Below are 105,637 nucleotides of genomic sequence, written 5' to 3'. Positions count from 1 at the left end.
TCCCTTCCCACTAATCTCCCTCTTGGCACTCATCTGTGCACGTGACAGAAATGCTACACCCGCTGATTCACCTTTATTCAGAGCCCCAAACATTCCCTCCATGTGAGGCAACACTTCACCTGTAAATCTGTTGGGGCTGACTATTTGATCCGGTTCTCCTGGTGCAGCCTTCTCTACGTGAGTGAGGTGCAATGTAAATTGGGGACCGCTTTGTCAAGCACATTCCCTCCATCCAACTAAAGCAGAATTTCCCCAATGGCCAAGCACCTTAATTCCTATCCCCAATTCCATTCTGATAATATTCATCCATGGCCTCCTCTTCAGCCATGATGAGGCCACTCTCAGTGCATTATCTGATATTCCATCTAGGTAGCCTGCAACCTGATGGCATGAACATCCAATTCTCTTTGTAATTTTTTCCCTCTTTTATTCCCCAGTCAACATTTTACCACTTCTCCTCGCCTGCCTATCACCTCCCCCAGTGCCCCCCCCTTCCATAGAACACTCTCCTTTTCTGTCAGATTCCTCCTTCTCCAGCCCATTACCTTTCCCACACCCACCTGGCTTCACTTATATTCTTCTAGCTCGTCCTCCTTCCCACCCCCCCCCCCACCCTTTTTATTCTGGCTTCTTCCTTTCCAGTCCTGAAGAAGGGGCTCGGTCCGAAACATCGACTTTTGTTCAGCTCCATCTGCCTGACCTGCTGGGTTCCTTCAGCATTTTGTGTGTGTGTGCTGACCAAGAAAATATTACTGTAATAGATTTATGATAAAATCATAATATAGTCCAATATACTGTAAATGATTAAACAAATTGTTATTTTAGTGTGAAATGTATCAACCCGTAAATTTTATAAAACAAATCATTTGAAAGACGGTGGTTGTATTTTCCTAATAAACTAATTCACAAGTTTGGGATTTTAACAGAAAATTGAGAATCAGCCGGTCACTAAGACCCCGTTACCCGGAGTCACCCGGATACTAAATCTGTTGCACCAACCTTACTTCCTTGAGTCTGCGCCTTCTAGCAAGCAATCTTCGCGGCCAAAGTTATTTTATTTTCAATTTATTCTTAATGTAATTTAATTTGAATGAAGGGAATTTTCCCTAATATTTCCGATTTTACGACGGTGTGATTTTAAAGTTAACGCCGCGCTGGCGAACGCGTTGACGTCAGACGCAGCGGGCCGGCACGCGGTGTGGAGCGGGTAAGTGGACCGATGCTTGCTTTGGCTCCAGCCGGTCTCCCGGTGCGGAGTTTGGGATGTAGGGTGGGAAAGAGAGCCGTGCTGAGCGCGGGGTGAATAGAGCAGAGATATGGATGGCTTTCGGCCTTCCGTCGGCTGAGAGAAGTGGAGGGTGACCTGTACTGCGGAGAGGGTCTGCCACTGGTGAGGGGGGTAATGAGAGGCGTCGCTCTTGGGTAGGGAAGGGGAATGCGGTCGCCTCTTGGAGCGAGTGGGGAGGGGATTCATCCTCTAGTGTGTGTGGGAGAGGGACGAGGGGAGAGGTCGTCTGGGGTGGTGGTGAAGAATTCACCTCCTGAATTGGGAAGTGTATTGGTTACAACTTACTGGGATGGTGGAGTGTTTTCATTTCACAAAATACATTAACATAGAAAAATATCTGCTTATTCATTTCATATATGCAGAAATGTTTTCCAGTCAATCATAATCCATTAAGTGTTGGTGGCACGTTACGGTATGTGTATATAGAATGCATAGCCAATCAGTCATCACCAATTCTGCAGTTCACAGTAAATTTATTATCAAAGTACATGTATAGAATAGTAACTATAACAGAATCAGTGAAAGACTGCCCCACTAACTAGGGCATTCAACCAGAGAGCAGAAGACATCAACTCTGCAAATGCCAAAAGAAGAAGCAATAATATAAATAAGCAAAAAATATTGAGAACGTGAGATGAAGAGTCCTTGAAAGTAAGTTCACTGGTTGTGGGAACATTTCAATGATGGGTGAATGAAGTTATCCCCTTTGCTCAAGAGCCTGAGAGTTGAGGTGTAGTAACTGTTCCTAAACTTAATAGTGCAAGTCCTGAGAGCCTTGTACCTTCTTCCTGATGGCAGCAGCAAGAAGAGAGCATGTCCCGGATGAAGGATACTCATATGGGATGTCACATACTTCTTGCAATAACAGCCGATATTCTATTTTGCTTTCTGATGACCCCCATTTTATGGCTGTTTCAGTAATTGAATTGTGCTCTTAGGAAATGTGCAACTCACTACTCAAAAATTTGAAATGTATAGTATACAGGACCGCTGGAAAAGAATCTTGTATATTTCACATCTCAAATTTTTGTGTGGTGGCTTGTGAAATTCCTAAGAGCCCAATTCAGTTACTGGAACAGCCATGATTTGGTGGTAATTAGCAAAATAGTTGTAATTGCAAGAAGTTTGTGACATCCTGTAGGAGTATCCTTCTGTACAAATTTTGTCACTTTTATTTTGACATACCAAATACTTTGAGAGTTGGATGTGACATTACTTCAGATTAGCAGTCAGAGCCAAATCCCTCATTTCCTTGCCCCCTCCAGTTTGAGGACTTGTGAACAGATATCTTAGACTGCGGCACAGCTAAGGTCTTATCTGTGAGTTATCTTCTCTGGCATACTGCACTGCAGGGAGTGGGTGCCACAGCGGTCATGGACAGCTCCTTAAAGTAACCCCCCTCCCCAATCTTAACTCCCGCCCACTACCCTCCTGAATTCCTTTTACACAACCTTTCTTCCAATGATCCTGACATCTCCACTTCCAAGATCCTTTCCCCGATCCTCGTGCTTTAGAGAACATGCTTTGCAGGTGTTGCAGAGTGCAGTGCTCAGAGTGGAAAAGACACGGTAAAGGAGGGACTGTGACCATCAACACAGTGTTATCATAATCAAAGTGTTATTGATAAACGCTATTGAATGACTAAAAATAAAAATTGGCAAAATTTGTCATTTCTTTTGCATAAATCTTGTATATTCTGAGTGTAATGTTCTCAAGTATTATATAATGGCAGTGGGTTACTTTGGCAGTAATATGGCGTAATATGGCAGAAAAGACATCACATGGGAACACACCTCCACTTACAGCTTGGGATTTGGTGGGAAAATGGTCTGTAATGCAGGGATCACCTGTTCTTGCCAGGGGATCCCTTCATACTGTAATACTCTGGTCTTTCTCCATTTAAACAATATTACACTGTTCTGTAATTTTGAAGTCAACCTCTCGTTTTTTTCCATTGTGTACTTCATTTGCCCAGTCATTTATCTATATCTTTTTGCACTTCTCACAACTTGCTTTGTTACCAATCTTCGTATTGGGAACAAATTTGATTCTGATATGTGACCGGTTGTGATACATCACTGATCCTTGTGCATTCTACAAGTTAAAGCTAGCCATCCTGAAAATGATGGATCTATCCTGACCCCCTCCTGTTGTTTAGCCAATTCTTTTACCTCGCTAATGTGTTACCACATTCTGCCGCCAACATTATGAAAGTGAGTATCTGGTATCTGGAGCCTTTCCACTATCTAGAAAGTAAGGAGCGTGATTAAACACTCTCCCTTGTCTGGATTAGTCAGTACCATGGGCTCTTATCTTGTTAGGCAGCCTTATATGCAGCACCTTGTCAAAGGCTTTCTGAGAATCCAAATAAACAACATCCACTGACTCTCCTTTGTCTATCCTGCCTGTTATTTCCTGAAGCAGATTTGTCAGAGTTTCCCCTTTAGAAAACCTGCTGACTTTGGCCTATCTTATGCGCCTCCAAGTGCCCCAAAACCTCATTTGGTAATAAAGTCCAACATCTTTCCAACCACTGATGTCAGGCTAACTGGTCTATAATTTGCTTTCTCTGCCTCCTTCCCTTCTTAAAGAGCAGAGTGACATTTGCAATTTTCAAGTCCTCCTGAACCATTCCAGAATCTAGTGATTCTTGAAAGATCACTTATGCTTCCACAATATCTTCTGTTACATAATTCTTCCAGAACCCTGGGTGTAGTCCATTTGGTCCAGGTGACTTATCTACCTTCAGACCTTTCAGCTTCCCAAGCACCTTCTCCTTAGTAATAGCAACTACACTCACTTCTGCTTCCTAGTATTCAGCTGGTGTCTTCCATGGTAAGGACTCGCGCAAAATACTTATTTAGTTCGTTTGACATTTCTTTGTCCCCCATTGCTAACTCTCCAGCGTCATTTTCTAGTGGTCTCTCTTTTGCTCTTTGTATATCTGTAAGAACGTTTTCTATCCTCTTATGCAATTAGCTGGCTTACCTTCATATTTTCATCTTTTCTCTCTTAATGGCTTTTTAGTTGCCTTCTGTTGGTTTTTAAAATCTTCCCAATCCCCTACCTTCCTACTAGTTGTTGCAATATGATATGCTCTCGCTTTTGCTTTTCAGCTGCCTTTTACTTTCCTTCTCAGCCACGGTTGCCTCATCCTCCCTTTAGAATACTACTTCATCTTTGGGACGTATCCTTCCTGTGCCTTCTGAATTTTTCTCGGAAAGACAAAGCATTGCTATTCTCTCATCATCCCTGCTAGTGACCCCTTCCAATCAACTTTGGCCATCCCCTCTCTCGTGCCTCTAATTCCCTTTACTCCACTGTAATACTGATGCATCCTATTTTTAGCTTTTCCTTCTCAAACTGCAGGATGAATTCTATCATGATCACTGTCTCCTACAGGTTCCTTTATCTTAAGCTCCCTAATCAAATCTGGGTCATAACATAACATCCAATTCAGAATTGTCCTTACCCTACTGGGTTCAACCACAAGCTGCTCTAAAAAAAACATCTGGTAGGCAGTCTCAAATTCCCTCTCTTGGGATCCAACCTGAAAATCAGTACCAACCTGATTTTCCCAATCTCTGTATTGAAATCCCCGTGACTATCGTAATGTTGGTCTTATTACATGTTTTTTCTGTCTCCCATTGAAATTTATCCAATATCCTGGCTACTATTCGGTGGCCTTTATATAACTCCCATCAGGGTCTTTTTACCCTTCCAGTTTCTTATCTCTACCCACAAGGATTCTACATCTTCTGATCCTATGTCACCTCCTTCTAAGGATTTGATTTCATATTTCCCAAAAGAGCCACGCCACGCCACCCCAGCCCCTCTGCTTGCCTACCTGTCCTTTTGATACAATGTGTATCCTTAGGTGTTACGCTCTTTCACTATGATCTTTCAGCCACGACTCAGAGGTGATCACAACATCATACCTGAAGACCGCTCAATATCTCCTCGAGATCAATTAGGGATGGCAGTAAGAGTTGGGTAAAACCAGAAATTTAATTTAAAAAATTTTTCTCAGCCTTAGTCCGTAGTTAGGGACAACATCTCTGTTAAATCTTACCTGTTTATTTACATTTATATAAGTGCTTCGTGTATTTGGAAATGGAACCTTTATCTGTTTAAACCACTACTTTCCCATTTTGACTTTACTGCTCCAGCCCATCCTGATGAACGCTGGGTACTATTGCCCACTTCTGTCTTTGACACTAGAAGCAATCAATGCTGGAAACACTTAGTATTTGTTCATTCTGTATATCTTTTTTACAATTGTAAGTCACTGATAGATACCAAGAACATCAAAACTGCAGGGCTATCCCATCAGCGAGTTGCTTGAGCGATGGAGCTGGACTTGTTGTGTATTGTTGTGCCAAGAAGGTGCGCAGTCCCAACAATTGGTGTGACTGATTGTCTTGGACATTTTTATTGTGATCACAAGACCCTATTGGAGACTGGTAACGTAAAATATTTCAAGTCCGGTTCATTGGCAACACCAATGGCTGGAGAGCTGCATTGCTACAGTTGTGAAGCCTCAGCCACTGGGCCGCCTATTGCAGATGCTGAGATGCAGAGCCTCTGTGGGGCACGCTGGTATCTATACAGGTGTCCCCTGCTTTTCGAACATTCGCTTTACGAAACCTCACTGTTACGAAAAAAGCAGCGCGCACCCTGAGCAGCCAAGCCCCTCCCCCGGAACGGCATTCTCACCGGCAGTGCTTAAACAGGTGCCTGTGAGCAACCGTTAGCAAGATGAGTTATAAGGTATCAGAAAAACCTAAAAGAGCTCGTAAGGGTGTTAGCGTAAAACTAGACATACTTAAGCGTTTCGATCGTGGTGAACAAAGTAAGGACAAAGTGAGTTTGGCTTGTGGAAGTTGATGAAGATGACATTGAAGAGGTTTTGGCATCCTATGACCAAGAACTGATAGATGAAGAACTGATGCAATTGGAAGAGGAAAGGATAACAATCAAAACTGAATGCAGTAGTGAACGGACCGAAAGTGAGGTCATCCAGGAACTGAATGTGAAGCAACTGCGTGAGATTTTCGCTGCAATAATTGCAGAAAAGTACGACTTTAATTTTGAAAGGGTACGTCGGTTTATGGCATATTTGCAAGATGGTTTGAGTGCTTACAAAGAACTGTATGATAGAAAAATGTGCAAGACTAAGCAGTCAAACATACCGTCGTTTCTCAAGCCTTCCACATCAGTCACAGCAGACAACGAACCTTGACCTTCGACATCGAGGCAGGCAGACGTAAAAGAAGTTGACCTGCCTGCCCTGATGGAAACGATGAGATGACACCCCAGTGTCCCACCACCCCAACCCCCAGGCCACAGACCGATACATTGCCGCGGAGAATGCAGCAGTGGCCGAGATGCACCCAACACATCTTTAAGGGAAAAAAGCCTGAATAAACAAGCTAATTAATTAGGTGCTGCCCGGCACATAATTGTCAGCCCAGATCAGAGGTGATTGCTGATTGCGTTGCGTCTGATCTGGGCGGACATTTATGTGCCGGGCGGCACCTAATTAATTAGCTTGTTTATTTTGGCTTTTTTCTTAAAGATGTGCTGGGTGCGTCCAGGCCACCGCTGTACCCCTGCATGCTTCGTGGATCGGTATAGTTCCCCGGCCTGGAGGTTGGGGTCCACTGCACCACCCCAACCTCCGATGACTCAGCCTAACACACCATCATCAGTGTGCTCGGCACTGTCTTCTCGATTCTGGTAAGTGATACTACACTGTACATACATTATTTCTACTTTATATCAGCTGTGTATTTTTACGTGTTATTTGGTATGATTTGGCAGCTTCATAGCTTAAAGGTTACTGAAGGGAGTGTTTTTGCCGAGAGCGCCTGCGCCATCTTTCTGCCGAGAGCGCTTGTGCCGTGTTCCTGCTGAGAGCACTTGTGTGAGATTTTTGCTACAGAGAACAGTGCGGCAATGATTGTAGAAAAGTACTTCTACTTTATATAGGCTGTGTATTTATCATATTCCTGCTTTTACAATATGTTAGTGTTATTTTAGGTTTTATGTGTTATTTGGCATGATTTGGTAGGTTATTTTTGGGTCTGCGAACGCTCACAAATTTTTCCCATATAATTAAATGGTAAGTGCTTCTTCGCTTCACAACATTTCGGTTTACGAACCGTTTCGTAGGAACGCTCTACCTTCGGATGGCGGGGGAAGCCTGTATTGGGTTGGGCGCTGGCCCCTCCCCTCCCGTTGGTGCTTTTTTCTGGTTTTTACTCTGTGGAAGAATAAGCTGGAGCAGGACAGCATCCCATAATTCTAGTTATGCCACGCATGGACTTGGGCTACGTATTTTTTTCTTTGTGGCTGAAATCATAACCGTTTGTGCTATGTGCTGTTGGTGATATGTTTTGCACCTTGGCCTGGAGGTACTCTGTTTCATTTGGCTATATTCATTTATGGTTGAAAAATAATTAAACTTGAACTTGAGTTCAGAGCATCTGAGGAAAAATAAACAATAAGGGCCTCCAGCCTGATACACTCATGGTTTTTCATTCCAAAGAGATTGTCTGACCTGAGTGTATTCAGCATTTTGTTTTACTTTAGATTTCCAGCATCTGCACTTTTTTTTTATGTTTTTTATACCTGTTCTCTTTAATTTTATATATTTCAGAATTGGTTTATTATTACTAATGTAATAATTGAGGACTGGTCTGAACTTCACATTCAGTTTTTTGTAAGTGCAAAGCTGTTGTAACACCACTCCACCAGCCAAACTATCTCACTCCTGTATACCGCCTCATTATCATCTGCTGACAACTCAGCAGCGAATTTATAATTTGCATTTTAGCTGTGCGGAGCTGCACAATCAGGAGTGTAGAAAGGTGAGCTGTGGGCGTAGTACACATCCATGAGGTGTGCCTGTATTGGTTGTCAACAAAGAGGAGATGTTATTTCAGATCCACATTGACTGCGGTCTCCCAATGGGGAAGTCAAGGATCCTGTTACAGAGGCCCAAGTTTTGAAGTTTGTTGGATTAGTACTGAAGGGATAATGGTGTTGAATGTCAAGCTTCAACCTCTCACTCTTGCAATTGGAGTTTCCCACCTGCTTCAAAAGGGCATTGGTCATACCACTATCCAAGAAGAGCAGGGTGAGCTGCCTCACTGACTGTCACTGGGTAGCACTCTGCTGTGGTGAAGTGGTTTGTCAGGTTGGCCATGTCTAGAATTAACTCCTACCTGAGCAAGGACATGGGCTCACTGCAATTTACCTATCACCACAACAGGTCCACAGTGGGCACAATCGCATTGGCTTTGTCCATCTGAGCAACAGCAATATTTATGTTAAGCTGCTGTTAATCCGAGACAGATCAAAGAGTCACCAGGTGCTTTGCAATTTGTAGATTTATCGCACAGCATCTGGTGACCTTTTTCTATCCTGTACCACAATAGAAAAAGCCACCTATGAATGTATGTCTTTGTTTCTTATTCCTCTGACATTGCCCACAGATAGTTTGCAATTGTTCTTATTACTGCATAAATACTAGATTCCTTTTTGCCACATATTTCTATATTTATGGTTTATTTGTTAGAAGAAATGCTCAGCATTTGGATATTTTTCCCTCTGGGGAAAAGGGTTTCAATTAATGGTGGAGTTGTCCAGTGGTTGCACTAATTATGTCTCTTGATTTCCTTTTGAGATGTCATAAAAATGTTTGATGTAAATCTGATTCATTCATTCTTTTAGAAATTAATCAGCTCTAAGATTATACAAGTTTAGAAATTGTTGTGGTATGTTGCAAAAGACTAATTGTAAAAAATCATTTGTATTTACGTCACATACCTCGTTTGTTTTCAGTTTTTTAAGTATGATTGTAACATTTTTGTGCATTTTTTAAAGAGCACTGCATTGCTTTTTTATATCATTGCAAAACGTTATGCTGTTCCATCTTGTCTGGAGTATCAGCTTAGTGCAGTAATTATTCCTATTGCTCTTACAGATTGGCCTGAGTGATATCATGGTGCTTAAAGGTAAAAAGTTATCTGGGAAAGGTGGAAGTACGCCACCTGGAAAGAGCAGAGTTAAAAAGTTTGACAGATCTAAAAATGTTTCATCAGGTAAGCTTTTGATGTTATTAGAATCCAATGGGTAAAGTTTACAAGTTTTAATGTAGAAATCAAATTTAAGTCTGCTTCCATATCCTTTTCTTCAAATTCAGAGAAATTGCATAGAAAATTGAAGACTTCCTTCATTAACATAAAATGAATAGAAGTGAGGTGTCTGAAAAATTAAATGGTTGGGAGAATAGCTCTATAGGTCTGGAATAAATAAACCATACTCTCAGAATTTGAAAATAATGACTGAACATTTACTTGGACAATTTTATTTACATTTGTTAAGTAATTTTGAGATTTTTTTAATCTCAAAAGAATGAGATTTTTTTATTATTAAAGAAATTGGAATCAAAATCTGAAAGTTTTGAGTAAAATTTTCAAATTTGTTTTGGTACTTTTATGTTGTATCCTTTTACTAGTACTGCCAAAATCATTTCATAGAAATGTTTAGAAATTTATGATAAAATATTGTGAAGATATTTGCTGCTCCACTTTTTCAAGCTACAACATCGCCTTAAAGATTTTCTGTGAAATAAACCTGCCAGTGCATCATTTCAAAATTATAGTGTCTGTCATGCAGAGGGGGCATTGTGCTCCTCAGAAGCCTCTTCCTTTGTCTCCCCATCCTATTCAGTGAGCAGATTTTATTCTCTCTCATCTACCTACCTAACATGTACTGGTCAACATCTCATGTCAAATCTACTGTAATTTTGTGCAGACAAACTCCAGCTGTGTACTTAATGATACCTGGCCATAATAGACCAGAGAAATAATAATCAGAGCTTTTAATGCTTCACTTCATGGATTTGACTTAAAATTTGTGTTATATTTGTTACTAAAGTTACCAGCCATCTGTGTTAACTTCCGAATGTTCTTCTTGCTTGGGTTCTAACAGGTGAACCTGGGAAAGGCAATTCAAAGTTCAAGTCTCAAAAGTTTGAGAAGAAGGCAAAGTTTAATGCCACTGGAAAAGTGAAAAAAATTAAGGGACAACAGCAAACTGGAAAAAAGAGGAAGCAATTGAGTGAAAATGAAGAGGGTACGTAGCTGATCAACTTTTTTACGTTTAAAACAATCTTGAGCTTTACACTTTTATAACAATTTTTGCAGTGTATTGCGCAAAAATTATTGCCTTGAATAATAATAATTTCAAGTTATTTGTCTCTGCTCATACTACTCTTAAATTAGACAATCTTTCTTCATCTGCTTTAGTTCAATATTTTAGGCAATGTTTTGATATCCTATTTAACAACATAGGCAACTCCCATTGTTACAGGATTTGGTTAAGGTGGTGTTGCAATCTCAGAAAAAGTGCCATGTTGTGATTTTCTATAAAGCCTCAGCATCAAGAAAGATATTTGAAAGAGAAGAAATTTGTTGATTTATTTGCCTTTTTTTTCCACAAATCCCATGAAAGTGAATTTTATTTTGTATCTTAAACTTTTGGGTAGTGATTGTGAAATCTAATAGCTAAATTTCCACAAGCTAAACTGTAACGTAGGGCTCGCCTGTAGTACAGTAAGAGAGCAGATTCAGAGGTGCAAAGCTTAATCATTTACTCTCAGCATGTTATTTTCAGTATTTAACACTGCTCTTCTGTCATTTTTATGTTTTCATTATTCTGATGCACTTGGATTGATGGTTTGCTTCATTAGTTTATTGTGCTAATGAAGAGGTTTACTACATATTTGAGGAATGGGTTACATTTCTCTGTATGATCATTCCTGATCTTGACCGTGCTCCTGCCCAATTGTTTTAGTTTCTAAGACTGTTCTTGGTAAAGTCTTTTCTTTCTTTCTTTCTTTCTTTCTTTATTAATCTTTTTATTGATTTAAAAAAAGCATAAATACAATCAAGAGGAGAATTAGTTCAAATATATATATCAGTAACAGTATAAACCAAGATTAAGATAGACATTGTCAAAATCATAGATATTGTTAAACTAGTATAAAATATATCATTAAAAAATGAAAGTAACAGTTCTCCTCTTACCAGTTTATGAAGCGAAAGGAAAAAAATTGGCCAGTAAAAGACTGTAGGTGGATTAGAATCCTTCCACTTCAATAAAATGGTTCTCCCAGCCAGTAAGGTCGAAAAGGCTATCATACGTTGAGCGGAAACCAGAATATTTCCTGCTTCCGATGGGATAATCCCAAAAATTGCCATAAGCAAATTAGATTGTAGATCCAGATCCAAAAATTTTGATAGTGTTTTAAAAACACCTCTCCAAAAGTTATCTAGCTTTATACAAGACCAATACATATGAGTTAAAGTGGCCAGCTGAGTATTACATCTGTCACAAATAGGATTAATATTAGAGAAAATATGCGTTAGTTTATCCTTTGATATATGGGCCCAGTGCACTACCTTGAACTGTATCAAGGGATGATGGGCACAAATAGATGCGTTATTAACCGAATGAAAAATTTTACTCCATTGATTATCTGAAAGTGACTCTTGAAGTTCCGATTCCCAAACACATTTAATTTTATCATTAGATATCATTGGTGAACTCAATAACCGTTTATAGATTATAGCTATCAAGCCTTTTTGAAATGGTTTAAACTGAAAGAGAACATCTGTCATATTAGGTGGATAAGCAGAAGGGTAATTTAGTAACAAACCACGTAATATATTCCTAATTTGTAAATATCTAAAAAAGTGTACATGAGATAAATCATATTTATCCACTAACTGAGAAAAAGACATTAAACAGTTCCCTAAAAACAAATCTGAAAAAGTTATTATTCCCTTGGGATTCCAAATTAAAAAGGCCTTATCCAAATTTGTATGTTTAAAAAAGTAATTGAGATAGATATTACTAGAAAGAATAAAATTATTTAACTCAAAAAATCTATGAAACCGAAACCAAATTCTTAATGTATGTTTAATAATGGATTAACAGATAATAACAGATTCTTGTCTGCTAATCTTAGAAAACAAAAAGGGAAGAGGAACTCCCAGTAAAGAGGCCAAAGAGAATCCTTTCACTGAGTTTACCCCTAAATCCAACAATGATGGACATTCATGTATATCTGAATAGTGAATCCAAAAAGTAAAGTCTTTTGGATTGGGTTGAAATAATTGTGTGTTCAAACATAATCTTTTTTTGTGTTTAATACTAGCTCTAGTCCTGTTTATTTTTTTCTCTCTCCAGATGGCATCCTATGTCAAGCAAAAAATCATTGGAATTGACAACCTCAGGCATTATTGGTGCTTTTCTCATTCTCAAATATTCATATTTTTTGCATTAAAAGATGCTGTTCAGTCCATTAAACCTATGCCAGCTGTTTTAGAAATCCCATTCATTACCCAATCATTTCGGTATCCTGTTTCCTCTCACATACCCATCAACTCCACTCTGATTTTCTAATTAGCCTCCTACATGCCAAGCTGGAGAGTTGTCTAGTATATGATACATTATTGAGTATGTCAGAGACATGGCTTTATGGTGCATCATCCTTTGGGTTTTTTTTGTGGCAATCAGTACATGGTAGTTTAAAATATATTTAAAATGTTATTTCTAAAACAATGATTTGTCATTTTAGGAACGGCTGGAAAGAAACCCAAGTGGGATGATTTCAAAAAACAAAAGAAGGAACTAAAAGTGAACAGACAACAGGACAAGAAAACTAATTATGATCTAATAAACCGATCAAAGCAGATCTGGGAAAGTGTAAGAAGGTATTTTCAGCTCAAATTAATCTTTTACACTTGTAGCAATTAAATGTCCACTTAAAGTGATGTTGCATATTGAATAAACTCTTAATGGCAAGTTGAAGACCGCATTGCTCAGTACCCTTGTCTCTTGATCCTAATTCAAATAAATTAAGCATTGGCCTGATTAGAAAGCTTCTGTATGATTTTCATTGTTGAACTTATTTGCACTTTTTCTATTAAGATTTCTTGGTACACTGGGTGATAGGTTACCTCAGCTAAATTTATATTAACTAGTTTAATATATAGACCCATTTTAGTCACTTTCTGAGATAGCTGTGCTGAGCATCTGAATCAATATGAAGTTCACCTTTGATGTTATCCTAATATCATTGCTGTTGAGTCAGCTCAGGTTCTCAGTAGATTATTCTTCTTCCTGGGTTGCTGTTATTATGGAGGATCAAAACTGGTTCAATAAATTTGTAACTTTAATGCAACAGGATAAATGAAAATCAAACTATGAAATTAATAGTTTTACTTTTAATCTTAATTTTGCACAATAGCAGTATCTATATTTAAAATTTATTCCATAAAACTTTTCAAAATTGTTTTTAATACATCTAATGTAAAGTTGATGCTGATTTCTCCACAATGTTTGCTTTGATCTGGGTTTTAAATTAATTCCTATCATAGGTATTTTCCTATAAAATAGACAATAGGTGCAGAAGTAGACTATTCGGCCCTTCAAGCCTGCACCGCCATTCTGAGATCATGGCTGATCATCTACTATCAATACCCGGTTCCTGCCTTGTCCCCATAACCCTTGATTCCCCTATCCGTAAGATACCTATCTAGCTCCTTCTTGAAAGCATCCTGAGAATTTGCCTCCACTGCTTTCTGAGGCAGCGCGTTCCACACCTCCACAACTCTCTGGGAGAAGAAGTTCCTCCTCAACTCTGTCCTAAATGGCCTACCCCTTATTCTTAAACCATGCCCTCTGGTACTGGACTCTCCCAACATCTGGAACATGTTTCCTGCCTCTATCTTGTCCAATCCCTTAATAATCTTATATGTCTCAATCAGATCCCCCCTTAATCTCCTTAATTCCAGCATGTACAAGGCCAGTCTCTCTAACCTCTCTGCGTAAGACAGTCCGGACATCTCAGGAATTAACCTAGTGAACCTACGCTGCACCTCCTCCACAGCCAGGATGTCCTTCCTTAACCCTGGAGACCAAAACTGCTCACAGTACTCAAGGTGTGGTCTCACCAGGGCCCTGTACAAATGGAAAAGGATTTCCTTGCTCTTGTACTCAAATCCCTTTGTAATAAAGTCCAACATTCCATTAGCCTTTATTATCATGTATCATGTTTCTCTTTGTTTACCAAGAACTGCCGCATTTTTAATAGGTACAGTTTGAATATTTATAAAGTTTAAACTTGCTACAGAAAGGAAATTATTAATAAAGTAATCAGTATTTGCATGTTATCAACCTTTGTTCACTGCAGATTAAGAATAATTTCAAATCTCCAATGAATAAAATTAAAATTTACATCCTATCATTGATCCTTTACTTTTTATAATAGGGAATGGAGTAATTCATTTTTTGTCTGTCAGTTGTAGATTATGGTACCACAATGTAATTATGAACTATTTGTGTTGAAATACTTGGGTCTACAATACTGCTGTCTACAATCAAAATACAATAAAATTGGTTTAGCTCTAACCTTTTAGCATCTAGCCACTTGACAATAGTTTGCCTGGAAGGAAGCTTAGAAAACTACACTGATTTTTTTTTCTTCTAGAAAAGACTGCAGTAAAGAGAAAAAAGCAGAACTTATGAAAGAATTGCAGAATCTAGTCCATGGAAATATTAAAAATGTATGTTGTTTTACTTTAAGCTTTTCATTAGTCATAGTGCTTGATTTAAGATATATCTAATGCAGGTTTTTGTATCGTATTTAATATTGGGATATTTGTAATTAAGTAATTATCTTTAGTTTTTAAACTATAGCTTAACTTGTGTATCAACAATACCATTTCAGTAATTACAGGCTAATTATATCTGAAAGTGTGAAAATGATACTGCCTACATTTCATCTGAAATTAATACATTTGGGTAAAATTTCCACTGAGGCCTACAGATGTTCAGATAAAGCCTGCAGTGGATATATCCTTATTTGGACAATTCTTAAGTGGAGGTGATGGCAGAATCTTTTATGCAGCATGAGATACAGGATTTCTGGCTGGGACTTCTTGTGGAGTGAGGGCAGTGCAAACCTGCATAGATGTCCCAACTCTCAAAATGGAGAATATACCTCCTGAGCTCCTTCCGGGGTTAACTTGGTAAATGTATTACAGGCCCTTTTGAATAAAAAGGGAGACCTTGCTTGCTAGGATTGTTAAATAGGGCTTTTTATAGTTTTGAAGTGTTTGTGTGTTTGCAATTTTAAGATTTTTTTTTGACAGCTTCTGAGCAGTTTTGAATGACTGAATGCCAATACTGTTCTTGTCAGCACAGCTGGCTGTTTGCTGTGAGATTCCTTATGCTATTCTGATAAGCTTGGAGTTGACCCCTCTTTCTTTCTTTCTTTTTTTTTTCAAATCTTTTTATTGTTATACAGAAAAAATAACATGAGTACATTGAAGTAACAACACTTACAATGTCTCAAAAAAGACATTATCTTAAAAATTGAAAAAAAATTTGTGATAACTAAAAAAAACTACTAAGCAGAAAAGTGAGAAAAAAAAAGAACCCATTAGGTGTACAACCCCAGAGTCATGCGTCATACAAAAAGCTTCTAAAAATAAACATCAAACCACCAGCAAAATTCTCTTCAAAATTACAGCATGGAGAGGGCACAGATGACAGTCAATCTCAGGACATTGAAAGATCTGTCCTGGTGTTTTGCACTGTATAATATAAAGACTTAACTGAACACTGCTGTGTGGTGTTCAATGTTTGTGCTTGTGTTTTATCCACTGAACATGGTGTTTTAGATTCCAATTAAATACTGAACTTTGGGTGTTTTTACATATAGCACATAGAATTTGTGGCCTTGAAGTCAAATTAACACAGTTTACTGTTGTCTATGGTAGTGTTGTCACAGGGGATGTATTTGCAGAACCATGTTGCCAGTTCTATAATGTTGAGAGAAAATGAAGTTGAAAGTGCAATGCTGTTTCCTTTTGTAAAACACTGGGATTTTTATTTTAGTGTTTTATTGAATCCATAATAATTCACATGAAAAAGGAATTCTACCGTAAATCTCTCAGACTTTTTTTAAACTTGAATTATTTTATTGTCTTCTGCAGATTGCGTTTTCACATGATTCTGCCCGAATAATCCAGTGTTATCTTCAGTTTGGTGATGAAGAACAAAGGCAAGAGGCTTTTGAGGAATTGAAAGGTATTTTAAAACTGTATGCTCTCTACCAATAATCTTCACACCACTGATCGTTTTGATTTTGTCAGGACCACTTCGTTCCAGACCTTTGTCTCATCTCAGATATGGATCAAAGAGCTGAATTAATGGTGATATAAAAGTGCTTTTGACAACAATGCGTCATTTGACCAAGTATGGCATCAGTTGGTTGGTATCCATCTGTCTCGAGATCCTTGGATGCTCAGTTGTCAAAGATTCCTCTCTCGGCCTCACCAGAGTAGTCCAAAAGAAAGCTTATGAAGCAATACATTGGCACCAGCTTAGCTGCAGGAGCTGCCGAAAAGATGTTCAGTGACGTCCAGCCACCATAGGGCCTCCAATCCAGATTTGCTGTCAGCGTTTACTCCCGTAGCCTTCATCTCTTCTGAGGCTGCCTTCAAGGCACTGGGGCTATTTACCCATGGCTGGGGAGCAGGTTCACGAGCACCAGGACGTGCTCGTGGGTCGGCGTGCTACGTGTGCAGAGGGCGGATCTCCTCCCTGTCCTTTGTAGTTCAGCCTAAGTCTGAGAGGAGTTCAGTTTCCGTGTTGCGCCAGCGAGGAGGCACTACATGAGGCTTGCTGTTGGAGAAGCTATGTACTGGCAGGGAGGGATTTACACATCCAGCTCTCCTCTTTGCCAGTAGTGGAAGCTGAAAGTGAGCGCCAAGCACTATCCACTACAGTACTACTATAGATGCAGTACAACAGCCATTTTGACACCATGGTATTCCCTGGTAAAATGAGTTTCTCTAGATAATGCTCTAAATCCAGCCACCTTGACAATTTCATCAAGGGCGGAAGTCAAGATGCTTACTGCTGATTGGATTATATTCAATTACATTCGCAGCTCGTAGAACTCTGCCCAGCAGAGTCCCTTCAACAGAAGGACTGCAGAGATTCAAGAATGTGCTTTGCCATTTTCCCAAGAGCATTTAAGAATGGGCAATAAATTCTGGCCTACCAAGCAATACGCATACTGTAAATGAATACAAAATAATTTTTTCCTTTCAGTTAATACTACCTTGTAATTTCTTTTCAGAGCATCTGATTGCCTTGAGTAAATCCAAGTATGGCAGACATATTGTGAAAAAAATTCTAATGTATGGGTAAGTATTGTGTTAGAAATCGTGAGATGTTAGCAGAACCTTTGGAGTTAATTGTTTCTGCAGACTTGGGGCGTATTTCCAGTGTTCTTTGGTTTTAAAATATCACAGTAAATTGTCCCACAGGTTTAAAGCCAACTCTACCACTCATTGAAGCTTTGTCAGGGCTGTAATCTCAAATTATTAACATAGAACATAGAATAGTACAGCACAGTACAGACCCTTTGGCCCACAATGTTGTGCCAACCCTGCCTCCCATATAACCCTCCACCTTAAATTCCTCCATATACCTGTCTAGTAGTCTCTTAAACTTCACTAGTGTATCTGCTTCCACCACTGACTCAGGCAGGGCATTCCACGCACCAACCACTCTGAGTAAAAACCTTCCTCTAATATCCCCCTTGAACTTCCCACCCCTTACCTTAAAGCCATGTCCTCTTGTATTGAGCAGTGGTGCCCTGGGGAAGAGGCGCTGGCTATCCACTCTATCTATTCCTCTTATTATCTTGTACACCTCTATCATGTCTCCTCTCATCCTCCTTCTCTCCAAAGAGTAAAGCCCTAGCTCCCTTAATCTCTGATCATAATGCATACTTTCTAAACCAGGCAGCATCCTGGTAAATCTCCTCTGTACCCTTTCCAATGCTTCCACATCCTTCCTATAGTGAGGTGACCAGAACTGGACACAGTACTCCAAGTGTGGCCTAACTGGAGTTTTATAGAGCTGTATCATTACATCGCGACTCTTAAACTCTATCCCTCGACTTATGAAAGCTAACACGCCATAAGCTTTCTTAACTACCCTATCCACCTGTGAGGCAACTTTCAGAGATCTGTGGACATATACCCCAAGATCCCTCTGCTCCTCCACACTACCAAGAAACCTGCCATTTACTTTGTACTCTGCCTTGGAGTTTGTCCTTCCAAAGTGTACCACCTCACACTTCTCTGGGTTGAACTCCATCTGCCACTTCTCAGCCCACTTCTGCATCCTATCAATGTCTCTCTGCAATCTTTGACAATCCTCTACACTATCTACAACACCACCAACCTTTGTGTCGTCTGCAAACTTGCCAACCCACCCTTCTACCCCCACATCCAGGTCGTTAATAAAAATCACGAAAAGTAGAGGTCCCAGAACCGATCCTTGTGGGACACCACTAGTCACAATCCTCCAATCAGAATGTACTCCCTCCATCACCACCCTCTGCCTTCTGCAGGCAAGCCAATTCTGAATCCACCTGGCCAAACTTCCCTGGATCCCATGCCTTGTAACTTTCTGAATAAGCCTACCGTGTGGAACCTTGTCAAATGCCTTACTAAAATCCATATAGATCACATCCACTGCACTACCCTCATCTATATGCCTGGTCACCTCCTCAAAGAACTCTATCAGGCTTGTTAGATACGATCTGCCCTTCACAAAGCCATGCTGACTGTCCCTGATCAGACCATGATTCTCTAAATTATAGATCCTATCTAAGAATCTTTTCCAACAGCTTTCCCACCACAGACATAGGGCTCACTGGTCTATAATTACCCGGACTATCCCTACTACCTTTTTTGAACAAGGGGACAACATTCGCCTCCCTTCAATCCTCCAGTACCATTCCCCTGGACAACAAGGACATAAAGATCCTAGCCAGAGGCTCAGCAATCTCTTCTTTCGCCTCGTGGAGCAGCTTGGGGAATATTCCGTCAGGCCCCGGGGACTTAACTGTCCTAATGTATTTTAACAACTCCAACACCTCCTCTCCCTTAATATCAACATGCTCCAGAACATCAACCTCACTCATACTGTCCTCACCATGATCAAGTTCCCTCTCATTGGTGAATACCGAAGAGAAGTATTCATTGGGGACCTCGTTCACTTCCACAGCCTCCAGGCACATCTTCCCACCTTTATCTCTAATGGGGTCCTACCTTCACTCCTGTCATCCTTTTTTTCTTCACATAATTGAAGAATGCCTTGGGGTTTTCCTTTACCCTACTCGCCAAGGCCTTCTCATGCCCCCTTCTTGCTCTTCTCAGGCCCTTCTTAAGCTCCTTTCTTGCTTCCCTATATTCCTCAATAGACCCATCTGATCCTTGCTTCCTAAACCTCATGTATGCTGCCTTCTTCCACCTGACTAGATTTTCCACCTCACTTGTCACCCATGGTTCCTTCACCCTACCATTCTTTATCTTCCTCACCGGGACAAATTTATCCCTAACATCCCACAAGAGATCTCTAAACATCGACTACATGTCCATAGTACATTTCCCTGCAAAAACATCATCCCAATTCACACCCGCAAGTTCTAGCCTTATAGCCTCATAACTTGCCTTTCCCCAATTAAAAATTTTCCTGTCCTCTCTGATTCTGTCCTTTTCCATGATAATGCTAAAGGCCAGGGAGCGGTGGTCACTGTCCCCCAGATGCTCACCCATTGAGAGATCTGTGACCTGACTCGGTTCATTACATAGTACTAGATCTAGTATGGCATTCCCCTGGTCGGCCTGTCCACATACTGTGACAGGAATCCGTCCTGGACACACTTAACAAACTCTGCCCCATCTAAACCCTTGGAACTAATCAGGTGCCAATCAATACTAGGGAAGTTAAAGTCACCCATGATAACAACCCTGTTATTTTTGCACCTTTCCAAAATCTGCCTCCCAATCTGCTCCTCTGTATCTCTGCTGCTACGAGGGGGCCTATAGAATACCCCCATTAGAGTAACTACTCCCTTCCTGTTCCTGACTTCCACCCATATTGACTCAAAAGGGGATCCTGCTACATTACCCACCCTTTCTGTAGCTGTAATAGTATCCCTGACCAGTAATGCCATCCCTCCTCCCCTTTTTCCGCCCTCTCTATCCCTTTTAAAGCACTGAAATCCAGGAATATTGAGAATCCATTCCTGCCCTGGTGCCAGCCAAGTCTCTGTAATGGCCACTACATCATAATTCCATGTATGTATCCAAGCTCTCAGTTCATCACCTTTGTTCCTGATGCTTCTTGCATTGAGGTACACACATTTCAGCCCTTCTACCTTACTGTCTTTACACTGTTTATTCTGCTTCTCTTTCCTCAAAGCCTCTCTGTATGTTAGATCTGGCTTTACTCCATGCACTTCTTTCACTGCTCTATTGCTCTGGGTCCCATCCCCCTCACAAATTAGTTTAAACCCTCCCGAACCATGCTAGCAAACCTACCTGCAAGGATATTTCTCCCCCTTGAGTTCAGGTGCAACCCATCCAATCTGTGCAGGTCCCACCTTCCCCAGAAGAGATCCCATTGATCTAAAAATCTAAAACCCTGCTCCCTGCACCAACTCCTCAGCCACGCATTCAACTGCCATCTCCTCCAATTCTTACCATCACTGTCATGTAGCACTGGCAGCAATCCTGAACGCCACCCTTGAGGTCCTGTTCTTCAGCCTTCTGCCTTGTTCCCAAAACTCACACTTCAGGACCTCATCCCTCTTCCTGCCTATGTCGTTGGTCCCAACATGTATCATGACTTCTGGTTGCTTTCCCTCTCGTACCAGGATGTCGTGCACCCAGTCAGAGACATCCTGGACCCTGGCACCCGGGAGGCAACAAACCTTGCGGGTGTCCTTCTCACGTCCACAAAATCTCCTGTCTGCTCCCCTGACTATAGGGTCTCCAATGACGACAGCTCTCCTCTTCTCCGTCCCACCCTTCTGCACCACAGGGTCAAACTCAGTGCCGGAGGCCCTGCCACCGTGGCTCACACCTGGTCGGTCGTCCCCGCCAACGGTATCCAGGACCGTAAACTTATTATTCAGGGGAATGGCTACAGGGGTGCTCTGCACTACCTGTCTGCTCACCTTCGCTTTTCCCCCTCTGACTGTCATCCAACGACCTGCTTCCGACAGCCTAGGTGTAACTACCTCTCTGTAGCTCTCATCTATGACTGCCTCATTCTCCCTCATGAATCGAAGGTCATCCAGCTGCTGCTCCAGATTCCTTACACGGTGTTCCAGATCGCCCAGCCGTATGCACTTTTGGCAGATGTGACTGCGGGAGAGGGGAGTTCCTCCAGGACTGCCACATCTCACATGAGAGGCACATCACCGTCTCAGGAGACATTGTAAAAACTAACTGCGAGCGAGCTTGTCCTCCGCCTCTTCTTGTCAAAGCCTCTCAAGTCAAAGCTCCACTCCTTCACTGGCCCACTCACGCACTGGCCGCTTCGCTTGAGCTATCCCTCCATTTATCTGTTTGAGCTTTTCAAAATGTTTGGTCACCTGACCTCGACTGCCCAATCAGCTGCTTTCTGCTGAGTCTGAGCTATTCAAATCTTGATTGTCTAATCAACGGCTTTCTGCTGATCTATTCAAATCTTGATTGACTTGATTGCACAGACCAACTGCCAAAACTGCCAGAACCTCTCGAGTCAAAGCCGCAAAGCTCCACTCCTTCACTGGCCCACTCATGCACTGGCCGCTTTCCACTTAAGCTTTTAAGGTATTGAAATGTGACAGGTGGGAGTGAGCTTGTACCTGTGATTCCGAAATGTTAAGTCCTTTGTTTTTTTATCACATCAGCATGGTATACTCCTGAGCAGACAAAAGACACGGTATAGGCCAGGGGTCCCCAACCTTTTTTGCAGTGCGGACCAGTTTATTATTGACAATATTCTTGCGGACCGGCTGACCCCTGGGGGGTGGGGGGCGGGGGTAGGGTTGCCAACGGACAAGAGTAGCAGTCAAATACCTTGTGTTTACCCAGAGAAAGACTACAATCACCATGAAGCCTTGCGCGGGCACCAGTGCACATGCATGTACTTGCCAATGATTTTTTTTTTCTGCAAATCGTTTTTGGCGATTCTGTTCGGTGGGGGGGGGGGGTGTTAATCACGGCCGGAATATAGGTGAAGTGGCTAATACACTCAATTTCGTTTTTAAAAGGGTTTATCTAACGAATTTAATATTAAACACACAGCGCATATTTTCCTCGCATGAATATAGTGATAAGTCCATTATCAGGGGAGCTTGAAGAAAGTGTTGAACAAACTACCAGTAGAAGTGGTAGAGGCAAGTTCGATATTACCATTTAAAGAAAAATTGGATACGTATATGGACAGGAAAGGAATGGAGGGTTATGGGCTGAGTGCAGGTCGGTGGGACTAGGTGAGAGTAGCGTTCGGCACGGACTAGAAGGGCCAAGATGGCCTGTTTCCGTGCTGTAATTGTTATATGGTTATATAAGTCACTTATAAGTCAATAGCATCATAACATTTTAAGTAACATTTGGATATTAAACAGCGCATATTTTCCTCGTATGAGTGTATAAAATCATTACAACACACCAATATCGCTGAATCAGTGGGAGCCCTGGGCTTGTTTTCCTGCAACAAGACGGTCCCATCGAGGGGTGTTGGGAGACAGCGATACTCGAAGGGGGTTCCTTATGTCCAGTCTATTCCGCAATTTAGTTTTCATTGCATTCATCGCAGAAAACTTCACTTCGCAGAAAAATGTTGGAAACGGAAGCAACTTTTGCAGTGCTTTCGTGGCTATCTCAGGATATTCAGCCTTGACTTTGATCCAGAATGCCGGCAGGGATGTTATGTCAAACATACTTTTCAGCCCGCCGTCATTTGCAAGCTCGAGGAGTTGATCTCCTTCCCACGCTGACACAGATGACGCGCAGGTAACGACCTCGCGTGCGTTCAAGCTCAACAGTGGCCGTGACAGGGAATGAGGAAAGGTGCAGCTGACTCCTATCGCCAAATCATATCGTTTTCTCACGGCCTGGTAGCACATGCTTTGCGGCCCGGTGGTTGGGGACCACTGGTATAGGCCCAATAGTTCATAAATCTGTAATTCAGGCCTTTATAGATATCTCACCTCCTAGACCCATTGTGCTGAAGACCATAAACGCACAGCTCAGTCAACATGTTCACATACAAGTGAAACTATAAATCAGAGGATAATTTAAAAGTGCTGTCTAGTTTAGCAAATAACATTTAGACTTTGTATTGTCAGAGTAAGACAAATGTCAATTACTCTTCATTAATCTCAACTAAATCTTGATTCATTTGTTAGCAAATATATTTTTCAAAATTAATTGATTTTGAGTAATAGGTGAAAATTCTAAATGTGAAGTTATGAAAGAAAGTCTTTTGTTGGCAATGCGAGTTATTGAGTAAAACCTAGATTTAATGTGCGGTTTCTTTTTGTAGAAATAAGAAACAAGTAGCTGAGGTAATTAAAAGCTTCAAAGGTGAAGTGAAGAGGTTGCTGCGACATTCGGAGGCATCAGCAGTTGTGGAATATGCGTATAATGACAAAGCAGTATTAGAACAAAGGAATATGTTAACTGAAGAGCTATATGGAAATACATTCATGATTTGCAAGGTAAGTTTTAACCCATTTGCTGTCTGCTGCTCCTTAAAGTAAAAAAAATCCATTCTCGCTGTGTCATTCTAACTCAGAGTCAGAGCAATGCAGCACAGATATAGGCCTTGCATCTCAACCAGTAAGTCCATGCCCGCCCCAATACCCACCCATCTATCTCAATTTCCTGCACTCGGCCCATATCCTCTAAGCCTCACCCCTCTGTGTACCTACATAAGTGTTTTTTAAATGATACTGTTGTACCTACCTCAACCACTTTCTCTGGCAGTTCAGTCCATGTACTCACCATCCTTTGCATGAGAAAGTTGCTCCTTTGAGTCCCTTCTAAAATTTTCCCCTCTCGCCTTGAATGTATGCCCCCTAGGTTTGCACTCCCTGGAGAAAAGACTGTTCTTATTCACCTTATCTATGCCGCTCATAATTTTAAACTTTTCTGTAAGTCTCACATTCTCCAATATTCCATGGAATAAAGACCTAGTCTGGGTAATCTCTCCCCATCGCTCAGTCTCTCTGGTCCTGGCAACATCCTCAAATCTTTTCTTCATTTTTTGCAGCTTAAGCGTGTCTTTCCTATAACAGTGTGCCCAAAGCTGAGGGCCAGTCTTTTGAAAAACAGCACTTTTTTTTTTGTACTCTAGATGCTTAGGAAATAACAGTTCCACCTTTTCTCCATTATAACCCTCACTGTCAGTTGTTTCTTTATTCTTGTGCAGTCCTTCCTTCTGTATTACTACACCATGTAATTGACACCCATATTCAAACACAATGCAGACCAATGATTCTCAGATTTTTATTTTTGTTTGGCACACCAGTATCCTGTATTCTCTGTAACTTGCCTAAGTTCCATCTGACCATAGGAAAGGGCTTGTATTTGAAAAGTCCAGTCGCTATTTAGTACGTGGGGAATAGGATGTTGTGGAACCACGTAGGCAAGCACATGTTTGTGTGTCCTGATTATCTCACCTTCTGACTGAACTATTACATGAAAATCAGTATCAGGACATCTTTTCAAGAGGAGTGAACCCTCACAAGGTGTCAGGCCCTAATGGTGTACCTGGTAGGGCATAACAAACCCGTGCTAACCCAACTGGTTGGAGTATTCAAGGCTATCTTCAGTCTCTCACTGCTGCAATTGGAGGTTCCTACCTACTTCAAAAAGACGACGATTATACTGGTGCCCAAAGAGCAGGGTGAGTTGCCTCAGCGACTATTGCCCAGTATCACTCACATCTACTTTGATGAAGTGCTTTGAGAATTAACTCTTGTCAGAGTAAGGACCTAGGCCCACTGCAGTTTGCCTACTACCACACCTGGTTTGCAGCAGATGCTGAAATTTCACTAGTTGTCCATTTGGCTTTGGACCACTTGGGCAACAGCAGTACCTATGTCAGGCTGCTGTTTATTGACTACAGCTCAGCGTTCAACACCAGCATCCTCAGTATTAATCAACAAACTTCAAAAGCTGGGACACTGTACTTCCTTCTGCAACTAGATCCTTGCCTTTCTCATCAGAAATAGCATCTCCTTCTCGATGACAATCAACACAGGCACATTTCAAGGATGTGTGTTTAGCCCATTGCTCTGTTTTGCCCACATTCATGACTGTGTGGCTCGGCACAGCTCAAATGCCATCTATATACTTATCGATAACACAACTGTTGGCAGAATCTCAGATGATGACGAGGTGGTGTACAGGAGTGAGCAAGCTCAGCTGGTTGAGAAGTTTTGTAATAACAACCTTGTACTCAATGTCAGTAAGACAAAGGAATGAATTATGGACTTCAGGAAGGGGAAAATTAGGAGAATACACAGCAGTTCTCATCAAGGGGTCAGCAGCGAAAAGGGTGAGCAGCTTCAAGTCCTGGGTGTCAGCATCTTTGAAGATCTATCCTGGGCCCAACATTTTGATGAAATTACGAAAAAGACTCACTGTTGGGTATATTTTATTCGGGGGTTGAGGAGACACTCAAAGACACTCGCAAATTTCTACATTTGTATAGTGGAGAGTATTCTGATTGATTGCATCATTGTATGCAGATGTGAAATCCATAGGATTACAGTATCATTATCACACTTAGAATTTTCACCTTAGCCAGTTTCATTATGGGCACTAGCCTCCCTACCATCAAAGTCATTTTCAGATGTCTCAAGAAGCAGCATCCACTATGAAGGGCCCTCACCATCCAGCACAACCCATCTTCTGGTTACTGCCACTAGTAAGGAGGTACAGGATCTTGAAGATGTTATAGGAGCAGATTCTTCCCCTTTACCATTGGATTTTTTAATATGTAATTTATTGTAATATTTAGGTATTGCTCCTGCAAAGCAACAAATTTCACAACCCATGTCAGTGATAATAAAACTGATTCTGAACAATCAATATTGCAGCATGCAGCAGTGAACGCTAGGATCTTACAGGTTTGGTGTATTGGACTGCAGTTTGCAGGCACTATGTTCTGCTTTAATCCAGTTTAGATTGGTGATTGTAATAAAGTTAACTAGTAGAATTATTAATTTTTTTGCACATAGCATATGGAATGGATTTTGCATGCTGTAACTTGTGGTTAAGGATGGATATTTTAACCACTTTCTCAATAGTGCAGCTTATTCTCTAGGCAAGTATGTAATGAGTTTTTAAATGAACATAGTTGGCGTTTCAGTCATCAACTGTGCTTTTTTTCCATAGGTGCAGCCTGGCCTGCTGAGTTCCTCCAGCATTTTGTGTATGTTGCTGGGATTTTCAGCATCTGCAGATTTTCTCTTGTTTATGAGTTTTTAAATATTTCATTCTACTTGCAGTAAATGTAATTTCCTCAAGATTAATGTTGGAAGTATCAGCATAAGTATGAATTAGTATTTTTTTATTCCCCTTACAAATTTATTCAGGTGTAGGCTTGTGTACATTATTCCTGCTAAATTACAGAATTTTATTCATCCTGGCATTCAGATTACTGCTCAAATATGAATAAGAACAAATGTAACACATTAATGCACTAAATTGGCTTAAGCAATTTTCATAGTAATTAAGAAATGTCTACCTGTAAAATTGTGGAAGGAAATTTCAACCATTGAAGAAAAATATTATGTTGACTTCACTACTAATGAATTTATATTATATAGCTTGGGCTGTATTTCCCTGTATATTTAGTTAAGATGCCTTCTTCTGAAACAGATTTCTAAAAGATTTTAGTCAATTTTATTTTAATAAATTGTTAACATTTTTGTCTGTTAGTCATCATTTTGTTCAACATTGGATAAAGTTCTGGAGTCTAATCCTGACAAGCGAGAAGGAATAATGGAAGAAATGAAAAAGATCCTTACACCTATGGCACAAAAGTAAGATGACTATTAATGATTTTATAAGTTATCATATTTAAATTCCATTGAAATCAGTGACCTTTCTGCATTATTTTGCAAAATAATGTTTTCTCTTATCAAGGATGTGAATGAATTTTCTGATATTTGCTGACTTCAACCCATTGACTGATATGAAAGTTTTTATAAAAAGTCCAGCTCATAGTGTTCATTGGACATGAAGGTGAAGGAAAAGGCAAACCCAAGAGAGTATCATATCTCTTCTATAGCATTTTGCTCTTCTGTATGCTATACCCTCATTTATTTTTAGAGTTCAATTTCATGCTCTATTGAACTAATAAAGAATTATGTCAGGAGCTTTCAAAAAATCTGGCCAGCCAGCCTTGTTCCATCTTTTTTTAACAGTTTCATTTAATATCAGAGAATGTATCCAATATACAATCTGAAATTCTTGTTCTTCGCAGACATCCACAAAAACAGAAGAGTGCCTCGAAGAATGAGTGACAGTAAAAACATTAGAACCTCAATGCCCGCACTCCCCCCTCCCATGCACAAGTAGCAGCAGAGCAACAACCCTCCCCCCATTTATTTCAGCAAAAAAACATCAGCACCCACCACCCATCAAGCAAGCAATTGCAAAGCCTCCGAGAAAGATCTTGACTTGGAGTACAACAAAAACTAATTGTTCACCCAACAATTCAACATACCACAGGATCACTCTCTCCCTAATAAACAAGACAGACAAAAAATACTCACTGATTTATGGTGTAAAGCATGCCAAGTCGCTTGCTTTTCCGAGTTCTCTGACTTGAGAATTGGCAGCAAACTCTTCCCCCACTGTCGAGAGAGATTGACCGAGTATAGAACTCTCCGACAACTGATCCGCTGCTCCCGATATTCTGTTTTCTTCCATAATGCTTCAGCCGGCAGCACCGGCATAGAACTGGCTCGTCATCAGGACCACAAAGCCTCGGAACCCCGAAGGCACAGTCGTCTTCTAGGCCGCGTCCTTAAGATATAGAAAAGCGGCTGGTCGTTGAGCCCCAGGAGTAGGTCCCATCACCACAAAGAACCAAAGTTTGCGTGTAGCTCTAGTTCAGGGTCTTTGACAGAACCCTATCCACCTTGAAAAGGGGAGAGAGAGACTTTAAAGGTAGAAATTAAGCTGTTTCTGCAGATGAGCTCGAAGAAGTTGCTGTCTAGCATCATCGTACCTCCACCCATCACTTTGCTAATGTGGTTTATAATTTTACATAATCTATCAACTTGAACACACTTTCAAAATTAATCATAACATTGTAGAAAGTTATGACACAGAAGGAAGCTATTTAGACATTTCTATCACTGGCCAAAAAGAGGTATTGAGGCTAATTTTTACTTTCCAATTCCTTGAGCAAGTGAAATTATCATCTACACAAAATACTCTGCAGATGCTGGGGTCAAAGCAACACTCACAACACGCTGGAGGAACTCAGCAGGTCGGGCAGCATCCGTGGAAACGATGAGTCGATGTTTCGGGCTGGAGCCCTTCATCAGGACTGTAGAGGGAAGGGGCAGAGGCCCTATAAAGAAGATGGGGGGAGGGTGGGAAGGAGAAACCTGGTAGGTTCCAGGTGAAAAACCAGTAAGGGGAAAGATAAAGGGGTGGGGGAGGGGAAGCAGGGGGATGATAGGCAGGATAGGTGAAGAAGGAATAGGGGAAAACACAATGGGTAGTAGAAGGAGGCGGAACCATGAGGGAGGTACTAGGCAGTTGACTTACCGGAAGTTGGAGAATTCTATGTTCATACCAAGGGGCTGGAGACTACCTAGATGGTATGAGGTGTTGCTCCTCCAACCTGAGTTTAGCCTCATCATGGCAGTAGAAGAGGCCATGTATGGACATATCTGAATGGGAATGGGAAGCAGAGTTGAAATGGGTGGCTACTGGGAGATCCTGTCTGTTTTGGCGGAGGGAGCGGAGGTGCTAGACGAAGCGGTCCCCCAATCTGCATCGGGTTTCACCGATGTAGAGGAGGCTGCACCGGATGCAATAGATGACCCCAACAGACTCACAAGTGAAGTTTTGCCTCACCTGAAAGGACTATTTGGGGCCCTGAATGGTGGCAAGAGAGGAGGTGTAGGGACAGGTGTAGCACTTACGCTTACATGGATAAGTGCTGGGTGGGAGATCCGTGAGGAGGGACCGATCCCTGTGGAAAATGGAGAGTGGTGGAAAGGGAAAGATGTGCTTAGTGGTGGGGTCCTGTTGAAGGTGGCGGAAGTTGCGGAGGATAATGTGCTGGATCCAGAGGCTGGTGGGGTGGTAGGTGAGGACAAGGGGAACTCTGACCCTGTTGTGGTGGCGGGAGGATGGGGTGCGGGCCAAAGTGGGGAGGAGATGCGGGTGAGGGCATCGTTGATGACGGTAGCAGGGGAACCACGATCCTTAAAGAAAGGGGACATTTGAGATGTCCTGGAATGGAAAGCCTCATCCTGGGAGCAGGTGCGGCGGAGATGGAGGAACTGGGAATAGAGAATGGCATTTTTGCATTTGGCGGGGTGGGAGGAGGTATAGTTGAGGTAGTTGTGAGAGTCAGTGGGCTTGTAGAAGATGTCAGTGGACAGTCTGTCTCCAGAGATGAAGACCAAGAGATCGAGAAAGGGGAGAGAAGTGTCCGAGATAGACCGAGTGAATTTGAGGGCTAGGTGGAAGTTTGAAGTAAATTCGATGAAATTGACGAGCTCAGCATGGGTGCAGGAAGCAACACCAATGTAGTCGTCAGTGTACCAAAGGAAGAGTTGGGGAGCAGTACCAGAATAGGTTTGGAGCACAGACTGTTCCACATAACCAACGAAGAGGCAGGCATAGCTGGGACCAATGTGAGTTCCCATAGCTACACCCTTAGTCTGAAGAAAGTGGGAAGAGCCAAAAGAGAAGTTTAAGTGTGAGAACCAGTTCCGCCAACCGGAGGAGGGTAGTGGTGGTGGGGAACTGGTGAGGTCTATTATCTAGGAAGTAGTGGAGGGCTTTGAGGCCTTCTTGATGGGGAATGGAGGTGTATAAAGATTGGACATCCATAGTGAAAATGAAGCAGTCGGGACCGGGGAACTGGAAGTTATTGAAGAGGTGGAGGGCATGGGATGTATCCCGGATGTAGGTGGGGAGGGACTGAACTATGGGTGACAAAATGGAGTCCAGGTAGGCAGACACAAGTTCGGTGAGACAGGAGCAGGCAGAAACTATGGGTCTACCGGGACAGTCAGGCTTGTGGATCTTGGGGAGGAGGTAAAACTGAGTGGTACGGGATGTGGGAATTATGAGTTTAGCGGCTAAGGACGGAGTTGATAAGGGCGGTGATGGTACGGGAGACAATGGTTTGATGTTTTTTTGGTGGGGTCCTGTTCCAGGGGTAAGTTAAGAGGAGGTGTCAGAGAGCTGCAATTTGGCCTCAGTGAGGTAGAGGTCCGTCCGCCAAACTACTATGGCGCCACCTTTGTCAGCGGGTTTGATGGTGAGGTTGGGATTAGTGTGGAGGGCAGTGCGTTCAGGGGGAGTGAGGTTGGAACAGGAGAGGAGTGGTGAAGTTGAGATGGTTGATGTCACGGCGACGGGAGATAAAAAGATCAAGTGCAGCTAGAGGGCCCGGGTGGGGTGTCCAAGAGGAGGAGGAGGGTTGAAGACAGGAGAAGGGGTCATCAGTAGAGGGAGGGGAATCCTTGCCGAAGAAGTAGGCTCGGAGACGTAGGCAATGGAAGAAGAGTTCAGCATCATGGCGGGCACGGAACTCACTGAAGTGTGGATGGAGGGGGACAAAAGTGAGGCCCTTGCTAAGGACAGAACGTTCTGCCTCAGAGAGGGGAAGGTCAGAGGGGATGGTGAAGACATGGCAAGGGTTGGGGCTGGGGTCAGAGGAGGGTGAAGAGTGGGAGGTCTCAGGAGGGAGAGGGGAGTTGGGATATTCAGGGTGAGTGGGGTTAGGGGGTTTTCACCTGGAACCTACCAGCCTTCTCCTTCCCACCCTCCCCCACCTTCTTTATAGGGCCTCTGCCCCTTCCCTCTACAGTCCTGACGAAGGGTTCCAGCCCGAAACGTTGACTCATCGTTTCCACGGATGCTGCCCGACCTGCTGAGTTCCTCCAGCGTGTTGTGAGTGTTACGAAATTATCATCTAAATACTTTAGTTGTGTTGAAGGTTTCTATTCAGCTATGCCTTGAGACCTTCAGATTCAGCATTCCTTTCCCACTCATTCTGGGTAACAAAATTCCACTCTCATCCATTCTTTTCAATTATTTTTCTGAATCTATTTCAACAAAAAGTAAATGTCCTTGCTATGTTTGCCTGTTTTATCAGCTTTTCAGAACTGTTTATGCATTTAAATCACCCCCAATCTGCCCCATTTCATAGATAAATACTCCAGGAACATAGGCCTTGTCAATAATTGAACTTCTCAATCCTGATGATAGCCTCATTACTTATAAATCCTGTAGCTTCGCTATATTTGTTTTACATTGCAATCAACAAAACTGAATGCAGAACATTTCTATTGCCCCAATTACTTATGCAGTTTTGGCTGGGCCTGGATAGTCATGCTAAAGAAATGGATAATTCATTTTCTTTGTTTGACCCCGAAAAGACTGAGAAAAGAGGTGGTATCATGCATTATTTTGTGTCCCTATGTGACTCAATAGATTGACTTCTCTAGACTTCAGTGCAGCTCCAGGTTATCCTGGGATGATTTTTCATGCTGCATAGTTGTTCCTGGAATGCAAGCTGGATTTCAAGAAAGGGTAAGGCACATACTTCTGTTGCAAACAAGAGATTCTGTAGATGCTGGAAATACAGATTGCCCACACAAAATGCTGGAGGAACTTTGCAGGTCAGGCAGCATCTAGGGAGAGGAATGAGCAATTGATGTTTCAGGCCAAGACCCTTCAGGAATTCTCTTGTCCCTTTGAAACTGCATTTTGTTTTATTTCTGCTCATGTATATTGCCTTTGATTGTTGTTTTCTTGCATCTTCTTCAGTGGCCTCATTCAGAGTCAGAATCAGGTTTATTATCATCAGCATGTGACATGAAATTTGTTAACTTAGCAGCAGCAGTTCAATGCAATACATAATCTAGCAGAGAGAAAAAAATAATAATAAGATAAAAAATAATAAATAAACAAGTAAATCGATTGCATATATTCAATAGATTTTTATAAAACATGCAAAAACAGAAATACTGTATATTTAAAAGAAAGTGTCCAAAGACTCAATGTCCATTTAGGAATCAGATGGCGGAGGGGAAGAAGTTGTTCCTGAATCACTGAGGTGTGCCTTTAGGCTTCCTGTACCTCCTACCTGATGGTAACTGAGAAAAGGGCATGCCCTGGGTGCTGAACATCCTTAATAATGGACACTGCCTTTCTGAGACACCACTCCCTAAAGATGTCCTGGGTACTTTGTAAGCTAGTACCCAAGATGGAGCTGACTAGACTTACAACCTTCTGCAGCTTCTTTCGGTCCTGTGCAGTATTCCTCCATACCATTCAGTGATGTAGCCTGTCAGAATACTCTCCACAGTACAACTATAGAAGTTCTTGAGTGTATTTGTTGACATGCCAAATCTCTTCAAGCTCCTAATAAAGTATAGTATAGCCGCTGTCTTACCTTCTTCAAAACTACATCAATATTCCACCTGAACTGTCCCTAGTGTTCCTCATGGTCCTCTGTGTTTTGAGTTTCATTAGAGGTGAATTCCTGATCCAACACTCCCCCGGATCAACCTGATTCTGGAACTGTGTTGTTAAACCTCTCTGCAAAGTTTAACATAATTTTATTATCAAAGTACATATATGCCACTATATATAACCCTGAGATTCATTTCCTTGTGAGCAATCACAGTAAATACAGAGAACACAAAAGAATCAATGAAAGACTGCAGCCAACAGAACAAACTGTGCAAATACAAAAAAAAGAAAAAAACAAAATAAATTTAAAAAAACAATAATATGAAGAACATGAGATGAAGAGTCCTTGAAAGTGAGTGCATAGATTGTAGGAATAGTTCAGTGATATGGTAAGTGAAGTTATCCTACTGGTTCAAGAGCCTGATGGGTTGTGGGTAATAAGTGTTCCTGAACCTGGTGGTGTGGGTCCTGAGGCTCCTGTACCACCTTTCTGATGGTAGCAGTGAGAGGAGAGCAGGGCCTGGATGATAGGGCTCTTTACGTTAGATGCTGCTTTCCTGTGCTAGTGCTCCGTGTTGATGTGCTCAATGGTGGGGAGGGCTTTACCTGTGTTGGACTGGGTTATATCCACTAATTTTTGTAGGTTTTTCCATTTGACGGCATTGGTGTTTCCATACCAGGTCCTGATGCAACCAGTCAATATCCTGTGCACCACACATCTCTAAATGTATTAAGTAGTTTCTTTTGATATTGGCTTTTCATCAATATCTTTAGTTACGTGCTCCTTTTCTGATTGATTCTGACTAATGGCTTCTTGCTATTTGACTGGATTCCTTTATTTTGAACATACAGTATTATACACAAAATATTTATAACTTTGCTATGCAAACTTAAAGTAGAATAAGATTCAAGTACATTTATTGTCAATGAATGTATAAATTATACAACATTTAGATTTGCTTGCTCACAGGTAGCACAAAGCAAGAAACCCAAAAGAACCCAATTAAAGAAAAAATTTAGAAGACCGACAAGAAGAAGAAAAAATATATTAAAATCATGCAAACAACTGAAGTGAACAACAGCATTTCAAACCAAAATTGAGTCCTCAGATCCAAACCCCAGAGAAGGCCCAAAGACTCGCTTATCATCTCATCATAGTTCATCAGGCACAGAGCACTACATCTGGGGCAGTCTTCATAGCCTCAGCGCTATGGAATTGGCCATGACAGAGAGTGAATGAAATCGTCTCTCATCCTGACAGGCACCCTGTCTTTTCAGTCTATCTTGGACAGCATTTAAATTGACCCAATAGAGATACAGCGAAAGGCTCTGCATCTTGGAGAGAGGAGTAAAGATTGTGGAGAGTGGAGAGCAAGTGAAATTAGCTCTCACCTCAGATCTGGGCCAGCATTTAAATTGTCTGGACAGTGTATCGTACTAGGACCCGGCTGCTCTGAAAGCCTCCGGGCCTAGACCATGCTACCCAGTGACTCACTCCAGGCCCAGATTCTGTCACCCAGCCCAAAGCCACTCTCAGGCTCTTCAAATCAGCTCGGCACCCAGAGCAATCCAACCCCACACCTGGTCCAGTGGTACAGGCACCAAATCTCCTCTGCCTGGGCCCTGACTTCTCCTTTCGGAGTCCAGAGCGATCCAATCTCGCTCCTGGACCAGTTGTGCAGGTATCACATCTCCTCTGCCTGGGCCCCAGCTTTTTTCGGCACCCAGAACAATCCAGCCTCTCTCCCAGGCCAGTTGTATGGGCACTGAATTACCTCTACCTGGGCCTTGACTTCTTTCAGTGCCCAGAGCAATCCAAACCCACACCCAGGCCAGTTGAACAAACATCTCTGCTTGGGCCAGCTGTACAGGTATTGGACCTCCTGCAGCACACCATCTCGGCTCACCCCCGAAACTCCCTCACCATCACCATCACTTGCCCCTTCACTGTTTGCAGTGATAATTTAACAGTTTTATTCTTTAAACATGTTTTTTGATTTAATGTTTTTAGTCAGTGTTCAATATTCAAAAGTTCTTTCACTGTAGTAATTGCACGCACCTGATTGTCCAACTTAATAGTGTGAGTGTGCTTTAACCTCATCATTCTATTTTTGTCATCTCCAGAGAGGCAGTAATAAAGCACACACTGGTACACAAAGCATTTTTGGATTTCTTCACATACTGTCCCGACAAAATGAGAACGGTAAGCGAATATTGCAAAATCATCTACAGTCATAATTTTTGTAAGATTACTTGTAATTTGTATATAATTTGGAAAGTGATTCCTAACCTCATTAAAAATACTACTTGGTAGATTTATTTCAATGCTTTGCATTGTTAAGTACTTGTATGAATCTTTGGTTTAACGTAAATCTAAATAATTTAGACTGAGGTTGATAAGTTTTAATGACCTTGAAGCCATCTCTGTTGTTCTCAGTGACCAGTGACATAGCCTGTTCCATCATTGTTCTGTCAAATCCCAGAGGTCTAATAAGTTAAACATATAACTTGGGAGAAACATTTAATTGAACTTGTGAATAAATTGCATTGTCTTGTTATCAAGTAGTGCAACTTGCTATATTAAACAGATAAATTATAGAAAGTCTGAGTCTATAATCCATTTCAACTGTAAACTGTTAATTAAGTAGGGTTCACTGATGTAGTATTTATGGTTGTCTTTCTATGATTTAAAAATTATCTACGGTTTATGATTTCAATGGACATGTTGGCTGTGTTATTAGTGGCTGTCCCTAAAGGTGCCAGAGGAGGTGCTGTTGGGCTGCATTCTTGAACCTCTGCAGTCTGTATGAGAGGACACGATACTGTTAAAGCAAGGAATTCCATTATTCTGATCCAGTGACCATGAAGGATCAATGATATACTTAAGTCAGCATAATGAGTGCCTACAGCTCTTGTTCTGGGCAGAAATATCCAGTTTTGGAGTAATTCTTGAAAAAGGTGTGTTTATTTGATGTGCCTTTTCCCTTTTCTTAATATCCCAAAGTGTATTACAGCCATTAGAGAATAGCAGTTGTTATAACCATTGTAACAAATACAGCTGCAAGTTTGGGTGGAATAAACTCCCATAAATAGGAATATCCATAAAATCTGTTTTTATTTTAAGGAATGTTGATCCACAGAACCGTACACACAGTACAGCACTGGAGTGTCAGCTTAGGCCACAGTTTCTCAACTGGTGTTCTGCCAGAGACTGTGATTTTTTAAAAAAAACATAATTTATTGAACTTCGTGCAGTAGTGGGCAGTGACCAAGCAACCCTGTTAGCATTCTCGTTAGATTGCTGAGTATGGCTGTGTGCAGTAGGACCGTGTTTATTTGGTTGAGTCCATTCTCAGTTTTTGAAGTGAGATGGGGAAGCTGTTGATAATTGGTGAGCGCTGTATTGCACAGAAGGGAGCATGATAGGCTCATGAGGAAGCATTGAATGGACTTGTCCAACTGTGACATCAACCTCTCCCTCCCGATTTACCTCCCCCAACTTCCCCTCGCGTGCCGTCGACTGACTTATGGAAGTGCACAAACTCAACCAGTATAGTAGAAAGTTTGAGAGAAATTTTCATTCTAAAGACGGTCCAATGTGGCGATTTTTGAAGAGGAGGATTCTAGGCTAGGCCTACGGACAATTCTGATAAGGTTAATGATGAAGAATTACAAACCTCTGAGTCATTTCACTGCACTAGTGCAACAACGGACACAAAAAAGTCTGTCTTTACAATAAAAGCTGCTTATCAATGGGTTCTACAGGGACTGGTGATCCAAGTTGTCCTATTTCATTGTCCCTGCCTGTCTGTGATGTCACTTAGTAAGAAAACATTTTTTCAAATTCTTGTATAAAATTGTGTCTTGGGCTATATTTTTATTCATATTTCTTTGGCTTACGGTTTTTAGTAGCTTTACTATTGGACATTGTCAATAAATGTTCATGCTGAAAATAACATTAATTAAAAATCAATTTACAACCTTTATTTAAATTAAGTCTACCAAGCCTACCTTTAGAAAAATTAAATTATGTTTTGGCTTAAGCCAGTTATTTAACAGAAATTTGAGTTTTTTAAATTTATGAAAGGGAAAGAAAAAGATTAATTTCAAGAAAGGTAAGCTAAGTTTAACTACTTGTCCCCCCCCCCCAAGGGTTGCCTGAAAATACATTCTCAAAAGAGCATTGACAATTATTTTTGGATTATTATATTTACAACTTACTGATCATGCTAACATATTATGAGCTATGGATATAATAATTTTTATACAGGGCTTCCCTGAGACCTGAAAATTATTTCAAGTGTTCCTCCAGGAGAAAAAGAAGGGTTGAGAAAGGCTGGATTAGGCCTTTGTACCAAGGAGTGAGTCTGAAATTGAGAGTCGTTCTATTGTGACTGTACTTAAAGGGTTACTTATAAAGGAAGAGAAGGCCCAGGGGACATACAGATCGGGATATGAAGGGCACTGTACAAATACAAGTTTGTCCTTTCTAAATTTGGGTGAGTGTCAGCTGCTAAGCCACAACATAGTCACAGATTTTCAATTAATCCTGTCAGTGATGCCCAAAGCATTTATGCTGTGCCAGTGATAAGAGGAGAGGAGAGTACAGAATCTTGGGTGGGGTGCAAATCAAATGGTTTGGTTTTGCTTTGGTTTGTTATTGTCACGTATATAGAGATACAGTGGAAGAACTTGCCTGCACACTGTTCATACAGATCAAATCATTACACAGTGCATTGAGGTAGAATAACCTAAAACAATAACAATGTGGAATAAAGTATAACAGCAGAGAAAGTGCAGTGCAGGTAAACAATAAAGTACAAGATCATAACAAGGTAGATTGTGAGGTCAAGAGACTGTCTTATCTTCTGCCCAGTGGAAGAGTGGAGAAGAGAGAATGTCCAAGGAGGGTACGGTCTTTGCTTTACTGTGGCAGTGAGAAGTACCACAGGCTCTATAGTTGGGAGGCTGATATCCTTGATGTGCTGAGCTGTACCCATATGTCTTCAGTATCTTGCAGTCATGCAGAGTATTTGTCATACCAAGCCATTATGTATCCAGATAAGAAACCGAATGAATGGTGTTAATTGCAGGTTGCTCCCGGCACACCTTAGGTTTGTTGGTCATGAATGGAAACACAGACTGAAGTCCTCCAGTTCTTTGGTAGGTCAGCTTTGCCCTTACTTAGTTCATCAACTTTGTTCTTGATTACCTGGACGTTAGTTAATAGTATGCTTAGGAATGGGATCTTAAGACCACACTGTTTCAACCTCACAAGCCATCCAGTCCTATTACCTTGTTATCACAGTAAGTGGCCTCATCTGGTCAGTACTGGGCTGCTTGGTCTCACATGATGTGGGGCTGCTTGTGCATTATTGGAGTCGTAGCCCTTGTCAAATAGACTATCTTAACTCCTTGTTAGTGACAAGTACATTGTGGTAGGTCAGCGGATGCTGGTGAGGGATTTGTTAACAATTATGCTGTTAAATGTCAAAGGTGATTAGAATTTAGTGGTAGTATTGCCCAGCACTTGCCAGTTGCCAGTAAAATTGGAATGTTGGCTGTTATATGAATGTTGGTCTGTTCTTGCTGCCTAATAGGTACCAATGACTTCTTTGTCTGAATTTCCTGGCCTGCACTGAATGACTTCTAGCAACCAGAATATAACTACTTTTTGCTTAATGTACCACAATCACTGGAGGAACTTACTTTTGATTGCTAATGACAGGTTTAGTCAGGCTTCTTAATGTTACGTCTAGTCAAATGCTCCCTTGCCATCAACAGCAGTTACTTTAATCTTACCTTCTGAAATTTGATTCCTTGGTGCATGTTTAAATCAAGGTTATAATGAGTTCCAAAACAACTCCTTCCTGCCAGAATCCAAAGTGAATATTATTGATTGTTTTTGCCATCATTCTGAATAATTGTCATGTGTCTTCATCACATTGGTGAAGAATACTGTGATTTGAGTTAATTGCTTTTCATTTGCAACTTTGACTCCATACTTACTATATTGACTTCTGCTAAATTTTAATTTTTTTTTTGTTTTCTGCTCCGTACGTGGTATCCCTTTTAATCTCATAAGAAAGAAACATTGTGAAGACAATAAATCAGTTGATTTTGGTTGCACAACAAATGGAATAATACTTCAGTTGTTTCTAACGGTCATTTGATCTCTGAGATAAGAATACAGCCTTAAAAGGAATTGCTTATTGACTTCAGGAGAACTGGCACTCCTCACCTCTCTTTGCATTGGGGGCACAGCACTGGAATCTGTGAGCAGTTTCAAACTCTGAGAAGTGCATATCTCACAGCCTCTCATGGTCCTAGAACATATCCTACACAATCAGAAAAGCTCACCGATGCCTCTACTATCTGAGGAGGCTGAAGAGTGCTAGAATATGCACATCTATACTCCTGTTCGACAGATGAGCGGTAGAGAACATCTCAATGTGCTGTATCACTGCACAGCACGAAAACTGCACTGTGGTGGACAGGAAGGCTCCATAACAGGTAGTCAAAACTGCCCAGTGCGTTATCAGCACCAGCCTACTTGCCATCAAGGTCATATATATATATATATATATATATATATATATATAGAGAGAGAGAGAAAGGTACCAGAGAAGGACCAGAAACATCAGGGAGGAGGCTCACGGCATCCATGTCAGGACTACCAGACTCAAAAACAGTTACTTTCCCAAAGCAGTAAAGCTGATCAAAACATCCACTCCCTAACTCACCCCTTCACCCCCTTTACCAACACTACTGTATCATTTCCTATGAGAGTCACGTTATGTACAGACACTTGTGTGCCTAGCGTTACTTCATGGACATACAATGAATCTATATATATAAACTATCTTATGCATTTATATTTGTGTTTTATTATTATTATTGTGTTCTTTATCTTAGTATTTTTTTTTTGTGTACTGCATTGGACCCAGTGTAACGATTATTTCACTCTCCCTTACACTAGTGTACTGGAAATGACATTAAACAATCTGAATCTTGAAATACTCTGGGAAATCCATTCCAGCTATTCTGAGATTTTGTTTAAACCGCATCTTGTTTGTTCAGTGTGTTGCATAATAATATCTAAAGAATTAATAATTATAAAATTGCCACTATTGTATCAATTTGAAAATAATATATTTTCTGAATATAGGAAATGATTGAATCGATGAGAGAAGCAGTCATCTACATGGCACATACGCATGATGGGAGCAGAGTAGCCATGCATTGTTTATGGCATGGAACACCCAAAGTAAGTTGAATATAAGCAGAAACTTCTGGCAGTTACTGCTTTTGGCCCTGTTGTGTCGTGTGTTTAGAAGTCAGTGAATTATTATATATAACAGGAGTTCCCAACTGTTTTTATGCCCTGGACCAATATCATTAAGCAATGGGTCCATGGACTCCAGGTTGGGAACCCCTGCTATAGAATGATCTAGTTACATCCAAGAAGAAAATCAGTGGATTGTCCAAATAGTGTTTGAGTGTATAAGAGAATAATATATAACAGTTTGCCTTCTGATTTACTTCAATTTAAATTTATTTATATACTCTGGACTACATATTTCTAATTTAATTTAAAATTTCTTGTATGGGGAAGAATAATGTGCTGTTATTTGTAGTACATAATTCTGTAATCATCTAAAGAAATTTTGAGGGCTCTTCTGAAGACTCAGTTGCTCCCTTTTATTTAGGCCAGTAATGTTCCATGGTCACTTCCCAGTTGCTGTTGAGTTATCAAAGTGAGAGTGGGCATGTAGGGGTGGTATAACTGTTAGTCATCTTGGTTGGTATCTTAGACCTTGAATTAAAAGTAGATCAATTACATTCAAAGGATTGTCATATCTGTGAAGCTGCTTATATGGAAATGCCCGATATGAACTTTGGATGAAATGCCTAATAACATTTTAGTGTAGCCTGAAAATTGATCACCGTGAGTCAGGAGAAGGCAATGCCATTCACATTCCAGTAAATTCAGAAGAAGGGAGGAAGTTAAATAAGGTGGAATGGAATCTAGTTGGAATAATGGTAAATTGTGTAAATTTCTGAAAGGAGAAACTCATTAGGAGGAAAAACTATTTAATTACATTGATTACTCTGATAAAGTTGATTAACAATTCTTTAAAACTTATTGCTTAATTTCTTTCCAGGATAGAAAAGTTATTGTGAAGACAATGAAGACATATATTGAGAAGATTGCTACTGTAAGATGCAAATCTATTCTATATTTATGCTAGAAATTCAAAATATCTTTTGAAATTTAGCAAGATAATTTTAAATGAAATGCTGGGATGAAGTGGGAAAAATAAGAATTGGTCATTTAAAATATTGAAACTGTTATTTGAATTTTTTTAAAATTTCCTATCTAAGTTAACAGTTTGCAAGGTGAAATATTAAATGATTGACAAGATTTGTTTGTGGCAGTGAATTGGAAGGTTTAGCTTGCCTATTGTGTTTGAATCAGTTAAGCGTGATTCTTGCCAGTACTGATTTAAAAGTAGTTGTCAAGACGTGACAAATTTAAACCCTTGCTATTGAAGGTTGGAAAGACTGAATATTACAAATCCTAAATCAGAATTTGAAGTTTTTTACTTTATTGGTGAAGAAAATCACCAAATTTCCATGCTACCCTCCATTTCTTATTTTGTTACTGTACTTGTACCTTAGTATTAATGACTAATATTTTTTGGCGGCTGAATAGAATTACTCCTGTTAGTTTAGCAAATAGTAGGGAATTAAATTGATGCTTGTTGAGATTTTCTTTGTATTATTGGCTTAAATCCAATCATTTTTTTTGTAAATGAAAACAAAGTGGTTTGGAAGAGGATAATATGTTAGTCATTTGTGGAAAACTGACTGACTGTGTCTTTTTAAATTGATTTGCAGGGTGAATTTTCTCATTTGGTTCTCAAAGCAGCATTTGACTGTATAGATGATACAAAACTTGTAAAACAGATAATTCTCTCAGTAAGTAATTGAATTTTTCTGTATGGGAAAAGAAAGACAAGTGCTTATTGTGAATGCATCTCCTTTGTAGAGGAATAAGTCTTTGGGTATTCATGTGAGTTTCCTTGTGGTAATGAGACCTTCCAATAATCCCTCTTATTGGTTGCATAGAAGACGCAATTTATAATGAGTACCTTTAACTACTAGTTTGATTCTTTTCCAAATGTTTGATTGGTAGGGGGTTGACTTCAACATTCGCAGTCAAATAAATTGATACAATATCTTTGAAAATTAATGTACATATGTAAAAGAATATTTACACACAAAACAAGCAAATTAGCCAATCATGTTTGTGTTTGGTACCAACCTGTTTCCACCTTCTAGCATTTTGTCTGTAGCCCTGCGTGATAAAGATTTCTGCCTCTATATTTTCACTTTATACTACAAGTTCCAGTCCCCAATCATATTCCGGGTAAATAAAAGTTTCCTAATCTCCCCTCTAATCCTTCCACCCTTTATACTCCATCCTGATTTTTGATTCTGCTCCTTAAGAAACTAGGCTCTTCCTGTTTACTTCAACCAAAATCTCATTTCATATATATCAAAAAAAATCTCATTTACTGATGTGCCTAATGTGTCTGGAAAATGTATGCAGATATCATACTGAATTGAAAGTTGTTGTTTTCCATGATATATATCTGTAAAGCTCTATAATTGGAAACAAGGGATTTGGTTGTCGTATGTACCCAATCCTTCCAGCTTTGGTCTTGTATATTGCAAAAGACTGCTAAATTAATTAGCTGCTGATTTCATAATAACAGTTTTTCCCCATTTGTTATGTGTCCCTGATCTGTGTTTTTAAGACATAATTTCATGTTTTTGAAGCATTTTGAGAGCTGTTATCAGTGAACCCAAGCCCCAATGAAATATGTTGCATTCAGGAGTAAAGAAGTGAAATCCGAAGTGAAATGTAGGAAATATTAAATCGGAAGACTGCAATAACTGAACAATTTAGTAATGGCTTATTTTTGGTTGCACTGTTTCAATGTAATGCTTGCACAATTAATCTTAATAATTCAGTACCATTTGATATCTTAAAAATGTTGATTTACAGGAGATTATCAGTTCCTTGCCAAATTTAATCAACAATAAATATGGCAAGAAGGTGTTGCTCTACCTACTAAGCCCAAGAGACCCTGCATATAATGTGCCAGAAATTATTAAGCTTCTACAACAAGGTGATGGCAATGCTCACAGGTCAGAATTTTTTACTTGTTCAAATGATAGCATCCACTGTGTTGAGGGAAACTTCTTGATCCGTTGATTTTAGTGAGGATATAAGAACACCAGAAAGTAACAGTGGGCCACCAGGCTCCTCAAGCCTTCTCCATAAGTCAGTGTGATCATTTCTGATCAATAATGGCCTTAACTCCTCTTCTCTGCTTATTACCTGTAACCTGGATTTCTCGATCTTTCCAATTTAATGTATTTCCACCTTGCGTGTATTTGGTGATTTCGCCTCTTAATTTGAGGCTATGCCCCCTAGTTTGTGACTCTCACTAGTGAAAACATCTGAACATCTATCCCTTAGGATCTTGCATATTTGAATAAAGTCACTCCACATTCTTCTGAAGTCCACACACTTACAGAACCAAACTGAATAACCTCTCTTGATGGAACAATCCTCAGCTAGTCTTCCAACCATGCTAACAGAATTTCTCCTGGACTTTGGGCTCTTGGTTTAAGTACCATAAGAAACAGGATTCACAGTATGTCAGTTGGCTGCTTAGATATGGGTAAAGAATTCCAGAGAGCTAGCATCTTTTTCGTGAAGAAGTTTGTCACAAATAAATGACCCTTTATTCTGAGTTTGTAGTTTGTGGATAGAAATAAACTATGAAGCAATTTTGCAGATGCTAGAATCCAGAGCCAGTCTTAATCTTGAGACAAAATTGAACAGTCGAAGATTTGGGCTGAGTTTATCCTGGATTAGTTGGTCTGTATAACTGTCTCCACATACCATATTTAAGTGTGATGAAGGGAGGTCATCTGATAACTGATGTTCAATACTGTAAATGAAAAATGAAAGAAGTATCTGCTATAATTGGTTAAATGTTCTGTAAGCATCTGTTTGATGTCTTTGATTCTTATGTAACAAAATTGTCTTTTTGTATTATACTAGTAAGAAAGATACAAGCATTCGTCATCGTGAGCTGCTAGAAGCCATCTCACCACATTTGCTGCAGTATTTGCAGGAGAATGCACGTGATATGGTGATGAATAAAGCCACAAGTGTCATTGTGGTAGATATTCTTGGCTGTGCCATTGGCGATGTGCAGCCTTCCATGAATGCTATAGCTAACATCGCTGCAGAGCCCTTTAAGCCTGGAGGCAACAATGGCGAGGTAACGTACATAGACACAATATTTGTTTCTACCTTCAGTGTTTGTGGAACCGGGCATACAACATCTAGAATCATTAGGGTTGCACTGATTTTAGTTTGACCGCAGAAAGTTGTGCTGCATTTTCAAGATCAACAAGTACACTTAAAAATAAGTGTTTTTAAATCTTACAGTTTTAAATCTTATAAAGCATATTTTATCCAAAAATGCATTTGTTCTTCAGTGCTAGAGGGAGATAATTGCTTTCTATCCTTGTGTATATTTCACATTTGTTCTCTTATTAGTCTTTTTACTTAAACAAGTGCAGCAAAACTATCTTTCCATGCAGTCAAAATGGCATAAAGGAAAACCACAAGTTTGTTCTTCCCTATTTTTCTGTTTGTAAAAACTGGAATATTTTAAATGATGCTCAGAATAATTCCTAATTAGCTGTTTAATGGGCAATATATAGTTTAATACATTTGATTGTTTTGATTTACCTTTATTTTAAGAATTTCACTATACATGCATCAGTCGGGAAAAAGTCATAACACTGCATTTAAAAGTTTCTAGTTGGCAGATAACTTCAGAGGAAAAGCGCCCACTGCACTGCCTAATAAAAAAAAAAGCAGTTGGCTTCGTTTAATATGCAGATATAATTGGAATGCACACCAATCACTTGTAATGCCCTCATTTCTTTTTGTCTGAATGTCATTGTGAATTTATGGTTAAGGTATATTTAATGAAATAAACCAGTCCTGTTAAATTACACTACAAATTAGCTACAAGATGTCATGAGCCTGTGCGTATAATTGGGAAAAGGGTATCCAGAGTGATATGCATTATACTCAATTCTTGTGTGGGCATTTGCCACCAGATCTAAAATCATTGCAATGGCTAGTTTTAAAAGTTGAAGTACTTGATTCAGGTGTCCTTGTCAAATGTCCTTTTATCATTTTCAATTAAGAGTTATGCCTGAATTTAAAACTGCTAGAGTCCAAGCGCATGGAAATATGACTTGCACTCCTTTTTTTCTTTAGCCCCATATGGCAGAGCATCCAGCGGGTCACCTTGTCCTTAAATGGTTAATAGAGCAAGATAAAAAGATGAAAGAACTTCAAAAGACAGGTAGAAGAATTGTTCCTGTATGTTTTCTAGAACTTATTGAATTTTCTTTGCAACAAAGAGTTATTTTTGATATTTGAATATTTTCCCAGTTTAAATCATTTTGGATACTGAGAGCTAGAGCAGAGTATTTTAAAGAATTTATCAGTAATCTGTATGTGAAAGACAAATTTGAGTGATACCTTTGTTTCTTCGGATCTGTTTTAATATTGATGTTGCTTTTAGCTGGTTTATCACAGCCTTCCAACTTCCACCATAAATATTTTGTTAGAAGACATTTCAAAAGATACTGTATTTATAACTTCTAAAATCTTGCATAAAACTGCATTCAAGGAATATTTCAAATACATTGTGTTTAAAAAGTATCTCATAATGGGACCAATGGAAAGCAGCCAAGATAAAGTGCTTGTATGAAGTATCCCCCACCCCCCCAGAAGTTTTCATGTTTTGTTGTTTTAGAACATTAAATCACAGTGGATTTTATTTGGCTTTTTTGACACTGATCAACAAAAAAAAAGACTCTTTTTGTATCAAAATGAAAACAGATTACTACAAAGTGATCTAAATTAATTACAAATATAGAAGACAAAATATTGATTTCATGGATGCCCTTTAATATGAAATCCTGCTTCTTCTGGTGGGCAGAGCGTAGGTGCTCGGTGACACGGTCTCCCAATCTACATCAGGTCTCACCAATATACAGGAGGCCACACCGGGAGCACCGGACATAGTATATGACCCCAACAGACTCACCAGTGAAGTGTCACCTCAGCTGGAAGGACTGTTTACATAGAAACATACATAGAAAATAGGTGCAGGAGTAGGCCATTCGGCCCTTCGAGCCTGCACCGCCATTTATTATGATCATGGCTGATCATCCAACTCAGAACCCCGCCCCAGCCTTCCCTCCATACCCCCTGACCCCCGTAGCCACAAGGGCCATATCTAACTCCCTCTTAAATATAGCCAATGAACTGGCCTCAACTGTTTCCTGTGGCAGAGAATTCCACAGATTCACCACTCTCTGTGTGAAGAAGTTTTTCCTAATCTCGGTCCTAAAAGGCTTCCCCTCTATCCTCAAACTGTGGCCCCTCGTTCTGGACTTCCCCAACATCGGGAACAATCTTCCTGCATCTAGCTTGTCCAATCCCTTTAGGATCTTATACGTTTCAATCAGATCCCCCCTCAATCTTCTAAATTCCAACGAGTACAAGCCCAGTTCATCCAGTCTTTCTTCATATGAAAGTCCTGCCATCCCAGGAATCAATCTGGTGAACCTTCTTTGTACTTCCTCTATGGCAAGGATGTCTTTCCTCAGATTAGGGGACCAAAGCTGCACACAATACTCCAGGTGTAGTCTCACCAAGGCCTTGTACAACTGCAGTAGTACCTCCCTGCTCCTGTACTCGAATCCTCTCGCTATAAATGCCAGCATACCATTCGCCTTTTTCACCGCCTGCTGTACCTGCATGCCCACTTTCAATGACTGGTGTATAATGACACCCAGGTCTCGTTGCACCTCCCCTTTTCCTAATCGACCACCATTCAGATAATAATCTGTTTTCCTATTTTTGCCAGCAAAGTGGATAACTTCACATTTATCCACATTAAATTGCATCTGCCATGAATTTGCCCACTCACCCAACCTATCCAAGTCACCCTGCATCCTCTTAGCATCCTCCTCACAGCTAACACTGCCACCCAGCTTCGTGTCATCCGCAAACTTGGAGATGCTGCATTTAATTCCCTCATCCAAGTCATTAATATATATTGTAAACAACTGAGGTCCCAGCACTGAGCCTTGCGGTACCCCACTAGTTACCGCCTGCCATTCTGAAAAGGTCCCGTTTATTCCCACTCTTTGCTTCCTGTCTGCTAACCAACTCTCCACCCACACCAATACCTTACCCGCAATACCGTGTGCTCTAAGTTTGCACACTAATCTCCTGTGTGGGACCTTGTCAAAAGCCTTTTGAAAATCCAAATATACCACATCCACTGGTTCTCCCCTGTCCACTCTACTAGTTACATCCTCAAAAAATTCTATGAGATTCGTCAGACATGATTTTCCTTTCACAAATCCATGCTGACTTTGTCCGATCATTTCACCGCTTTCCAAATGTGCTGTTATCACATCCTTGATAACTGACTCCAGCAGTTTCCCCACCACCGACGTTAGGCTAACCGGTCTATAATTCCCCGGTTTCTCTCTCCCTCCTTTTTTAAAAAGTGGAGTTACATTAGCCACCCTCCAATCCTCAGGAACTAGTCCAGAATCTTAACGAGTTTTGAAAAATTATCACTAATGCATCCACTATTTCTTGGGCTACTTCCTTAAGCACCCTGGGATACAGACCATCTGGCCCTGGGGATTTATCTGCCTTCAATGCCTTCAATTTACCTAACACCACTTTCCTACTAACATGTATTTCGCCCAGTTTCTCCATCTCACTGGACCCTCTGTCCCCTACTATTTCTGGAAGATTATTTATGTCCTCCTTAGTGAAGACAGAACCAAAGTAATTATTCAATTGGTCTGCCATGTCCTTGCTCCCCATAATCAATTTCTGTCTGCAGGGGACCTACATTTGTCTTTACCAGTCTTTTCCTTTTCACATACCTATAAAAGCTTTTACAGTCCGTTTAGGGCCCTAAATGGTAGTGGGGGAGGAGGTGTAGGGGCAGGTGTTCCGCTTGCAAGGATAAAGTGCCAGGAAGGAGATCAGTAAGGAGGGACGAGTGGACAAGAGAGTTGCGTAGGGAGTGATCCCCATGGAAAGCAGAAAGTTGGGGTGCGGGAGGGTATCCCATTGGAGATGGCAGAGGTTCCGGAGGATTATGTGCTGGACATGGAGGCTGGTGGGATGGTAGGTGAGGACAAGAGGTAGGGTGGTACCTTGGTAGGGTGGAGGAAGGATGGGGTAACAGCAATGTTTGTGAAATGGAAGAGATGCGGTTGAGGGCAGTGTTGATGGTGGAGGAAGGGAAGCCCCAATAAAACGTGAAAACTTCCAATGGGGGGGTGTGAATACTTTATATAGGCATGGTAAGTCTTCACATGCATAATTTTCCATTTGAAAATGCACCTGACAATTTTTAAAATGAGATTTGAATTGAGTGTAACAAAAGCATTCCTCCATGTGATGCTGGAATCATTTTTTTTTAATTTCCAAAATAATGAAAAATAGCGCAACCTTTAAAATTGTGTTTATGCTTCTTGAAATGTTAGTTCCATCAGTCTGCAGTCCATTGCACTTTTACCTTGTGTTGCTACAGCTAGCTAATTTATCACTATTACAATCGGGATTTTTTCTCCTATTACAAATAGAAAATGAGGCCACCTTTCAAAATGTTGTTGTCCATTTTAACTCATTATGTTGCATGATGTTGGTTAGTGGTCTTAATTGAAATTGTTAGCAGTTTGATACAGATTGCTATACTTAACTACTACTACGTCGACTCAGGCCTAGGGGGCCGGCATCGGGCACAAGGCAAGGCTATATTTAAACTTGCACTGAAAGTCCTCTGCTTGCTCACATAGCATAGATATTCATTCTTAATAACAAGCTTATGAAATCCAAACTAGATTTAATTGACAAAATTAATGTTATAAAGATTCCTGTTGTGCACAGTGATAATTTGACATTTGGAAACCCTGTTGATAGCTTTTCAACCAGAGTCAAAGTTAAATCAAGTTAGGTTTTGTTGATTCTGCTTTGTACTAGTATTCCAAAAGAATTTTAAAAAGTCATTAATTATGTTATGTTCTGGTCATACTATGTTGTAATTTATTTGAGGTTCAATTGAATTATGGAAATAACGTATAATATTCTTTGCAGCAGCTGAAGTGTAGCTGATTCAGAATAACATCAGAAAAAAACTTAAACAGTTACATGAAAAGATGCTAACAAGTATTAAATCTTACTTACAGAATGCTTTGCCAAAACTTTAGTGGAGCATGTTGGCATTAAGAATCTGCAGACCTGGACACAAATAAACCGCGGAGCAATTGTACTTTGCAGGTAACTATGATACTAAAGTGATTGTTAGTTTCAATATAAATATTTGTAGTTTGTAGAACATTAAATTCTTAACAATTTACATTTTTTTTGTCAACCAAAGTTAGGCACTGTTTCACTGTGATTAAATGTTGTTACATTTTGACCAAAGGTGTACCCAGCCTCAGCATAGTTTCTACAGATCCCATAACATTCCGTTGCATTGTACAAAGCAATGGATATTGAGTAATGGAGGTGGAGATTGAAAATTAGAGAAGTGGATCAGAGTAGTGAAAATGGATTTAAGGAAGGTGTTCCCAAGGAAATTATTGGAGATTGGGAGGGATTTGTCATAGGAGGAGACCTGGAGCATTGTGATTATATAATATATAATATACATAACTTGCTATAGTATATAAGTAATGATAATGATAAAGAGTTACAAGTAATTATAATTTGCCATTTCGGGCCAATAATGTTCTGTAAGCTCAAATTTGGTTGTTCTGGTCAGGGTGATTGCTCTCCTGCGTTTGTTGTATCAAAATATGATAATTGTTATGTGGTGGCAAAATTCAATTGGATTAACAATTTAAATGCCATGACCTTAAAAGATGCTGCAGCAACAAGTCTCCAAAATTATTTAACAATGCACTGGTGAGAGTATGATGGGAATTGCTTCTCTTGTTTAATTATATATGTCTGTGACTACACTTCAGCAAAACACCATTACGAACTGTAGTTCATTAAGTGACACTGAACTGAATCATTCATCAGCTCTTTTCTTGGCTTACTACAGAAGCAGTGAATGTTATTTATAGAGTTCATTACAACATTCTATGTTTTTCCTCCATCTGAAATTTTTATACTTGTGACCTGCAACTTGAAGGAATTTTTTGCTAGTATTACCAAGCACAAAATTTCCTTCAAGTCAATTTTCAGGCACTAGGTTAAATTATTGTTAATCAATTTTGTTTTAGTTGATCAACTACATTTTTATTGGTTCATACCACTTAATTACAGTATGTAGAGTAAGTATTTGTGTTTCACAAAAATGTTGAAATTACTTTTGTGTGTTCTTGCAGTTTCACTCTGGTAGGTTTCTGTGACTCAGATTCAGAGAGGCTGCTTTTTCACTGCTGAGAGCTGCCTCTGAGATATTACATGATTATTTAACTTTGAGATCTAATACCTTTTTCTTGTTTTTAGTCTTCTTCAAAGTAACAATGACGATGTAGCCCTCGAAGTGAAGAAAGGTTTAAAGGACCTTATTCCCAAGTTTAAGAAAATGAAAAATGTGAAGGGTGTGGAAATATTGTTAGAAAAATTGACTGCCAGTAGTGTAAAGCCCTGATTAAAAGCAGCTGAAAATGAATTTGTGAAACTTTAGACAAAAACTAATTGACTGTTTATTACTATAAACTTTTGTATATTGGAAAGAGAATAGCTATTTTCTTCACAATGTTTGTTGCGTCAGACAAACTATTCCATTAGGCTCTACATTTCACCGAATGATGTCTTCAAGAGAATCTTGGAAATGTTGTAAGATACAGTTGTGCCGTCTTGGTGCACCAGCGCCTTCGAGGTGGCTTTTGGAGCAATGAAGCTTCTGTCATCTTGAATTTGCAGTACATTGCAGTTTATAATTGATAGATTTGTGAATTAAAAGCAAAAAAAAACTGAACTTTAAGATTAATAATTTCTTTTAAATATAAATTATTTGGGAAGACTAGATGCTACCAACTACCAACCTTTTTATTGCTTGTTATATAAATCATGTTTGGGAAAGTTTTACCTATTCTACTTTTATAATTGGATGCTATTATTCTTATGTAATAATAGTAAAATGTTTCATTTATTTATGTAAAAATAAAATCACTCTTCTAGTTTCTAATTGTGTGCACTACCATTTTTGGCACTTCACTTTTTAGTTCATTAAATAACATAAGGTTCTCCATATGTGCTCTCAAATGAACTAAATAAGTAGCCAATATTTACAAAAGGAAACCTGACTTTCTTTGGCCTTGATAAAACTGAGAGGCATAATAATATCAAATTGCAGCTGCACAAGCTTTCCATATAATCACTTGCAAAAGGGAACATACTATTTTTATTTAGACTGAAATATTTTGGATTTTTTTTAAACTTGTATACCCTTAGGCTCTTATTACCAGCAGATATTGATTGTTTTGCTCTTCACTTGACACCTTCTGTGCAGTTGATTATTTCCAGTATGTTCTGTTTTTAATGGCTGCTAGAAGTTATTGCATAGTGTAGTTAGGTAGCAGAAAGACAAAAGTTGAGAGAAAATACATTGCAGAACTACAAGTGGGAAAAGTGAAGGTGAAGAGGACCGATGGGATTGCTCTGTTGGAAACCAGTATGAATGAGTGACCTTACTGTAAGGGAGTGACTACAACTAATTCTGGATTCCTTAGCCAGGGGAAATGTATCACCATCAGAGATGTACAGCATAGAAACAGGCCATTTGGACCACCTCATCCACACAGACCAGTGGGCAGCCATTCATACTAATCATATTTCCTGACACTTAGTCCATATCCTTTTGTGTCTAAGTGATTCAAATGTCATCTAAAGACTTTGACTTTGCTTTCTCCACTATCTCAGGCAGTGTATTCTAGGTACTCATCACTCTGGGTGAAGGTCAATGACATAAGTAGGAAAAAGGAAGAGGTCCTGAAACAGAGTACAGGGAGTTAGGAAGGAAGTTGAGAAGCAGGACCTCAAAGGTAGTAATCACGGGATTACTGCCTGTGCCACATGACAGTGAGTATAGGAATAGAATGAGGTGGAGGATAAATGTGTGGCTGAGGGATTGGAGCAGGGGGCAGGGATTCAGATTTCTGGATCATTGGGACCTCTTCTGGGGCAGGCGTGACCAGTACAAAAAGGACGGGTTGCACTTGAATCCCGGGGGGACCAATATCCTGGCGGGGAGGTTTGCTAAGTGTATTGGGGAGAGTTTAAACTAGAATTGTTGGAGGGTGGGAACTGAACTGAAGTGACAGAGGAAAGGAAGGACATGGCTCACAAATAGAGAAAGCTTGGAGACAGTGCGCAAGGGAGGATAGGCAGGTTATAGAAAAGGGACACACTCAGATTGATGGTTTGAGATGTGTCTATTTTAATGTGAGGAGTGCAATGAATAATGCAGATGAGCTTAGAGTGTGGGTCAGTACTTGGAGCTATGATGTGGCCAATACAGAGACTTGGATGGCTCAAGGGCAGGAATAGTTACTTAGAGTGCCAGGCTTTAGATGTTTCAGAAAGGACAGGGAGAAAGGCAAAAGAGGTTGGGGGGGGGGGGCATGGCACTGTTGATCAGAGATAGTGTCACAGCTACAGAAAAGGAGTAAGTTATAGAGGGATTATCTACAGAGTCTCTGTGAGTGGAAGTTAGGAATAGGAGGGGGTCAAAAACTACTTGGTGCTTTTTTTTAATAGACCACTCAAAAGTAACAAGGACATCAAGGAGCAGATAGGGAGACAGATTCTGGAAAGGAGTAATAATAACAGGGTTGTTGTGAGAGATTTTAATTTTCCAAATATTGATTGGCATCTCCCTAGAGTGAGGGGTTTACATGGGGTGGAGTTTGTTGGGTGTGTTCAGGAAGGTTTCTTGATCTGGTATTGGAAAATGAACCTGGTCAGGTGCCAGGTCTCAGTGGGAGAGCATTTTGGAGATAGTGATAACAATTCTATCTCCTTTACCATAGCATTGGAGAGGGAAAGGAACAGACAAGTTAGGGAAATGTTTAATTGGAGTAAGAGGAAATATGAGGCTAGCAGGCAGGAACTTGGAAGCATAAATTGAAAACAGATGTTCTCAGGGAAACATATGGAAGAAATGTGGCAAATGTTCAGGGGATGTTTGTGTGGGGTTCTGCAAAGGTACGTTCCCAATGAGACGGAAAGGATAGTAGGGTACTGGAACTGTGGTGTACAAAGGCTGTTGTAAATCTAGTCAAGAAGAAAAGAAGAGCTTATCAAAGGTTAAAAAAAACACTAGGTAATGATAGAGATCTGGAAGATTATAAAGCTAGCAGGAAGGAGTTTAAGAATGAAATTAGGAGAGCTAGGAGGGGCCATGAGAAGGCATTGGCAGACAGGATTAAGGAAAACCCCAAGGCTTTCTACAAGTATGTGAAGAGCAAGAGGATAAGACGTGAGAGAATAGGACCAATCAAGTGTGACAGTGGAAAAGTGTGTATGGAAATGGAGGAGATAGCAGAGGTACTTAATGAATACTTTGCTTCAATATTCACTGTGGAAAAGGATCTTGGCGATTGTAGGGATGACTTGAGCAGACTGAAAAGCTTGGGCATGTAGATATTAAGGAAGAGGATGTGCTAGAGCTTTTGGAGAGCATCAAGTTGGATAAGTCACAGGGACTGGATGGGATGTACCCCAAGCTACTGTGGGAAGTGAGGGAGGGGATTGCTGAGCCTCTGGTGATAATCTTTGCATCATCAATGAGGATGGGAGAGGTTTTGGAGGGTTGTGGATGTTGTTCCCTCATTCAAGAAAGGGACTAGGGATAGCCCAGGAAATTATAGACTAGTGAGTCTTACTTCAGTGGTTGGTAAGTTGATGGAGAAGATCCTGAGAGGCAGGATTTATGAACATTTGGAGAGGTATACTATGATTAGCAATAGTCAGCTTGGCTTTGTCAAAGGCAGGTTGTGCCTTATGAGCCTGATTGAATTTTTTGAGGATGTGACTAAACACATTGATGAAGATAGAGGCATAGATGTAGTGCATTTGGATTTTAGCAAGGCATTTGATAAGGTACCCCATGCAAGCCTTATTGAGAAAGTAAGGAGGCATGGGATCCAAGCGGACATTGCTTTGTGGATCCAGAACTGGCTTGCCAACAGAAGGCAAAGAGTGGTTGTAGATGGGTAGGAGGCCGATGACCAGTGGTGTGCCTCAGGGATCTGTTCTGGGATCCCTACTCTTTGTGATTTTTTATAAATGACCTGGACGAGGAAGTGGAGGGATAGGTTAGTAAATTTGCTGATGACGCAAAGGGTGGTGGTGTGGACAGTGTGGAGGGCTGTCAGAGGTTACAGTGGGACATTGATAGGATGCAAAACTGGGCTGAGAAGTGGCAGATGGAGTTCAACCCAGATAAGTGTGAAGTGGTTCATTTTGGTAGGTTAAATATGATGGCAGAATATAGCATTAATGGTAAGACTCTTGGCGGTGTGGAGGATCAGAGGAATCCTGGGGTCTGAGTCCATAGGATACTCAATGCTGCTATGCAGGTAGACTCTGTGGTTAAGAAGGCTTACGGTGCATTGGCCTTCATCAATTGTGGGATTGAGTTTAAGAGCTGAGAGGTAATGTTGCAGCTGTATTGGACCCCGGTCAGACCCCACTTGGAGTACTGTGCTCAATTCTGGTCACCTCACTACAGGTAGGACGTGGAAACCATAGAGAGGGTGCAGAGGAGATTTACAAGGATGTTGCTTGGATTGGGGAGCATGCCTTATGACAACAAGTTGAGTGAACTTGGCCTTCTCTCCTTGGAGCGACGGAGGATGAGAGGTGACCTGATAGAGGTGTACAAGATAGTGAGAGGCATTGATCATGTGGATAGGCAGAGGCTTTTTCCCAGGGATGAAATAGCTAGACAAGAGGGCATAGTTTTAAGGTGCTTGGAAGTAGGTCTAGAGGAGATGTCAGGGGTAAGTTTTTTACGCAGAGTGGTGAACGCAAGGAATGGGCTGCCGGTGGCAGTGGTGGAGGCGGAAATGATAGGGTCTTTTAAGAGACTCCTGGATAGGTACATGCAGCTTGGAAAATAGAGGGCTATGGGTAAGTCTAGGTAGTTCTAAGGTAAGGACATGTTCGGCACAGCTTTGTGGGCCGAAGGGCCTGTATTGTGCTGTAGGTTTTCTATGTTTTATATGTTTTCATTCTCATATCCCCTCTGAATCTCTCCCCTTCCCCCTTTATTCTAAAGCAAGGGTAGGCAAGGAAGGTATTTTGACCAGCCCACGAGTAAATATTGAGATACTATGCTTATCCAGCCCGCGAGTGATTTTTCCTTATTCTGAGTGTTTCACGCGACAACACTGATGGACATGCATGGCGTCTTGTTACACTGGCCCCAGGTTCTGTTTTGTTCCAAACCAAACACTGGTAAATACAAATGACGGGAAGGCAGACTACCTTATTAATATGTATTAGATACTCTCCGTGCACGTACAGGTTTTCAGATGGGGTCATTCAAATTTGTAAACAGAAACAGCATTACTGTGTTTTAACAAGAAATCCACGCTAAATATCCAGATATTTACATGTGCTACAATACTTGTTGAATAACTCGTGCTTGAAAATGAAATCGAAGAAAAAAATTCCAATGACAATGAATGCAAAACGCAGGAAGGTAGATACTGAGTGCCGAAATTTCCAAGACACTTGGACACTAAATTACTTCTTCATTAAGCAAGCTGGGAAACCAGTTTGTCTCATTTGCCTAGAAAATGTTGCTGTGAAGAAGGTGGCAAATATCAGGCGACATTACGAGACCCGCCATAGTGGAAATTTTAAACAAGTTTACTGGGCAAGCAAGAAAAGATGAAGTTGAGCGAATGAAGGCTAGTTTCAGAAAACAAGCGTCATTTTTTGCCAAGAAAAGCAGTGAAAATGAGGAAAATACCCATGCCAGCTATGAAGTCTTAAAACATATTGCAGATAAGATGAAGCCTTTTACAGGTGGAGAGTTTGTCAAAGAATGTTTACTGGCAGTGGTGGGTATTGCTTGTCCTGAAAAGAAATCTTTATTTGCATCTATCAGCCTGATTTTCTAGCATGCGTTAGTCATTAAAACATAATGAGATGCATTTAAATGGATAATTCCCATATTTCAAGTTTTTATGGCATTTATCTGGCCCACTGTCCGCTCATTAGTACGCAATCCAGCCCACAGAGGCAAAAAGGTTGCTGACCCCTGTTCTAAAGCTATGTCCTCTGGTTTTATCTACCTCCGATATGAAAGAATGTTTCTTGAAGTCTGTTGTAGAGGAGATTTACCAAGGTGCTGCCTGGTCTAGAGAGCATGTCTTATGAAGGAGCATAGGTTGAGAAAGCTAGGGCTTTTCTCTTTGGAGTGAAGGTGGATGAGAGGTGTACAAGATGATAAGAGGCAAAGATCGAGTGGATAGCCAGAAACCTTTTCCCAGGGTGGAAATGGCTAATACCTGGGGCATAATTTTAAGGAGATTGAAGGAAGGTATTGGGGTGTGCGATGTGGATGCCAGAGGTATGTTTAATGTTTGAGAAAATTTACAGTGGCAGGATAGGCATATAGATGATAGAAAAACAAAGGGTTATGTAGGAGGGAAGGATTAGATGATCTTAGAGTAACTTAAAATGTTGGCACAGCATCATAGTGTGAAGGGTCTGTACTGTGCTATGATGTTCTATTTTTGGCTGCCCTGTATCCTGTAAAGCACCGTAACTCCTTCAGTCTTCTACTCTGGAAAATACAGGCCTTGTCCACTCAATTTCATTCATACAATGAGCCATAATCTATGGAATAAACTTAATGAATCTTTCCTGCATTTCTTCCAGTGAAATATATCTTTTTAGATAGAGACAAAACTGGACACCCCTCTTTACAGCCCAGTATAGCTGAAGCTGGACTTTGTCTTATGTTCAAATCCTCTTGCAATACTGCCAACATACTATTTGCCTTCCTTTCTACTGGCTTAGTTTATATCTTAATATCAGTACCTTGTGTCCCTTTTGAACATAAACCTTAACCAGTCAGCATCATTTAAAAAATACTTTGCTGACTTGTGCACCAAATCTGATGACCTCACACTTGTTAGTAATTTCCTTCAGTTTCTAAATCTCACTAAACCCTTGCTTCTCTAATATTAAACATACTGGTGTTTAATGTTTCTGTTAGGATCTTAAAGCATTTTTTGTTTTCTGTGAAATACAACATTTACATTAAAAAAATAAAAATACACTGAGGAGATTAATGAATCCTACTCAGACTATTGCTATATTACATGCAGAAATATTAGGCTTCACATAGCCTCATTTGTATATGACCTAATTTTTCAAAAATGCTTTTCAGCCAACTTTAAAAATACTGGAGAGCATATGGTGACATACACGCCTGTAGTATTATGCCTACAAAGTAGCGAGGGCATCTTGTATCTTTGTAGTCCATAAACATGATAATTTAAGTTGAAGCAGTGCTCCAGATAATGCTGTGCAAGTAAATTTGTTGAAGTGACACCAAACAAACGAACAACTGTTACATATATAGATGTTTCTGAGTACCTCATGGATGGTGCAGTGCTGTAACTAGTAAAGCATTTGCCTCTCAAGGCCAGAGACCCATGTTACAAGGTAATAAGTTATCATTTTTTTCGTAATTGGAGATCCTATGCCTTAAGTTAGTAAAATGGTCTACTACTCATGGCAGAGCAGAACTACAATCAATATAGATTTAGAAATATTCCAGAAAGTTCTGACTTTGACAATTCTAATTTGAAAACATTAAGACTGCCTTCTTGGCTAGATCTTTGTGGGCTTTCTTAGTTTTTAATATATCTTAAATCATTAATTTTCTTTGACATTGTTTTGATTCATGGTTTCCTTACAACCTTAGATTTCCTAAGGAATGTTGATTTAAGTTGGCTAATGTTGGAATTACATTCCCAGGCTCCAGTTATCTTCCTGCACCTGCTCTCCAAGACAATGAAAGGAGTGGTTAATATCTAGTTATCTCTTTGAGTGTTGAGGTCAAGGCAAACACAGTGCCCTTCTTTGAGTTTGCTTTGAATTTTTAAAGCAAAGTAGGAGGCTGGGCTTCATTTTGGGTTGGAGAATTAACTGACAAACAACCCAAAGTTCTCCATAATGAGCAAATTTGGAGCAAAGGGAATGTCTAATTTACTTTGGGTAATTTAATCTGGAGAAGTTTGTCATAGAAACATACAGTATGGAAACGGACCCTTTGCCCCAACTCATCCATGCCGACAGTGTTGCCCAGAGAGCTAGCTCTACCTGCCCGTGTTTGGCCCTCAATGTAATAAACCTCATCTATCCATGTACTTAACTAAATGGCATTCAAATATTGCTGATATGCCCACCTTGACCATTCTGACAGCTCATTTCAAATATGCACCACCCAGCTGCTTCAAGCAGGCTTCAATTATTCTTGCGCCTAAGAAGAGCATGGTGACCTTCCTCAATGACTATTATCCAGTCGGACTTAAGAGTATATCCACGGTGATGAAGTGCCTTGAAAGTTTGGTGATTAAACATATCAACTCCTGCCTGAGAAGTGACTTAGATCCATTCCGATTTGCCTATCGTCACAATAGTTCAACATCGAATGCCATTTCATTGGCTCTGCACTCAACCCTCAAACATTTGGACAGCAAAGATGCATATATTAGGATGTTCTTCATTAACCATAGTTCGGCATTCGATACTATTATCCCCTCAAGACTAAAGTTCAAAGTAAAATTTATTGTCAGTGTATGTCACCAAACAACCCTGAGATTCATTTTCCTGCTGGCATACTCAGCAAATCTAAAGAATAGTATCTGTAAATAGGATCAAGGTAAGAGCAAAAGCACAGAAGACAGCAAACTGCGCAAATGCAAATATAAATAAATAACAATAAATAATAAGAGCATGAAATAAGAATTGGAATGGTGATTACTAAGAAGTTAATCCCGCAAATGTGGAAAATGGACTCTGTGCCTACGTACGATCTGTGGTTGAGAGAACTGGCAAATACTTTACATTTAGAGAGACTGAGACTATGTAATAAGGACAGAGGGGACATCTTTGAAAGGATATGGGGCCCTGTATTGGACTTTCTTACGGGTGAGGACTGAGGTTTTTTGGTGCGGTGCACCTCTGCTGTGTATGTTAACTTTTGCCTTTATATTTTTCTCTCTTTTGCTGCTCAATATTTAAATTGATTTTGTTGTGGTTGTGGTTTTTGTGGATGTGCTGTATTTTTTGTGTTTTTTTTTGTTTGTAATAAATAAAAATAAAAATAAATAATTTTTTAAAAAGAAGATAAAGAGTCCTTAAAGTGAGATCATTGGTCGTGGCACCATCTCGATAGATGAGTGTAGTTATCCTCATTTGTTCAAGAGCCTGATAATTGAAGGGTAGTAACTGTTCTTGAACCTGATGGTGTGAGTCCTGAGTCTCCTGTACCTGATTGGAGCAGCGAGAAAAGAGCAGAGCTTGGGCGGTGAGGATCTTTGATAATGGATCCCGTAGATGTGCTCAATGGCTGGGAGGACTTTACTTGTGATATACTGGGCCGAATCCACAAATTTTGTAGGGATTTCCATTCAAAGGCATTAATGTTCCTATACCAAGCCATTATGCAGTCAGTGAATACACTTTCCACTACACATCTGTAGAAGTTTGTCAAGGTTTTTGATGTCATGCCAAATCTCCACAGTTTCCTAATGAAGTAGAGGTGCTGTCGTGTTTTCTTTGCAATTACATTTAAGTGATGGGTCCAGGACAGGTCCTCTGAGATAGTGACACCCAGGAATTTAAAGTTTCTGTCCCTCTCCACCTCTGATCCTCCGATGATTACTGGCTCATTGACCTTGGTTTCCCTCTCCTGAAGTCTGCAATCAGTTCCTTGGTCTTGCTGACACTGAGTAAGAAGTTGTTGTTATAACACCACTCAGCCAGATTTTCGATCTCCCTCCTGTATGCTGATTCATCACCATCTTTGATATGGCCCACAACAGTGATGTTCTCAGCAAACTTGTATATGGTGTTGGATCTGTACTTGGCCACACAGTTATAGCTGTAAAGAGAGTAGGGCAGGAGCATAAGCACACAGCCCTGTGGTGGACCTGTGCTGATGGAGATTGTGGAGGAGATGCTTTTGCTAATCCAAACTGTTTGGGGTCAGCAAGTGAGGAAATCCAGGATACAATTGCTAATTAATAAGATTCAAGACCCTGGCTTCAATACCTCCTTGTGTAACTGAATCCTCAGTTTCCTCACCTGCAGATCCCGGTCAGTTCAAACTGGCAAAACATCTCTGCCACAATCTCCATCAGCACAGGTGCACCACAAGACTGTGTGCTTACCCCCCTGCTATATTCAATTTATACTTATGACTGTAAAGCTAAGCACAGCTCCAATGTCGTATTTAAGTTTGCTGATGACACCACTGTTGTTGACTGAAACAAAGGTGGTGTTGAATCTGGCTAGGTGGTACCAAAACAACAACCTCTCACTCAATGTCAGCAAGACCAAGGAGATGATTATTGACTTCAGGAGGAGGAAATCAGAGGTCCATGAGCCAGTCCTCATTGGCGGAGAGGGTCAGCAATTTAAAATTCCTTGATAGTATCATGTCAGAGGATCTGTCACAGGAAAGCAACATCCATCATCAATGATCCCCACCACCCAGGCCGTGCTCTCTTCTTGCTGCTGCCATCAGGAAGAAGCTACAGGAGCCTCAGGACCCACACCACCAGGTTCAGGAACAGTTATTACCCCTCAACCATCAGGCTCCTGAACAAGAGTGGATAACTTCATTCAACTTCACTCACCCCATCTTTAAAGTATTCCCACAACCTATGGACTCACTTTCAAGGGCTTTTCCTCTTATGTTCTTGATATTTATTGCTTTTTTTTGTATTTGCAGTTTGTTGTCTTTTGCACATTGCTTGTTTGTCCTGTTGGGTGCAGTCTTCCATTCTTTCTGCTCTGTTTCTTGTATTTCCTGTGACTGACCACAAGAAAATGAATGTCAGGGTTGTATACACTGACATTTATGTACTTTGATAATAAACCTTGAACCCTTTGTGTGAAGAAGCTGCCCCTGATATTCCTTTTACGAGGGGTGATTGATAAGTTTGTGGCCTAAGGTAGAAGGAGTTAATTTTAGAAAACCTAGCACATTTATTTTTCAACATAGTCCCCTCCTACATGTACACACTTAGTCCAGTGGTCGTGGAGCATATGGATCTTGGACCTCCAGGAAAGTGTCCACAGATGGGTGATTGATAAGTTTGTGGCCTGAGGTAGAAGGAGATGAGTTATATGCACATGCAGGTCAACTCTTTGAGTGATTATGCAGGAAGTTTGAAGTTAATAACTCATCTCCTTCTACCTTAGGCCACAAACTTATCAATCACCCCTCGTAAATCTACCACATCTGATCCTAAACCTATGCTCTCTTGTTGATAACACCCCCTTCTTGGGAGGAAGACTATGTTCTTTCACCCTGTATCTGCCCCTCATTAATCTACATACCGCTATCAGATCACTGCTCAATCTCCTGTATTCCAAACAGCAAAGTCGTAGTTTCCATAACTTCTCATTATAACCTACACCCCCGAGTACAGGCAACATCCTGGTAAATCTTTTCTGAATTCTTTCTAGTATTATAACATCCTTCCAGTACAGGGTGAACAAAACTATACACAATATTCCAAATGCAGCCTCACCAATGTCTTATATAACTGCAACATAACTTTCCAAATCCTATATTGTTGAAAGTATAGGATATTAAATCATTAGAAAGGGATGACATAGGATCAGAAGGTATAAAGTCTCTATGGGTTGAGTTAAGAAATGGCAAGGGTAAAAGGACCCTAATGGCAGTTGTATACTGGCCTCCAAACAGCAGCCAGGATGTGAATTACAAATTACAGCAGGAGATAGAAAAGGCATGTCAGAAGGGCAATGTCATGTTAATCATCGGGGATTTTAATGTGAAAGTGGATTGGTAAAACTAGGCCAGTACTGGACCTGAAGAGAGAGAATTTGTAGAATGTGTAAGGGATGGCTTTTTAGGACAGCTTGTTGAACCCACTAGGGGATCAGCTGTGCTGGATTGGGTGTTGTGCAATGATGCAGGGGTAAGAAGAGAGCTTAAGGTTAATGAACCCTTAGGGAACAATGATCACAATATGATCGAGTTCACTTTAAAATTTGAGGAGAAACTAAATTCCAATGTGTCAGTATTTCAGTGAAATAAAGGAAATTACAATGGCATGAAAGGTGAACTGGCCAAGGTTGACTGGAAAAAGACACTAGCAGGAAAGACAGCAGAGCAGCAATGGCTGGAGTTTCTGCGAAAAATGAGGGAAGTGCAAGACAGATATATTCCAAACAGGAAGAAAATTTCGAATGGAAGAAAACCGTGGCTGACAAGTGAAGTCAGAGCCAAAGTAAAAGCAAAAGAGAGGGCATACAATGAAGCCAAAGCTAGTGGCAAGATAGAGGATTGGGAAGCTTTTAAAAACTTGCAGAAGGAAACTAAGATGGTCATTAGGAAGGAAAAGATGAATTATGAAAGGAAGCTGGCAACTAATATCAAAGAAGATACTAAAAGATTTTAAGTATATAAAGGGTAAAAGAGAGTTGAAAGTAGATATAGGACCAATAGAAAATGACACTGGAGATATTGTAATGAGAGATGCAGAGATGGCAGAGGAGCTGAATGCGTATTTTCATCAGACTTCACAGTGGAAGACACTTGCAGTATACCAGACATTAAAGAGTGTCAGAGAAGTGAAATGTGCGCAGTGAAAATTACAACTGAGAAGATGCTGAGGAAGCTTAATGGTCTGAAGGTGGATAAATCTCCTGGACCTGATGGAATGCACCCTTGGGTTCTGAAGGAAGTAGCTGGAGAGATTGCCGAGGCATTAACAATGATCTTTCAAGAATCGATAGATTCTGGTATTGTACTGGATGGCCAGAAAATTTGCAAATGTTACTCTGCTATTTAAGAAGGGTGGGAGGCAGCAGGAAGGAAACTATAGACCCGTTAGCCTGACGTCAGTGGTTGGAAAGTTGTTGGAATTAATAGTTAGGGATGAGATTACAGAATACCTGGAGGCACATGACAAGATAGGCAAAAGCCAGCATGGTTTCCTGAAAGGAAAATCCTGCCAGACTAACCTACTGCAATTTTCTGAGGAAATTACAAGCAGGGTAGACAAAAGAGATGCAGTATATGTGGTGTACTTGGATTTTCAGAAGGCCTTTGACAAGGTGTCACACATGAGGCTGCTTAGCAAGATAAGAGCCCATGGAATTACAAGGAAGTTACTAACATGGGTGGAGCATTGGTTGATCGACAGAAAGCAGACTGTGGGAATAAAGGGATCCTATTCTGGCTGGCTGCTGGTTACCAGTGTAGTTCCACAGGGGTTGGTGTTCGGACCGCTGCTTTTTACGATCTACAGTATTAATGAATTTGTGGCTAAATTTGCCGATGACACAAAAATAAGTGTGGTGGCACGTGGCCAAGTGGTTAAGGCGTCGGTCTAGTGATCTGAGTTCGAGCCTCAGCTGAGGCAGCGTGTTGTGTCCTTGAGCAAGGCACTTAACCACACATTGCTCTGTGACGACACTGGTGCCAAGCTGTATCGGCCCTAGTGCCCTTCCCTTAGACAACATCGGTGGCGTGGAGAGGGGAGATGTGCAGCATGGGCAACTGCTGGTCTTCCATACAACCTTGCCCAGGCCTGCGCCCTGGAAACCTTCCAAGGCGCAAATCCATGGTCTCACGAGACTAACGGATGCCTAAAAAGAAGGTAGAGGAGCGGGTAGTGTTGAGGAAACAGAGAGCCTGCAGAGAGACTTGGATAGTTTAGGGGAATGGGCAAAGAAGTGACAAATGAAATACAATGTTGGAAAGTGTACGGTCATGCATTTTTGGTGGAAGAAATAAACGAGCAGAGTATAATTTAGATGAAAAAAGAACTCAAAACACAGAGGTGCAAAGGGACTTGTGCAAGATACCCTAAAGGTTAACCTCCAGGTTGATCCAGGGGTGAAGAAGGCAAATGCAATGTTGGCATTCATTTCTAGAGGTATAGAATATAAGAGCAGGGATGTGATGTTGAGGCTCTATAAGGCACTCGTGAGTTCACACTTGGAGTATTGTATGCAGTTTTGGGCTCCTTATTTTAGAAAAGATGTACTGACATTGGAGAGGGTTCAGCAAAGATTCACGGGAATGATTCCAGGAATGAATGGGATACCGTATACATAACGTCTGGCAGCTCTTGGGCTGGATTCCCTGGAGTTCAGGAGAATGAGGGGGGATTTCATAGAAACATTCCAATGTTAAAAGGCCTGAACAGATTAGATACGGCAAAGTTATTTCCCAAGGTAGGGGATTCTAGGACAAGAGGGCATGACTTCAGGATTGAAGGTCGTCCATTTAGAACAGAGATGCAGAGAAATTACTTTAGTCAGAGTGTGGTGAATTTGTGGAATTTGTTGCCACATGCAGTTGTGGAGGGCAAGTCATTGGGTGTTTTTAAGGCAGAGATAGATAGGGTTTTGATTAGCCGGGGCATCAAAGGGTATGGGGAGAAGGCAGGGAGTTGAGATGATTGGAAGAATTGGCTCAGCCATCATTGAATGGCACAGCAGACTCGATGGGCTGAATGGCTTACTTCTGCTCCTATGCCTTATGATCTTATGGAAAGCTAATATGCCAAATGCCTAGCTGCCTGTGATGCTGCTTTCAGCAAACTATGGACTCACACTCATGAGTCCCTCTGTACATAACACTGCCCAGGCTCCTATCACTCACCCTGATTTGATCTCCCAAAATGCAAAACCTCACATTTGTCTAGATTGAAAGCCATTTGCCCACTCTCAGCCCATAAGCTTAGCCGATCAAGATCCCCTCGATAATTTTTCATAATTTCCAAAACTGTCTACAATAATCCCACTTAGTATAATCCACACCTTATATCCATGCCTTATAATCCATACCGTGTATGTTCACATCCAAATAGTTTATATAAATTACAATCAACTAAGTTCCCAGCACTGACCCTTGAGCATAATGGTAGACACAGGCCACCATTTCAATCTGTGGACAGAATATCTCAGTTTGGAAGAAGAGTAGATAAATTGACTTTTCTTCAAGAAGGATTGTTTGGACCTTGGATGATAAGGAAAAGATCAGATAGGAAGCATATGGACAGACTTTGCACTTCATGCTTCTTCAGGGGAAGGGAAGATGGTGGTGGGACAATAGACAAAGGTGAATGGAATGGTCTCTTACTGTTGAATTACGTTGGGAGAATGTAGGCTGTTAACTTCACAGTGGATTCTAGTAGAGTGATAGGTGAAGTCAAGGTAAACCCTTACCATATTCATGGGAAGGAGACAAATAGGTAATAGGAAGATAATTGTATCACCTTATTTGAAGGAAACCTTCACAAAGAAAAATACCACTTGCTAGATGCATTTGTTTGAAAAGTGATATTGTCTATTATATTCCTGCATTTATCTTTCCAAAAATGATGCAAAATAGGTTTTATACAATGTTGCCATTTCTTCAGAACTGCAAGATTTCATCCCTCATTTATCTTATTGGAAATAATTTTATTGACATTTTTAATACATTTTTTAAAAAATTGGCATGGCTTACCATTTCCTTTTATGTTAATGGTATGTGTCTCAGCAGCCTTGAAACTTTTCATAACTAGATGCACACTTTCTCTGTGAATCTACATTTATCATATGTTTGTACTTGGTGAGGAATTCCTGCTTTTGATTACTGTATGCCCCTAAGAAAGATTCTGAGTTGCCATCTGTTGTTGAGCTCTGGGATTTCTGCAGTATCTTTTAAGAGGAGATGATAATTGGAGAGCCCATCTATATACTCAGATGGGACTGATAGATCTTTACAGCACTCTTCTGAAGATGAAGGGAAGGTAATTTTGGCTCCCTAGACTTTATTAATCCCTTCAATCTGATCATTATTGTATTCTATTTTGTGGGAGTTACTTGTGCAGAAATTAGTTGCTGGATTCCTTGCATTACGACAGTGTCTATATTTTAAAACTCATTGGCTGTGAAGATCTGCGGGGTGTCTTGGGAATGCTATATAAGTGATTTTTTTTCCCTTGAAGGGACTATTTTATTACATTTTGGTTTCTCTGTGTTCAGGTTTGTGAACTTGGCAAACAATGCAACCTGAAGAAGATGAGTGAGTTTGACTGAGGTGAGATTTTACAATATCCGCTCAGTTACACTCATCTTAACACACTCGCTCCATATCATCTTGCAAACTGCACAGGAAGTTCAACTGTTGGTTGAAAGGTAAGGGTCATAATGGAGGTAACTCTGAAAGGTTCGTTGCTCATGTTTAAAGGGACATAAAAATTATTTACAAGCTATTATTTACAAGCTAGTAGATCCTGCAGACTTCCAGGATGGAAGATAACATTTTAGAAAGTGAATCCATCATTTAAAAAGACACTTGTCATGTAATTGAATGTATCACAAATAAAAACTGACAAATTTGATTTATTTAGAGATCCACGTGGAATAGGCCCCTTCAGCGCTTTGAACCACACCACCCAGCAACTCCCAACAACCTTTGATTTAACCATAAACTAATGTACAATGACGAAATTAACTTACTAACTTGCATGTCTCTAGACTGTGGGAGGAAACATGAGCATGGGGAGAAAATCCGCACATTCCACAGGAACGTGCAGACTCCTTACAGAGGACACTGGGATTGAACTCCAAACTCTGAAGCCCCAGGCTATATTATCACTATGCTAACCACTATGCTACTGTGGCCTGTTAGATGTTATTCATCCATCCCAATGGGTTTAAAGTGAGTGTGGATGTATTTAAGGTAAGTGTAGAAACAGTGTTCACTGAGTGTTAGTAAGGGACAAGGACGGGGCACCAGTGTGCTTATAAATAGCATGAGAACAGGCTTTGAGCTAGATGCTGAACTACCAGGATTTCGGAACAAAGGGTTAGTGGATTATTGGAGTTTTAGTCTAATGAGGGGCAATTTGGGACTTAGGCAACCTCCTTTGTGACAAACCGAAATAGCAAAGAATGAGATTTAGGATTTAGCTGGAAACAGGATACATCAATTAGACTTTCCTCAGAATACTGCAAATATGAGCGTGCTAAACAGATCTTCCTCCAAATTTTGTGTTAATATGCAAATGACGTACCAACTGTTGCTACAAGAGAAAGGAAACACCAGTAAAATCTCACTTTTATATCAGCTACTTGTACGTCTGAAATCTTATTGATAATATTAAAAATATTTACCCTTCTTAATATGTACCATTATCTTCAAAAATATTGCAATATGTAATAAAATGATGAATAAAAGCTAGGACAGTTGAATAGCATTGGCTTATACATGGAATATGCAAGTTTATCTTTCGAAGAAAGTCAAGATGAAGCAAAATTTGTTGGTGTTTATTGAGGGAATTTATTGATCATTACAACAAACATTCATTTTCTTGTACTATTAATTACCCACAATTGAGGGGAAGGTCTCTGGAGCAAAGGCAAGGTACGGTACATAAGAAACACAAGAAATAGGAGCAGGAGTAGGCCAACTGGTCTGTTGAGCCTGCTCCACCATTCAATAAGATCATGGCTGATCTGCCAACGGACTCATCTCCACTTACCTGCCTTTTCCCTCATAACCTAAATTCTTCTACAATGTAAAAATCTATCCAACCTTGTCTTAAATATATTTGCTGAGGTAGCCTCCACTGCTTCATTGGGCAGAGAATTCCACAGATTCTCATGATTCAAAATGCTGGCAAATTGATTGGGTTTCCAGTAGACTGAAGAGAGTCACATTGGGTAGTAGAGCATTCTTCAGATGTGCGTTCATGTCTAACTTACTTGCTGAACAATAGATCAGATAGTTAGAGGTATGAAAGTGGAGTTGAACAGACCAGCAAATCCCTTTGCTTAATTGATGTAAATTTTTATGTTTTCAAGAGAGCTACAATTGGCCTTCTTGCCTATTAAAGAAAACATTTGCCTGGTTTTATATTTCAATGTCTCACTGAGAATGCCTTCCAGGGAATGTACATATCTATGTTGGATCAGTGGCCGTGGCAATTTCCCTTGTGAAAGAATGTTTTGTCAACATTCTATCAAGGGAAGTACATGAACAATGGCCACCAAGCTAAGATATCAAAGGTCCTCATTAAACGTCAGCATTGGGTGTGGTTGCATAGTGTTAGGTTACTGAAGGTCTTCGTTATGGTCTGGATCAGTAATCTGAGAATAAATTCAAATCCCGCTGTTGCATATAAAAGTTTAAAATTTATTTGGTTTATGAGGGTACCTTCAGGGAAAAAAATATTCCACTTCTGTGTGGTTTTCAAAAATTGGCTCCATTCTGTGAATGAATGAAATAACTTTATACAGCACAAACAAGGGATGGTGCCTTCAAGAGCAGAAAGAAAGGGAGAAAAATAACATATGAAGTAATTTATAGTGTCTGTTCAACAATCTACCACTTTGAGAAAGGTGCTAGCTGGTAGAGTCTGTGATAAGTTCTGTTTATTCGTGTTTCTTTCATCTTGATCTGATTTTAAATTAATTTTGTCAATCTTCTTTGTCAATGTTCTTAGGTTATTTATAGATATTGAGGGGAGAGGTTGAAAATTTTAGATGCAAAATTAATGTTTGCCAGGGATGGAATTCATTAATTCACCTGAACGTACAAACCTCAATAGATTTGTAGGCAGCATTGAAGTATTGAATCTGTCATCCTTAAAATAGTCAAGGTGCATAATTTACTTGAGCAGTGTTTCAAATATGAACGATGCAATCAATTTTTTTACATTCTGAATTCCAATTTCAATCCTTTAGAAAAATGAACAGAATATATGCTCACCATGATGTTCCCAAAAACCTGTTGTAAAATGCAATGTTAAATTTTTCGGTTTCTTAATCTCGTCTCTTCTGCTTTAAGTACTTGTGTGAAGTCAATGAATAGCCACCACCTCTTTCCTCGGTGATGTGAATGCCAAAATGTTCTGGACCTGAAACTACAGGATCACATTACTGAATTGATCACTCACCTGATTGATATGGATGCCATTTTCTCAGGTGGCACTCTTTATTCATGCATGGTGAGCTGCTGGCTCAAATTGGCTTATGACCAGAAGCTTGATAATGAGGCTAATTTGCCTTTCTAACTCATATTTGCAATTTATGGTATTTCCTGCCCATTTTGTTTGTGGTACTGGAAAGTGACAGTCATGGATGAAGCACTGAGGACTGGCACCCCCACAGGTTTTCTGGTTCTCTCCAGCGACCCAAAGAAGTGTGGATTGGTTGGTTAATTGGACAATGGTCCAGGGTGTAGATCAGGGGTAGAACCTGGGGTCGGGGGAGTGTAAAATAATATGGGGAGAATAAAGAAAATGCAATAAAGTAGGATTAGTGTAAAATGGTTGGTTGATTACTGGCACGGACTCGATGGCTAGTCAGTCTGTTTCAGTACTGTGTCTCTGTAGGACTATAACTACTTGACTGTAGATGCAAATAATAACGTACAGTGTTCAGTATTTAAAGCACTTGGTAGAAGAGGTACTTAAAGGAAATACTCTCCGGACACCTTCCAATACAACACTAGATAGCATTTCAATACTTTAAGCAGATGGGCAAATTATCCAGTCTACCAGCTGTTTCCTGTCACCTTATTACATCCAGGAACTTGCATGCTAAACTCGGAAAGAAAATCTTAATCTTTATTTGCTTCTTCACGCTGCAGCTGTGCAGAGTTTATTAGTCACTGGAAACTTCAAAGGCCTTCATTATCACCCTTGCATTCCCCCAGATTTATGAGCTGTTCTGATGTCTAATTTTTTTGCCTGCCTTCCTGCATCTTGGCCAAAACCCGGTGATCACATAGCTGATAGATTAGATTGTTGTGTCTCCGCATAACTGGACCGATGATATGACAATCCGCAGTATGTTTTTTCCCCCTGCAGATGCAATATCTCACAAATAGCTGAGAAGAAAAACAACAACCTGAGAATTGTTGGAATCTGAGGAGGTTACTGTTTATATTATTTAGCAGTTAATAATGCAAATAAAAATCATATCAAGCATGGTTCCATTAGCACCTGAGACAAATTGATTTACTGCTCTGGGTAACATTTCATTGTTCTGACTTGGTACAGATTATCATTAAGTCCCAAAGACAATAATTATTTCACATTACTGATCTTTCAGTGAGCGCTGCGTGAGAGTTAGGTTATACTAAAGTTTATGAGGTTTAGCCTGCCTACATTTTGGAACTTTGGGCCATTTTAAGCAAATTGGAAAGCACTTTAATATTAGAGTTTATTGTATGTATTTTAAAAAGATTCCTTAGGGTAATGAAAGATTTTAAAAACTTGATTTTTCTGGTCTGCATTATCATCTTCTGAATAAACAGCAAAAATACCATCAATTTTCTTAAATGCTTTTACGACGTCAGTCCAATACAAAGAATATTGAGCAGCATCAGTTGTATCACTGGCTTGTTTTTGTTCATTTCTTTTCAGTATATTGAATTGGATTCATTTGTTACGGCTGTGATTATAGATCCTGCATGGATACTGCAGGAACTGCCTCCAAATTCATGATGTTCATGTTAGTCTTATGTTGCTTCTACAATCAGAGTCCTGTTGCCTTCATTGTCGATGCACTGATGCTAATATCTTGGAGAATTAATTAAAATGGAATCCTCCAATTAATTTAGTTTGAATTGGACTGTGCTTGAAATAGACAATAGGGATATATTTATAGTCTTACATGTCCACTTAGGCCAAGGAACTCCATGAATTTAACTTGCCTATCAGATGTCAACTGGAAACGAGGCCAACAGTAACCTCTCACTACCGCTGCAGATGGAAGTGTGAATGCATAAAGATCTCCAGACACAAATTAATGGGATTCACAAAGAGTCACTGCAAACTTTTATTGAACTTGCAAAATGTTTAAAAGTATTGCAGATGAAGCACAATAACTTCTATGTTTAATCACAGGGAAATACACTGTGCATTTCATTCCTCCTTCCAGACACTAGGATCTCATTCTAGGACATGATGGCGACTTCAACTGAGATTGCCTTGTAGACACTGGAGAGCTACCATTCATTGACTGCTGATTCCAGAAATTACAACCCTGGTACATTTGTCATTTCCTGAGAAACACACGTGGAATGGCTAGTTCAGAATACTGAATACAGAATACATAATGCACCCATGCTGAGCTCGTCAATTTCATCGACTTTACTTCTAACTTCCACCCAGCCCTCAAATTCACTTGGTCTATCTCGGACACTTCTCTCCCCTTTCTCGATCTCTCGGTCTCCATCTCTGGAGACAGACTATCCACTGACATCTACAAGCCCACTGACTCTCATAACTACCTCAACTATACCTCTTCTCACCCCGCCACATGCAAAAATGCCATTCCCTATTCCCAGTTCCTCCGTCTCCGCCGCACCTGCTCCGAGGATGAGGTTTTCCATTCCAGGACATCTCAAATGTCTTCTTTCTTTAAGGATCGTGGTTTCCCTTCTGCCGTCATCAATGATGCCTTCACCCGCATCTCCTTCATTTCCCGCACTTTGGCCCTCACCCCATCCTCCCGCCACTACAACAGGGACAGAGTTCCCCTTGTCCTCACCTACCACCCCACTAGCCTTTGGATCCAACACATTATCCTCCACAACTTCCACAGGGATCGGTCCCTCCGCGACTCCCTGGTCCACACATCCCTCCCCACGGATCTCCCACCTGGCACTTATCCCTATAAGCACAAGTGCTACACCTGTCCCTATACCTCCTCTCTTGCCACCATTCAGGGCCCCAAACAGTACTTCCAAGTGAGGAAACGCTTCACTTGTGAGTCTGTCGGGGTCACCTATTGCATCCAGTGCTCCCGGTGCGGCCTCCTGTACATCGGTGAAACCCAATGCAGATTGGGGGACTGCTTCGTCGAATACCTCCACTCCATCCGCCACAACAGACAGGATCTCCCGGTAGCCACCCACTTCAACTCTGCTTCCCACTCCCATTCAGATATGTCCATATATGTCCATACATGGCCTCCTCTACTGCCATGATGAGGCTAAACTCAGGTTGGAGGAGCAACACCTCATATACCATCTAGGTAGTCTCCAGCCCCGTGGTATGATCATAAAATTCTCCAACTTCCGATAATTCCCTCCCCCTCCCTTCCCCTATCCCTATGTCACTCTGCCCCCTCCCCCAGCTGCCTACCACCTCCCTCTTGGTTCCGCCTCCTTCTACTACCCATTGTGTTTTCCCCTATTCCTTCTTCACCTTTCCTGCCTGTCACCTCCCTGCTTCCCCTCCCCCACCCCTTTATCTTTCCCCTTACTGGTTTTTCACCTGGAACCTACCAGCCTTCTCCTTCCCACCCTCCCCCTACCTTCTTTATAGGGCCTCTGCCCCCTCCCCCTACAGTCCTGACGAAGGGTTCCGGCCCAAAACGTCGACTGATCGTTTCCACAGATGCTGCCCGACCTGCTGAGTTCCTCCAGTTTATTGTGAGTGTTGCTTTGACCCCAGCATCCGCAGATTATTTTGTGTTCAGAATACTCAGGCCTTTTCCTTAAATTCTACAACACCATTCAGCGGATAGTCTAGTAAAGAATTGTTTCAATAAATGGAGTTGACAGCCATTTGTCTGTCTCCTTGTTGACTGAATTTACTTGTTAAAACTAGCATTTAATTCTACAGCCAGGGAAAAGCCATTCTATAGAATTGGATGATGAAAGTATTCAAACCACAGGCATTTCTTCCTTTTCTATTATTTACAGATCAAGTCACCCTTTAAATGCATTAATGCTGTTTGCTTCAATAATCTACACAAGAACAGGTTTCCAAGTTATGCAACAATGCAGGTAAAGGAAGTCCTCCTAAATTCTTTGTGTAATGTTACTTCTATGCTCCTTTGTTTACACACAACCCTAAAAATGGGAGTATTATCATTGTTGCAACACTGCAGTATCTCTGCATTTTATAATCCTGAGGAAAAATCCATTTTTAGCTCAGTCTCTCTTGGTAGTCCCGTCTTCTGAATTCTGATAAGATCATAAAAACAACAGATTTTCATGAAGAAGCTTTTCTATACTTTGCTGAGTGCTGCAGCATCCTTTCTGTAGGATAGAGGGCATGACTGTACAAAGTAAGCAATTTATTTACAATTAAAGCTCTTTATAAATTTAGCATTTTTATTATTTCATTCTTTAGAATGAAGCACAATGCTTCATTTGCTGTCAATAGATTTAATTTGCTGTGTCAGCTTTATTAACATATATATTCACATTCCTGAATTCCTCTATCCTTCTAACATATATTTTTAAATATTATCATATATATTTTTATATATTATCTGATAAGTCTCCTCCCTCCTACTAACATGAAGCAACTTACATTTTATTATATAATGACCAGTCTGCTGGAGGAACACAAGTCGAGCAGCTTCTGTGAGGAGAAAGGAATTGTCAACATTTTGGGTCAAAAGCCTGCATTGGGACAGAGACCAGGGAGGGAGGTTGCCAATATAAAGAGGAGAGGAGGAGTGGTGAGACAGGAGTCCCGAGGTGACGTGAAAGACGATGGATAGGTTGCACCTGCTGGTGGAGGGGTGATGAAGTTGGGAGACAGAGACAGGTGCATGACAGATGGGGGAGGATGGAGTGAAATGAAATGAGAAGCAGGTGAAGGAAAGCAGGGGGGTGGGATGGGGGCACGGGGGGAGAGGAGGGTGCTGGTTAAAGACCACTGCTGAGGGGTGATAAGCAGGAACACAAAGGCTACTTGTGCTAGAATCTAATAAGGACATTATAATAGAAACCAGTAGGGCAGAGATGAATGACAGGGGGACCCAGAACCAGATGGAGGGAGTGGGGGCAGCCTTTATGTGAACTATGTGTGTCATGAGAAGATGGAACCAGGAGTTGGGGGGACAAAAGTTGGATGCAAAGGATCAGAAGGAAAGAAGTAGGGCGGAATAAACCTTACTGGGGAAGAGGTTACATAAAATTGGAAAAATATGTTTGTGCCGTTCGGTTGTAGACTACACAAGTGGTATATGAGGTGTTGTTCAGTGGATAGTTTGTCTCCTGAGATGTAGACAGAGAAATCTAGCAAAGAGTTAGAAATGGTCCATGTGAATTTGAGACTTGAGTGGAAATTTGTGTCAAAGGTGCTAAAATTAACGAGTTCAGCTTGGTTGCAGGAAGCAATACCAACGTAATCTTCAACATAATGGAGAAGGAGCTGTGCAGCCCAGGAGGCTTGGAAAGGGATTATTCCATTTCAGAAAGACATAGCTAGGGTCCATTCAGATACCCATAGTGACACTGTTGACTCATAAGATGTGAGAGCAGACAAAGGAGAAGTTGTTCATTCCCTTGTTGACTTGTTCATCCTCGACCTTTTCCAATACCAGGGTGATGCTAACATAAACTAGTGGAACTGAGCTTCGTATTCTGCCTGGGTGGTCTACAACCCAATGGCATGGGCATTGAATTTTACAATTTTAGTTAGTTCATCCCTCCTTCTGGTTTTTCTCTGTCCCTTCTCCTCCTGACCCTCATCAAGTCCTCTGACGTTTGTTCACTCCTATCTTCCAGCACCCCCCCACCCATCTTCGTATCACTCCCTCCCCTTCTGGTTCCATTACATACATAGTTCATCCACAGGCTTCCCCCCATCCCACCCTGATTTGATTCTGCCATGTATTTCCCCCCCCACATGGTTCCGAATATCACTTCCTTTATTTAGCAGATTCCAGTAGTTAGCCCTTTGTGTTTCTCCTTATCACCTGCAACAGCTGTCTCCAGCTTTCACAGTCCACTTCCCTTTGCTTTTAACACCATAAATCAGTGAATTGTTTTGTTACATCTCCCCTCTCACTGTGAAACGGGGATACCTCTTTTTTCCTTATTAGGGAGAGAGAGAGAGCCTGTGGTATGTCAAATACTGGGTGAACAAGCAGTCTTTGGGGTACTGCAACTCTGTGTCTTTATTGAGGCTTTGCTGCACGCTTGAGTGATCGGTGGTGGGGTGACGATGCTTTTTTTGCTGGTGGGGGGGTCATTGCTTTGCTGCTGCTTGTGCGTGGGAGGGGTGAATTGCCGGGGGGGGGGGGCTTTGTGGTTCTAACATTTAACTGTCATTCATTCTTTGTGTATGTTTGTGAAGAAAAAGAATTTCAGGATGTATACTGTATATATTTCTCTGACATTAAATGTACCTATTGAAACCTATCCTTTTGTTCTTAATGTATCTGTAGAAGCCCTTGGGATTCTCCTTCACCCTGTCTACTAGTGCAACCTCATGCCTTCTTTTAGCCCTCCTGATGTCTTTCTTAAGTGTTCTCTTGAATTTCTTATACTCAAGTACCTCATTCGCTCCTTCCTGCCTATACTGCTAAGCACCTCCTCTTTTTTTCTTAACCAGGGTCTCAATATCTCTTGAAAACTAAGGTTCCCTAAACCTGTTATCTTTGCCTTTTATTCTGACAGGAACATACAAACTCTGTGCTCTCAAAATTTCATTTTTGAAGGCCTCCCACTTACCAAGTACACTTTTGCCAACAAACAGCCTCCAATTTAGAATCTCAACCTGAGGACCAGACCCATCCTTTTCCATAATTATCTTGAAACTTGTGGCATTATGATCAATAGATAGAAAGTGTTCCCCTACACAAACGTTTGTCACCTACCCTGTCTCATTCCCTAATAGGAGATCTAGTAACACACTCTCCAGCTGGGACCTCTATGTACTGATTAACGCAACTTTCCTCAATGAATCTAACAAATTCTAACCCATCCAGCCCTTTCACAGTGTGCAAGTCCCAGTTAATATGCATCAAGTTAAAATCACTGATTATCGCACCTTATGTTTTTTGCAGCAGCCTGTAATCTCTCTATGAATTTGCTCCCCTAAATCCTGCAGAGTGTTGAGTGATTTATAATATAATCTCATTAATGTAGTTATCCTTTCTTATTCCTCATTTCCACCCATATAGCCTCAGTGAACAAGATTTCCAGTCTGCCCTGTCTGGGCACTGTTGAGACATTTTCCCTGAGTACAATGCCACTCCTCCACCTTTAATCCCTCCCACTCTATCACATCTAAAGCAACGGAGTCCTGGAAGATTGAGCTGCCAGTCCTGCCCCTCCTGCCCCTCCTGTAGCCAAGTCTCATTGATGGTTACAAATGCCATAATTCCACGTGCTGATTCGTTGCCTTGGCTCATGCGTTTTTCTTGCAATACTCCTTGCATTGACATGTACACCACTCAGATCATCAGTCCCACTATGCTCAACCTTTCAATTCCTGACTTTGTATATAGGCTTAGCTGCAGCATCCCCCACAACTACTCCGTTACCTGTTCTGGGATTCTGGTGTGCATCCCTCTGCAATTCTGGTTTAAACCACACACTTCCTCCCCCCCCACACCCCCCACACCTATGCAGTACTAGCATACATTCCCACAAGGATATCAGTCTCCCTCCAGTTCAGATGCAAACCATCTCTTCTGTAAAGGTCCCACCTTCCCTGAAGGAGAGCCCAATAATGCAAATATCTGAAGCCCTCCCTCCTGTACCATCTCTTTAGCCACATGTTTAACTGTATGATCTTCCTATATCTGACCTCACTAACGTGTGGCATGGGTAGCAATCCTGAGATCACAACCCCGGAGGTCCTGTGCTTTAATTTAACGTCTAACTCCATGAACTCACTTTGCAGAACCTCATTACCTTTCCTACCCAAGTCATTGACACCGATCTGGACTATGACCTCTGGCTGTTCACCCTCCCACTTTCAAATGCTGTGGACTCAATTCGAGATGTCCCTGATCCAAGCACGTAGCATTCTGGAATCTCATCCCCAACTACAGAACCTCCTGTCTGTTCCCCTAATCAATGAATCCCCTATCACTACAGATCTCATCTTTTTCCCCCTTCCCATCTTCCACCCCTCTTCAGTCCAGTCATCACCTTGGCTCTCTTTATATCAGCCAGCTCCCTTCTCCGCTTTCAGTCCTGATGCAGGGCTGTGATCCAAAACATTTGACAATTTCTTTCCCCCTACTGAGTTCCTCCAATAGATTGCACATTGCTCCAGATTCCAGCATTTTCAAATTTTTATGTCTCTTTACACGTCGCTAAATTGAATTTAATTTGCTATTTGCTGCTCAGTTTCTTTCTTATAATTAATCCTAGTTTGATATCATCTGCAATTTTTGACACAATGCTTGTGATTTCCAAATGTAGATCATTCATTTATTGTACTTTCTTTTGTGCACAAAAGCACATTTTACCTGTTTTGAGCTGCACGATAAGTATTTACCTCAGGCCTATTGGTTTGTGAAACAAACCTTTTGTTATGGTCCAGAACTAGATAGTAATATCATGATATGTTGAATGCTGAATGGTTCAACCTTGAAAACTAAATACAGAATACTTCCAGCTATTTTTCTAAAAATCCTTCATTTTTCTGAGAACAAGCTAATCTGTTGTCTGCATTGCAACAGTGAAATATTTTTTCAAAACAGTATTATATCTTTAAAAGAGAGAAAAAAAAAGAAAGCATGTATTCCCCAAAGCAAGGAAGTCCGTTAGCTGAAGAGATGTTACTGCTCCCTGGGCAGGTGGTGATGAGGGACCCCTCCACAGCACTCCGCAATCCTCCTTCTTGCTCTTGCTTGAAAGTTAATTTTCCCTCTTTGCTTTGGTGAAGTTGTATATTCATAGCTCTTGAGCTGCGAGTAGTAGTCTGAGAATTTATTATACAGGATGGAGATTGGCATCCCATTTAAAATGATCCCAAAAGCAATGCAGCCGAAAGCGAAAGTCCTCCCAAGGATTGTTTCTGGACAGACGTCTCCATAGCCTACAGTGGAAATGCTAACCTGAAATCAGATAAATTCCCCTTTTAGAATGCATGTAGACAACATGGTTATTTGTAAAAGACAGAACAAGACACTCTGTGACAAAGGACAGATAACACGCTTTGAATTTTTGTGTACAGAATGAACTATGAAGGGGGCATGAAAGTAAAGTGCTTGTGCTAGAATTAGAATCATAGGCCAGCCATTCAGCCTTTGCATGTGTTGGCTTTTTGTTCAAGCTATCTAATGGGTGCCAGGACACACTTTCCATCCAATCTTCTAACTTATTTCCCTTCATGTATCCATACTTTTGAAAGTCATTATTTCAAATTGTGCATTACAAGTTACAAAAATATTGCTCCACTAAAGAATGCTTCTTCTACTGATCACTATAATATTACCAGCCCTTCTGTAAAATATTTTTCAATCAAAACAGAAATGATAAAGTTCCTGTTCGAATCATCTCTGTCCTGAGACCAGTCCCAGTTATTCTTGTATCCCCTCGAACTAAAGACCTTTATCCTTCTTTCTAAATCTCTTGTTCTGTGGTTTTGCAATCCTTTTGGAAGTGCCATTACCATACGGCTCACACCAGTCAGCTATGCTGTGGCCAATTCATTTTTGTTGGGATGAAATTGCCATTGCAGGATAATGAACCCTCATCTCAAGAGTTATTCTGGCTTCCCAACCGAATACCATTTCAAGGTAAATTCAAAGGCAGAGTGTATACATGCTCAAGTATACCTGTTTTTTTGCGACAGCTTCCACTTGCATAATGAACACTCAGGACAACTCACAGGAACACTCAGGACAACTCAGTTCACATGCCATAAATTGAAGTTAATTGGTAAAATCCACAGTCAAACAAGTAGATTTTAAGGAATGGTATAGGAGGAAAGAGAGGTAGAGGGCACAGTAATACTTGTGGGGAGAATTCCAGAGTTTAAGCCCTGACAGTTCCAGGCATAGCTGCTAATGTTGGGTAATGTTGGATTAGATTGGGGACCAAACTAGAGGAACACAAGTACCTAGCAGAGAACACACAAGATTCCGTAGATGCTGGAAATCCAGAGGAACACATACTAAACACAGCAGGTCAGGCAGTATCTATGGGGAGGAATTAACCGTTTTAGGCCGAGACCCTTCATCAGGACTGGAAAGGAAGAGGGAAGAAGCCGGAATAAGAAGGTGCAGGGAGAAGAAGGAGTGCAAGTCAACAGGTGATGGGAGGGGGAGAATGAAGTAAGAAGCTGGGAGGTGATAGGTGGAAATGGTAAAAGGCTGAAGAAGAAGCAATCTGATAGGAGAGCAGAGCAGATCCTGGGAGGAAGGGAAGGAGGGTCAGTAGAGGGAGGTGTTAGGCAGGTGAGAAGAAGAGAAGGGGTAAGAAGGGAGCTAGAATGTGGAAAGGGAAAAAGAGAGAATGGGGAGAAATTACTATGTTAGAGAAATCCCAATGTAGATAGAGGGATCACTTTGTCAAGCATCTTCACTCCATCTGCAACAGGAAGGATTATCCAGTGGCTATCCATTTTAGTTCCACGCCCCAATCCCATTCCAACATGTGTGTCCCAGGCTTCCTCTACTGCCACAGTGGCCACTCTCAGGTTGGAGGAGCAACACCTTATATTCCAACCGTGTAGCCCCCAACCTGGTGGCATGAACACCAATTTCTCCAATTCTCTGGTACTTTCTCCCCCCTCTTCTTCTTTTTTTCAGTGCCCCATTCTGGCTCCACTCTTACCCTTCTCACCTGCCTATTCCCTCCCTCCAGTGCCCCTGTCTTGCATGGTCCACTCTCCTCTCCTGTCAGATTACTACTACAGTACTTCATGCCTTTACCTTTTCCACCAATCACCTCCCAGCTTCTTACTTCATACCCCTCACCCATCCAGCCTACCTTGCCCCTCGCCTGATTTCACCTATCTGCCAACTTGTACTCCTTTGCCTCTCCCCCACCACCATATTTTGGCTTCTTCACCCTTTCTTTCCAGCTCTGATGGTCTCACCCTGAGATGTCGACTGTTCATTCCCTTCCAAAGATGCCGTCTGTCCTGCTGAACCTCTCCAACATTTTCTGGTGGTTGAAGGAGGATTTTAATATTCAGCATAGTTTCAGAGCCAGTCCGATCACCAGTCACAGGGGTGAACAGCAATGCAGACTTGCAAGTTAGGACACTGGAAAATCTAGCCAGGATGTACTAGAATGTCTAGAGATAGCGAAGGCAAGGACAAGAATCTTGGAGGTACGGGAGATATTACAGAGATAAACACGAGAAAGCCTGCCCATGTTGGAAACCCAAAGCAACAGGTCAGGCAGCATCAACGGAAATGAATAAAACAGTCGACATTCCAGGATGAGACCCATCTTCAGGACTGGAAAGGAAGGGGGAATATGCCAGAATAAAAAGGTGGGGGGAGGGGATGGAAGATAGCTGGAAGGTGTTTGGTGAAGCCAGGTGGCTAGCAAAGAAGGAATCTGAAAGGAGAAAGGGAAAGAGGAAGGGACCTAGTGGGAGGTGATGGGCAGGTGTGAAGAGTTAGGAGGCCAGAGTGGGGAATACAGGAAGAGGGGAGGGGGAGGGAGAATTCTTTTTAAACCGGAAGGAGAAATCGATATTCATGCCATCAGATTGGAGGCCACCCAGACAGAAGACAAGCTGTGGCTCCTCCACCCTGAGGATCGCTTTGTCTTGGCATAAGAGTAGCCCCGTGGAGTGACATGTTGGAACAGGAATGGGAATTGCAATTAAAACATTTGGCCACCGGGAAGTTCCACTTTCGGCAGTTGGAGCAGAGGTGCTTGACGAAGCTGCTCCCCGATTTACAAAGGGTCTCACCAATAAGGAGGAGATCGCATCGGGAGCACCGGACACGAAAGACGACCCCAGCAGATTCGCAGGTGAAGGGTTGCCTCACCTGGAAGGACTGTTTGAGGCCCTGAATGAAGGTAAAATAATGAATAAAGAATCCTGTGGAAATAATAATAAGGGTGGTGTTGATATAAGCTCAGTCACAAGCACAAACCTCGCCACTGTCGAGGCATCCCTCAGTAAGAACCCTCACCATCTGGGACATACCCTCTTTTCCTTACTACCGTCAGGGATAAGACCCACACTCAATTTTATAGGGACACCTTTTTCCTCCATCATATCTCTGAACAGTCCATGAACCCATGAATATTGCCTCAGTATTACTTTCCTTTCCACTATTTATTGTGTAATTTATAGTAATACCTTTATGTCTTTACACTGTCCTGCTGCCAAAATCAAATTTCACGTCACACAAGTGAATGGTAATAAATCTGATACTGAACAGCTTATCTCAGGGTCAAATAAGGCACCAATATTACTATTCAGTCTCAGACACCTGCGGGTGCAAAGGACAGAGTAACTGGTTCAGGTAAACGCTGTGACACAAACTGAGGATAATGTCCTTATCTTCCCGATAATTAGCAAGAAAAAATTTTGCTCATTTTCTATGTAGTGTTGATCATACACTCTTAACAATTTAGCTGAAAAAAAAGGACTATGGTGAATTCAAACTTTCTCCTTTTGTTATGCCAGGCCAGACAATAACAGGAACAATTTACAGATCAAAATAATGGCACTTTTGATAGGATAGTTGACGTGGTCTGGCCTGGCTGAATGGATTGTTTCTGCCTCTCTATGATGTGCTTGTTCAGGCCAGAAATTTGCAGTTAATATATCAGTTCCACTGTTGCGTTCAATAAAACTTAAGAGTCAGGGGCGACTTTGACTTTAAAAATATATTCTTCCTTCAGTATTCAAGAGGAAATCACGAAGTGTGGAGTTCAGATTCAATGTGTGGAAAACAACACTGAAATCATGATGGGAACTGGAATGATTAGTAGAGCAACACAGCAGCATCTGACCAGACGCGAACAGCAGGACTTAAAAAATGTTGATTACTGATGAATTAGTACTGAGAATTAAATGAAAATGAAAGACAAGTGGGAAAATTAAGTGTAGAGTGATTAATCTATAAATGGAAACATCAGAGGCAGACGTGCCAATCCTAGAAAACAAAAGCAAGGGAAACCCTGGACAGGAACTGACGTAGAATCCTTTTGCATTAGAGAAAATTAAATATAAAACGGACTTAGGCAAAAATAAAATCTGTATCAAACATAACAATGGAACTAAACATAAAATAGAATGAAGGCTGTTGTGCTTCCCCCTGGGTCCCTTCCTCCTTCCCTTTCTCCTATGGTCCACTCTCCTCTTCTATCAGATTCTTTCTTCTCCATCTCTTGACCTTTCCCACCCACCTGGCTTCACCTATCACCTTTCAACTAGCCTCTTTCTCCTCCCCCCACCATTTTATTCCAGCATCCTTCCCCTTCCTTCTCAATCCTGAAGAAGGGTCTCGGCTTGAAACGTCGACTGTTCATTCTTTTCCATAAATGCTGCCTGACCTGCCAAGTTCCTCCAGCGTTTTGTGTGTGTTGCTATGAAAGAATTAGTTTGTGAAACAAAAAGTAAAGTTAAATATGAAACACAAGTACAGTTACACCATTAAATCAACACAATCTTTGCAAAGGAGATCAAAACAGAATTTCTCTGTTGCTTGCAGAGTTCCCCAGATATTGGCAAAACTGGAGCAGAAGATAATTTTAAATGCAATTTCCCCTTGCCAAGATTGAATTTTTCCAATATTTTGTGCTAATCTTAAAATATATATCATATCCAAAGCAGGCTAACCCATCAAGCTAGCCCAGCACACAAGGTGAATTATCACTCCTGGGAGATACAATAGATTATACTTTACAATCATCCAGAATATTCCAAAAGGTCCAAGAGCCAATGACACTGATGTTAAAAATGACATTTTTAAAAAAATTTTGAAATAACTTATTACAGTGTCACAATATATCTGGAAACATGTTCGTATATTTAAAACTATTTTAAGCATTTTAAATTCAGTTCACTCAAAGTTAGTGGATTGAAAATCCGATTTGAAATACTGTTCCTTCTGTGACTGGTCTATACTCAGATGTGTTAATCATACTGTTTAAAAAATATCTACCTTAAATAAATCAAGGGATATAATTTAAAGAAAAACATTTTCAATATAATGTTTGAAATTGTTGAGACCAGGATTAATACTCATGGACAATAAATTATATAGTGTCATAGATTTAGAGACAGCCTATGAGAACAAAACCTAAATTAGGTTTAAAAAGATAAATATATTCAGTTCAAAGATGCAGAGAAATTGAAGAAGTTGTTAGAAGCATTTAAGAAAATGGAGTATATATATCCTGGCAGGTTGTATTAAGTGGATAGATTGGGAGCTTATTTGTGTTAAAATTATATCATAACAAATTATATTAAAATAATTAAGTGGTCTTTCGCAATGTTGAAAATCTTTACCTGTCCATTAAAAAAAACGTATGAAATTTCCTTTTATAATTCTCCATCCCACTCTTCACCTACCATGGACTGAGAAGGACTAGAATAGCTATTTCAAAACTGAACTGCCCGAAAGTTGACCCTAAGCAAGTTGAGGAATATGCCAAGGGGAAATGTCTTGTTTGATCCAATATGTAATCCATACAGATTTATGAAGGGTTAAATACAGTACTGTACTTCATTGTTCAGAATTAACATTTTGGGGGGGTGCAACAGGGGAGCCATGCACCTAATAATAATAATATGAGACAATAATAGTATGTAGTTATTTAAAGAATGACACCACCTCTTTACAGCACGCATTACACTCATTTTTAGGCCTGAGAGTAAACACTGTGTAATCAAATAACCATTGTCTAATAACTTAAGATTTAGATATTGTACTTACTGCAGCCCACCACCAGGCATGGGGTATGGACGTGAAGTTAGTTCCTGGTACATCATGTTCAACAGAGAAAACCAGAGCAGAAAAGGAAAATATGCCCATTGCTATAAAGAGGAAAAGACAGCCAACCTGCTGGTAACATTGCTTCAATGTGAAACCAAATGCCCTCAGTCCAGTGGAATGTCGGGCAAGCTTCAAAATGCGGAAAATTCTCATCAGTCTCATTATCCTCAGCACCTGGCCAACTTTCCCCACTCTGCCCACCTTCTCAATATCCTGATCGTGCCTCCCATAGTCTTCATCCTCGAAACATTCCAGGATGATCTGGAGATAGAAGGGGAGGATTGCAATGAGGTCAACAGCATTCAGAGCACTTTGCGCAAACTTCTCAATATCAGGCGTGGAGATTATTCTTAGCAGGTACTCTATAGTAAAGAAAACGATGCAAATGGTTTCCACATGCTCCATGTAGGTATGGCCACTTAGCTGGCCAGCAGGACTCTGGTACTGCATTTCTTCAACTGTGTTCAAGGCCATGGCTACAATTGAGATTAGCACAAACATACTGGAAGCAACTGCCATCAGCTTGGCTATAACTGAAGAGAAAGGTTTTTCCACCAGGTTCCAGACTACTCTTCTCTGGTGACCATACATTAAGTCTCTGAAATGCTCTTCATCTTCTTCCACTTCAAGTTCAGCTTGCAGTTCTCGCTGCACCTTTAGCTGCTCATTCAACTCATCCTGCCTCTCCTCGAACGAGATCCGGCAGCACCTATTAGAGTTTTTTATTCGTATACCCCAGTAGTGGATCTCTTCGAGGAAGTTTCTGGGGCAAAGCTCGTTTTTAATCCACAGGACTCCTGTCCTGTAAAAGTTGAAGATGTGACGAAAGATTGCAGGATCTCGATCGAAGAAGTATTCATTATCTTTTACACTGTAGTCATCACACAGATCCAATTTCCTTGTGGGATTGGTGTAAGTGGCCAGTTTTCCAATTCTGGTCTTGGGAAATCGAGCAGCAGCACGGTAGTTGATTTGGAATATCTTGCCTCCTACATTAATATTCAACTTATAGTCTTTAAAGGGAGAACCTGCTTTGTACTGAGGGACAGTTGGTAACTCTTCATCAGAATCTGTTTCTTCGTCATATTTAATTTCATAGATATCGGGCCCAAGTACTTGCATGGAACGCCATCGTTTCATGGCCTTTCCTTTCACCAATGCCAAATCACTACGTTGTTGCTGAACTGCATTTAAACTCTGTCCTGGCTTGTAATTTGCAAACAGACTTTGACGTCTTTTTTTAAGTTCTAACATTTCTACTTGCTGACTCTTCTTAAGAAAGAACCTGTCTGTCCAGTCAAAGCAATGAACAAAGTGAACTGCATTGTTAAATAAACTAAGGAGTGTCTTTGCCTTGCTTGAGAATTGCCACTGACCCCATTAACTTGCTGACAGTGGGGATCTAAGAGCTTATCTGGCTATTTAGCCATTATCCCATTTCGGCAGCTTCTGCCCACCAACATTGACGTCTTTCTTTGCTAATCCCTGACAAATCTAATTACTTTGTAATGCAAAAGTTGGAAGCAGACGGAGGATGTAATGGAGAAGGAATAATTTAGAATCATTAGCTTTCCAAATGATGTTTCTCATCCATAAGCCATTATTAATTGTACCATCATTAGGCATTCTAGCTCACCTTATGCTATTAACTTAATAATAAGATACCAGATCGTATCAGGATTATTGGTATCAAAAAGTTTGCCTAGAATTAATAATAGATGTTGTGATTATACTGAGCATATAGTAACCTGGATTGTCCAAATACAGTACTGTGTGCTTTCTGTAATGCTTACAGAGTAAATATGCATCCTTCAAAGAGCAACTCTGAAATTGGGTCATTCAGTACAAATGGCATGAGCAGCAGCCACTATGGTTACAAGATCATAAAAACAGTGTCACCCCCTTCTCTTTCTTTCTCAGCCAAATGATGAGAAATAACAAGAGCATTGTATTATCTTGCACAAAATAAGGGTGATCTTGATTGCTTTGGTAACTTAATCCTGTTTTTTTTTTTTCGCCTGCCTTGTATTATTGTATTATTATGCATTACTCTTGTGGAAATCAGCCTTGTGCCACGGCTAACCATTATGGTCAGATTTGACTACATGTATGACAGTGAAACTAATAGTATCATTTTGCACATGCAACTTTTCCTTAGGCTTGGAACGTGCTACTGTATTCTCTGAATTTCTGTCTTGTGGATTTGCACTGTTCTCTAGTGATACAACAGTCATATGATATACCGGCTGCTCAACAATGTCACAGTTTCCCATTCTGGGATATTGTTTGCACCAATGGTTAAAGGCCTAAAATGTGAAAAACTTGTTAGCTGTCCTGTAAGTGAATCACTATCTTTGAAGATACATGCTGTGATTTTGAAGACATCAGAGCACCTGTGCAGTTCACCAAAGTAATCTCTAAGATGTTGACAGTGATTCAGTTCTAGCTGCAGACTGTGCTTCTTGTCGACTCCCCCATCGCAAGCTGGGGAAAATCACAGAGTTCCTTTGCGGCTGTTCCCAATGATACAAGTGAATGGGCTCACTGTTCTTTATCAGGTCATCAAACTGATTCCCAAAGAAACTGCCAGAAAATTACATAAGTTCATGTTGCACAGCCAGACTCCAGTGGAGTACAGAGGACCTGCCAGCAACAATCAGCAAAGCACAAGTTTAGACCTTTGCATTTATAAATGCTTGTGGGGAGTCACAAGACTTGCATGTTTACTAAGGTAAGCAGATTTTTAATTGGAGGACTAGAACTAGAGCCATTTCTAGATTGTCACTTTCCAAAGACCTAAATTTCCTGATTTAATAATGGTTTAAGAAGTCAGTTCCTGAGGGTTGTTACAGCCAGGGTTGGTAATGGGGACAAGCTCCCACTACCTATTAAATGCTCCCAATGGTGTGTACTTCAAGTAGCCTCTGACAACCAAGTCTATCTCCTGGTTTTCATGTGTGGCTTAGCTACTAAGCCCTGTGGAACTGTTTCTACTGACAAGAGAAGGGGCAAAGGTGGATTACCAGCGCCTTAAAACCAGTTGCTTCAGGCAGTTGGGGCTCATCAGCTGTGGTTGGCAGTTCATCTAGGAGAAGGAAAAATCTGATCTCAAACCTTCGCTGATTTGTGGTTATACCCATACATGGGGAAGGATTTGGGAGTAAACCCAGAGAAAAAGATCTGGAGCTGGGATCCTTAAGGTAGGACTCCATTGAGTTCAACACTGACTGGCAACTCCTGTGATGCTTCTGGTACCAAACTGTATCAGTCTCTGCTGTGCCTTTGGGTTCATCAGTTGGATAGAGAGGTGGAGCTTGCCACATGGGCAACAGCTTGCTCTCCATATCGTACGGCCCAGGCTTGTGTATCTAGACAGCTAGGACACAACGTCCATGGTCAATTCTGACCCGAAGCCAACAACAACAAGGCAGCTGACCCCATTATTTCTATACATTTTGTCTGTGCAGATCAATTCCTTGTTGTCTTCTTCAGAGATTGATGGGGTTGATTTTACACTTGCCTGGCATGTAGATCTTGCTGAGTGCAGATTTTTCTGGGGGCCAGCCCCACAAAACAAGAGTCATCTCTCAGGCATGCCCTCTGTGCCATGCCACATTACATGGAATCGTTTCCTGTATTGGCTGCTCCACATTCACCAATTGTCCTGGCGATAAGGAGGTACACAGGGTGAGATAGATCAGCTGGTTGAGTGGTGTCACAACAAGGACCTTGCATTCAACATCAGCAAGACCAAGGAACTGATTGTGGACTTCAGGAAAGGGATGCTAGGAAAACACACAATGGGGTCAGCAATGGAAGGGGTATTCAGATTCCCATTCTTGGGCATCAACACCTCAGAGGATCTATCCTGGGCTCAACAATTTGGTGCAGTTTTGAACAATGCACATCAGCAGGTGTATTTCCATTAGGAGCTCAAAAGGTTTGATATATCAACAAATACTCTTGGAAATCTCTACAGGTATACTATAGAGAGCAATCTGGGTGGTTTCATCACAGTCTGGTACAGTGCCTCCAATGTACATATTTGCGAGGGGCTGCGGAGAGTTTTATAGTCAACCATCTCCTTCATGGGCACAAGCCTCGAGTCACTACCTTTTGTAGATGTCCTCTGGGGTGGAGAGAAGGCAGTAGCCATTATTAAGGAGCCCCCATTATTTGGGACATACCTTTTTCTCATTACTACCATCAGGAAGGGGGTACAGGAGCCTGAAGACGCACACTCAATAATTCAGGAACAGCTTCTTCCCCTCTGCCATCAGATTTCTGAATGCTCCAACAACAAATGAACACTACCACTTTTACACTATTTATTTGTTTTATATTTTATTGTGATATAGTTTTTTAATGTCTTGCACTGTACTACTGCTACAGAATAACAAATATCATTGCATATGTCAGTGATAATAAACCTGAATATGATTCACATCTGCTATCTGGACATGTTGTGACTGTCCATTCTGGTGTATGGCAGCAACAGGGGTCCCCACTGGAGCTCTTCCCCTTCACAAGAGAGTCCTGGAGTAGAGAGAGCAGTCCCGTGCAAAGATTACTGTACTCAGATTGGTTCATGGGCTCCTAGGCCTCCTGTCATTTCTCTACTATGAAGCCAAAGTTCCACGTTGATACACCCGCATGCCTTGAATATTTGAAAGGCTAAAACCTCAAATCCTACTTGCACTTCATTCCCCGCGTTCCTGAGCTTTGGGTACCGGGTGTGGAGGGGTTGAATTGATCGGGGGAACCTCCATGTTGGTCTGCCTCTGGCCACTCACAGACAACAGGAGTCCGAGCTGACTGCCTGCTCTACTGCTGAGCATACATACATGGTCACATTTTAATCTACGAGTAAATAAGAAGGGACACAGTTCAGGGTCCACCTGCCATTGCACCAAAATTAGTTAAATGTTGTCTTCAATCTTTATTAACTATTTGCAGTTTGTGATTCAGTGATAAGCAATGCATGCTAAGATTATCTAATGGGAATAACATTACTTGTTATGAAAATATAACCTTCAATGTCCCATGTTTATATATTTTAGAATATTTACAAATAAGGAATATTTTGAAATATGAAAAGAGCAATGAAGGACACATAAATTTAGAAAACTAATTCTTGCTGCTAAATTGTATCTTTGGTGCATGCAAAAGTTGCAGGGGTAAACAGCTGAAGGCCAGTCTCTTTGTTGCTGTGGCTCCTTGTAAACCCACAGACACAACAGCACTGAGTCCGCACAATAGCAAACTAAACTTGGATGATGCTCTGAGCTCTCAATTTGGCAGTCAGATGCTTGAAGCAATAATTTATGCACGATGGAAGCTGAGCATTTGGGTTAGGTTATCATGGTTGGATCCATAACTGTGCTAATGAAGTTGGCTACATTTCTGTGCTGGGAAGAATGGTCAGCTATGTCTGTGCAAAGCCCTGTGCAAGGCTGCAGCTGGACTACTTCATCGTCCCTGATACATGTACTTTCTGGCAGGCCTGCTAATACACAAAGCATTCCATTGCACAGTACTGGTATATTTTTTCCCCCTCGGGCCTTACTTCCCTTTTCCTGATCTCATCCCCAAGTTATTCTCTGGGAAGAGGCAACATTCTGAATGGCATCTGTATAAATTTGCATTTTGCACATCAGGAGAGACACTGACTTGAGGGCCAGATGGGATAGGAGAAGGATGCTGTCGACTTTGATGTTTCCAATCCAGGTACCGTCCACAATCTTTGCAATAGGTTAGATCCCTTGGTTAGGACTATTGTCCATTTTGTTTAGCATACCCAAGTGCACCTGTCCCCTCTGATTAGCTGTTGTTACATCTGGTTGTTCATCACCAATCCTGCAAGAAAGAGGTGAACGGTATGTCACTGGATATTACAAAACGCATCTAGCTAAAGCAGTATTAACATTGAAGAGTTTAGTGTGGAAGAAGGGTCAGAAAAAGGGTTAATAAACTTGCATTTTACTATTTGAAATTTATAACCCATTGTCCTAAGCTTTGACCTGCAGCCAGTCTTTCATAATCAGGATGCAGCACTGAGTGCCGATAACCAAAAAGAGGAATGCACACTCATATGATTCAGTCGCTAGTCTGTTATATGATTATAAATATCTTGTGCTCTGGCTGTCGTTGTTTCCTCCTGGTTATGTACATCTGCTTGTGTAACAGTTTCACTTGCATGCCGGTATTTGCCTGTTCATCAGTATGAATGTATGCAGAAAGTGCTTTGTAACTCATAGCGTCGCACCCCTCTGCAGGTTCTCCATGATATTGTGCTGAATAAAAGTATCACTGCTTGAAGTCTGGTTTTTAAGAGTTGTTTTTCTTCAACACAGTTTGTGAGCTGTGAGCTATAGGTGTTGTATACAGTAATACCATGCAATGAGGGATCTAGAACACATGAATTTTAGAGGCAAGGGCTGAAAAATAGAGCTGGGTGACAAGGTGGGTGTGGTGCATTCAATAATGACAAACTAACAGAATAAGGCATTAACATTTAATTTACAATGCCTTGAGTCCAGTGTCCAAAACCTTAGATCCTACTGTCTGTTACTTTACATTATTCTTTGGGATTACGGTCCAATTTCACATTAATTGCTCCAGCTATAATGCTCTCCTTTAAGACAGCCAATCTCCTGCAATATTAGACCACCGATATCACCCCCAGTCGAAAATGTGCACCATCTAACGAACGCAAATTGCCAGCAAACTAATATGTCAGAGCAGGATTAAAAATAATAGAAACAAAGGCAGTAGTGGGGAGAAATTCCGGAGTGTGAAGTGGAATGGAAGGAGAAACATAGGCAGCTGAGCAAGAGGTCAGTTAAAACCAAGAGCCAAGCTGGAGGTTAATCAGCAAGTTAAAGCGACAAATAGATTCAAATGCACCTGGATTCTGCTTGATTGGTCCCGTCTACCTTTGCTCATCCCCCACCGATGCCCCGAGTTTCTGTAGTCTTGAGGGTTCAAGATGAACACTTTGGAGCAAAGATGGAATATGAATGTTTGTAAGATTTTTCACTGTGTTGTTGATAATACCGATACAGGTTTCATTATTGTGAACAATAGAAATGCTTGGATCCGTGGATTTTAAGAAAATTGTTCTTTTTTGTTGCTGAGTATCAAGCATTTCTCTCCCCCTCCTAATTGCCCTCTAATTTTTTTGAATTAATGCTGAGATTTTTTTAAAATTAGACCTTACTTTGATGTACATTGATTTGTTGTGATGTTATGAAGGTAAAATGATTGCCATCTGAATTTTGTCATATTGTTTAGCTAGACTCAAATTTCTCATTTAAATGCTAGAAATAGAATCTGAAATTACAAAAGGTAAACCTCTTATTGTTTGACTGATCTTTGTAGAACTAAACTGGTGCCTCAAGGGAGAGCGATTCTGTTACTAAAAATGGTTAGAGCTAGAGAAGCAAGCATTCGCCTTCACTGAGTGAATTTAATGAGCTAGTCCACAAAGCTGGCCAAACTAATTTAGTTACAAAATTTGAATTAGAATGAATTTGGCTCATTTTCTCCAGGCAGCCTGGGTGACTCACAGGTAATTCTGTATCATACTTTCTGTATGATGCTGACCCGATTATAAAAGTAGCCGGTTTCTCCACACAGGACTGGGTCAATAATTGGAGAGAGACTACAAAAGTGGATGAGAAAACATGTTCCCATTGTGTGTATGCTAGACAGAGTTACTTAGAGAGACCTGGAATGGGGGAGTAGTCTAACTTCTTTTTTTAAAAAAAACAGAGCAAAGATCTTCATTGCCATCATCCTTTCAGACACAGATCAGCAATCACAAAAATCTTATTTATTTTGACAACTTCCTTCCAAACCTCCTTCCAGAGATACAGGAAACAAAATTAGAAATGTTTGATGCAACTTCACAGGGCACTAGCAAGTCTGTACCTCAAAGAATATTTAATTTTGTTCTCCATATTTCAGGAATGAACTTACACTGGAGGATTGATTCTTGGAAACAGGTTGACAAACATCTGGAGCTTTGCCAAATCTTGGTGAAAGCTATATATAGTGGTACTAGAAAGCTTGTGAACCCTGTAGAATTTTCTCTATTTCCTACATAAATATCACCTAAAATATGATCATATCTTCATGCGGAAGGCCTAAAACTAGATAAAGGGAACCCAGTTAAATAACACAAAACATTATACTTATTCATCTACTTATTGATAAATATGATCCAATGTTACATATATTTGTTGGAAAAAGTATGTGAAGTTCTGCTTACAGTAACTGGTGTGACTCCCTTGTACAGCAATAACTTCAACTAATGTTTCCAGTAACTGTTGATCAGTCCTGCACATTGGCTTGAGCAATTTTAGGCCATTCCTCCTTACAAAGCTGCTTCAACCCTGGGATGATGTTGGGGTCCTTCATGAACTGCTTGCTTCCAGTCCTTCCACAACATTTCTTTAGGATTAAGGTCAGGACTTTGACTCAGCCATTCCAAAAAACGAATTCTCTTTTCAAAACAATGGTTGATTTACTCATCTTTGGAATCGTCTTGTTGCATTATCCAACTTCTATTCAGCTTCAGGTGACGGACTGTTACCCTGACATTCTCCTGTAAAATGTCTTTTGAATTCATTGTTCCCTCAACAATAGCAAGCTGTCCAGGCCCTGAGGCAACAAAGCAGCTCAAAACCGTGATGCTCCTTCCACCATGCTCCACAGATGGGATGAGGTTTTGGTGTTGGTGTGCAGTGTCCCCTTTTCCTCCAAACATAGCAGTGTGCATTCCTGCCAAAAAGTTCAACTTTTGTCTCATCTGTCCACAGAACATTGTGGAACATTTAGGCGGTCTTTCACAAACTTCAGAAATGCAGCAATGTTTGTTTTTGAGAGCAGTGGCTTCCTCTGTGGTGTCCTTCCATGAACACTATTCTTGTTCAGTGGACACACGAACAGAGACTTTTGCAATTTCTAGAGATTTCTGCAGGTCTTTTGCTGTTACCCTTGGGTTCTTTTTCACCTCCATCAGCATTGTTCATTGTGCTCTTGGTGTGATCTTTGCAGGAGGCCCACTCCTAGGGAGAGGAGCAACAATACCGAGTTTCCTCCATTTCGAGACAATCTCTTCCTGTGGACTGATGAACACTCAGGTCTTCAGAATTGCTCTTGTAGGTTTTTCCAGCTCCATACATCTCTGCTTATCCAAGGTCCTCTGGAAGTTGTTTTGATCGAGGCATAGAGCACAAACAGACCTTTCCTGAGAAGAGCAGGCTCTGTCAGTAAACTGACAGTTGTTTTTTTTAAAAAAATATGTACAGGGCAGGACACCTCTACAACCCACACCTCCAATCTCAACTCTGATATGAACAGCTGACTCTGAATACCTTTTGTAGAAGGCATGACCCCAGAGGTTCCCATACCTCTTCCGACAAATACATGTAATATTGGATCATTTTTCCCTTCAATAAATTAAAGTACAATTTTGTGTTATTTATTTAATTGGGTTCTCCATCTAGCTTTAGGACTTGTGTGAAGCTCTGATCACATTTTAGGTCATATTTATGCAGAAATAGAGAACATTCTATAGCAGGGGTAGGCAACCTAGGGCCCGTGGGTCAGATCTGGCCCGCGAAGGTATTTTGACCGGCCCATGAGCTGGTCCTTCATCTGCATTCACAACGGTGTTGAGAACCTGGAGCCCATGTATCGGGAGCACACAGGAGCCCAGAATCAGTGGCAAAACAAGTAGGTCACCTCACAAGTCACTCTCTGGCAGCCCTGTCAGGCACTTCCTGCCCCAGCTCTGGTCTCCCTCATCAGTCTTATTAGTCACCTCAGAACACCCAAGACCTGAAGCAATCCCAGGGGAATAAAAATAGAAAGGAGAGTTAATTCCTCATGTTCAGTAAGTGCAGTGACAGTAGTTCACAAGTTCACAAGACAAAGGAGCAGAAGTAGGCCATTCGGCCCATCGAGTCTGCTCCGCCACTCCACCATGAGCTAAACTATTCGCCCATCTAGCTCCAATTTCCAGCTCCCCCCACCCCCCCATATCCCTTGATACCCTGACTAATTAGATACCTATCAATCTCCTCCTTAAACACCCTCAATGATCGGGCCTCCACAGCTGTATGTGGCAACGAATTCCATAACTCCACGACCCACTGTTTTAAATGGGTACCCTCTAATTCTAAGACTGTGGTCTCTTGTCCTGGACTCACCCACCAAGGGAAACAGCCTTTCCACATCTACTCTGTTCAACCCTTTCAACATTCGAAATGTTTCTATGAGATCCCCTCTCATTCTTCTATACTCCAATGAATACAGTCCAAGAGCCAACAAACACTCCTCATATGTTAGCCTCTGCATTCCAGGAATCATCCTCATAAATCTTCTCTGAACTCTCCCCAACATCAGTACATCCCTTCTAAGATAGGGGGCCCAAAACTGCACACAGTATTCCAAATGAAGTCTCACCAGTGCCCCATAGAGCCTCATCAACACCTCCTTACTCTTATACACTATTCCTCTTGAAATGAATGCCAACATAGCATTTGCTTTCCTTACCACTGATCCAACCTGGTGGTTAACCTTTAGGGTATCCTGCACGAGGACTCCCAAGTCCCTTTGCACTTCCGATTTTTGAATTTTCTCCCCATCCAAATAATAATCTGCCCGATTATTTCTTCTTCCAAAATATACAATCGTACATTTCTCAACATTGTATCTCATCTGCCATTTCTTTGCCCACTCTCCTAAACTGACCAAGTCTCTCTACAACCTTTCCGTCTCTTCAACACTTCCTGCTCCTCCACCTATTTTGGTGTCATCTGCAAACTTGGCCACAAAACCATTTAATCCATAATCTAAATCATCGATATACGTCGTAAAAAGAAGCGCCCCCAACATTGACCCATGCGGAACACCACTAGTAACCGGCAACCAATCAGAATAAGATCCCTTTATTCCCACCCTTTGCTTTCTGCCTATCAGCCAATGCTCCACCCATTCCAATATCTTTCCTGTAATTCCATGGGCTCTCATCTTATTAAGCAGCCTCTTATGCAGCACCTTATCAAAGGCCTTTTGAAAATCCAAATACACAACATACACAGCTTCTCCCTTGTCAATCTTATTTGAGATTACCTCAAAGATTTCCAATAGGTTGGTGAGGCAGGATCTTCCCTTCGTGAAACCATACTTCCATGAACAACATTCTTGTTCAGTGGACACACGAACAGAGACTTTAGCAAATTCTAGAGATTTCTGCAGGTCTTTTGCTGTTACCCTTGGGTTCTTTTTCCACCTCCTTCAGCATTGCACATTGTGCTCTTGCTGTGATCTTTGCAGGAGGCCCACTCCTAGGAAGAGGAGCAACAATACCCAGTTTCTTGGGCCTATCTTGTCATGCACCTCGAGGTATTTCATAACCTCGTCCGTGAGGATCGACTCCAATAACTTTCTGAACACCAATGTCAGACTAATAGGTCTGTAATTCTCTTTTTGCTGCCTCCCTCCTTTCTTAAACAGCAGAACTACATTTGCGACCTTCCAGTCCGCCGGAACCATGCCAGAGTCTATTGATTCCTGGAAGATCATTTCCAATGCCTCCACAATCTCCAAAGCCATCTCCTTCAGAACCTGTGGGTGCACCTCATCCTGTCTGGGAGACTTATCTATTCTTAGTCCATTTAGCTTCCCAAACATTTTCTCTCTAGTAATCTTGACTGTACCTAATTCTATTCCCTGAGACCTCTGGCTATCAGGTATGTTGCTAATGTCTTCCACTGTGAAGACTGATGCAAAACACTCATTCAGTTCCTCCGCCATCTCTTTGTACCCATTATAATTTATCCAGCATCATTTTCAATCCGTCCCATATATACCCTTGTCACTCTTTTACTCTTCATACATTTAAAAAAACTCTTACTATCCTTTTTTTATGTTAATTGCCAACTTCCCTTCATAATTCATCTTTTCTTTCCTAATGACTTTCTTAGTTTCCTTCTGTAAGTTTTTAAAAGTCGTCTAGTATTCCGTTTTCCCACTAATTTTTGCTTCCTTGTGCACCATCTCTTGCTTTTATTTTAGCCTTAACCGCCTCGTTAGCCACATTTGTGCCATTTTCCCACTCATGATTTTCTTTTTTCTTGGAATATATTTTTCTTGCACTTTCCTTATTTCTTGTAGGAATTTCATCCAATTCTGCACTACCGTCCCTCCATCTAGCTTACTTTTCCAATCGACTTGGGCCAGTTTCTCTCTCAACCACCCTAATATCGATACACCTGAAATCAGCTTCTCCTTTGCAGATTTGAAACTGAACTCAAGTATGATCACTACTTCCAAATTTTGTAAAAAGTAGTTTGGTTATTGTAGCATGCATCTTGTGTTTAAACTACAGTCAATGATATAGAAGTTGTTTAAACCACTTTCCATGCCACAAAACAGTATTTAATCCAGGGGTAGGCAACCTACGGCCCATGGGTCAGATCCGGCTTGCGAGCAAATATTGGGATACTATGCTTATCCGGCCTGAGAGCAATTTTTCCTTATTCTGAGTGCTTCACGCGACCACGCTGATGGACATGCATGTTGCACTGGCCCCAGGTTCCATTTTATTCCAAACAAAACACTGGAAGGTAGACTATCTTATTAATATGTATTAGATACTCTCCGTGCACGTGCAGGTTTTCAGATGGCGTCATTCAAATTTGTAAACTGAAACAGTTCACTGTGTTTTAACATGAAGTTCACACTAAATATCCAGATATTTACATGTGCTATGACACTTGCTGAATAACTCACGTTTCAAAATAAAATCAAAGAGCTTTTACAGGTATATTAAGAGTAAAAGGATTGTAAGGGATAAAATTGGTCCTCTTGAAGATCAGAATGGTCAGCTACGTGCAGAACCAAAAGAAATGGGGGAGATCTTAAATGGGTTTTTTGCGTCTATATTTACTAAGGAAACTGGCATGGAGTCTATGGAATTAAGGGAAACAAGTAGTGAGATCATGGAAACTGTACAGATTGAAAAGGAGGAGGTGCTTGCTATCTTGAGGCAAATTAAAGTGGATAAATCCCCAGGACCTGACAGGGTATTCCCTTGGACCTTGAAGGAGAATAGTGTTGAAATTGCAGGCGCCCTGGCAGATATATTTAAAATGTTGGTGTCTACGGGTGAGGTGCCGGAGGATTGGAGAATGGCTCATGTTGTTCCATTGTTTAAAAAAAGGATTGAAAAGTAATCCAGGAAATTATAGACCGATAAGTTTGATGTCGGAAGTGGGTAAATTATTGGAGGGAGTACAAGCATTTGGATAGACAGGGACTTATCAGGGAGAGTCAACATGGCCTTGTGTGTGGTAATTCATGTTTGACCAATCTATTGGAATTTTTCAAGGTTACCAGGAAAGTGGATGAAGGGAAGGCAGTGGATGTTGTCTACATGGACTTCAGTAAGGCCTTTGACAAGGTCCCACATGGGAGGTTAATTAGGAAAATTCAGTCGCTAGGTATACATGGAGAGGTGGTAAATTGGATTAGACATTGGCTCAATGGAAGAAGCCAAAGAGTGGTAGTAGAGGATTGAGGATTGCTTCTCAGAGTGGAGGCCTGTGACTAGTGGTGTGCCACAGGGATCAGTGCTGGGTCCATTGTTATTTGTCATCTATATCAATGATCTGGATGATAATGTGGTAAACTGGATCAGCAAAATAGCCGATGAAACAAAGGTTGGAGGTGTAGTGGACAGTGAGGAAGGTTTTCAAAGCTTGCAGGGGGGTTTGGACCAGCTGTAAAAATGGACTGAAAAATGGCAGATGGAATTTAATACAGACAAGTGTGAGGTATTGCACTTTGGAAGGACAAACCAAGGTAGAACAGAGGGATCTGGGAATACAGATACAAAATTCCCTCAAAGTGGCATCACAGGTAGATAGGGTCGTAAAGAGAGCTTTTGGTACATTGGCCTTTATTAATCAAAGTATTGAGTATAAGAGCCGGAATGTTATGATGAGGTTGTATAAGGCACTGGTGAGGCCGAATCTGGAGTATTGTTTTTAAAAATGCAAACACGAGGAATTCTGCAGATGCTGGAAATTCAAGCAACACACATCAAAGTTGCTGGTGAATGCAGCAGGCCAGGCAGCATCTCTAGGAGGAGGTACAGTCGACGTTTCAGGCCGAGACCCTTCATCAGGACTAACTGAAGGACTAGCTCTTCCTTCAGTTAGTCCTGATGAAGGGTCTCGGCCTAAAACGTCAACTGTACCTCCTCCTAGAGATGCTACCTGGCCTGCTGCATTCACCAGCAACTTTGATGTGTGTTTCTGGAGTATTGTGTTCAGTTTTGGTCACCAAATTACAGGAAGGATATTAATAAGGTTGAAAGAGTGCAGAGGAGGTTTACAAGGATGTTGCCAGGACTTGAGAAACTCAGTTACAGAGAAAGGTTGAATAGGTTAGGACTTTATTCCCTGGAGCGTAGAAGAATGAGGGGAGATTTGATAGAGGTATATAAAATTATGATGGGTATAGATAGAGTGAATGCAAGCAGGCTTTTTCCAAAGGCAAGGGGAGAAAAAAAAAGAGGACATGGGTTAAGGGTGAAGTGGGAAAGTTTAAAGGGAACATGGGGGGGGGGCTTCTTCACACAGCAGTGGGAGTATGGAATGAGCTGCCAGACGAGGTGGTAAATGTGGGTTCTTATTTAACATTTAAGAATAAATTGGACAGATACATGGATGGGAGGTGTATGGAGGGATATGGTCCATGTGCAAGTCAGTGGGACGAGGCAGAACATGGTTCAGCACAGCCAAGAAGGGCCAAAAGGCCTGTTTCTGTGCTGTAGTTTTTCTATGGTTTCTAAAAAAAATTCCAATGGCAATGAATGCAAAACATAGGAAGGTAGACACTGAGTGCCGAAATTTCCAAGACACTTGGACACTAGATTACTTCTTCATCGAGCAAGCTGGGAAACCAGTTTGTCTCATTTGCCTAGAAAATGTTGCTGTGAAGAAGGTGGCAAATATCAGGCGACATTACGAGACCCGCAATAGTGGAAATTTTAAACAAGTTTACTGGGCAAGCAAGGAAAGATGAAGTTGAGCAAATAAAGGCTAGTTTTGGAAAACAAACGTCATTTTTTGCAAGAAAAGCAAAACGTATTGTCCAAAAAAGTGGACACTGCATCAGAAATTTTTCCAAATGGAATTGATTGAGATGCAGTGTGACGACATTTTGAGATCCAAATTTCATTCTGAAGATGTGGCAGTGCTTGACTTCAATAGAAAATATATTCATCCAAGTAGGAAGTATCCTAACTTAGTGGACCATGCAAAAAAGATGGCATCATTGCTTGGCAGCACTTATCTGTGTGAGCAATTATTTTCAAAAATGAAGCACACCAAGAACCAGTTGAGAACAAGACTGACTGATGCCCATCTGGATAATGTCTTGCTCTTGGCAGCAACAGGTCTGACACCCAATATTGAGCAGCTTTCAAGCAACAAGTTTCACATTCATTTATTGACTGTTTGCATTAAAATTCTCTTTTTTATTATACTTAATTTACTACCATTCAATGCATCACGTTCATTGCTTTATGTTTAAAGATTCTTTACGTCCTTTTAATAGATTCAAAAGATGCCTTGATTGAAATAAATTACAACTAAACTGAGTTCTTTGATTACTAATTGGCATCCTTGGTTAAGCACAAATGATTTTCTAGCTTGCGTTATTCATTAATTTGAGGCAAAACATAACTAGATGTATTTAAATGGATAGTTCCCATATTTCAAGTTTTTTTTTTAAAATGGCATTTATCTGGCCCACTGTCTGCTCATTAATACGCCATCCGGCCCACCGAGGCAAAAAGGTTGCCGACCCATTCTATAGGGTTCACAAACTTCGTAGCACCACTGTAGACTACACTGAGACAAATATGCTGCTTTCATTGACCCTTTTGTAAGGCCTTTAGATGTTAGATAGTCAGGACCTTGCCTTTATAGTTCTGACCTACTTGATTAATCATGATGATTTAGAAAAGATATGGTTAATGTTAGATTTGTCTGCTGCTTAGCCTGTCCTTCATTCACTTCGCTGGTAACATACTTGAACCAAAGAGCTGGAAAACAATGGTCAGAGCCTCCTAGAACTGGTGATATGTCTTTTGAAACTCAATATAATCTCTTATTGAATACAATCAACACATCACATTCTGTTTGCATCTTTTGTTGATGCATGTGAACATTTCATTTAATACTATACCCACATCTTCCATTTTTACTCAGATTACTCTACCGCTTGGCTTTTTAAAAAAATGGAATTCAATTTCTCTTTTCATATTTAAAAAACATTCAGGCATAGAATTAAGTTATAATACAGAAACTAACCATTAGAACCTAGTCTACTTTCGCTGTATGTGTTCTACACAAAGTATTTCCTACCCACCCTTTAAAATACATGGAGAAACCAATAGATGTCTTTGGCAAGATTTGGTTTCCTATATTAACTGCTCAACACTGCCAGATTGGAATAGGCTCGGATATTACTGGGGTATGGAACAATGTAGTTTCCATATATTCAGCAGTAGCATTTCCTGCTGTTCAAAGTTGTTGAATGGACTCTCCACGGATAATATTTCCGGCATACAAACAGGACACCAAGTTTGCAGCCAAATGTGGCTTTCACCAGTTTTACATTCTATATCCTAGCCTTATACACCAAGTCATGTTCCCTTGAACTTTGAATGGAAACTATTAAACTACATTTATCATGCTATTTCCTTATTTTTAGCTCGAGGAATGTATAATTCTATGTAGGCCTAGTAAACTATCCAGAACTATCCCTTTTTGAAATTCCAATTACTGAAAATTTGGAAAGCAATGATTTTTAAATATCAGGTACAACTCTGACTGCAGATTTTCAATTTCCATCCAGTCACCTTTAATGGAAAATTCTCTTGTGGGCACTGTAATTCTTGATTTATTTATTTTAACACAACAAGCAGCAAGCTGCAGATGCTGTTAAAATGTCGTGTTTCATTCCCCCCCCCCCCCCATTTACTTTTAAACAGTTCTTTTCATTGCTTGGGTGAGACATCATACAGTCAGTTACTCTTAACAGTCTTGGATCAGAACACCATTAACTTCAGAGGGAGAACCTGAGCACAGTGTACCAAAATTCAATTTGCATTCTGTTATCCACCACTGCCCCCGATCCTAACTTAACTGGTTCATAGCAGTTGTGGTTCTTGCTTGACATTTAGCTCTGGATGGGAAGATATTTCTTTCAATTTATTGGGGAAAAATAAAGAAAGCTATTGTAAGTATAAGCCATTCTGCACATGCTGAAAATCCAAAGCAAAACAAAATGTTTGAGGACTCAAGTAAGGCAGGATCTATGGAGGGGAATAAATAGTTGATGCTTCAGGCTAAGACCCTACATCAGGACGTGGGGGGGGGGGGGGAAGAAGAGCGGGGTTGAAGAAAAAAACAATAAGGTGGGGGAAGGGAAGGAGTACAAGCTGTCAGGTGAGAGATACTGGACAAGAATATAATTGAAATAAGAGAACGACAGATACCATACAGGGCAAGCAGCAAGAGGATCTTACTGAACTCCCACAAAGATTTAAACTTCTTCAGGGTAAATCTTTGGTTCTCACCTTCCTAAAGGAGTAATTCCTCTTCCAAGCCAGACTACAGGACCCTGTAATGATTTTCCTACCCCATATCCACCCAGCCTTTTTCCAGCTCTACACTTATCTAAATTCCAAATCAGTTCAGAGGCAGTTGAAACTCACCTGTGCCATTTACCCAAGAACCCTTAATGCCAACCATACAGGTTTATATGCTGTAATCTGGGTTGTGAGCAATGCACCATATAAACACTTCAAATCCTACTAACACTGTTTTCCAATTTTAAAGATAATCACATTTCATTCATTAAATATCGCTCTTTCATTTTAAACTTTTCATCTGTACAATTCCCTTCACTGTTCCTCCCCAATTCTACAACCTCCTCTGTATTTATAGTCCAAGCTCTGCACTACAGCAATTCTGGGATCTTGGGCTTTCCAGATTTTGATCACTATGTCAAAATTCATGTCCTCAGCTATTTATGCTTCAAATTCAGAAATCCCTTCACAACAATCTCCACGTTTTCTTTACGATGCTTAAAATCTATTCTTAAGGTTTGTAATTACATAAAGTTTGTTTAATAATACTATGAAATACTGAGAAATTGTTATAATAAAGACATTTGAATGCAAGGGTCATGCTATAACAATAAATGAAAATATGTTAGATTAATAGCATTTTCTCTTCATATTAAATCAGAAATTTACTGCTAATTGACATTTTAAACTATAGACACTAGTGAAAGTTATTTCTGATTTGACAGTGCATACACATCAAGATAACTAGCCTTTACAAAATAATCCATTAGGATTAAGTAACATACTTTTAAATTCTAGAATGCTATTCTGAAACTTGGACTAAAAGGACAAAACTGAATCTGTATATCCGGATTATAGTAGAAGGTAGTAAATTCCCATTTTCATGCAGTTGTCACATTTCTAGTGGTGTGTCCAATTTGGAGAATCACTGACTTGTGCGCAAGGTGACCAGTTGGTGGGAAATCAATGCCACTTGTCTGTTGATGTAATGTACATTGAAATTCACATCTCACTTGCAGGCTATTGATGAAATGAAATTCATAGCTCATTAACAGGCTATTGCACCTTGCCCAACATGGGATGGAGGGTAGCTGCCTGAACCCTGGGGATTTGCTGGCAGATAGATCAAATCTGAAGTTAGATTGAAGGAATCAGTATTCAGCTGGAGTTGTTTTCTGCGGGGCGGGGGGGGGGGTAGGGGAATAAACAAAGGACAATCCTGCTCCTAGCTCATTTGATTAGCTTCCTGCAACATCTTTAACGTGATAAGGCTCACAAATTGAATGGAGCCATGTCAGCAGAAACAGCCAACTCACAGGGGTTCTTTCCCCACCCCCCCAGAGGGACTACAACTAGAGGTCATGGGTTAAGGGTGAAAGGTGAAAAGTTGAGGGTAACAGGAGGGGAAACTTCACTCAGTGGGTTGAGAGAGTGTGTGGAACAAGTTACCAGCACAAGTGGTACATGTGTGCTGATTTCGAGAAGTTTGGATAGGTACATATATGGTAGGGGTATGGAGGGCTATGGACCCAGTGCAGGTCAATAGGAGTAGGCAGTTTAAATGGTTCAGCATAGACTAGATGAGCTAAGGGACCTGTTGCTGTACTGTACTTTTCTATGACTATCTGAACATTGGATTTGGAGTCCTTTAAATACTGGACCAATTTAAATACTTAAGCAACTTGCAGCACATTTTAAGTAAACAGCCTGGTTGATCAACCCCATAGACTTACCTGCAAAATGACATCTGGAAAGCTTTGGGGAAAAAAAAAATCAATGAAAATGGCTGAGTTGTGTTTTATCAATTTTTGGAACCCTGCTTAGAGGAAAAAAATGTATGATCTACATGCAACCTATTGCATCCAATGTTTAAGATTTTTGAATTGGCCACATTCCTTCCAGTGGCCCAAGGATTGTGACAGTTTCATCACACAATAGCACCTTTTGGAAATAAAGAATTTCTTCAGTGACAATACAGCAGAATGTAGAACATAGAACAGTACAGCAAAGTACAGGCCCTTCAGCCCACAATGTTGTGCCGACCCTTAAACCCTGCCTCCCATATAAGCCCCCACCTTAAGTTCCTCCATATACCTGTCTAGTAGTCCCTTAAATTTCACTAGTGTATCTGCCTTCACCACTGACTCAGGCAGAGCATTCCACACACCAACCACTCTGAGTGAAAAACCTTCCTCTAATATCCCCCTTGAACTTCCCACCCCTTACCTTAAAGCCATGTCCTCTTGTACTGAGCAGTGGTGACCTGGGGAAGAGGTGCTGGCTATCCACTATCTATTCCTCTTAATATCTTGTATACCTCCATCATGCCTCCTCTCATCCTCCTCCTCTCCAAAGACTAAAGCCTTAGCTCCCTTAATCTCTGATCATAATGCATACTCATACAGTGTACCATCAAATATTAAAATTATACCAGCCACAGAAGAGATTTAAATACTTGTGTGAAGAGAATAGGATTTAATCAATGAACCATAATCTTTTAAAGGCTGTAAAATTGCCACCAGAAAACATTAGGGAGATGACGATCATTTAAGTTTATGGCTACCAAAATCTACCGTGCCAGAATCATCTGAGCTCAGGTCATGTGACTATCCTTAATAGAAAATTCTTCAGCACACTTGTCCTGTTGCAGCCAAATCTGATTTGATATGGTTTGACTGAAAGGCTTATTTTGAGAAAGCAAAGCTTCACTGACATAGACTTCCATGTTATAAAATTGCATAGAATCTTCAAATCACCGTGAAAAAAAAAGTGAAATTATTCAATATCATTTTATCCTTAAAGGAGCCTCAAAACACAAATTGGTGTGATGTGCATGCTGAGATACAAATAATTCATTAATTGTAAAATTTAAAACAGGTACCAACCCAAATGGAACACAATCTGATAGATCAAAGAGCTCAATTAATCGCATTGAACTCAGTGACATTAATTATTTTCCAATGCAGGCAACCACCTGCTATGGGGCAGTTGTGTTACAAGAAAGAAAATACAGTCTATATTGTGATCTTCTGTAATTTTCTAGTTACCTGGGCATACATCAAGAAACATGTCGTCAAAATGTTGCATTCATCTTTTTTCAAAAATTCTGAAAGTCAATTTTGTATCACATCTCGAACTTGTGCATTGATTGGTGAATTCTGCAAGAGGGAATTTCTAACCAGAATGGCTGCAGTGTAGTGGGCTATATTTCATATTTGAAGTTGCTATGTTGAAAGCATTTCAGATTTAAAGTACTTTTAAAAAAAATATATATATTTATATATATATATATATATATATATATATATATATATATATATATTATTTATTTAACTTTCCTCTCACTTGATAGATAAAATTTTATCCCACATTTGAATCAGCTACTGATCATATAGAAGTGCAATATTTCACCAAATGTTATTGTTTGCAATGATCTTTCTATGACTAATATAGGAATTGGGGCATGTTAAACATAAAAGAGGAATTGTATTTTAAGAATGCAGTCTTCTCCAGTTTACAAACCTTCCCTCCACACGACTTGTTACTCATTCAGCATCTGGATATAGGTTCAGGTACAAGGGTCACTTCTATTCAAACTTATGACTAGCATGAATTACGCGTATGTCACACTTACCTTCAGAAATCTTCTAGTGTGTATTGCATTGCTGCTCAAATCAGATCGTTCTGGTTTGAAAGGTGTCCAGGAACTCAAGCAGAAAAGTTTATCCTGATCTTCACATTGATAAAGTGTTCAAAGGAAGAGCTGCCTGGTCTCCCAGTTGAAAATGAAGGCCATTCAATGAATGTCATTTCATGGCTGTCATAGGACCTTACCGTCTATATAAAACATTTCATTGGTTTTAAAGGAAGGAGCTGAAAGGCATTAGAAAAAAAATCCAAGTCTTTAATACTTGGGCTATTCTTTTGCACACAAGGCAAGAACACCC

The 105,637-nt window shown here is 40.6% G+C and overlaps 2 protein-coding genes across 3 annotated transcripts; one reads left to right on the top strand and one right to left on the bottom strand.

Moving 5' to 3' along the window:
* The first annotated feature begins 1,138 nt into the window (after positions 1–1,138).
* On the top strand, positions 1,139–51,256 carry pum3 (pumilio RNA-binding family member 3). 2 transcript variants are annotated; one of them, XM_072281753.1, is made up of 18 exons: positions 1,139–1,207; positions 9,279–9,396; positions 10,289–10,432; positions 12,942–13,077; positions 14,856–14,931; positions 16,366–16,459; positions 17,517–17,583; positions 23,777–23,951; positions 27,184–27,287; positions 35,047–35,125; positions 40,091–40,189; positions 41,088–41,141; positions 41,824–41,904; positions 42,998–43,140; positions 44,066–44,288; positions 45,305–45,392; positions 49,321–49,411; positions 50,594–51,256. In XM_072281753.1, the coding sequence occupies exons 2-18, from the start codon at positions 9,297–9,299 to the stop codon at positions 50,736–50,738; spliced, it is 1,899 nt and encodes a 632-aa protein (XP_072137854.1). In that variant the 5' UTR covers positions 1,139–1,207; positions 9,279–9,296; the 3' UTR covers positions 50,739–51,256. The 2 variants fall into 2 exon arrangements, with proteins under 2 accessions (XP_072137854.1, XP_072137855.1); XM_072281754.1 differs by lacking the exon at positions 1,139–1,207 and adding an exon at positions 1,368–1,390.
* Positions 51,257–77,872: 26,616 nt separating this feature from the next.
* kcnv2a (potassium channel, subfamily V, member 2a) lies at positions 77,873–85,267 on the bottom strand. The gene is made up of 2 exons (XM_072281154.1): positions 83,954–85,267; positions 77,873–78,151 (listed from the first exon to the last, which is right to left on the bottom strand). The coding sequence occupies exons 1-2, from the start codon at positions 85,265–85,267 to the stop codon at positions 77,873–77,875; spliced, it is 1,593 nt and encodes a 530-aa protein (XP_072137255.1).
* Positions 85,268–105,637: the final 20,370 nt, after the last annotated feature.

Source organism: Mobula birostris, chromosome 17 (assembly GCF_030028105.1).
Source record: "Mobula birostris isolate sMobBir1 chromosome 17, sMobBir1.hap1, whole genome shotgun sequence".
Classification (NCBI taxonomy): domain Eukaryota; kingdom Metazoa; phylum Chordata; class Chondrichthyes; order Myliobatiformes; family Myliobatidae; genus Mobula; species Mobula birostris.
Note: the sequence above shows the minus strand (reverse complement) of the source record. Positions and strands in the feature narration are given on the sequence as shown.

Excerpts from the sequence above, each read along its gene's own strand:
- pum3 (XM_072281753.1), top strand. The coding sequence starts at position 9,297 with ATGGTGCTTAAAGGTAAAAAGTTATCTGGGAAAGGTGGAAGTACGCCA. Across the intron at positions 16,460-17,516 it reads GGCTTTTGAGGAATTGAAAG|AGCATCTGATTGCCTTGAGT; the intron begins GTATTTTAAAAC and ends ATTTCTTTTCAG. Across the intron at positions 45,393-49,320 it reads GAAAGAACTTCAAAAGACAG|AATGCTTTGCCAAAACTTTA; the intron begins GTAGAAGAATTG and ends TCTTACTTACAG.
- kcnv2a (XM_072281154.1), bottom strand. The coding sequence starts at position 85,267 with ATGTTAGAACTTAAAAAAAGACGTCAAAGTCTGTTTGCAAATTACAAG. Across the intron at positions 78,152-83,953 it reads ATGCCTGGTGGTGGGCTGCA|GTTAGCATTTCCACTGTAGG; the intron begins GTAAGTACAATA and ends ATCTGATTTCAG.